The sequence below is a fragment of the Cervus canadensis genome, chromosome 1 (genome assembly GCF_019320065.1).
Source record: "Cervus canadensis isolate Bull #8, Minnesota chromosome 1, ASM1932006v1, whole genome shotgun sequence".
Classification (NCBI taxonomy): Eukaryota; Metazoa; Chordata; class Mammalia; order Artiodactyla; family Cervidae; genus Cervus; species Cervus canadensis.
This window is the reverse complement of record NC_057386.1, coordinates 36,806,373-36,939,385: the sequence shown is the minus strand read 5'-3', so window position 1 is coordinate 36,939,385 and position 133,013 is coordinate 36,806,373. Positions and strand designations below refer to the sequence as shown.

Genomic DNA, 133,013 nt, shown 5'->3' with positions numbered 1-133,013 from the left:
ACATTTATGTGTACGTTATTTTTAATTTATGTGTACTTTATTTTTATATTCCACATTTAAGTGATATCATGTTTTTCTTTCTCTGACTTCATCATGACAATCTCTAGATCCATCTATGTTACTGCAAATAACATTATTTTGTTCTTTTTATGACTAATAGTCCCTTGTGTATAAGTACTACCTCTCCTTGATGTGTATCACTTTTAAAGCCTTTACTGAATTTGTTACAATATTGCTTCTATTGTTTATATTGTGGTTTTTTGGCCATGAGGCATGTGGGATCTTAGTTCCCTGATTAGGGATTAAGTGCACACCCTCTACATTGGAAAAAGTCTCAACCATAGGACCACCAAAGAAGTTCCCAACCTTTTCTCTATCCATTTCTCTGTTGAGGGACATAGGTTGTGTCCGTGTCCTGGCTATTTTAACAGTGCTGCAATGAACACTGGGGGTACATGTATCTTTTCAAATTAATTTTCTCTGGATATATGCCCAGGAGTGGGATTGCTGGATCATACTGTAACTCTATTTTTAGTGTTGTTGTTGTTGTTTTTAACGAACTTCCATACTGTTTTCCGAAGTGGCTGAACTAATTTACATTCCCACCAATGATGGAGGAGGGTTCCCTTTTTTCCACACCCTCTCCAGCATTTATTGTTTGTAGATGTTTTGATGATGGCCATCTGATACCTCATTTAGTTTTTATTTGCATTTCTTTAATAATTAGTGATGTTGATAATCTTTTCATGTGTGTTTTTTGTTGTTGTTTGTTTGCCATTTATATGTATCGTTTGGAGAAATGTCTATTTAGATCTTCTGCCCATTTTTTGACTGAGTTGTTTGGGTATATTTATATTGAGATGTGTGTATATTTTGAAAATTCGTTTTACTTTTCAACTCGGCTTTACTAATTTTTACCTCCTGTGGTAAGTAGAGTGAGCATTCGTCTCCCCATTTTACAATTGAGACAAAAAGATAAATGACTTTCAAAAGGCATGCAACTAGTAACAAAAGTAGGGCCAAAGGCTGAGCTTCTGGACCCCTACCTAGTACCTCTTTCTTTTGAAAAAAAGTTTTCCTGGGTCCTAGTAATTAATGTGAAAGCTTCTGGCAAACTGTTGTATTAATAATACAATTGAGAGAGACAGTGAAGACTTCAACTTCACGCATAACGGAATGTATCAGTTGTCACTAGAGGAGACATGAGAAGTGTTTTCATTATCTGTCGTGTAACAAAACACCCCAAAACATATAGTTTATTTTAATTAAAACTTTTTATTTTTAACACCAAAAATTTTGTACTGGGGTATTATAGCCAGTTAAAAATGCTGTGATACTTTCAGGTGAGCAGTGAAGGGACTCAGCCATACATACACATGTATCCAATATCCCCCAAACTCCCTCTCCCATCCAGGCTGGCACAGAACATTGAGCAGAGTTCCATGTGCTATACAATAGATTTTTGTTGGTTATCCACCAACAATAACCCTGGTTTTCCTGGTGGCTCAGTGCTGAAGAGTCTGCCTGGCAGAGCAGGAGACATGAGTTCCATCTCTGATCCAGGAAGATCCCACATGCCAGGAAGCAAGTAGGCCTGTGCATCACAACTATTGAGGCTGTGCTCCAGAGCCCAGGAACCACAACTACTAAAGTCTGTCTACCCTAGAGCCCATGCTCTATAACAAGAGAAACCACTGCAATGACAACCCACGTAAGGCAACTAAAGAGTAGCCCCCGCTTGCCCAGACCTAGAGAAGCCAGTGCACAGCAACGATGACCCAGCACAGCCATAAACAAATAGAATTGTTTTAAAAAAGCCACTCCAGTATTCTTCCCTGGCAGATCTCATTCAAAGAGGAGCCTGGTGGACTATGGGGCTGCAAAAGAGTCAGACACGACTTCACAACTAAACAACAACAAATCAATCTTAAAGAAATTAAAATTAAAATAGCATTGTAAATATTTTATCTAAGGGAACTGGATCGGTTGTAAATGGAGACCAGTTAGGTAGGACATGGTAACGCAGCCATGAAAACAGTGTTCTTAGAATGTTTTAAAATGATGTGGGAAAATGTTTATGTTCTAGTGTTAACTGTGGAGAAAAAGGGATTGTCAATAGCCTGGTAAATCAACTGTGAAAAATGTGTGTATGTATATAAATAAAACTAGAAAGAAGCATAACTGAAAATAAAAACAGTGAGAGTTTTAAAAAAAAAGTTTAAAACAACAACCATATAATTAGCTCACTGTGGAATCTAGTCTGGGATTAGCCCTGCCATTTTTCTGCTGGCCTTACTGCAGGTTGTAGCATCAGCTGGGGACTGGTTCAGCAGGAATGATTGGGCCTCTCTCTTCCTGTAGACTTAAATTGTCTCCTTCTCCATGTGACTTTTCTACATAATGTGTCCAACAGAGTAGCCAGATTTCTTATGTGTTGGATTGCATGCATGCATGCTGAGTTGCTTCAGTCATGTTCAACTCTTTGTGACCCTATTGTAGCCCACCATGCTCCTCTGTCCATGGGATTCTCTAGGCAAGAATGCTGGAAAAAAAAAAAAAAAAAGAATGCTGGAGTGGGTTGCCATGCCATCCTCCAGGGAATCTTCCTGACCCAGGGATCAAACCCATGTCTCCTGTAGCTCCTGCATTGCAGGTGGATATTTTTTACCACTGAGCCACCAGGGAAGCCCCCCATGGTGGCCTCCAAAAAAGGCAAAAGTGGAAGCTGCAAGATAGCCTCAGGACTGGTGTTTTCCCATATTTAATTGGTTAAAGCAAATCAAAGGGCCAGCCCAAATTCAGGAGTAGGGGACTATGTCAGGGTACCTTCCACTACTGGAAGGTATGGTTCACTGGGTCCCCTGGTGGAACAGAATACTACAGAAAGTTTTAAGTCTTTAGTTGGTAGTGACTTTTTATTTTTAAATTATCTAGTGCTTGCTTCTGGAAAGGTAAAAACAGAAAATGGCCTTGGAGGTATGGCTAGTAAAGTTGAAAGTGGATTGCTGGTGAATTTCTCTGTTAGCATCAAACAGATTGCCAACTCTTCTGTGGGTCAAACCAGAAAGATCATAGCTCTGCAGACAGGGATTTAAATTAAATTAAAGCCAAGGCTTTAATTCTGCCCCCACCATTTACTAACCCTTTGATAATGGACAATTTACTTAAAACTATTCAAGCCTTGATTTGCTCATTGTGCAAATCTCATAGGGTTGCTGTGAGAAATAAATTAAAAATACATATATAAAATATTAGCATAAGGACTTCCCTGGAGGCCCAGTGACTATTTATCTCTTTTCCCCACACAGCTTGGGGAATTTTGGTTACCTCACCAGGGATCAAACCCAGGCCCCTGGCAGTTGAAGGGCAGAGTCCTAACCACTGGATTGTCAGGGAATTCCATGTATCACTAAAAAAATAAAAACTGTATTAAAGCAACAGGTCTTATCTAGGAGTGCACATCAGAATCCAGGGAAAGCTTTTTTAAAAATCCACATACTTTGATCCCACTCCAGGAAATTCTAATCCAGTGGGTCTGAGGTGTGACTGACAACAGTATTCTGCGCAGATATTCTTAAAAATTTCCACAGGTATGCTGTGTACCTTTGGTTGAGAACAGCTGTTTTCAGATAAACCTCATGAACTCCTAAATATCCTATATATAAACCTAATGTCCTGGGACTTACCTGGTGGTCTAGGGTAAGACTTCACATTCCCAATGCAAGTAGCCTGGGTTTGATCCATGGCCAGGGAACTAGATCCCACATGCCGCAACTAAGAGTGGGGATACCAAAACTAAAGATCCTGAGTCCTGCAACTAAGACCCAGCACAGCCAAATAAATAAATATAAATATTAAAGCTAATGTCCTACCAAGTTTTGGCTCCCTGAATGCAAGTCCTATGTCTCATTCATCAGCCCGCCCTCCTCCCCAAGTATATAGCCCTATAAAGTGTTGGCAAGTACACCCGCATTGAATCAAGCTTGAATGGGTATTAAATGACAACTTTGCTCTACTTTAATATCTTTACCAACATCCCATCTACTATTGACCATAATCACCAGTCCAGGGCCCCCTCTTTGCACCCTGCAGCCCTGAAATCTGAAGCAGGAGAAATGCCAGCCCTCCTGGCATCAGTAGCTACAAGCCTGGTGCAGGAGCTCTAGGAAGGCTGGCCTCAGAAAGCAGGCAAGGCTGGGTTCTACCTAACTTCTGGCTCTGAACCTCATTTTCCTCACCTGTAAAATGAGAATTACAGCATTGGCCATACCTACTCCCCAAGGATAGTGTGAGGCTCAGAAGAGGGAAGAACAGTGAGTGTGCTCTGACATTGTCCACAGGCACACACAATTAATGTGTTAAAAAGCAGAGCTATCACTTTTCTAACAAAGGTTCACCTAGTCAAAGCTGTGGTTTTTCCAGTAGTCATGTATGGGTGTGTGAGAATTGGACCATAAAGAAGGCTGAGCACTGAAGAATCGATGCTTTTAAATTGTGTTGCCAGAGAATACTCTTGAGAGTCCCTTGGACAGCAAGGAAATCAAGCTGAGGGGAGATAGAGAGACTCCAGGTTAGACATTTACAACTGGCCTCCTTTTTGCATTTCAGGAGGCATGAAGAAGTGGGCTCCAGGCTGGATACTTAACAACTGTTAGCATTTCCTGAAACAAGAGATAGATGGGCTCCAGTTAAGGCATTTACAATTAGCCTCTTGTTTGATCTCCAAAATGGATGTAACAACAGAAACAGGGTAAATAGCCAGTGTTTATCTCTTCCAAACACCTTAAGGTAGTAGTCATAGCAAGGACAAAGAGGGGCAAAACCCTATTTGAGTAAAGGATTAAGGGATCTCCACTCCTCCCTCTTTTGGGACAAGGAAGACACTATACATGTGCAGAAAGATTCCTTGTAGGTAAAAAGTCAAGGGATAATGCCAGGCCATCAGGAATCTTGCTCCTCCCAGAAGCCTTCACTTCAAGATCCATCTTGGCACACCCAGAAGAGGATCCCAGGGGAAAAGAAACCAGATAGATAATTGGCCTAAAGGAAGACAGAGGCCCAGAAGAGCTGACCTGTATAAATGACTTAACAGCCTCTTTACGGTGCTCCTCCTACCCTTTCTCTCCAGGTGTGCATCTTTGTCTTGTTTCTGTCTTAACAAATTGTTTGTCCATGTGCTCTCCCACTTGTTGTTCTGTTATGTCTCTAGTAATAAACTTTGTACCTGCATTTATAATTTTTGCCTCTATGATAAATGCATTTTTCACTGAGGACAAAGATCCAGGGGAAAAGAGCTTCTACCCTCTAACCCTTGCTCATCTGGTGGCTAGGATTCCTGGTTTTCATCCAGGCTCAATTCAGTTCAGTTGCTCAGTCGCGTCAGCCTCTTTGTGACCCCACGGACTGGGGCATGCTGCTTCCCTGGCCATCACCAGCTCCCAGAGCTTGCTCAAACTCACGTCCATCGAGTCGGTGATGCCATCCAACCATTCAGGCTACCCAGATTCAATTCCTGGGCAGAAAAGTAGGAGCACACCTCACACCACTGCTCATTACTGCCTCGCCATTGATCAAAATCAGTCAATCCTAAAGGAAATCAACTCTGAATACTCACTGGAAGGACTATTGCTGAAGCTGAAGCTGCAATATTTTGGCCACCTGATGCGAAAAGCCCAATTCATTGGAAAAGATCCTGATGCTGGGAAAGACTGAAAGCAAAAGGAGAAGGGAGGGCAGAGGATGAGATGGTTAGAGGACATCACCAACTCAATGGAAACGAGTTTGAGTAAACTCCAGGAAACAGTGGGGAACAGAGGAGCCTGGCGTGTTGCAGTCCATGGGGTCACAAAGAGTCAGATACGACTTTGCCACTGAACAACAACAACACACGTAAGGGATTGTAGCAGCTCTTGGTACTTCGGAGCCAGGGTCGCCCCCACAGTCCCTCCACCTCTCCTTCTAGAGCCCCAGGGGTGCGATATGCCTCCCAGCAAAAGCAGTTCAATCAGGCAACCATTCATTATGTACTCAACCAACAAAAGCGGAGAGGTTACCCTGTTCCAGGCACTGGGGTTGTAGAAATAGACCAGGCCTGCTCTCAAGGAGCCCCGAGGTCTCTGCTGAAGTGCAGAAAAGGGACACAGTTTTGATCCTGTGTGCACCGTTTAAAATGAAATAAAAACAACTTCGAAAACAATCGCAGACCAGTGGAAGAGACAAGTGAGTTATCGTAGCCTTGTGAACAGGGAGGGTTCGCACGGAGCCCAAAGTGTGGGCTTTAAGGGAAGGGCGCAGAGCTTGGTCAAGGGCGTTTCGTGGAGGCGGGGCCGGCGTATTCCAACTCCCCTTTGGTTCGCTTAACCCTCTAATCCACCCCCACCCCCCGGATTCTTTCGGGTCCCCGCTTCCTCCGGCTCCTCGTCCCCGCCCCGCCCCCCAAGTCCCGGCACCCTTCACCCCGCGCCCTGGCATCCCCCAATTCCCTCCCGCCTCAGCCCCGTCCTCCTCAAGTTCCTCCAGCTCCTGCGTCCTCCAGGCCCTTAAGCTCGGTTTTCCCCGCAGGCCGCACCGCGCTGCGCCGGGCGAAGGCCTCTGGTTCTCCCCGGCCTTCGCCCACCCTCCCCGGCCGGCCCGGGACCAGAAGGCCGGCAAGGCCGCAGACCACTGCCCGCAATTCTCCGCCCCAAGCCTGCCCCCTCCTTGCCGCTGGGGCGGGGCCGCGGCCGCCCGCGTCTCTGGTCCCCAGCGCATCTCTGCCGGGGGCGGGAGGGCAGGCGGGGTGGGTAGCGAGACAAGCTCACTCGCGGAAGGGCCTGAGAACCTGCCGCTGAGACAGCGCTCAGAAAAGATGAGCTCATGTTGCTTTTCTCTGAAATCCTCTCCTACCTGCTCTGCTTATTAGGCTTAATTAAACTGCTCACTCTGGGAGCTGGAGGGGCGTTCCCATTCGTCTACGTTCAGGAGGCTGTCCTCTACTAATATTAAACAGCTGATCTAGGTGTTTATTACGGCCAGGCGCTGTCTGGGGTTTCAAAGACGTTCCCTCTTCTCCTTCACAAGCATCGAATGAGATGGGGACTGTGATTGCCCCATTTTAGAGAGGAGGAAGACTAAGAATTCTGCAGAAGGTGCGGCAGTAAGTTAGTGGTGGGACCAGAGCTGGAACCCCAGACCATCTGGCTCTCAGGCATCTATTTACCTCCACGATGTGCTGTCCCCACAGCACCTCTCCAGAGCTTATGAGCAAGGGTCTTGGAGCAAAGTGGGTTTGCGGCCCTTGAGGAATGGAACTAAATGGGCACATCGGGTTGTTTTTAAGTACCTTCAACTCAAAACACATCTTTTTTTAATTGTTTAAGGCAGTTTGAATTGGGTGTTACAATTGAACGTGTCCTTATTGAGACCAAATTTACATAAAGCTATTTGACCATTTTAAAGTCTGCAATTCAGTTTTTATTATATTCACAATATTGTACATCCATTACCAGAACATTTTCATCACCCCCAAGAGAAACCTCATAACCTTAAGCAGTCACTCCTCACCTCCCTCTGCCCCTAGCCCCAGGCAACCACTAATATACTTTCCATCTCTATGGATTTGCCTATTCCGGACATTTCATATAAATGGAATCATACAATATGTGACCTTTTGTGCCTAGCATCTTTCTTTTAGGGTAATGTTTTCAACCTTTATCCATGTTGCAGCAGGTATCAAAACTTCATTCCTTCTTATGGCTGAACAATAATATTCCACTATACAGATATATCGCATTTTATTTACCCATTCATCGGTTGATGGACATTTGGGTTGTTTCTGTGTTTTGGCTATTGTGAGTTGTACTGAACTATTCCTGCACAAGATTTTGTCTGAATACTTAGTTTCAGTTCCATTAAAGTGGAGATGCAATGATAAAGACATAAAGTCACTCTTAATAATTGTATAGCATTCCACTGGAAAGACGTACTACAATGAAACTGGGCCTCTGCCAACAGGCAGCCGTTTGCAGTTTCTCTTTACTGTAAACAGTGGTGGGATGCACATCTGGTCCACACAGATGCTACAATTTAAGTGGTCTTATCCCTACTGCCCTGGGGTACAGTGGGAAGTAGAAGGGTCATGAGAAGATGGGATTTAACTCTTTGTTTTTAAAAATATTACATATTTGTTTAGTTGGGACTTCCCAGGTGGCGCTAGTGGTAAAGAACCCACCTGCCAATGAAAGAGACATAAGAGACAGGGGTTCCATCCCTGGGTCAGGAAGATCTCCTGGAGGAGGGCATGGCAACCCAATTCTCCAGTATTCTTGCCTGGAGAATCCCATGGACAGAGGAGCCTGGTGGGCTACAGTCCATGGGGGTCGCAAAGAGTCAGACACTGCTGAAGCGACTTAGCACAGCACAGCATTTATTTAGTTATTTATTTGGTTGCACGTGGTCTTAGTTGTGGCACGCAAACTCTTGGTTGTGGCTTGTGGGATCGAGTTCCCTCACCAGGAATCGAACCCGGGTCCCCTGCATTGGGAGTGTGGTGTCTTAGCCACTGAACCACCAGGGAAGTCCCTCAACTCAGTCTTTCTGGAGGAGGCACTGGGAGAGTGTCTGAACTTGCCTAGAGATGACCTTGGCTTGACCTCCCTGATGGCAGTGCTTACAGCAGGTTCTCAAACCTCAATGTGCACATAGATCACCTGGGGAACTTGTTACAGAGTAGGTTCCTGAGCTGAACCCCAGAGAATCTGCTTCAGCAGGAGAACGGCTCTGAGAATCTGCTTTTTAAAATAACTTTTTAAAAAACTTTCATTGGGGTAGAAAATACCCCAATGTTACAAATCACAGTTGGTTTACAATGTTGTGTTAGTTTCAGGTATACAGCAAAGTGAATCAGTTGTACCTATACATATACCCACTCTTTTTTAGATTCTGAGAATCTGCATTTTTAACAAGCATCCCAGCTGATTCTCACATAGCTAGCTGGTAGACTATACCTGGAGAAATACTGACAGAGTGGAAGAGAAAGTGGAGGGAGGTAAATAGTGTTCACTTGAGAACAGGAGAGGCTGTTGGGGGGCAGACAGGGAGGGAAATTAATCAGCCTTCTTCAGTTACCCCAGGGCTCCGGTGTGCTTTGCCTTAGGACAGAACTGACAAATCTACCCACCGGCGTTCACTCTCCAAAATGATCCAGGAATTCTGATGGTCACATGGACCCTGAGACCCCCCAGTCTGTCTCTAACCTGTCATTTCCTCTCTTGTGCTCAGTGTTACTCAGCTAGGAGCATAGGGATACACAGAAACATCTCACCACGTTCACTGGGGCTTTAAAAGGATCACGGGCTCAGGCTGGGAAAGATGTGAGTGCCCCATGGTCACCAGCAGAGATAACCAAGCTTAGGGATGCTGCGGGAAAGTGGGAGAACACCTCCAAGCCTCAGTGAGGGGATAGAGTGCAACAGGAACCCTAATGAGTGAAACATAAATGGGGCTAACCACTCAGAAAAACAATTTGACCCAGTAACTCCACTCCAGGGTATATACTCCATAGAAAGTCGTATGCTTAAACTCCAGGAAACATAAATATCCAGGATGTTCTCAGCAGAATTTCCAAAAGAGAAAAAAAAAAACAAACTTGAAAGAATCCAAATGCCCTTGGACAAAAGAATGGACGTATTAATTGTGGCATAGTCACACAGTGGAACACTGCATATTTCAGACAAATGAACTGTACACACATCAGGATGAGTCTTGGAAACATAATAAATGGAAACAGTCATCACTGAAAAAAATGCATTCTTGTTAAATTAAAAAATAAGCAAAACTATGCAATTCATTGGGGATTTACTTGTGGGTAAATATAAAGGAAAGCAAAAGACTGTGGGATGGACTTCTCTGATGCTCCAGTGGTTAAGAACCTGCCTGCTGATGCAGAGGAAACGGGTTCGATCCCTGGTCTGAGAAGATACCACTTGCTTCGGGCAACTAAGCCCTGTGCCACAACTATTGAAGCCTGTGACCTAGAGCCTATGTTCCTCAACAAGAAAAGTCACCACGACCAGAGAAAGACCATGTGCAGCCCATGAAGACCAGTGCAGCCAAAAGTAAATAAATAAAAAGATTGTAGGATAAATTCAGATTATTGGTCCCCTCTGGGCAAGGTAGGGGATGAGAGCTTTGAACAATGGTGGTGTGTTCTAGCTCTTAAGTTGGGTGGTGAGTTCACAGGTGTTTGTTTTATTATTATGCATATGACTCTCTATGGGCTTCCCAGGTGGCACTAGTGGCAAAGAATTTGCCTGCCAATGCAGGAGACATAAGAGACATTTGTTCTATCCCTGGGTGGGGAAGAACCCCTGGAGGGGGGCATAGCAACTCATGCCACTGCTCTTGCTTGGAGAATCCCACGGAGAGAGGAGCCTAACGGGCTACAGTCCGTAGGGTTGCAAAGAGTCGGACACAACTGAAGCGACTTAGCAGATATGACTCTATAACGTATATTCTTTTGGCTATGTCAAACATCTTGAAATTTTAAAAATGAAGAGAAAGATGAAATCCTCTAATCACTACTGTGTTCTCTCAAGGTTATTTAATTCTTGAGTCCCCCCCATCTCTCCTCCAACAGGCACTGTAGACCAGAAAGCAAGATGTCAGGCCTAAAGAGACCAAAGGAACCCACTTCCATCTCACCATTCGGAGACCAGGGCAAGCCCCTCTTCTGCCCCTTCCCAGCCTGTTTCTCATAGACTGTGTCTATCACTAAGTAATGACTTTTTTTTTCAGACTTGGTCAGGCTGACTCCATGCTTAGCTAATAGAGCATTTTTTCTCTGCTGACAGCAGGACTATATTTGGGACATTGTTCTTCTAAACAAGCAAGCCATCCTACCACCTACTTTTCTTATCTGAATGCATCCCTAGCAGCCACTCTATTGAATCTGCTGGTTTCACATCTGTCTGCTTCTCTAGGCTTCCTTCTGCGTCCCTGATGAGGCGCTTTCTCTCTTCCTTTCTTCCCTGCTTGTGAGCTCAGCACATCTGGAACTCTCCAAGGCCTTGATTGTTCTCCTTCTGCCACATTTCCTAATTCAAAGACCACCCATCTGTCAGAAGAGGGCAGAGCTCCTGAGAGGAGGTTTTGCCTTGACCAAAGCAGTTGAATGGGTTAGGTGGGTTTCGGTGCCCCATCTTCCTCCTACCTGACTGTGTGGCCTGGGGTAGGCCCTTTATCTTCACAGATCCTATTGGTTTGCCTGTAAGACAGACATTTTTGTTTGTTTGTTTCACTGTACAGCATGTGGGATCTTACTTCCTTGACTAGGGATTTGAATGCTGCCCCCTGCGTGGGAAGTATGAAATTCTAACCACCGGACCATGAGGGAAGTCCCCAAAGATTTCCTTCTTTCTTCTTTTTTTTTTTAATTCTTTATTTGACTGCACTAGGTCTTAGTTTTGGGGCTTCCCAGGTGGCGCTAGTGGTAAAGAACCTGCCTTCCCATGCAGGAGACAGAAGAGATACAGGTTTGATCCCTGGGTCGGGATGATCCCCTGGAGGAGGGCATGGCAATCCATACCAGGATTCTTGCCTGGAGAATCTCAGGGAAAGACGAGCCTGGCGGGCTACGGTCCATAGGGTTGTGTAGAGTCAGACACGATTGAACCAACTTAGCAACAGCAGCAGGTCTTAATTGCAACACAAAGGATCTTTTAGTCATAGCATGGGAATTCTTCCTTGTGTCATGTGGGATCTAATTCCCTTCCCTGGGATTGAACCCATGCCCCCCTGCACTGGGAGCTTGGAGTCTTAGTTGTTGGACTAGGGAAGTCCAAGAGAGTCTTGTCTTTGGGGATGCTGATAATGTGTGAAACCATTAAAAGATGGAAAGGATGTTAAAGTTCATCTAGTTTCACCCACTTGTCTTCAATGGAAAAACTAAGCTGAAGGTGAGGAGGAGAGCTGGATGGACCAGGGATATTTAATTGGCAGGTACCTAGAACCCAGGTCTCATACCTCTCCATGACCTTGCCTCCCTGATACTTGCTGAGACACAGAGGTGTGGCAGGAGGAACCTACAGCCAGTTGCCTAGCCCTGCCCCAGCTCCATCCAAGGTCCAGGTGTTCAACCTTAGAAGATGTTGCTTTTCAAACTACTAACACTATCTGGGGGTGGGAAGAGCTTGCCTCACCTGTCAGCTGGTTCCATTGCACAACTTGGCAAGTTGAGGCCTGAGACTCTCCTTCCCACACCAGGCTCAGCTGTAGGATGGGTCAGGTTGTAGGGAACAACAAAAGAGTTGGGGACTTCCCTGGTGGTCCAGTGGTTAAGACTCCACGCTCCCAATGCAGAGGGCCTGGGTTCAATCTCTGGTCTGGGAACTAGATCCCACATGTTGCAACTAAGAGTCTGCAGGCCACAACTAAGATGAGGTATAGCAACAACAAAAAAAAGTGTGAATACTACCTCTACATTTCCCTCAGATCCTACTTCCTACTCCCTGCAGGGGTTGTGGTACATTGAGGGTAAAAGAGACCTGAGGAGAGGAAATAGGAGTGGGAAAAGCAAGCTTTCTGTGTGAGCTAAAGGGGGCAGGTCTAGTCCTCCTCCTCACCCCTAAATGGGTCTCCTATTTGGGGGAGGAAATTTGTGGACAAGGTAGAAAGGAAGAAGAAGCTTTTGGCCTGGTCCTGCTTTCACTCCATGAGTTGAAAATTTATCTTCAAAAGGGAGAAAGGTTAAGACATTCTCCATCTCAAAATGGAGGAGGAGGTGAGACAGAGAGCCGAGTTGGTCTGTGAGGCTGCCAGCGTGGACTCTAATGGAGGCAGTGGAAACTGGACTTGGTGCAAAGATGTCTGGGGTCCCAGTCTGACCCCCTGACCCATGAGGCAGCAAATATGGAGGCCGGGATTGTGCACAGACTCTCCAAGCCCTGGACTTGTTCAGGCTGCCATACTTCAGCCCCAGTCTGAAACAGAGGCCCTATTCAGGAATTCCAGCAAAGGCACTCAGCAATCCAATTAGAAGTTGTTTTTTCTCTTCTATTTTTTTAAAAATTATTCAGCTGTCATACATGACTATAGCACAAAAGGGAGTTCTTTTTTCGTTTAAAATTACAGTATACACAGCAAGTCTGGGCTAGATCTTCCAATCTGAAGATCTAGAAAAAGTATTAACCTTTTCTATGCCATTCCTGTCTACAGTGCACAGAAGTCCTGTAACTGAAGCCATGCCTTTCAGTCACTAGAGAAGTCTTTGTAGCTGCCAGAGACTTCAGCTCCCAAACTCAATTGTATTAGAACTGGAGCTCAGTTTTGGGGAAGTCTCCCATTCCCATAGATTATGTATAGTTCGGTGATGGTGGTTCAGTTGCTAAGTCGTATCTGACTCTTGCAACCCCATGGACTGTAACTCGTCAGGCTTCTCTGTCCATGGGATTTCCCAGACAAGAATATTGGAGTGGGTTGCCATTTTCTTCTCCAGGGGATCTTCCCAGTTCAGGGATCCAACCTGCCTCACATGTGTTGCAAGTAGATTGTTTAATGCTGAGCTATCAGGGACTCCCAAGTACAGTTTGGGGAAGGCTTTTGTTGGGGTGGGGGTGGGGGGCCACCAGGTCCTCAGGCATTGATCCCCACAGGTTGAAGTGGCTCTGTCAACTGTTTCCATTCCAACCTGGTGACCTGGGACTCTGTCCCTGGATGCAGTGAGCGGCTGCAACCTCCCCAGGGACCCAGCCTTCCTGGTCTCAGTCTCACAGCTCTTTCCTTCTTTCCTTCCACCAGCCTGAGGGGAAATAGTGATGTATGATTATTAGAATATTTTTTTAGAAGACTCATGATAGAGTAACATATGGGTTTTCTCAAAAACACATGAAGTACTGAGATCTAGTGGCAGATCTAATAATTTCATACTTTTGAGGTAGTGATATATATAAACAATATTTCAACATATTGCAATAATCATAAAAAGATCTGAAAACAGCTCATTTCTCTGGTAATGAAGGCAATTTGTGGCCTACACTTATAATTGAAGGAAATGCTATTTTTCAGATACAGGTTAGTGAAAATAAAAAATGTAATTTTTTTCCCATCCAAGTTCAAGGGTCCCAGGTCATAAGAAACCTTGGTCGTAAGAAATTCATCTCTTCTCAATCCTTATTTCCGCTGCCAAAATCTTGGCTCTCTGTGCCAAATAGAAACGTGGAGACAGAGTCATGGAGGAAAAGGAAAGAAGTGACTTTATTACTTTGCCAGGCAACGGGGGAACACACAGCAGGCTAGAGCCTCAAGAACTGTGACCCCCCCTCCCTGGTGAGTAGGGAAAGGTTTTATAGTCAGGCAGGTATATGTGCAGTGACAGTTATATTCTGCAAAATTTTAAAGGGTGGGGTTGCTACAAGATTAGGGTGTGTGCAGGTCCTTAGGAAAGACCCTGATACTGTGAAAAATTGAGGGCAGGAAGAGGAGGGGGCGACAGAGGATGAGATAGTTGGATGGCATCACTGACTCAAAGGACATGAGTTTGGGCAAGCATTCCAGGGAAACCTGGCATGCTGCAGTCCATGGGGTCGCAAAGAGTCAGACATGACCGAGTGGTTGAACGATGACAACAAAGGGCCTTCAGTGGTCTAGTCTCCTAATCCTGATGAACCAGGGGCGTCCCTGGTAGCTCCGCTGGTAGAGAATCCGCCTGCAATGCAGGAGACCCCGGTTTCATTCCTGGGTTGGGAAGATCTGCTGGAGAAGGGATAGGCTACCCACTTCAGTATTCTTGGGTTTCCCTGGTGGCTCAGCTGCTAAAGAATCTGCCTCCAATGCGGGAGACCTGGGTTCAATCCCTGGATTGGGAAGATCCCCTGGAGAAGGGAATGGTTACTCACTCCAGTATTCTGGCCTGGAGAATCCCATGGACTGTATAGTCCATGGGGTCGAAAAGAGTAGGACACGACTGAGTGACTTTCACTTCCTTTTCTGGTCCTTTAGTCTTGCTGCAGGTAGTTTCATTGCTTTTTCTTCTTTGATTAGCAACTGTTCTGCCTTTGGAACTGAGAGAAGGTCATGGAGGCTGGAGTCTTGCCATGAACAGGGGGATGAAAAGACTTCCGTGAACAGGGGGATGAAAAGACTTCCATGCCCAGGAGTCCCACAGGACCCTGCTTGGCATCATTTCTTCAGAGGGAGTCACAAACTCTCCCTGAGACTACTAGCACAAGACCTGGTATCTGCTTGACTGAAGGAGAAAGTACATGCATAGGTTAATATCTTAACAAAAATTTTCCATCTTTCCTTTCATCAGGGTTTATTTACTCCTAATTTACACACACTTCCCTGGTGGCTCAGATGGTAAAAAAAATCCACCTGCAATGCAGGATACCTGGGATTGATCCCTGGGTTGGGAAGATCCCCTGGAGGATGGCTTGAAAACCCACTCCAGTATTCTTGCCTAGAGAATTCCTATGGACAGAGGAAACTGGCGGTTCCACGCAGTCCATGGGGGTCACAAAGAGTCGGACACGTCTGAGCGACTGAGCAGACAGCACACCACACAGCACGGTTTTCGAACAATCCTAACATACCTCAGAGTCTCATTTTTTGACTCATAGAAAAAATAAGAGTACATTTCAAAATGGGAAATGTTGCTATTAAGAAAACACATTTATAATACCCAAGGTGTTTGCAAACAGCCTGAAATCAGAAAATTAGAAAGATTTAATTAGTGTAGAAGCAAATAAATATATGTATTTTGATTTCTCTGAGCTAACAATATTTAATATTCATCACTATGACCCTATATTCTGAAGAAAAAGCTAAAGAATATATACTTGTTCATCTGTACTTCGGAAAGAAGGGATAAAGTATATTTAGCATAATGTCCAAGCAAGATGGTTTTTTAAAAAGTTAAAAATAAAATAAAGTAGCATCTTGAAAAAAAAATTTACCTTCGGCAGGTTTTTTGTTGTTACTATTAGCATATGCATGGTGAAACCCTCCTTCTTTTTACTGAAAAATCAGTCAACTCTCACCAATACTTACTTTCTGGGTGTTTTTGTTTTTATTGTTGTTTTTTAATAGTAACCATCATAATGATAGTAAGATAGTATCTCCTGGTACTCTTGATTTGCATTTCTCTAATGGTTATGATGTTGAGTGCATTTTCTTGAGCTTGTTGGTCATTTGTATATTTTACTCAGAAAAATGCCTACTCAAGTCCTTTGCCCATTTTTTAATTGGGTTGTTTGGGGTTTTTTTGTTGTTGTTGAGTAGTATACCTTTTGGGATTATCTTATATCCATCTTTTCTGCATCCTGATATTTAAGGTGTGCCTACTGTAAGAAGCATATGCTTCCTTGTTAATCCGTTTGAGAATCTTATTCTTTTAATTGCAGTGTTTAGTCTAATTGTGATTGTTATTGTAGTTTTTATCCATTGTTCAGTTGCTAAGTCATGTCTGACTCTTCGCAACTCCATGAACTGCAGCAGGCCAGGCTTCCCTGTCCTTCACTATCTCCCAGAGCTTGCTCAAACTCCTGTCCATTTAGTTGATAATGCCATCCACCATTTCATCCTCTGCTTTCCCCTTCTCCTCCTGCCCTCAATTTTTCCCAACATCAGGGTCTTTTCCAATGAGTCAGCTCTTTGAGTTAGGTGACCAAAGTATTGGAACTTCAGCTTCAGCATCAGTCCTTCCAGTGAATAGTCAGGGTTGATTTCCTTTAGGATTGACTGGTTTGATCTCCTTGCAGTCCAAGGGACTCTCATGAGTCTTCTCCAGCACCACAGTTCAAAAGCATCAAATGCTGCACTACAAATTACCCAAAACTTAACAGCTTAAAGAACAATAAACATTTGTCTTACACAGTTTCTGTAGGTTATGAATTTGGGAGGAGGTTAACTGGCTGGTCCCATTAAAGGAAGTCTCAAGGTTATCTCATGACATCGAACATTTAAAGGGTAACATGTGGGAAGCTGATCCAAACTTAGAAAGGGGTATAACAATTGGCCAAGTCATAGAAAATGTGCCTGCCTTGTATCACAAATTATATGAGAAGGCAAACATTGATAATCTTTTACAAAGAAATAAACCATTTTAATTTTCAATGTTTCTAGTATTTTAAATTAGTGTACTGAGTAAATGTTAGCTTTCCTTCTATTTTTTTCATTTTCCTAAACAGTTAAAATGGGCTTCCCTGGTAGCTCAGATGGTAAAGAATCTGCCTGCAGTGCAAGAGACCAGGGTTTGATCCTTGAGTCAGGAAGATCCCCTGGAGAAGGACATGGAAACCCACTGAAGTATTGTTGCCAGGAGAATCCCGGGGACAGAAGAGCCTGATGGGCTACAGTCTATGGGGTTGCAAAGAGTTGGACATGACTGAGTGACTAACACACACAAATAGTTACAACTGACAGTAGAGTTTTTAATGTTTTAATCAAACTAATTAAAGGTCACAGAACAATTATACTTTTTCTCACCGATGTTTTTTCTCACTGACTATTAAGATTGCTATGCATGATTTCAGCTTTCACAGTCATTTTCATGGTCCTGCTTTGCCATGCAAAGCAGAGATTGTCTGTATATGTTTATTACCGGGATTTGGACTTACATAATCTTGGGAGCTGGTTAAGCAGTTTCTGGAAGGCTTTTGTCTTCACGTCTGATGCTGGAGCTTGAAGTCCACAGAGCAGGCAGTTGGAAGGGGAAAGTGGTTGTCATGTGGAGGAGAGCAAGACTAAGCTAGAACTTACAACATGAGCTGGAGCCCACAAGGACCTCTGAAGTCCAAGTTGATTCTTACTGCCTCAAATGTTGATGGTGTAGGCATTCTGCAGAAGCCAGGGCTCTTTGCACAGAACCAAATGCACACACCTGACCCAGGAGTCAGAGAAGCTCAAGGAAGAGGAAGGGGAAGGTGAGGCCGTCACACACATGGCTTCTGCCTCTTGCTGATGAGGCGAGGCAGCAGGTAACCAGCAAGATGTGTCAGCTACAAAGTGGCTGCTGCTTCACTCCACCCTCCAAATCTACTACAAGAAGCTCCTGGTGGCCCATGCTAACTGGGAACATACCAGAAAGGGAATTCTGGGAAATTCAATTCAGCCCAGCAAAGTTAATGCATTCCAAAGCCATTGTACTTACTGTATAGCTTAATGGTTATGGACTCAGGCCCTAGAGTCAGACTTCCCAGGTTTGAATCACACACAGTTCCTTTATTTCAAGCTGTGTGTTCATGAGTAAGCTACGTAGTTTTTCTATGCTTAGTTTCTCTGACTACAAAATGAAGATACAGCAGTAGTACTTATACAATTTGTGTGAGGTTTAAATGAGATCGTATAGAGACAGTCTTGATATATTATCAATAAGACTTGGCCCATTGGAACAGTTCAATAAATATCAGGGTTTTTTTTTTTTTTCCCCTGATCTTAGGCAAATTATGTATTTATTTATTTAAGATTGTTACCCTCAAAATACAGGATCTTAGTTCCCCAACCAGGGATTGAACCTGTGACCCCTGCAGTGGAAGGGCAGAGTCTTGATTTTCCCTTGGGAAAATTATTTAATCTTTCAGAGCTTCAGTGTTTTTCATCTGTAAAGTAGGGAACTTCCTTGGCCTGTCTTAAGACTTCTATTGAGGATCAAATGAAATAACCAGGAGGGAGAGGATACGTGGAAACCTATGGCTGATTCATCTTGATGTCTGTCAGACATCAACACAATATTGTAAAGCAATTATCCTTCAATTAAACATTAACAAATATTACATTAAAATATATATATTTTAAATATGAACAGAGGTGATGGCGATGACAAGCACCTTTCTTAGCTCCTTCTGGCTTGAGGACTGATACCTACCCCAGTAAGGAATCTAAAGCAAGCTGTTTGGTGAGTATTCATTAGAAAAGTGGTTCTCCAAGTGTGCCATTTTAATGTAAGATGTAACTAATAGATGTTAGGTGGGAAGGGGGTGGCATAAGAAACTCTGTGCTAAAAAAAAAAAAAAAAGAAAGAAAGTCTGTGCTATCTTTGTAGTTTTTCTGTAAACGCAAAACTATTCAAAGTTTTACCAAAAAATAACAACTTAAAAAAGAAATGGAAATAAAACTTAAAAGAAGGACACGGTTTTCAAACTTTAGCAGGTATCAAAATCGCCTGCAGGGCTTGTTGGAATATACCTTATGGGGCCCTATTCTTAGAGTTCTCATTCAGTAGGTCTGGAGTGGGTCCAGAGAAATTGTGCTTCTAATCATCAGAGCTGAGACTGCTGATCTGTGGATCACACTTTGAGAACCACTGACAAAAAACTGAGACTATATGAATTTTCCTGTATTTCTCATGAACATAGACTTACATTCATCATGGCCCGTCATTTCTTGGCTCATTCTGGCTATGACATCAGCCAACATTTACTTCCCAGGCAAGAAGAAGGAGACAACTCATGACCTATTCAGTCACTCAGCAGAACAGTTAAACAAGGCCTGGAAAATCCTTTTTATCTTCCCCCCTCTTTTCTCCAATCTCTTTAAGCCTCTCGGCTGTAGAACAAGCCATGCTTAAAAAAATACACACATGTATGTTTTTAGATATATAAGTTTCACTGTAAGAAGAAGGTGTTGATGGAGGAGAATTAAGAAAAAGTAGAAAGAAGAAAAAAAATTATCAACTGCTTTCCCATCCAAAGACAGCCACTTAATATTTTTTGTATATTTACTTCTTGAATTTGATTTCAACTATATGTTATGAGGTTTATCTCTTTTTTATTTTAATTTTTCTTGATATACATATTTTATTAAAGTACAGTTGACTTACGAAGTTTCAGGTGCACAGAAAAGGTGGTTCAGTTATGCGTATACACATATATTACTTTTCAAATTATTTTCCATTATAGGTTATTACAAGATAGTAACTATAGTTTCCTGTGCTATAAAGTTTTTCCTTTAAACATTGTTGTGATCAAAAAGACATATATTTTTATATTCTGCTTTGTCACTTATTATATAATAAACATTTTATATTATTATACAGTATTTATACAGTACTTGTATAATAATACAAACATTAAATGATTGCACAACACTGAAATTGTTCCCCTTTTATCGAATACTCCAGGTTTTGCAATTTTTCACTATTGTAAAAAGTAAAAGAAGGTTCAAATTTCACAGTTGCATGAACTCAAGTACAGAAAAATACAACTTCCTTTATTTTCCTATAAGTGAACTAAATTTCTTTCTTTCTTTTTTTTTGCTTTTATTTATTTATTAAAAAATTTTTTTTCATTTATTTTTATTAGTTGGAGGCTAATTACTTTACAATATTGTAGTGGGTTTTGTCATACATTGACATGAATCAGCCATCTAAATTTCTTTCTTAAACCCCAGTTCTCTAGAACAAAAAAGATAATCAGTAATCATAATCATTTCTAGGTAAACCCAGTCATAATCAGAATCTTTCTACTCTTTCTTGTTCTTCACCTCTCTGCTTCAGAAGGAATTATGCAAATATCACGAAGGAATAAATGAAGAGGGGCCAACCTCTCCTTGATCTTCATCTGCTTTGTCCCATGGTGGCCTCCTATTCCAGGATAACAGGTGGGCCCTCCCTGTCTCACTCACAGACAGGGGGCAGTGGTGGTGTTGTGCCCATGGGAGTTGGGAAGGGTGCCCCTAGTATCCTGACAACCTGCTGACGTGTAGCCACATCTCATCTGTCCATGTGACTTCTCCTAACCCAGCCAGGGGTCCCCACCACCCACCCCTGCCAGGAGTAGGGTGTAGAAGCTGGGAGAATCTGTTTCCGGTCCCAAGCCACCCAAAGCTGTCATTTCAACTCCATGGTGTCTGCACCATAACAGAGGGAGATTTGCCTACTAAGCCTTTTTTGTTGCCTGCCTAAACCTTGCCTCAGAAACAATAAAAGAGGTTTACTGAACTTCAGGTGGGGTCAGACACACAGTTCCTGCTGTTCTGTTTCCTCTTCAAACTCTCCACCTACCTTTCCTCTCTAAATAGGTCTTATTTTCTCTAATGTGGAGGTGACTGCAGTTTGTCATGTCTCTTCCTTCATTTTTTGGTTTTATACTTGAGTTTAAAAGCCAGCTCCCCGCCCCACACTGTGCAGCTTGCGGGATCTTAGTTCCCAGACCAGGCATTGAACCTGGGCCCACGGCAGTGAAAGCACTGAGTTCTAACCACTGGATCACCAGGGGATCCCCAAGAGCCAAAATTTTATGGACTCTTTTTTGTTTTCTAGGTGTCCCCAAGTGAAACTTGAGGAATGGAGGAGCAGAGGTAGGTGAGGATGAAAAAAAAAATAGAGGGTTGGTGATCTTGGACTAAAAGGGATTTTGGGGAAGGAAAAGAACACCAGTTATGCTCTTATACTGTCATCCTGCCTCATGATAATGCTGCAAAAATACTGGGGCAGCATCATGGCACCTTTGACAGATAGGGTGGAGGAGGTGTGAATGAAGGCCTGAGGTCATTAAGGAAGACAAGGGGAGGTTCTGGAGAACAAGGGTGGAGAGAAAGATATAAACATATGGTCCACCCTTGGAACAATGGCGGTACCATCCCGGGAACTATGAGTAATTGTCTGCCCCTCCTCCCTCAGTGAATAAAGACCGGGAGAAGGCTTAAGGTGTGTGGGCCCATGATAATTGCCCAAAACAACTAGTTTATTCAGGCAGTCCCTGCTCCTCACAATCTGTCATTCACTTATCCATCAAACAATCTACATAAACCCTTTATGTGTATGTGATTCAGCTGTTTTGGTTTTTTCTTTTTTGTTTTTTGTTTATGTTTTTTATTTCCTTTAAACATTGTCCCAGAAGTGAAATTACTGGGTCAAAGGATAAAACTTGGTTAATTCCAATGTTATATAATTTGCTGTCTTAATACAAAAAGTGTAAAACTGTTAACTCAAAGGGGATCAAGCATCAGACCCTGGCGGTAAAGAATAAATTGGTATGGTCTTTCTGCAGGGAAATTTGTCAGCATGTCAATATATGTACCACAGTTTGACCTAGCACTCCACTTTTGGGAATTTATCTGAAAGAAATAATTAGATATACAGGATGTATGTGCCAGGAGGTTCAAAGAAGCATGTGTATAATAGTTAAAAGTAAACATAGTTTAAATATCTAACGATAAAGGATTATTAACAAAAAAAAACCTACATCTGTATGATCAAACATCATGCAGTCATTAAAAATTATGACAAGAATTAAAAAAAAATTATGACAAGAATCAGTATTGACTGAGAAGGAAAATATATTCAAGATATAGTGCACAGTGAAAAAAGCAGGTTAGAAAAAAAATCTGACATAGTATCATCCCTTTTAAATTTATATTGTGTTGTTGTTGTGTAGCTCCTTAGTCATGTCCGACTCTCGCCACCCCATGGACTGTAGCCCGCCAGGTTCCTTTGCCCGTGGGATTTTCCAGGCAAGAATGCTGGAGTGCAAAAAAAAAAAAAAAGAATACTGGAGTGCGTTGCCATTTCCTTCTCCAGGGGATCTTGCTCACCCTGGGACTGAACGCAAGTCTCCTGCATTGCAGCAGCCACCAGGGAAGCTCCTTACATTGTGTACATATGCATAAAATAAAAGACCAGAAGGAAACACACCAACATATTAGTAGTGGTTATCACTAGGTGGTGGAATTATTTTCTTTTCTTGGTTATTCTTTTCCATATTTTTTACCTTAAATTACATTACTTTTAAAGTCAAGGGAAGAAAAAAAAAGAAAAAAAATAAAATCAAGGGAAATAAACACTGAAAGCTAGCATACATAATTAGGCCACTTGGAATGTTATTGTATACATTTTAATTTACTATTCACATAATGACCTATCTGCACTGGAATCTATCTGCACTAATTTCTTGGGCTTCATACTATTTTTTTTGTCCACACCCCATGGCATATGGATCTTAGTTCCCTGACCAGGGATAGAACCTGCACCCAATGCATTGGAAGTGCAGTCTTAACCACTGGACTGCCAGGGAAGTTCCCTTGGACTTCATACTTTTTTCCATTTCATTCAATTCAAGCCCTGCTCTTCCTCTGGCATTAAGTCCGGAATCCCCCACCCTTGTTCCCCCTCTCTGGTTGCCTCTGCCTCCTCCCACAGGCCCCTGTCCCCACCAGGCTTCATTACTCCATGTTCTTTTCAGAAGTGGCGCTATCTCATCCACGTGATACCTCACTGAAGTGGTTCAGCCTGGAAAATCTCCAAGGACAGTTGTCCTTAACTGACCTTCACTGCAGCCAGACTTGGAGGTCACAGTCCTCTGCATTGTGGGGCCCTGGCGTGAACGAGGGTGCCAGCCAAAGTGGCACTTCTGGGGCACTTAATAGGTCAACCAAAGTTCATTGTCAACTAATCACCTGGGCTGGGCCATTAATGGGTCCTGATAAGTCGCTGAGAAGGCCTGGTCTTCAACCCTTGGACTCTAGTCATGGGAGGACTCAGCAGAACTCAAAGTCCTGCTCACTTAGCTGGCCAGCCCTACCCTTTAATCTGGACATTGGGACTGAGGCGGGGACAAACAGCAGGGAAGCGTCCCACAAGCTCAGGGGGCCATCAAACCTCTTCCCCCAGCTGAGGGCATTCACTTTCCCTTCTGATTTGCTTCACAGTGAAATGTTAGGGCTGATATCTTCTTGACCATAGATCAATGGGCTCATATAGGGCCACGAAGTTAGAAAGGCCCTTAGATACCACCTGCTCCAAGTCTCTCCCTCTGCAGCACAGACAAGACAAGCCACGTGCCCAGAGCTATTCAGTGTGTGATGCAGCAGGTAGCAAAGCCCAGCTTTCCTGACTCCTAACTCAGAACTCTGGCTTCACTGTAGTACTGGTTGTCTCCTTTGCAAATGGGGTATTTCTAAAGAATACTGTTGTGCTTTGCGTCATCTTACCCTCAAATCAACACTGACTCAGTATGAGACTGAACCACCAAAACTAGAAAATAAGTGAGTACAATCTAGTCATTTTATTTTTTTAAACTTTTGATTTTATATTGGAGTATAGCAGATTAACAATGTTGTGAGTTTCAAGCGGACAGCAAAGGGACTCAGTCATACATATATGTATGGCCATTCCCCCCCAGACTCCTCTCCCATTCAGGCTCCCACATAACATTGAGCAGAGTTCCCTGAGGTCTACAGCAGGGCCTTGTTTGTTATCCATTTAAAACGTAGCAGTGATGTACCTATGACTGATGCATGTTGATGTACAGCAGAAACTAATATGATATTGTAAAGCAATTATCTTCCAATTAAAAATAAATAAAAAGAAAAGAAATTAAAAAAAAAAAAAGCAATGTGTATGTTTTGATCCCAAACTCCTTAACTGTCTCTTCCCCCAGAGAGATTACTCAGGATCCCTTGGCTGTGCAGGTCTGGAGCCAGACCCCTGGAGTCATTCACAACTGTTTCCACAGTCCAGCCAAACAGGACTGGACCCCACAGAAAGCAGACTTGTGTCTCCAGGTACACACAGTCAACAGGAACTTCTTAAACAGATAACTCTTCTCCATTTCTTTTTCCTCCTTCCTTTAGTTTCATGTCCTTGTCTTTAATTCTTGGAAAGATAAATGACCCAGCTTGTGTGGATAGTGGTGCTAAGGAAGGCAGATCCCAAACTAGGAAGAAAGAAGTAAGAGCAGATAAGAAGTAGAGCTAGGATAAGTGTGCATGTGTGTGTGTTGGGGAGGAAAATTAGGCTGAATCTGAAGGTGTTATGGGAACGATATTTTTCAACTATTATTTCTTTTCCATTTTTTGCCACACTGAGTGGCATGTGGGGTCTTAGTTCCCAAACCAGGGATCAAACCTGTGTCCCCTGTATTGACAGCTCGGTCGGAGTCTTAACCAGTGGACCACCACAGAAGTCCCTCATTCAAATATTACTGAGATTGTGATCTAATGCTTCATTTAATTAAAGGCAGAATGTTTGAAATCAAGATTCTTTTCTTTGTAGATAGTTTGAAACTCTGAAAGATATGTGTGAGTGATTTGCTCATCTGTATCACCAAGGACAGACAATTGCTAAATCATAGCACAGAAAAATAACGAGTCAGTATTCTGCCTCCAGGTTCTAGGCTGGTATATGTCTCCACAATCCAATATAAATGACTGTCCTTTCTTTTTCCGATGTCTCCAGGGATATAATATCACATCCCTTCAAATATTCTCTGAAGGATTACATGCTGAGCAAGAGCAGGAGATGCAATAGTCTCATCACCCAGGGCTAGTTCATGTACCTCTTTTGGGACTGAGGTCTGAGATCAGCCTCACCCAGCCACATGGATTGAAAGTGAGAGAGGTGATCCTCCAAAGGAAAATTGGGGGAAGTAGACAGCAGGGCAGGCAAAAATAGCTCTTTCCATAACAGAGACATTGATGAGTCTCTAGAGATGACCATGTGTTAGATAGGGTTGATGGACTCCTCAGCATTTACTCCAGTGGTCCTTCCTCTGTTGCAGAGGCTGAAAAACCAGAGCTACATTTACTTCCCAGATTGTATGCAGCAAGGATTCTGGGTACAAATTAAGCCCTGCCACTTAGATGCATTTCTGTGAGATTTGAAAAGCGGAAGTGACGGGGAAGTCATGCCATGTTCTTGTTGCTTTGGACTGTTTGTTTCTGGCAAACAAAGCCATGAGATGCCAACATCCAGTCTCCAGGTTCAAAGATGTTGAGAGGAAACTGTGGGGGCAACAATGGCAGAATTCCATGTTCCAGTGTCCAGGTTGGTTGGGGTGAGTAGCAACAGCCCTGTGGTCTCAGCTTTCTGGTACTTGGATTCTAGCTAGAGAAGTATGTCTTAGGACTCACTCTTCTAAAGGAAGACAGACGGACTGACTCCCCTGAGCCTATTCCATGTGCCCATCCAGGGATTTGGTTATTGCTAATTTTTTACTGAATCCATTCTATTTAAACACTGGAGGGAACTTTCCCTGGCAGTCCAGTGTTTAAGACCACCTTCCAAAGCAGGGGTTGTGGGTTCAATCCCTGGTCAGGAAGCTAAGATCCCACATATCTCATAGCCAAACGAACAAAAACAAAATATAAAACAGAAGCAATATTGTAACAAATTCAATGAAAGACTTTAAAAATGGTCTGCTTCAAACTCTGCACCCAGCACTGCAGTAAGTATCAGAAATTGAATAGCAATAATAGCTTTTGAAAATGGTGCAATAAATGCTTTTCCTTATTAGAATAAATAAATTAGTTGCTTAAAATGATCCACATTTATATATTATATATATGAAGTGATGTAAAAGTCGCTCAGTCGTGTCCAACTTTTTTCAACCCCATGGACAATATAATCCATGGAATTCTCCAGGCCAGAATACTGGAGTGGGTAGTCTTTCCCTTCTCCAGTGGATTTTCCCAACCCAGGGATCAAACCCAGGTCTCCTGAATTGCAGGCGGATTCTTTACCAGCTGAGCCACAAGGAAAGCCCAAGAATACTGGAGTGGGTAGCCTATCCCTTCTCCAGGGGATCTTCCCAACCCAGGAATCGAACTGGGGTCTCCTGAATTACAGGCAGATTCTTTACCAACTGAGCTATCAGGGAAGTACTGGAAGTGATTGTGTTTGCTCACCTGATCCCTGACTGATACAGCTGTGTGGCTTAAAGAAGCACCTATATGGTTTAATTCTGATATGACCTCTTGCCTTCCTGAAAATTACTGATGTAAAAGAATAATGACATGGTTCAGGATACACTAAGAGATAAAAGGAAATTACAAAGTTACCAATACTGTAGTCTGATTTTCTGCTCTCCTTCCTTAATGTGCTTGAGTCTATAACCCAGATGTCTGCCTCGAGAGATTGCCTCTATTTTCAGCCTTCAAGAGTCATGCTTTCCTGATTATCCAAATAGAATGACTCCAGCCTCTATTCCACGTCCTCTAGTGACCATCCTCAAAAAAACTCCTATGATTTTTCAAGGGGCTCATTAGTCTCCTGGAAAACTTGCAAAATTCTATCTTTGCTTTGTTTTCACCCCCAGTTTTGTTCCTTGCTCAACCACCTCATTCCTGCATTTCTCCAAAAACACTGCTTCGCCAACCTCAAACTGTGTGCAGCAGATTTTTACTAAAGATGTGAGGTTTAGAATCACTCTACAATCTGGGTGATAGCTCCAAATCCAACATTACACATCAGTGCATTCTCCTTCCTTAATACACTTCTTGATCCCTATGTGTTTGCCACCTCCCCCAGGGCTGCACACTAGCCTGCATGTGCCTTTGTGTGAATAAGAGGAAGATACCTGCTTTGAGTGGAGCTGATGTAAAACATGCCCCAAAAGAACATGTGGGCAACTGGAGATTTGTGCTCCATCTTAACTGGGCAATTGCTACTCCATTCCAGTCGATTGCAGCATTGTAGGAATTCCAGCCAGGGTTGCTAGGCATTACAGGAAAAAAAAAAAAAAAAAGCCAGAAACCTAGATTTTTATTTAAAAATCCTCAACTTCATTTGTTAGTAACTAACAGGCAAATCAAGGTATTTATTAAGTACTTCCTATATGGCAGGTACTCCCCTAAGCACTTTATTTATTATTTTTAACAATATATTTAAAAATATATTAAATATTAAAATATTCAATATCAATATATTGAATTTTTAAAATATATATTTATTTTAAATTATTTATTTGGCTGAGCGGGGTCTTAGTTGCAGCAGGCAGTATCTTTAGTTGCAGCATGTGGGATCTAGTTCCCTGACCAGGGATCGAACCCGGGCCCCCTGCACTGGGAGCAGGGAACCCCAGCCACTGGACCACCAGAGAAGTCCCCTAATTACTTTATAGATATTAATTATTTTATCTTTATAACAGCCTATTAGGTAGTTACTATCATTATCTCCACTTTACAGATGAGGAAACTGAGATGCAGAGGTTAGGTTGCTCAAAGTCATATGGATAATAAATGGCAGAACACAATTTGGCTCTAGAGACCGCCCTCTTAAACTACCATGCTTTTCTGCTATGAACTAAATTTGGCCTATGTATTGCAAGTTTTTGCTCTTTGTTTAGAGACCAGTGCTATCCTATAGAGTTTTCTGCGATGACGGAAACATCCTTCTCTGTGCTGACCAGTAGGGTAGCCACTAGCCATGTGTATCTGTTGAGTACTTGAAACATGGCAAATGCAACTGAATTTTTAACTTTATTAAACTTAAATAGCCTCGTGTGACCAGTGCCTACTGTGTTGGATGATGTGGCTCTAGACTCTTTTCCTCTCTCAAACTCTCTCATCTCAATTTGATCCATGCCTTAATTTTTTCAAATTTAATTTTACAGTCCTTAATTCCTACCATTTTATTGCTCACTTTGTTTGTTTGTTTTTTAAATACTTTCTCCCTTTTCTTAACCATACTCTGGTGGGGCAGGAGGAGGTGGCATTTTTTATGTTTGTAGATTCATGGGGTCCAACAAGCTATTTTCCTCCACGAAAGAATTATCGCTCAGATAGGAATCAAGCTACTCTCCTAGGGGTAGAAATGCAACAGTCGTGGCCTTTATTTTCTAAACAACACTTTCCCTCTTTGATGTATGGAGAAATATAGGAAAGATTGTGAAGATATACACCAAAATGTTAATGGTTATGTTTAAATAGAAGAATATATTATCTTTCTTTCTTGGGCCTTTAAAAAACTTCTACAGTGAACGAGCAGGCCTTTTGAAATCATTTAAAAATAGCTATAAAACAATTCTCTTCGGAGTTCCCAGGAGGTCAGCAAAGGAAAGCCTCGGGAAGTGGACCTCAGAGGGGCCCAGAGGGCAACCAGTCCAGGTGGGGAGGGGCTGCCGGCTGCAGGGAAGGGGGCGGGGCGTCAGGGAATGGAATTTAGAATCATAACAATCAAGACGCAAGGTATGGCTTTAACCAAAATTGGCTTAAAAAAACACTGAGGAGGGAGAAGAGGTGAAGGAAGAGTTAACTCCTCTTCCCACTCCAGTATTCTTGCCTGGAGAATTCCATCGACAGAGGAGCCTGGCAGGCTGCAGTCCATGGGCTCACGAACAGTCGGACACGACTGACAGAGCACAGAAATGGATTAAAAGTGGTTGGGTCTGAGGAGCTAGACTTGGGATGAGAGTACGGGAGCAGAGAACTGCTGCTTCACCTTTAGGCCTTTTTCTTTTATTTGACTTTTTAGCTTTTGAGTTCTGTACGTATGTTATCATAGATAAAAATTTTAATAGAATTTTAAAAATTCCCTTCGATGATCAGAAAACAGGTGTGGCTCTACCTCGGCTCCTCTCCTCCCAGTGATGTCAAGCGGATCCCTGCTTCCTGCTCTCAGCCTGGTTGGGCCACATTTTTGCTGGGCACTGTGACCAGGATGCGACACCTCGCCCATGCAGGCTGAATGATTAAGCGGGCGGGAAAGGACTCCCCCACACATCCCTGTGGCTCTGACGGCCACGTGGCAGAGGCCCTTTCCACAAAAAAAAAAAAAATCAAATGGTTGAGGCTCACACAGCAGCGGGACAGACACCCTCAGGAGGACCCTGAAGGCCAGAGGACACTGCCGGAGACTAGAGGATGGAAGGAGCCCAGGCGTGGTTCTGTTAGCTCATCACTTTGACCCTGCGTGTCCCAGTGGGGCCCAGTGGTGAGCCAGCTGCAGCTGGAGGTGGGAGAGCTTCAGGGAGACAGACAGGACCTAGTGTTCGATTGGCTCTCTGCCAAAGAACCCAGGGACCTGGACAAGTTCACAACATCCACCTAGCCCTTCTGTTCCCCCCAGTCCTTGCCTTGACGCTGCTGGAGGCAGACCACTTAAGGAAGACAGGACCAGGTACCTGGACAAAGCTCCCCTTTTTCTTCTTTTTTGTAAAGGAAATTTGCTTTTTAAAAAAATTTTGTTCCCAATGTTTTAAAATTGGAGTATAATTGGTTTACAATTCTGTGTTAGTTTCTGCTCTACAACAAAGTGAATAGCTCTATGTTTACATATATTCCCTCTCTCTTGAACCTCCCTCCAACTCCAAAGAGCTCCCTTCTTGCTTCTCCACTTTCTTGCCTCTAGAAGCCTAGCCCAGGAGTCCTACTGGGAAACACTGATTTTGTGTGTGTGTGTGTGAGAGAGAAAATACACGTATCATAAAGTTTGCCATTTTAACCATTTTTAATTATGCAGCTTGATGGCCTTAAGTACATTCAGAGTGTTGTACACCTATCACACCATCCATCTTCATTCTCCCCTCCTCCAGCCTCTGACAATCATCGTTCTATCTGTCTCTATGAATCTGACTACTCTAGGAGCCTTATATAAGTGGACTCATACAATGTTTGTCCTTTTGTGACTGGCTTCTTCACTTAGCATAATGTGTTCATTCGTGTTTAGCATATTGAAGAAAGTCTTTCCTTTTTTAAGGCTGAATGATAATTCCATCATACATATATACCACATTTGGTTTATCCATTCATCTGTCAACAGACCCTGGGGTTGCTTCCACCTTTTGGCTATTATAATTAGTGCTGCTATGAACACGGGTGTGCAAATATCTGTTCCAGTTTCACTTTCACTTTTCTTTGAGTGTATACCCAGAAGTGGGATTGCTGAATCACAAGGTAATTCTATATTTAATTTTTTGAGGAATTGCCATATCATTTTCCATAGCAGGTACATCATTTTACATTCCTACTAGCAATAACAGAAGGATCCCAGCTTCTCCACACCCATCCAACATGTGTTATTTCTGATTTTTCTTTTCTTTCTTTTTTTTCACTAACAGCCGTTTTTATTTTGGCTGCGCCACGTGGCATGTGGGATCTTAGTTCCCCAACCAGGGATCATACTCACGGCTCCTGCATTGGAAGCTTAGAGTCAACCACTGAACCACCAGGGAAGTCCCATAATATTAGCCACTCTAATGGATGTGAGCACTGATTTTTCCCCCTCTTCTCTCCTAGTCTTTCTCCATATGTCAGAGGTTTAGTTATAATGGAAGATTATGTGTTGATTTAGACTGAGCTGTCTGGAGATGCCAAGGCTGCGTTGGGAGATGCTGAGCTAGCTTGAGACTGATAGGCAGGAATAGGGGAGATGAGGTTTACCATTGCAGTCTTGTCCTGAAACAGACTTGAGCGATGGTTAATGGCACTGACATCAGAACCAGAGTCTAGTTCGAGTCCTCACTCTGCTTCTTCCCAGCCGTGTGACCCTGAGCAAAACATTAGTTTCTCTAAATTAGAGCTTCTTTCTCTAAACAAATGCAACTCTGTGATTTGCACCTATATTTGCAGGAAGATAAGCAGTTCCAGAAGCAGATGTAACATGCTGGGTTTTTCTTAGAGGAAGAGATGCTTGGATTGAGTTAGCCAAGAAGAGAGTGGAATGGAAAAGGTTTTCAAGCAAGGGGAAGATCCCATGCACAGCCCCCAGACTGGAAAGGAATTTGGTATGTTGAAAGGAAAACACCCAAGATGTGGGATTGATCCCTGGGTCAGGAAGATCCCCTGGAGAAGGAAACAGCAACCCACTCCAGTATTCTTGCCTGGGAAATTCCATGGACAGAGGAACCTGGCAGGTTACAGTCTGTGGGGTGACTGGGATAGAAAAAGCAAAATGGGAAGTGGCACAAAATGAGGTCAGAAAGATGACCATCGCAGAGTCTCATAAGCCAGTTAAGGCTTTTGGCATTTACCCCAAGAGTAATAGGGAGCCATTAAACGGGTTTCAGTGAGGGATTATGGGATTAGATTTGCTCTCCCCCAGCAAATTCCAGGTGAACTATATTCACCTGGAATATAGTTCTCATCCCCTCAACCCCAGAATGCCAATCCACTCCAGTATTCTTGCCTGGAGAATTCCACAGACAGAGAGGCCTGGTGGGTTGCAATCCATAGGGTCACAAAGAGCTGGACACAACTGAAGTGACTTAGCACAACCCCAGAATTTCCTTGAAGCCAGAACCAAATGTTGTTTACTTGTGGATATGTTTAGGTTTTGTTTTTTTGTTTTATTTTTTATTATTTTACTATTGTGGGAAAATATATAACATAAAATTTTCCATTTTAACTTTTTTTTTTTTTAGTTCTATCAGTTTTTTGCTACCAACCCATCTCCTTCCACCCTCATGCACATGTGCTCAGTCATGTGACCCCATGGACTGCAGCCTGCCAGGCTCCTCTGTCCATGGGATTCTCCAGGCAAGAATACTGGAGTGGATTGCCATTTCCTTCTCCCATTTTAACTATTTTTAAGTGTGCAGTTTAGTAGCTTTAGTTACATTCACAGTGTTGTGCAACCATTACCAATATATAACTCTCTTTTTTTTTTTAAGGTTGAACTTTTGCACTTGTTAATCATTTAACAACCGATTGTTGGATTGCATTGTATCATTGCAGCAGTCACTGTATGTGAATTCCTAGAAAGTGGGCTGTGGGCTGCGAGGAGGAGTTGACCAAGTCTGAGACAGCTGGGGCCAGCCTGAGGAATGTTTCACCCAAGCCAACAGGTTTGCCAATCCATCAGCTGTCACCAGATGGGTCATCTGGTGTGTGCTTTACTTATGAGGAAGAATTTTTTCTCCGAACTGGGTAGACCAGAGTTAACTGATGCTTGATCCCTTCTAGGGCCTCCCTGGTAGCTCAATGGTGAAGAATTCGCCTGCCAGTACAGGAGATGTGGGTTTGATCCCTGGATCAGGAAGAGCCCCTGGAGAAGGAAATGGCAATCCACTCCAATATTCTTGCCTGGGAAATCCCATGGACAGAGTAGCCTGATGACTATAGTCCATGGGGTTGCAAAGGAGTCAACATGACTTAGCCACTAAACAACAACAACAACAGGATCTTAGGGAAACATTCTGCCCTTGTTGATCTACCAGAGAATGCCAGCGACGCAGAGAACCGATTTTGTCTGTGTCTATCAACCTCGGGCAAGCAATTCTCAATATGCAGTAGTGTGTCCAGGACACTTGAAGCCCCAGGACAGACAAAGAACATCTGCCTGGAGCATTTACTTGACTTGATGGGAAATGATTTTCATGCTTTTATTTTTAAATGAATTTCTTGTCTTAGGAGACAGAAAGTAACTTCTGATGCATTTTAAGGGTAAAATGGGAAGCTTTAAAGAAATCATATTTACTTCTTTGGGCCTTACTCTCCAATTTCCAGGAATCTCTGTCCCATTCCCCGGATGAGAGTGGTATTTTAGTATCACAGTGTTTTTGAATAGACTCTTAAGCCAAACGGCACACAGTCAGACTCTTCTCTGACACTTCTTAGCTATGATATCTTGGGGGAAATCATGAGTCTCTGTTTCCTAATCTATAAAACAAGAAGAATCACTGTATCTAACTCAGAGTTATTTATATGCTCAATACTTGTAAAATGCTTAACACATACCAAGGATTCATTTAAAGCGTTATTACTGGTATTAATTGTAGTATCGGTTGGAAATGTTTCAGACCTGTGACTTTTTAAAAAGTTTTTAAACTAAGATGGGACTTTCCAGGCAATCCAGTGATTAGGACTCTGTGCTGCCCCTGCTGGGGACCCAGATTTGATCCCTGGTCGGGAAACTAGGATCCCACCAGCCGTGCGAACCCCCCAAAATTGTTTTAATTTAAAGTATTAGCAGTAAAATAAATATATAAATAAAGTACTAGCAGTATGCTCTGCTGATTGTAAAACATTCAACTAACAAAGAAGCAAATATAGGAAATCATGAAATTTCCTGCTCCCCCTAGACTCTGGCGACAAGATGAGAGATAAACACAGATAATTTTTAGGTATATATTCCTCCTTCTAAATATTTCAAAAAAATTCAACAATCATTTATCAAGCAGAAAGTATTTATGTCCTCTGTACCCCTGTTACATTTTCAACCCCCCTCCCCTGTAGAACTGTAGGGCATCATGGCTGTAATGTTGGTAATGCCTTCTTGCAGAAACTTAGGACAAGTGGCATCACTGAGAACAAGCGGCAAAGACTGTCTCCAGACCCAAAGCTGTAAGCAGCGGCCACTCTGCCTACAAGCCTGGTCTGGGAAAGTCACCTTGACAAAGGATCTTTTATGGAGAATGTAATCTGATGAGACTTCGAGAGACTGGGGAGCCCCAGGAAAAACGGTCTTGTGTTTTTCTTTGGTTCTGCTTGACTTCAGACTTTCATGGTGATTTCATGATTCCATACTTATGTGCAAAAGGAGGATGGTTGGAGACTGAAGCCTGACTAAAGCTACTAGTCCTTTTTTTTTTATCTGTTTTTTATAGAAGTTTGATTTTCAATGTTACATTAATTTCTGCTATAAAGCAGAGTGACTAAGTTATACACAGTTATGCATTCTTTTTTAGATTCTTTTCCATTATGGTTCATCCCAGGATGGTGAATGTAGTTCCCTGTGCTATAGCATAAGGCTGCTGGTTCTTCTTTTTTTTGGCTGCACCCTGCAGCACGCAGGATCCTTGTTCCCTGACCTGGGATCAAACTTGCAACCGATGCACTGGAAGTGGAGAGAAACACTGGACTGCCAGGGAAGTCCCTTTTTTACCTTTCCTTTTCTTTTTTAAGGCTGCTAGTTCTTCGTTTCTCCTATTCCATTCCCTCTCTCTCTACTCATTGAGAAGGCAAAGTAGAGAGGGTCTCCAGACTCTTTACACCAGTCACTTTCTCCAGGCAGCCTTCCTATGTCCTCCACCCTGTGGGAATCATGTGGCCTCCCATCTGCTTGCATAGCATCCTCTAAGCTGTGTTGCGACTCCAGCTTCACCGGAGGATGATGTTGGTTTGCCTGTTTACTTCGCCAAATCACATCTCTCTTTTTTTTTTTTATGATTGTATTTATTTTTGGCTGTGCTGGGTCTTGGTTGCTGTGTGGGCTTTTCTCTCGTTGAGGTGAGCGGGGATGACTCTCTAGCCGTGGTACTTGGGCTTCTTATTGCAGCGGCTTCTGTTGTTGCAGAGCACCAGCTCTAGGGCACGCAGGCTTTAGCCGTTGTGGCATGTGGGCTCAGCAGTTACAGTTCCCAGGCTCTAGAGCACAGGCTAAATGGTCGTGGCACACCGGTTTAGTTGTTCCACGGCATGTGGGATTGTTCCAGATCAGGGATCGAACCTGAGTCTCCTGCACTGGCAGGCGGATTCTTTACCATTGAGCCACCAGGGAAGCCCCACGTCTTCTTGAGGACAGAAAATATTCCTGTTTTCTTTTTATACATGGGCCCTAGCATATGGCACATGATATTTACTAAATAAAAATATATTGAATAGCTGGTAGGAGTGATCATTTGTTCACAAAGATGGCTGCAATAATTTTTCCCATCCCTACATGCAAGTCCATTTGCAAAATGACTTTGCACCTCCCATCAAAGAGTGGGAATTAGTCCTTTACTTCTTGAGTCTGGGCTTGATCAATGAGACATTAGCAAATATGAAGCAAGCAGAGACTTGAAAAGTGCTTGTGCAAAAGGGCTTACCCACTTTAGGCTGTGGCTATTACCCTGAGACCAAGATGTGAACAAGCCTGCGCTGGCTGGATGAAGAGGCCATAGGTAGGAGAACTGAGGATGCCCAGTCAGCAGCCTGCCTACTGGCCAGCTGCCAGCCATATGAATAAGGCCATCTTAGACCATTCGGTCCAGTTAAGACCGCAGATGACTACAGATAGATGAATGACTCCAGGAAAGGCCAGTAGAAGAATCAAGCATCAGATGTTCATCATACAAAAAAGTCTCCTTGAAAACATCCCTGGATGAAACATTCCAGCAACAATAACAAAATACTTTTAGCAGCTTTGAGATACACAGGAAGTAACGTGACTTAAAACAGGTTTGATGACGATAATGTTTAACAGACATATACATATGTCAATGCTTATAAATTTTCATACATTAAATATGTGCATCTTATTGTACGTCAATTATACCTCAATAAATCTGTCAAAAATTTGATAGGGAATATAAATATAAGCTTAGATTTTACTAATCTAGGGACAGCGGTGTGCTGGAACTGCCTCATCCAGCTTGTGAGAGTTGATGGTTACATTTTGAGTAAGTCAGTTGTTAAATGCAAACATCATTCAAATGAATTTATATACCCTTATTATGATGTTATATTATATTAAAAACAAAAGTAAAAAATACTAAAAACTAATTTCACTACATTTTACTATTATCTATGCTTGTGAGGTTATTTACATCTATTTTAATATGCATGATAAAAATATATAACTGTGTCCTGTCGTTCCTCTCTTCCCTTCTCCATGTCCAATGATGTCACATTGGAAGCTTTGAATTGGCCATGATGAAAATATTTACATCATGGAAATTGAAAAACATTACAAATAAGGGCTTCCCCCACCCCTCAGTTGTTAAATATTTATCAGCACTAGACTATTTACGGGTAACCAAAGGAGAATGAAAATAGATGTATCTTTTAAATCAACAATGGAGAATTTACATATCAATATATATTGAATTTATATATAAATAAATAAATAATTAGAGGAAAATGTGTAACTTTGTAATAAGATAATAAATTTAGTTGCTTCAAGCCACGAAAGTTTTGGCAATTTGTTATAGCAGGAATAGGATACCAATACACCACAGAAGAAACCAAATTATTATTATTTATAGATGGTATAATCATCTATATATAAACCCAACAGAATCAACAAGTTCTCAGAGGTAAATAGAATTTAGCAATAAGACCAAATAGAAAATCAATGACCTTCTTGTTTATACATCCTATGTAAGAGCTTACATCTGCTAACCCCAAACTTCTAGCCCTTTACTCTCTTGGCAACCACACGTCTGTTCTCTACGTCTGTGAGTCTGTTTCCTCACAGAATTCCTAATGACCTTGTCTCTGCCTCACTCTTAGAAATAAAGAGATAGACAAGGATCAGACATTTGGTGGAGCTCTAGTGAAACAGAGATACTGCAGATAAGATACTTTACAAAAAACCCAACTATGATTAACATTCCCAAAGTGCTTGGAGAAATATCACATTTATGAAATAAGAACAGGATGATTTTTTAAAGGAATATTTAGCAAGTAAGAAGCATTCCTTTAAATTAAAAATATATGAACAGAATGCATTGGAAGGTAAAGTTAAAGAAATCTCCTAAAATGGAGGCACGGGGTGGTGGGGTTAAGGAGAGGAAAGAGAAAAATTGCTGGTTTAAAGGGTCCAAAACTAAATAATAGAAGTTTCAGGAAGTATGAGAACAGAGAATAATAATTGGGAAGAAGGTATTAAAGCATGAGGTAAGTTTTGAGAATTAAAGGATGTTTTCAAACAAAAAGTGCTGACCAATTGCCCTTCATGATTATTGAGGAAAGACCCAAGCTCAAGCCAATCTTCATGATATTTTGAAACACTGGAAACAATGGAAATCTTAAGAGAAATGAGACAGGTCACACACAAAGTGTCAGGCATTGGAATGATACTAAATTTATTATCATAAATGTTGGCAGATAGAAGACAGTGGCAAAACGCCTTCAAAATTCTGATGAAAAATTGATTTCCAAACTAAAAGTCTAAACAAACCGTAATTCAAATGTGAAGGGATAATAAAAACATTTGAATATGCATGACCTCCAAAAACATATCTCCCATGGAAGGAAATTTCTCAGTAAGCTCCAGGAGGATGATCTCCACCATCACGATGATACCGTGGGTCTGTGTAACAGGGGCTCCAACAGAGACCAAGGATGGACCTGAAAGGACATCCAGTTTTTCAGTGGATCCTTAGAATCACTAATCTATTTTGGAGCAGGAGGATGGAAAGCTTCAGAGGCAACATCGCCAAGACAGCTGTGTTTGACTAAGCCGAGAACAGTTTTAGACTCTCTCTAAACTGTTCTCTGAGAGCAGTCTGAGAGCTGGTGCAGACTTTGAGCATGTGATAAGTACGCGGAAAACCAACCAACGGAGCAAAGCAAGGTCGTTTTAATGTCAGGGAAAAGAGAAAGTTGTTAAAGAAAGGATACATCAACGTGGCATATTACTACATGACTCAGCTGTATTACATGGTTGTAACAAGTTAAGCCCCAGGTACCCATTTTTTAAATTGTAAAACTATATTGGGAGGATGAGAAAGGATGTGTTTATGTGTCTACATCTACTGTAAAATAGAGCAAAATCCTATTTCTATAGCAAGAAAGCAATAGATAATCTCTAAAATAGGAACATTTTTAAAATGACAGAGTAACCATCTTGTTTAGAGATATGGAGAGAAATACCAGAACAAAGAGCTAAGAGGGTATAAGTGGTGGCTTGTGGGGACTGTGGCTTGAGATTCGAGGATAGAGCAAGGGATTGCTGAACCTTATTATAAGCCTTGTAGTTCTAATTTATTTTAAATGTATGCACTGATATTACTTTAAAAAATCAATTCTTCCCAAAGTCTATCTATAAATTAAATGCAATTCCATGCAAAATACCATCAGGTTTTTTTTTTTTGAGAAATTGGACACACTCACTCTTCTCAGAGTAACTAAATTCATTTTGGAAACAGAACAAGAGGGAACTAGCTCAATCAACTTTTATGCTATAATATAAAGCCATAGTCATAAAGTCAGGATAGTGATGCTGCAAGATTAGATACATGAACCAGAGGAACAGAATAGAGCTCAGAAATAGACCCATATATCTATGGGAATTTGATATTAGATGACGATGACACCACAAATCAATATGGAAAGGACAAATTATTCAGTAGATGATGTCAGAGGAACTATCTCACTATTTGGAGAAAAATAAAATATGATTCCTATCACCTACCATACACTAATCTACACTCCAGAAGAATTAAATATCTGTATGTGAAAGACAAGAGACCATGGGGGGAGGGAGGAAGAGAAGGAAATGAACTAGAAAAATGGGCAAATACTGTCAGTGGGTAATTCCCAGAAGGGGAAATGTAGGTGACTCACGAAAGTAAGAAGCGATGCTCAAATTCACCGGTAATCAATGAAAGGCAAATTAAAGCAATGAGATATCATTTTATATCCACCAGAGGGACAAAACGAGAGTTAGAAATTAGCAGGTGATTAGGAGAATCAGAGAAATGAAAATCCTTTTGTCATGCTGGGAGTGCCAACTGGTGCAGATGTTCTGGAAGGAAATCTGGCAGAACTGGGGACGTCAGGGATGCAAAAACTCAACAACCAGCCATCCCAACCTGGGGGATGTGCTCCAGGGAGATTTCAGGTCCATAAAGAACCATGTTCAAAGATGTTCACTGAAGCTATGTTGTGAAAATGAGGTGTTGAGGTCATCCGTGGTGCTATCACTCTTGGAGTATTTGTGCATCCCATGCAGTGCTGCTCAGCAGGGGGATCTATGAGTTAGATGTACATGCAGCAGTGTGTGCTGAGTACCGAAACAAAGGAAACAGAAAAAGATCCTTAGACCAATACAATTACGTAAATTTAAGACACATAAGAGCGGCAGTATGTGCTCTATAAGAATACATACATATCCAAGGGCTCATTTCAAACACACGACTCTGGGTATTTCTGTGGGAGAGGATGGAGGTTGTATACCAAGGATAAGTGAGTGAAAAGTGAAGTTGCTCAGTCGTGCCGGACTCTTTGCGACTCCATGGACAGTAGCCTGCACCAAGCTTCTCCGTCCATGGAATTTTCTAGGCAAGAGTACTGGAGTGGGTTGCCACTTTCTTCTCCAGGGAATCTTCCTGACTCAGGGATCGAACCCAGGTCTCCCACATTGCAGACAGACGCTTTACCGTCTGAGCCTCCAGGGAAGTCCTAGGGAGAGGTTAAAATAAGCACGGCCTTACTTACAGAACCATGTTCACTCTGAACTGAGGAATCTAATGAACTCAACTCAGCATGCAAGATATCCCCCAGCCCCCAACATTTTCAGCAAAAATCTCAGTGGAAAGTCTTGAGGATTTTGCAACATAATTCTAAAGCTTTACTGGAAGGCAAAATAATGAAGAAAAGTTAAGAAAACTTTGAAAAAGAGGACCATCTAAGAATGACTTGGCCTCCCAGATAATAGAATATATAAATAATGCAACAGTCACTAGAACAGTATGTTACTGGCACAGGAATAGACAGAACAATCAATAGAACAGAAAAGAAAGGGCAGAAATAGACCCAAGAACTTAGCAAAAACTACTAGATGGTAAGAGTGGCATTTCAATCAGTGAAGGAAATGCTGGATTTAACAACAAATGACTAATGATTCCAGGAGGAAATGAGAAAATATACATAGGGTTTGAATGCCATTTTTGCCACTGATTAGCTGTGTAATTGTAGGCAAGATATTTAACCTCCTTAAGCCTCATTTCTCCCATATTTAAAAATGAGGTAATAAAAGTGACAACTTCATATGATTATGAGGATTAAAAGAGATAATGGGTGTTAGAAAATAAAAACATGGTGCCTTTCATACAAAATACGCCTCTTAAATATTAGCTATTATTATATCCACCCTATCCCACATGCAAAGTAATGTACAAAATGACACCATAAACATTCCAGGAAGAAAGTAAATGAGTATTGTTATAATCTTGGGGAGCAGAGGGACTCTCTAAATATGACCCTAAGGGTGGGAAACATGAAGGAAAAGCTAACAGTTCTGACTACAAAAAAAAAAACAAAAACTTTTTAATGCCAAATCCCACCACCAAGTTAAAATACAAATGGCAAACTGGGGGAAATAGTTGTGGTACATATAATAGACTAATGGTTAATAGTCTTACTAATCAACAAGGGAAAGATGGGAAGAGCAACAGAAAAATACACTAAGAACATTAAAATTAAACAAGCGAAAAGAGATTACAAATACAGAAACAGAGGGGGAAATGTTCAGTCTTCCTAATAAAAAATGCAAATCAAAGTGGAATCTCATTTTTCATGTGTCAAATTAACAGGGTAGATTTTTATGATAATATTCACTTCTACTAACTAGAAAATGTAAGGCACTAAAGCTGATTAGCCAAAGAAGGAACATTATCTGAAGAGAGTAAACCCACCAGCAGGTCAGCTATTTGTGGTTTATGTGGCCAGGTTGGAAAAGATCAGCTTTACCTAACAGAGTCCTCTCAGGAAATAACTTAGAAGGAAATTGTTAATCCAAGACAGTCAATTTAATGGAAACGCCAGGTAGAATCAAAGATGGGGTAGCATGTTTGTGGGCACATGCAATCCAGAGTTGGGAAGAAATTAGACCAGAGTAAGACAGTTCCAAGGGAGCTAGAAGGCTGAGCAGATGTACCTACAGATGCTGGAACTGGATGGACTATAACAATTTTTTTTAATGAAGATATAATCAACATATAACATTGTGTAAGTTTAAGGTGTATGACAGATTGATTTCATATATTTACATTGCAATACAACTGCCATTGTTAGCTAACACCTCTATTGTATCACATAATTATCCTTTCTTCTAGTGACTAGTGACAGGAACAGTTAAGATCTAGTCTCTTAGAAAGTTTAAACTTATAGTGTAAGTTTGTTGTCTATATTCCCTATACTATAGGTCTCCAGGACTTATTTGTTTACTAGTTATAAGTATATACCTTTAAACAACATCTCTCCCATTCTCCTACCTCCTAGCCTTTGGTAACTATCATTACACTCTCTGCTTTTTCGAGTTTATTTTTTTAAGATTCCATATATAAGGGATATCATACAGTATTTATCATTCACTGTCTGACTTACCTCACTTAGTATAATGTCCTCAAGGTCCATTCTTGTTTCACAAATGACAGAATTTCCCTTTTTCTCATGGCTGCAAAAACAGAATAATAGCCCTCAGATTGAGAGAAAATAATAGCAAATGAAGAAACAGACAAAGGATTAATCTCAAAAATATACAAGCAACTCTTGAAGCTCAATTCCAGAAAAATAAATGACCCAATCAAAAAATGAGCCAAAGAACTAAACAGACATTTCTCCAAAGAAGACATACAGATGGCTAACAAACACACGAAAAGATGCTCAACATCACTCATTATCAGAGAAATGCAAATCAAAACCACAATGAGGTACCATTACACGCCAGTCAGGATGGCTGCTATCCAAAAGTCTACAAGCAATAAATGCTGGAGAGGGTGTGGAGAAAAGGGAACCCTCTTACACTGTTGGTGGGAATGCAAACTAGTACAGCCGCTATGGAGAACAGTGTGGAGATATCTTAAAAAACTGGAAATAGAACTGCCGTATGACCCAGCAATCCCACTTCTGGGCATACACACTGAGGAAACCAGATCTGAAAGAGACACGTGCACCCCAATGTTCATCACAGCACTGTTTATAATAGCCAGGACATGGAAGCAACTTAGATGCCCATCAGCAGATGAATGGATAAGGAAGCTGTGGTACATATACACCATGGAATATTACTCAGCCATTAAAAAGAATTCATTTGAATCAGTTCTAATGAGATGGATGAAACTGGAGCCCATTATACAGAGTGAAGTAAGCCAGAAAGATAAAGAACATTACAGCATATTAACACATATATATGGAATTTAGAAAGATGGTAACGACAACCCTATATGCAAAACAGAAAAAGAGACACAGAAGTACAAACAGACTTTTGAACTCTGTGGGAGAAGGTGAGGGTGGGATGTTTCAAAAGAACAGCATGTATATTATCTATGGTGAAACAGGTCACCAGCCCAGGTGGGATGCATGAGACAAGTGCTCGGGCCTGGTGCACTGGGAAGACCCGGAGGAATCGGGTGGAGAGGGAGGTGGGAGGGGGGATCGGGATGGGGAATACGTGTAAATCTATGGCTGATTCATATCAATGTATGACAAAACCCACAGAAAAAATAAATAAATAAATAAAGGAAAAAAACCAGAATAATACACAAACACACAAATATCGTCTTTATCCATTCATTCGTTGATGGACACTCGTTTCTCTATCTTGGTTATTGTGAATAACGCAGCAATAAATGTGAGCGTGCAGATCTCTTTTCTATAACTTGTTTTAATTTCCTTCAGATATATATCCAAAAATGGGATTTCTGGATCATACGGTAGTTCTATTTTTCATTTTTTGAAACATAACATTTTATTGAGGGTTCACGATATGTACTAAGTGCTTTACTTATAACATTTTATTCTTCACAGCAACCTGAGATTAAAAAATTCCTATGCTTATTTTACAGATGAACGTACTGAGTTATGCAACATCCACCTGGCTCCCCCACGTTTCCCATTCCCTTGCAGTTGGGTGGGACCAGAGGTGCTGGTAGACTAGAGCCCATGCATGGCTCTCCAGCTTTCCTCTCCCCTTACGTAGTGCCCAAAAGGTCAGTGTCCAGATGGGACGGTGGATTCAGCATCGGCCGGGTGCTTTGAGCAGAGTCCCTCACTTCCCCCACCAACCAACATTACATGTCAGATAAACACCAAAAATAAGAAATAAATCTTTGTCTGTTATGTTACCAAGATTTCAGTGGGTTTTTTTTTGTTTGGTTTTAATTGCAAAACAACCTGACCGCTTTCACATATACAAGAGAGTCTGAGTAACTTACCTAACAGGACACAGCTGTTACCTAACAGAGTCAGGATTCACACCCAAGTCCACTTGTGTTCTTTTTTAAAAGTTTTGGCAAAATACGCTACATAGCTTCCCAGGTGATGCTGGTGGTAAAGAACGTGCCTGCCGATGCAGGAGATGTAAGAGACCTGAGTTTTGGCATGTGGGCTCTAGAGCACAGGCTCAATAGTGTTGCATGGGCTTTGTTGCTCCGTAGCAAGTGGGATCCTCATGGATCAGGGATCAAACCCTCTGTCCCTTGCATTGGCAGGCAGATTCTTATGCACTCTACCACCAGAGAAATACAGAAGCAATTTTTGTTTTAATGTATAATTTTAAGTGGCATTAAGTACAAGTACAATATTGTGCAACCATCCCCACTTCTCATTTCCAGAACCTCCTTTATCATTCTGAAGAGAAACTCTGTACCCAATAAATAAGAATTCTCCATTCCACTCTCCTTTGGCCTCTGGTGACCATTTTCTACCTCCTGTCTCTATGAATTTTCCTTTTCTAGGTGCCTCATGTAAGTAGAATCATACAATACCTGTCCTCTGCACTCACATTTATTGCTGCATTATTCACAATAACCAAGATAGAGAAACAAGTGTCCATCAACGAATGAACGGATAAAGGAGATATATGTGTGTGTATATATATATATATTTTTTGGCCATAGGATCTTAGTTCCCTGACCAGGGATCGAACCTGGGCCCCATGCAGTGGAAGTATGGAGTCAGCCACTGGACTGCCACACAGTCCCTCTGGTATGTGTTTTTTTCATGTAGCATAATGTTTTCAAGGTTCATCCACATTGTAGCATGAATCAAAATTTCATTCCTTTTTAATGGTTGAATAACATTCCATCATTTGTATATACAACATACTGTTTATCTATTCATCTCTTGAGGGACATCTGGGTTGTTTCCACTTTTTGCCTATTATGAATCATGTGGCTGTGTTTGTTTTAGTCCCAGCTTTTATTTCTTTTGGGTATATATTTAGGAATGAAATTGCTAGGTCACATGCTGACTTTGCTTTTTGAGGAACTGACCAGCTGTGTTCTTTTTTTTAAAAAAATCAGGTTCAATGAGGAATACTTCAGACAAAGTAAAATTCATTTTTTAGGTGTACAGTTCCACGAGCTTTGTCCAACACACACAGTCATGTAACTACCTCCACAATCAAGATAGAGCAACATGTTTTATCAACTCAAAAGTCCTCTTGTGCCCCTCTGCAGTCTACTCCAAACCCTTACCCCTAGACCATGGCAACTGATGGGCTATAGTTTTGAGTTTTTTGGACTGTCATACAAATGGAATCACTGGAGCCTGGCTTCTTTCAGGCAGCACAATTTGTTAAAAATTCATCCATCCATGTCAGTGTATCAAGCATTTGCTCCTTTTTATTACTGAATAGTCAGAGAAGGCAATGGCACCCGACTCCAGTACTCTTGCCTGGAAAATCCCATGGACGGAGGAGCCTGGTAGGCTGCGGTCCATGGGGTCGCTAGGAGTTGGACACGACTGAGTGACTTCACTTTCACTTGTCGCTTTCAAGCGTTGGAGAAGGAAACGGCAACCCAAGCCAATTTTCAATGGCTAATGATGTTGAACTTTTCCCCATATGCTTACTTACCATCTTTTCCTCTTATCTGGTAAAGTGTCTGTTCAAATTATTTGACCATTTTAAAAAATGGGTTGTTTTCATCTTATGGAGTGTGAGAGTTCTTTATATGACCTGAATAAAATCTTTTTGTTTCTAATACAAATCTTTTATTAGATGTTTTGCAAATATTTTCTTCCAGTTCGAGTCTTGCATTTTCATTTTCCTAACAGTGACTCTTTAAGAGCCGAAGTTTTCATTTTAATGAGTATAATTTATCAATTTTTTTCTTTCATGGTTTGTCCTTTTTATCTATGAAATTTTTACCCAACTCTAAGTCACAAATGGGCTTCCCTGGTAGCTCAGCGATAAAAAATCTGTGTGCCAATGCAGGAGACAAGGGTTCCATCCCTGGTCTGAGAAGAACCCCTGGAGAAGGAAATGGCAACCTACTCCAGTATCCTTGCTTGGGAAATCCCACGGACTATAGCCCAGAGGAGCCTGGTGGGCTATAGTCCATGGGGTCACTAAGAGTAAGATGTGACTTAGCGACTGAATAATAACAACAAAGTTACAAATATTTTCTCCTCTATTTTTATTCTAGAAGGTTTATAGCTTTATATTTATGTTTGGGTCTATGATTCATTTCATTTTTGTGTGGAGCTCAAGGTACAGATCAAGGTTCTTTCTTGCATTGTTGCTGTTTAGTCGCTCAGTCTTTTTCACATACTGATGTCCAGTTTTTCCCGCACCTTTTGTTGAATGGTGGAATTTCAGCAAATTTCCACCATTTGCTGGAAATTAAGAACCACCCTGTTCTTAACTGCCATATTATATGGTATATAAGAGCTCTTTCCCTTATTTGTACCAACATCTAGCGATACTTGGGAGTTATACATGACATAGTTGCACTATTATTTTTAATAGTTTACAAAGTACTTTTGTTTATATAATCTCTTTGACTCATAGTCAACCCTGAAAAGTAGTAATAAAAATATTATTCCTATTTTACAGATAAAGAGACTCAGAGAAGTTAAACATTCAGCTAAGATGACAAAGCTTTTGATGCTATTTTCAATACATTATTGACCTTTGGTAAACACTGAGCTGCCTTTTCCAGGATCCAGGTTAGTTTCATAAATCTGCCTGGTACTCAGGAGCACAGGAAGCAGAAGTCTATACTCAATACTTCATTTTGAGCTCACTGGTCCTTGGAAAATGGAGAAACAAAGTCATTTGGTGCAGTTGAGATCCAGGAGGACTGCCATTTGGACTACCCGTGAGAAGCAGTCATGTGTCTCAACCCAGCCATGAACTGGCCATGGTCATGCAAACTTCATTGTATGAAAATGTAATTAGAGATTTTTTTTTAAAGTATATTGCTGAGCTTCAACAAGAAAAAAAAATCTGTCACTAAATAATTCAAGAGCAAAGCAATAAAGTGATCTGGCTTATGTTTTTGGTCATTTCTTCTGCCCACTAGCCACTCCTTTTCCCCTGGGAAGCACACCCACATAGCACATCATCAGAGGGGGCCCTTAGGAGCCATTCTGCTACCACCTGACTCTGCCTCCCCCGCCAGGGCTGTTTGTACCAGAGGGGGACAAGCCACCCTTGTTGATGGTGAGATTGTTTCTTTGGGGAATTGAGGACTGGACTGAAACAGATCGTCATTCTGTAGTTGGCTGGAATTTTAACGTGTGGACTGGGAGCTATACAGCAGCCTTATTAACCCACATGTTAAGTGGGTCAAAGGAGAAAGAAAAACAGACACGTAGAGAGAAAAGGAGTAAGGTCGGGGGAGGGGAGAGGTAGGCGCTCAAGACTGCTTTACTGTTCCTGGTTCCAGACCCTTCCAGTGGCCTCGCTTCCTATCTGTCTTGGTGCAGTGAAAGCATCTCTCTGTCCTTTAAAAATTGCCCTTTTACCTGAAACTAGCTCAACTGGGTTTCTGTTACTTACAACCCAAGAGTCCTAACTATTACAATGGAGGTAAATTTAGTTACCACAGAGTAGAAAGACCTGGCCTTGAACTGACTTATGGGGATTTAAAAAGAGAGCTGGGGACTTCCCTGGCAGTCCAGTGGTTAGTGAAGTGAAGTGAAGTCGCTCAGTCGTGTCCGACTCTTTGCGACTCCGTAGACTATAGCCCACCAGGCTCCTCCGTCCATGGGATTCTCCAGGCAAGAATACTGGAGTAGGACTCCATAATTCCAATGCAGGGCTCTGGGTTCGATCCCTGGTCAGGAAAATAAGATCCCTACTGCTACGCAGTATGGCTGAAAAATAAAAAAAAATAAAAAGAGAGCTGACTTTTTGGGCAATGGGTGCTATAACTGGGAGACAAAAAAATCTCTCCCCTTTTGTTATTTATAAAATAAATTGCATGAAAGGATTAGGCCAGCTGAGTGAACAACAGCTTGTATAAGAAGAACAAGAGAGAGTATTACGCAGCTTAAACTAGCATTTGTTTCCAACTGGGAAGGAACAGGAAGGAGTGAAGGAAGAAACTGGAGTAGAAGGGAAGCCAGTGAAGGAAGTAAGGAAAAGTCTAAGAAGGTGTGGTGCCCAGAACATCTTTACACACTCACATTACATTTGGAAACACCTCCACCTTTGGATGAAAAATGCTGGTCCACTGCCAAGTATTATTTTGTAAATTAGATACTTTCTGTGAAATTAGTTAGCCTTTTGACACATTTCCAGCCATTTCTCTGAAGCAGCCCTTGTGAAATCTTGATTCTCTCTTTACAAACAGAGTTAAATACTGGGGCCTCGTGTTTTTTTCTTTGCCCAGAGTCTGGGTTTCTTTGCTGTGTTCCTGCTTTGGCCATTAGCTGTGATGAACAGAATGAATGATGCACAGAGGCGGGTGGGGACAATGGGGCTGATTCATGGTTTGGGAAAACAGGGAATTGTCACAGAGCAAACACTGGCCCTCCTTTTTACTGAGGACGTTGCAATGTGGAGCTGAAAGCATCTTGTTTGGATTCTTCCAACCAGTGGATAAGCTTCTAAATGACAGGTGCAGTGTAGGGTCCCCAGGGTCCCCAGGGGCGCTTATAACAATCCTGAGATATGCTGGCAGAGTTTGTGTTCTTTGTAAACAGAGAGAGGTTATTCAAACAGCTGTTAATTTCATTAAAAAACCTCATTTTCAGGTCCCAGAACAGGCATTTCTTTTGATGTCCAGATTATCTCTGAGTTTTATATTTGCATCCATTCTTGTTAACTTAGCTAGGATGTCAGGTGCTCAGCTTACATTTGGGTTGGTGTTTTGGCTTGAGCTTCAAAATGAATTTACCTTTAGAGCACATTGAATTTGATCAAAATTAATCTGATTGATAATACAGCACTATATATATGTTTATTAACATCAGATTGTACGTGTTGTTTGGTGGTCTTTTTCATTGAGCACTATAACATGAAAATATTAATTTATCAACTTATTTTAATCTACAATATCACTTCTCATGGGTGTGTTGTGTGTGACTATGAACCATCATTTCTTTAACTTGTCCTTTGTTATTGGACATTCAGGTTGTTTTCAACTTTTAATAGCTATAAACATGCATCAGTAAAAATTATTGCAGCTAAATCTTTATACGTTTCCTTATTTCCCAAGGGGAAAAATCCTGGATTTTGATTACTGGGTGAGAAGAGATGCATATATTTAATATTTTTCACTCATGCAGAGAAATTGCCCTCCAGAGTGCAATTCATACTTCCTCCAGGTATGAAGTACTTTCCTCCACAAACAGGCCCTCTAGTCTAAACTTTATCTAGCTTATCTTCTTGCTTTTTTCTAGGAAAATGATCATATAATATACACATAATGACTTTAGGCAGGATTTAATTTACCAGGTGGGCAAAAGTGCCAAGAATTATAATATGTCATTGTTGGTGAAAATATGGATAAGTGGGTGTGCTCAAACCCTCTGACTGTAAGTATTTTTGAAGGATAATTTGAGAGTATCTGTAAAAATTTTCAAATTGCATATCCTTTGGCTTAGCAAATTCAATTCTAAAAGACTATCCTTCATAAGTGAATAAAGATAGGTGCATAAAGTTATTTATTGAAGCATTTTTAATAGCAAAAAATTTAAACAACTTAAAATTTATCACTAAGGTATGATTAAATTATGTACATTTATGCTATGAAATACTGTGAAGCCATTAAAGAGCAGAAGATAAATGGCTAGTACCAACCTGGAAGTCTATGCGCTTAGTCCCTCAGTCATGTCTGACTCTGCAACCCCATGGACTGGGGGCCCACCAGGCTCTTCTGTCCATGGGGATTCTCTAGGCAAGAATACTGGAGTGGGTTGTGATGCTCTTCTCCAGGGGATCTTCCTGATAAGGAAGATCTTCCCGTCCACACTATTTTGCTAACTGTAAAAAAAATATTTTGCAAGACAATAATATATTACCCCAATTTTATTTTTCAAAATCCAAGTATAAATCTCAGAAATATACAGATAAAAAAGTTTATTGAAGATGATTACCTCTGAGATATAGAATTGACAGAATAATGAGAAACGTTTACTTTTAATCTTATATGTTGTTTAAATATTTTAATGAGCATTTATTCTTCTATAAAGGGTGAAAATTAATTTGTCTCCTCTTTCTTGATTTTTATACATTTTTCTTTTTATATCTTGTTGAATTAGCTCAGAATTTTAAGAATAAGAGTAGTAACAAATGACATCCTAGTCTTGTTCTTGGTTTTAATAGTAATATCAAATACTTTTCAATTAATATCGATTGTTGTTTTCTGGACATTCTTTATGATGTCAAGGAAATACCCTATGATTCTTATTCAGTTGGAGATTTTTACTGTGCTTGTTGAATTTTATTAAAAGCTTTTTTGTCACCCATCAAGATGACCATATAGTTTTTATTTTTGGTTCAATTAATGTGATTAATTGTTTTAATACATTTTCAAATGTCAAACAATTCTAACATCCCTAGAATAAATCATTCTTGGTCATAGTGTTATTATTTTAATGTGCTTTCTAGATTTGATATGCTAATGTTTTTATTATGGTAAAAACCACAAGGGGCTTCCCAGATGGCTCAGTGATAAAGAATCCAGCTGTCAACACATGAGATTCAAGAGACGGGTTCAATCCCTGGGTCAGGAAGATCCCCTGGACGAGGAAATGGCAACCCACTTCAGTATTCTAGCCTGGAAAATCCTATGGACAGAGAAGGCTGGTGGTCTACAATCCATGGGGTCGCAAAGAGTCGGACAGGACTAAGTGACTGAGCATCCACACATGGAAGTTTTATTTTTAATTTTTTGAGGAATCACTGCAGCATTTTCTATAGTGGCTGCATCATACAATCCCACCAACAGGCACAGTTTTCAAGTTCCAATTTCTCCACAGCCTTGCCAACACTTACTATTTGTTTCTTTCTTTCTTTTTTTTTTTTTTTGATAGTAGCCTTATGGCAGAAAGTAAAGAAGAACTAAAGAGCCTCTTGATGAAAGTGAAAGAGGAGAGTGAAAAAGTTGGCTTAAAGCTCAACATTCAGAAAACTAAGATAATGGCATCCGGTCCCATCACTTCATGGCAAATAGATGGGGAAACAGTGGCTGACTTTATTTTTCTGGGCTCCAAAATCACTGCAGATGGTGACTGCAGCCATGAAATTAAAAGACGCTTACTCCTTGGAAGGAAAGTTATGACCAACCTAGACAGCATATCAAAAAGCAGAGACATTACTTGGCCAACAAAGGTCTGTCTAGTCAAGGCTATGGTTTTTCCAGTGGTCGTGTATGGATGTGAGAGTTGGACTATAAACAAGGCTGAGCGCCGAAGAATTGATGCTTTTGAACTGTGGTGTTGGAGAAGACTCTTGAGAGTCCCTTGGACTGCAAGGAGATCCAACCAGTCCATCCTAAAGGAGATCAGTCCTGGATGTTCATTGGAAGGACTGATGTTGAAGCTGAAACTCCAATGTTTTGGCCACCTGATGCGAAGAGCAGACTCATTTGAAAAGACCCTGATGCTGGGAAGGATTGAGGGCAGGAGGAGAAGGGGACAACAAAGGATGAGATGGTTGGATGGCATCACCGACTCGATGGACATGGGTTTGGGTGAACTCTGGGAGTTGGTGATGGACCGGGAGGCCTGGAGTGCTGCAGTTCATGGGGTCACAAAGAGTCGGACATGACTGAGCGACTGAACTGAGCTGAACTGATCCAAGTAGGTGTGAGATGATATCTCACTGTTGCTTTGATTTGCATTTCTCTGATGGTTAGTGATGCTGCTTTTTGACCATTTACATATAACCTTTGAAGAATGTCTATGCAAGTCCTTCGTCCATTATTTTTAAAAGAATTTTTGATATGGACCATCTTCTTAAAGTCTTTTATTGAATTTATAGCATTGCTTCTGTTTTATGCTTTGTTTTTTTGGCCATAAGGCACATGGGATCTTAGCTCCCTACCCAGGGATCAAACCCACACCCCCTGCAATGGAAGGTAAAGTGTTAACCACTGGACAGCCTGGGGAGTCCTCCTTTGTTCATTTTTAACTCAAGTAATTTGATTTTGCACTGCTGAGTTGTAGGAGTTCTTTATATATTTTAGATATTAATCCCTTTATCAAATATATGATTTGTAAATATTTCCTCCCATTTCACAGGTTAACTTTTCACTATATAATTACTATTCACTATATACATAACTATATCTCTATATAATATTGGCCTATATTTTGTCAATGTTATTTTTGACCAACTTATTTACTACTGTGATTATACTAACATCATTGATATCTTTCCTTATTCCCACTTGCAGTTCTTTTAATTGTAAGTCAAATTCAAACTAATTTAAGAGGAAAAATTATGGGAGGGGGCAGTGATTTACTGGCTCACACTTCTAAATCTTAAAAAGGGAAGCGATGGATGTGACCTCAGTCATGACTGGACCCAGAATGTAGAGTCCATCAGGTTCTTTCTTCTCTTTATTTCTTGTCTATGTCAGTTTTCCTGTGTGGGACTCGTTTTCTCCTATTGGCATTTGTCATAGACAGGAGCCACAGGCAGCTCTGGCCCCAATCAGCAGAGAGAACACAAAGACACATTCTCCTTGTAATAAAATTCAGATAACATAGAAGCTCAAAAGTAATCAGTGTAAATTTCCTTTCCATACCAGCTGAACTACACATTCAGGGAGTGCCATGTCTTCATAGTTTATGTGAAAGGCTGTGCACTCCCCAGAGAAAAGTGTGTATTTGTATTCCAAAGGGATCATCCCGTTTTTTGCCTGCTCAAAGAGCCATCCATAATGGATATAGTCTCTTGGGTTGTCAGCCAAAGGATGGGCATGTTCACAAACCCAAGCTCAGCCAATCCAAAATCTCTTCCTCTATAATTCGAACATTGATTTGGAAAATGAAAACACCTATTGGATTGTGTTCATTCCAAAAGCGGTAACATGAGGAACCTACCCCATTGGTCGTTTCTCAGCAGTTCCCTTGGGCAGCGTGATTTCTGCTTTACCGAGACCCAATTCTTAACATTTTCTTTAAGTCTCTGGGGGAACCCTGATTACTCAATAAACTCTTTCTATTGTTGTTTTCTTAAATTAGCCAATCTGTTTGTGTTGTTAACCAGCTAAGAAGCCTGACACATAAAACTGTATATTTATATACAATGTTTTTGTTTTGCCATAAATGGGATTATACTACATAGATTGTTCTGCAGTTTGATTTTTTTCACTTACTTGTATGTCTTGCAGATTTCTCAATGTCAATATTTCTATTGGCCTATCTCATTCCTCTAGATCTCTTTCTTGGGGTATGTGTCTGTGTGTCTGTGTATGTATTTAAAAACCGGGATTACTCTACACATATGGTTTGTTATCTGCTTTTTAAATTTAAAAAACTATCCTAATCATATTTCTATGCTCATGTATGGATGTAAGTTATGAGTTTCAATGGATGACTACTATGTCATTGCCTGGATATAAATTAATCTATTTGCCACTTCCTTATTGGTGAATGGGTTGTTTATACTTTTTTTGATATTATTAAAAAAGCAACAATGAATATCCTGGAATAGACACATAGTTGTGCATTTATCCTATTTTCCCTTTAAGATAGATGCCCAGAATTAACCCTGCTCATTTACAGTTGCATACATTAAATTTTTTTTAATGATTAATTTTTAATATGTATATATGCCCATGGTAAAAAGTTCAAACAAAACAAACTATTTAGAGTGTCAAGGGAGTTAATACTAGGAATGCAACATTGGTTTAACATTTAAAAAAATATAATTCATCCTATTAGCAAAATAAAGGAGAAAATGATATGATTATCTCAATAGATGCCCCCAAAAAAGCATTAACAAAATTCAAAACCATACATTAATGATTTTGAAAAACCAGCAAATTAGAAATGGAAGGGAGTTTTTTAATCTGATACAGAGCATCTGAACCAAACTTCAGCTGACATGGTACTTAATAGTGGACCATTTTCCCCTAATAGTGGAAACAAGGCATAATGATTAGACAGAAGTAAAACTGTTATTATTTGCAGATGACATGATTGTGCATGTTGAAAACACTATGGAATCTACCCAAAAAAGCCCTACTAGAACTAATAAATGAATTAGCAAGATTACTAAACACAAGATCAATATATACAAATCAATTGCTTTTCTGTATACTTACAGAGGAACTGTTTTACAATTAAGCAATTGTAAAACAAAACAATATCTACAATAGCATTAAAAAACATCATATGGGGACTTCTCTGGTGGTCTAGTGGTTAAGACTCTGTGCTCTCAATGCAGGGGGTGTAGGTTTGATTCCTGGTCAGGGAACTAGGATCCTGCATGCAGCCTCCCAAAACAAAATTTAAAAAAAAAACCATGATATGGAGAAATAAATCTAATGAATCTGATGAAAGACATGTAATTTCCTCTAACTGAAAACTACTGAGAGAAGTGGAAGAAGATACAAATAAATAGAGATATACACCATTTTTTATAGGTTGGAAGACTAATATTAAGATATCAATTCTTCCAAATTTTGTATATATATTTGATGCAATTTCAACCAAAATCTCATCTAAGATTTAGTTAGTTTTTAAAATATTTATTTATTTATTTACTTATTTATTTGACTGCTCTAGGTGTTAGTTGAGCCATGTAGAATCTTTAGTTGTAGCATGGAGGACCTTTTTAGTTGTAGCATGTGGGACTGAATCTAGCACAGGACCACCAGGAAAGTCCCCAATTATATAACATTCTTAAACTGACAATTAAGGGAAGTAGCTGTGACTATAAAAGAGCAACATGGAGGATCCTCTTATTGATGGAAATGTATCAATGCCAATATCCTAGTTGTGATATTATACTATAGTTTTGCAAGATGTTACCATTGGAGTAAGGGGTAATGGTGTAAGGGATCTCTCTATTATTTCTTATAACTACGTGTCAATCCACAATCATCTCAAAATAAAAAGTTTAATAAAATATTTAAAAATAATGAAGGATTGTTCTATCCAAAATGCCAAGAGTGAGAAACACTAAGTGACCGGCAATTTAGCAACCACTGAAAGATGGTGCTTTTGTAGCACTGGGAGCTCTACTCAATACACTGTAATGACCTATATGGGAAAAGAATCTAAGAAAGAGTGGCTATATATATATGTATAACAGTCACTTTGCTGTATAGCAGAATCTGACACAACATTGTAAATCAACTATGTGTATGTGCTCAGTTGCTTGGTTGTGTCCCCCTCTTTATGACACTTGGGACTGTAGCCCACCAGGCTGCTCTGTCCGTGGGATTTTTTGGGCAAAAAAACTGGAGTGTCGATCCTTTTGTAGTTCATGAGCATGATGATTGGGTGTTCACGCTGCTGCGTGACATGTGCCTCCCTCACAAACCTTGTTACGACATCGGCACATTACCTGTCTGACGTGAAAAAAAAAAAAAAAAAAAAACTGGAGTGGGTTGCTAATTCCTCTTCCAGGGGATCTTCCCTACCCAGGGATCGAACCTACATCTCTTATGTTTCCTGCACTGCAGGCAGATTCTTTACTGGCTGAGTCGTCAGGGAAATCAACCATGCTCCAATAAAAATTAATTTTGAAAAGATTGTGTTTTATTTATTTATTTTTTCAGCTAGTGATGTGATTTATTTATTTATTTATTTTCTTTTTTTTCTTTATTAGTTGGAGGCTAATTACTTCACAACATTTCAGTGGGTTTTGTCATACATTGACATGAATCAGCCATGGAGCTACATGTATTCCCCATCCCGATCCCAAAGATTGTGTTTTAAAGACTGCTTAATGACATGGGAAAATGTTGATTTTTTAGCCTTCAATTAAAAATGATTAAGATTCAAAACTTCACTTAAACCAATTTTGTAAAAATGACTTAAATATCTGCAAAAAAAATGGAAAGGTGCCTATGATTTTTTCACTGTGGTTATATGTGAATTGTGGGATTACTTGTGACTTTCTCTTTTCATGCTTTCTGAACTTTCCATTTTCTTTTTGCTATGGGATAAGTCATAAAGAAATGAAATAAGGAAATAAACTTATATCTAGTGACACAGAAAAACGTAGACTCACAAATAAACACGTGGAGGTTTGTGGGACAAATGGGGCTTCTGTTCTCTATGAATTACCGTCTCACCTGTGAGAGTGCTCCCATTAATCTGTCTGCAGCCCTAGAAGATGCACAGGTGTTTAAAACAGTCTCCAATTCATAAGGAATAAGTTTGGAACAAAATTTTGCATACTTTTAAATATACATGTGTCAAAAGTGATTATAGAGAAAAGAATATTATCTTTATCTAAGGACTGTGCACTGTGGTCCAGGAAAAAATAGAAAGTTCTGGATATGTAGCTACAATCTGTTCACTTTAAAGAAAGATGGAGTTAACGTGCTAAATTTTTTTTAAGTGAAGAAATACATAATTCCCTGGCAGTCCAGTGGTTAAGACTCATTGCTTTCCCTGCCATGGGCTGGGGGTCAGGGGTTAAGTTTCCTGGTCAGGGAACTAAGATCCCACAAGCCGTTCAGCACGGCCAAAAAATAAATAAATAAAATGAAGAATCTCGTGTGAGTTCTGAATGCTGTCACAGATGCACAGTGAGATGACTGACATTTCGTCCTGTTGGTGTGGTATGTCAGAGAGGGTGTCAGTTTGTGCCCCCAAACTCCTACAAACAGGGAAATTCTGTTTTAGTTTACATGTATATGTGCATTCTGTACCATATTTTGTTTGAGAAAAAAAAGCTTTGGAAAAAAAGAAAGCATAAAAACCATGATGTAGGGTCTGTCTTGATGTAACTTAGCATTAGTGGTTTTTCCTGGACCATCATTTAGAGACCTGGAACTCAGTTCTGCCTTTCTCTGCCCTGTCAATAGGGAAGAAGGGACAGTAGGAAGAACAACTCGGAGGAGGAAAGAGGACACCATTGAAGAGAGAAAGTTCTCTGTGGAAGATGAAGGTTATTGGTTCATGGTCTGTGTGTGCTTGTTCACTCAGTAGTGTCAGACTCTTTGCGACCCCATAGACTGTAGCCCGCCAGGCTCCTCTGTCCATGGAAGTCTCCACTCCCATGGGAGTGGAGTGGGGTGGGTAGCTCACCCCAATACTGGGGTGGGTAGCCAATACCTTCTCCAGGATATCTTCCCTACCCAGGAACTGAACCCAGATCTACACTGCAGGAGGATTCTTCACCATCTGAGCCACCTGGGAAGGCACTTATGGACTTCACAAAGATGACTATAAGCATCCCATTAGCAAACAGGACAGACTAGTGATCAACATACTTGAAATCTTCCAGTCCAGTCCTTCCAGTCCATACATTTCTACCCTCTTCCCTTTCCACCCCTTCACCCTCCTCCTATCCGCCTCTCACATGCCAATACACTCCTTTTCATCTACTCTGGAATCACTTGTTTCCAGAACTTGCTTGCCTACCATACTTATAACTCCACGCCTTTGCTTAAACCACTTTTTCCACTAGAATCGTCTTTCCTTCAGACCTGTACTGTCCAGTATGATAGCCACTGGCCACATGGACTACTAGGCACTTGAAATGTGGTTAGTGTGGATTGAGATATGTCATAAGCATTAAATACACACTGGAGAGACTTCCCTGGTGGTCCAGTGGTTAAGACTCCGTCTTCCAATGCAGGGGGTGTGGATTTGATCCCTGGTTGGGGAACTATGATCCCACATGTTTCATGGGCCAAAAAACCAAAACATAAAACAGAAGCAATACTGTAATAAATTCAGTAATGACTTTAAAAATGGTCCACATAAAAAAAAAAAAACTTTTAAAAAATATACACTGGATATCAAAGAGTACAAAGAAAAGATAGAAATTAATTTTACCTCTTTAAACTTTTTAAAATGTGGCCACCACAAAATTTAAAAAAAAAATATATATATATATGGACATGTTACCTCAGTGTTTGTGAGCCCTAGTATTTAATCAGAATTATACCAACTTCAGTGAATTTTTAGGGCAAATGTGTTTATTAGAACAGACTATTTAGTCAAATTAATTATCTGATCTATTCTCTACTTTGCAGAGTTAAACCAGTTCCAATTTTACTATTTTCACTTTTATTTTAATAAAGTTATTTCCACTGGGGAAACATTCTAGTAATTTTACAAAGGAAATTTGATTTACTTATCAGGGTTTTTCTTTCAGTCTCTTGTTTATCTTTTCCTATTACTATCCTTTTGTGGCCATGATTTTCACCACATGCAATTCTTGGGTTAAATTTCACTGTGTGCAATTGTAGCCATCCTGGGTATCTGCTATACTGTGCTTAGTTGCTCAGTTGTGTCTGACTCTTTGCGACCCCATGGACTGGGACCTGCCAGGCTCCTCTGTCCATGGGGATGCTTCAGGCAAGAATACTGGAGTGGGTTGCCATGCCCTCCTCCAGGGAATCTTCCCAACCTAGGGATGGAACCCAGGTCTCCCGCATTGCAGGTGGATTCTTTGCCGTCCGAGCTACCAGGGTTGCCCATTCTGTGTATATGTCATGCAAATTATTTCTACTAGTGATATTCATTTTAATTGGATCAAGGATCATTCATGAGAAAATAGTGGGAGATCTCAAATAATCCAGGATAGTTCTACTGTCAAAGATTGCTTGACTGCATTGCTTGTCCAATTTCTCCAAAACTTTTAATTACTCCATGCAAAAATCATATGGCAGGGGAACTTCACTGGTGGTCCAGTGGCTAAGACTCCAGGCTCCTAATTCACAGAGTCTGGGTTTGATACCTGGTCAGGGAACTAGATCCCAAATGCCACAACTAAGAGATCCCACATGCTGGATCGAAGATCCCATACAGCCAAATAAATAAAATAAATATTGAAAGGGAAATAAATATTTAAAAAACCACAAAGGGCAGCGTCAAAATATCCTAAGAAGTCTTTTTTCTCTTAGAGATACATACGAAACTGTCAATTAGTAAAATAATGTGATAAATGAGTAAAATAATGTGGTATTTAGAATGTGCTTCAAAATATGAAGGGGAAATGAGTGAGTGTATAAATGAAATAAGAACAAGATTAGCCATAGTTTATAATTGTAGAGCCTGGTGACAAGTATATGAGGGTTAACATACCACTATGTCTTATATATTTGAAAATTTACTTATTAAAAAGGTAAGATAAAAAAAAAAGGTAAGATAATATGTAAAAAGGTAAGGATTTTTTTAAGTCTTTAAGGTCAAAAGACATAATCAAAATGTGTTCTTTTTTTGGGTCCTTACCTTTATTAATAGCTTCTAAAATGAAATCCAAGCTCCTTACTATGTTCTCAAGGCCCTGAACTATCTAATTCCTACCTGTCTCTGTGATCTTCTCTCCTGTTATTTTCTTCTCTGGGCTCTTCAGGGAATAAAACATGAAAGGTGTCAACCTAAAAAGAAACACAATGTGAGAGTTGAGTTTTATTTGGGCCAAATGAGGACTGCAGCCTGGGAGACAGCACCTCAGATGGTTCTTAGGAACTGCTCCAAAGAGGTAGTGGGGGAAGATCAATATAAAATTTTGGCAAAGGGGGAGATCAATTCAATCAAGTGCCTACTTTATAAGAGGTTTCTTCTAGTCATGAGGAGCTGATATCATCACGAAGGGATTTAGTGCTTTTCTAGATATGAGGACCATAAAGAAAGCTGAGCACCGAAGAGCTAATGCTTTCGAACTGTGTTGCTGGAGAAGACTCTTGAGTCCCTTGGACAGCAAGGAGATCAAACCAGCCAATCTTAAAGGAAATCAATCCTAAATATTCATTGCAAGGACTGATATTGAAGCTGAAGCTCCAATACTTTGGCCACCTGATACGAAGAGCCAGTTCATTGGAAAAGACCCTGATGCTGGGAAAGATTGAGGGCAGGAGAAGGGTGTGACAGAGATGAGGTAGTTGGACGGCATCATTGCCTCAGTGGACACGAGTTTGAGCAAACTCCAAGAGACAGTGAAGGACAGGGAAGCCTGGTGTGCTGCAGTCCATGGGGTCGCAAAGAGTCAGACATGACTGGGCAACATTGACAGATACGAGGAGATGCAAGGATTGGGATCATGAAAGCAGTTCTTGAATATATCTAACTTTCTAAAGACCTGTTCTACTAGTTTCCCTGGAGCACAGAGTGCCTCACTCTCCACCCTGGACTCCCTTCAGGGCATGTCGAAGGTCAACAGCTGGAGCAGCACAGGGTTCAATCTCCACAGAGGCAGATGGCAAATGCCCCTGGCAAGCGCCAGTTTGTAATTGACAAGGGCATCCCCTGGACCATTGCAGTCGAGGACTCTTTTCTCATTATCATTTCATTCCACCTGCCTGGACTTTCTTTAATTTCCTGGGACACAGCAATCATTTTCCTGTCTCAGGGTCTTTGCCTTTGTTCCTTAATCTAGAATGTTGTATCTACATAAGTCTCTCACTCATTCCTCTGACATGTCTTCTCTTACCACCCTAACTCATGTGATCCTTTCTATTTTTCTCCATCCCAAAGTTGTTTATTGCCTACATAGCTTGTCATCTTTTTTTTTTTTTTAATTTTAGGGTTCACTTTAAAAATTTTTTTTAATTGGAGGATAATTGCCTTACAACGTATTGGTTTGTCATACAACAACATCAATCAGTCATACATATACATTTGTCCCCTCCCTTTCAAATGTCCCTCCCATCTCCCACCTCATCCTACCCCTCTGAGCTGTAAGAGGTCACCAGGTTGAGTTCCCTCCATTGTACAGCAAATTTCCCCTGGCTACCTATTTTACATATGGCAATGTATATATTTTAATGCTACTCTTTCAATTCATCCTACCCTCTCCTTCCCCCACTGTGTCCACAAATCTGTTCTCTATGTCTCTGTCTCTATTGCTGTCCTACAAATAGGTTCATCAGTACCATTTTTCTCCGTATTATCACCTTTTTTCTGTCTTCTATCAGAATATAAACTCGTTGAATTCAGGGATTCTGTTTGTTGTATCCATTGTACATTTTCAGCTTCCAGCACAGGGTCTGGTATATAGGAGATACTCAGGTAAATATTCGTTGCATGGATGAATAAAAATTGTAGGCATTTTTAAAAGTTTGCTTTACATCACCTCCTTCATAAAGCTTTGAGTCCTCTAGGTGAAAATTAATTTTTTACTTTACAAGGTATACAAACAAGCATAAAGGGTAAGAAAGTTTGCCTGGTCTACTGCAGTGACATCTAGAATGAATTTTTTTGTATTATGTTAGCACTTTAACAATTATTATATATGTGTGTATGTATCATATGTATATGTATATGTATACATATGATCTCAGATTACGAAGTACTGCTTCTAAATATTTCTTCTATGTCCAGCTTGTGAGTTTCACCTCCTTTAATAGTCTGTAATTTGTTTCTGTGGCCTCCCAATGTTCATGACACATGAGGGTGTCATGATGCTGAGATGAAGAATGACTGGTTTAGTTGGACTTGCCCTCACTGACATGTTCATGCTTTGGGGAAATGCAGGTTACACAAATTATTTAGCCAAAATGAGTCTTGACCAGTTGGGTCATGGTTTTCTTTCAAATGGGACACATATGCCTGACAGACAGATACACGTAACCTGTATGCCTGAAAGCTACCCTCTCACAAATTGCTAATTGCTTTCTATCAAGTACACACATACAGCAATGTACGTTTGCCCATAAACAGAGGACAGTTTCATCCTCAACATAATGTTTTAACATTTGTGCCCATTGTAAACAGATTTATGTTCTGGAGCTACTTTTAGAAGACATTTTGTCCTCTCTCCAACAGTAATATTTTTAGAGTGCTTCTTCCAGTCCGCTTCTTTGCAGAATTGTTTAAACTAACACTAATTTTACTGCAGCAACTGAAACAAATGTTTCCATTTTGAAAATGTCTGCTGGGAAAAGTAAAGATTTGCAATTCAAATGAATGGGGAGATTGTTAGATTATGGTAAGTAAAATGGATGTTTACACTTACTTTTTTTCAAGAAACATCATCCAAAATATTCATTATTAAATGTTTCCTGAATGGATGTAGTAGGTTCTGTAGAAGGCTTTCTTATGAATTATGATTAATAGCATAGATGGCCTAATTCTTCATTCTCAACAGACAAGTGCCTATTAAGATGAGTCTATCACTTTAGAAACTGAAAAGAAAGTGCACAGAACCAGAACACATCACTCCATATTAAGATAAGCACACAACACAGTTTTCTTTTCAGAAAAATTGTAATCCAGGGACAGTTTTTACGCATTCCTCCCAAGTGAGTCTATTGTGTGTTGAAGGATTGCTATAGAACTAAAACGTGATCTCAATTTAATTCATAATTACGTAATATACATTTTAAAGCATTCTGATTTCTTGAGTCTATGAGCTCAAGGTATTGGGGTTAGTGCTACCTATTTGTATTAAATCAGTGTTTATAAATGTGATTCTGATTTCTGGGCAATTCTGTTGGCTCTTAGAACATTCATTTAAGAAATAAAGAGCTGATATACTCAGGTGATTAAATTTTAATACTGTGATGTTAGGCAATAATACACACTTTAAAAGGTAAAAAATGAACTAAAGATGGATTCTTAGAACAAAGGATGTTAATCTATTTCAAGTTTATTGACTGTTACTGGATGTGGCACAGACCAAACTCTTGTGCCTCATTTTGTTGTTCTTGCCCAACCAGAGAATCCCAGAACTGTAAACCCAGAAAAGACATTCCAGAGACCATTTGATTTCCTTCCCTGCCTTCAGGAAGGGGAGAACCCAAATCCTCCAGGCAATTCATTCATAGTCCTCTTGAACATCTGCAGAGTTAAAGACTTAAAACCTTCTTAAGAGGAAACTTATTTTGCTATCAACTAAAAGTAATTGTTACATGAGTTGCCTGTGACTCCCTACTAAAGCCATATACTATATACATGCAGCATTTCCTAATTCTCACAAAAGCCTTACAATTTATATGTCTATTTTACAGAGAAACTGGGGCTAGAGAGAGTCATTTAACCAAGGCCACACTTCCTTTATATGGCTGATCCAGGATACACATTCAGGTTCTGTCATTAACCCAGTAGTTTCTCAAAGGTAATGTATTTACCTAAAAAGGAAAACAATAAAATCAATAAACACAAGCCTAAACCTATATTTCAGGAAAAGAGTTTCCTTGGACAATATAAATTAGTGATGAGATGATCACACTAGGTAACTCTTAATAAAAGAATATTCCACATAGGATAATCTAGAACCTCAAAACTGGCCTCTTTTAAATCAAATGTCTGTGTGGAACACATTTGACTACAAATCTCCAAGATTTTATCTGCCATCTATTTCAACCACCCAAATAGCAAACACACACGCACACAAAACACACACACGTGAGCGCGCGCGCTCAAGCCTTGTAGGGATAAAGTTCCAGGTCTTTCTTTGGGTATCAGTTTCGAGACTTCCAGAGTCGCAGATGTGTGTATGCCTATGTGTGACTAAGGAAAAGAATAGCTGAATCACATCTGAAAGCGAATTTTCTCAAATTAAAAAATCTCTAACAACCAGGCATTCATATCCAGCAGGCTTTAAACCTCAACAGCTCTTCTCCCCAAACTAACCCAATCTACTCCCCCGCCCTCTCCCCGGTCCATGAGAAATAAACCCGAAGGCGGAAGGTAGAAGGGGCGACATTCTGGCCCGGGCTCTGCTTTCTGAAGCCCATCGGGGCCCGCAATCCACGGTGCCAGATGGTCCCTGCTGTTGGCCAGGGAAAACGGAGAGATCTCCGTTCGAGAGCAAGAGCAGGGCGTGGAGGTGAAGACAGACGGAGTTCGCCAGGGGCCGCAGCAGTCAGACGAGGGTCTAGGAAAAGGTTACTGGGAACCTTTGCCCAGGTTGCAAAGGCGTGCTGAGCGAAAATAAGCACCTCTCGCGCACACTTGCCCGCCCGCCTGCCTCTCCGACCTCTCTACACCGCCGAGCCGCATCGGCCCGCCAGCCTGCTAAGCGGAAGGCAGCGCGGCTCAGGGCCGGGCCCGGCCCGCGCATGCGCTGCAGCCCTCCTCCGCTCCCGGCCCCCCTCCCCTCCCTCTTCCCCGCGGGTCTGGGGCGGCGGCGGCGGCGGCGGCGGCGGCGGCGCGGTGACGTCAGGGCGTTGGGGCAGCTCCTGTGACAGACGGAGCTGGAGCGGCGGGGCGGCGGCGGAGTCCAGCGGCCGAGATAGCGAGTGAGCGAGCGAACGAGCAGCGACCCCGGGGTCCAGGGAGCGAGAAGAAGAAGGAGGGGAGCGCTCGGGCGCGAGCTTAGAGCCACCGCGAGCGCCGGGCTTGGGCTCGAGCCCCGGAACGGCTGAGGAGCCCGCCCGCTCCCCTCCCCTCCCCCTCCCCGGGACCGGGCCCAGCGCGCCATCCTCCCCCTCCCTCCTTCCCTCCCTCCCTCCTTCCTCCCTTCCCTCTCCCTCTCCCCCTCCCCCGCCGGTGGATGGGAGTGAAGGACGGAAGAGGCCCTGCGGAGGCGGCGGTGCAGCGCTCCGGTAAGACGGACGAGGGTCTGCGCCCTCCCTTATGTCTTCTCCACCGCGCTCGGGCGGCTGCGGGCCGGGCCCGGCGGCCTGACGATGTGGCTGCGCCGGTCCCCTCCCTCCCATTCTCCCCTCCCCCTGCCGCCGCCTCCTCCTCCTTCTTCTTCTCTCCTCGCTCTCAAAATGGCGGCCGCGACGGCCGTTGAGTGAGAGACACGGGAGGAGGGGGGGACAGACCGGGTAGGGCGCTGCCCTCGCTCCCCTCCTCCCTGGCCCGCGTTCTGGGGGTGCCGGGGCCGCCGCGGCTCCACCCGCGGCCTTCCCCGGGAAGGGATCGCCTTCCTCCCTTGGTGACTTAGCAAGAAAAGTATTCTTGGGTAGGAAGGGCGTGGAGAGCAGGTCGCTCTCAGATCTTGGGGAAAGGGTTCGGCTCTCCTCTCCCTGTCCGCGGAAGACAAGCTCCGCAGTCCCCACCCCACTCCGCGGCAGGCGCTCAGGGACCGGGCTCAAGCCGCCTCGGCACTGTCCACCGGCCTGCAGGCGTTCCGTCCCCCACCTGTCCTTAGGATGGAGTTGACCTGAGAAGGATGGTCCAGCCTTTCCCTGGCCCCCCTGTGCGGTGGTTCAGCCCCTGCACCCACTGAGGAGGAGCGGCCTGACCCCACCGAACCATCCGCAGCATCCACCCACCAAATCCGGCAGGGTTTTCTTTTCTGCCGTCGGCTCCTTCAAAGGGAGCTGCCTCTTGACGTTGTAACACTGAGCTTCGAGGCCCTCAGCCATTCTTCGAATCTCCCCACTCGTATAGGAAACGCAGTGCCTGCCTTAACCTCCCAGGTGAGAAAATGCCTTTGAGGTGGTGGGCAAATTTTAACAGTACGTCTCTAAACAGAAGAGTGGAGAGGAGGAGGAGGTTTTTCAGTATCTGAGACAAGAGAGAAAGGTGGCTTGGCTTTATTTGTTGTTCTGCCTTTCTTCCGTGACTTAGCAAGAAACTCCTTGGGAGGAAGACAGGAGATTTTCTTTTGGGGTTGCCGTTTGGGTCCAATCTATATCAGTCTTTTGGTTAAGAAATTGTGCTTTGGAAGCGAAGAACCAGATTTGTGGTCTCCGTTCTCAATGGGCGATGTCATGCCAAGGTCCCCCCCTCCCCCTTTCCTTAAGAGGCAATCGGGAGAGAAGAAAGATATTACTGTTATTCCGACCTCTACTTTAACACACAATCCTTGAGATTTATAAGGTTTTAAAGGCTAAACAAAACAATTGTGCCGTTTTTGGTAATTGTATTTTTGTTGGGGGGTGGGTTGTTTTGTGTGAATTTCATTTTGAGCCTAGGGCGGAGGAGACGGTGCTTGGGCCTTTCATACCAGTAATGTCATCTCTCCCCTTTTGCCACGGTAGTGTTTGCTTGAATTTTTTTTTTTTTTAATTCCTTTTTTGCTGCAGCAGAGCTTGATTGCTGCGGGGTTCAGTCTTTTAATCAGGAAAATGTCCTGGTTGGGTAGGTCGATAGTGATATAATGTTGAATATATTAAAAGCTTTCACTTAAAGAATTCTGATTTGGATCTAAGGCATTAGCTACATTTTAATCTCTCGTGGGTATCTTTCAGGACACAGTTTTGCAAAATAATTGGCAGTTGCAAATTGCACTTTTTATTAAAGCATAAGAGTGATCGCTGTTCAGGGTGATTTATTCTTTCATGTTCTATTATAAATGATCATTGTTTGGATTGTTCACAAGGGGAGGATCTATCTCCTAAAACAAAGCTGTTATTTTTATAAATCAGAATGAAACCTAATTTTTCACAAAATATTTCTGTTTATCTTGATTTTGATGGAGCTAGCCCTATTTCCGTGCCTCTCCCACCTCTTTTTTTTAAAATGGGCTAATATTTGTGGATGCTGTGAACAGCCATTGAGCTGAGGAGACTGGGTGGAGTAAGAGAGCAGAAGCTGTGAAATGCTAGATTGCCTTTTCATAGCATTTTTCTCTTGCTTATGTTTTGTAAGGTTATTTGATGCTAATTGGTGCTACAATAAAGGCATTTCTCTGTAGTAAATCTTAAAATTTCATGTTTTTAGTTTCTACCTTTTTTTTGCAAGGTGGAGTAAAAAGCTGTGTCCCTGCTCTAAAGCAAATACTTATTGTCTGTATAGTACCTGTATACATACATACACGTTCATATACATATATACACACTTCTGAATTTTTTTTATTGTTTTAGTTAAGTTAAATGTAAATTAATGAATGCCAGAAATATTTGGCAAAAAATAGTAGAAATATTGCGAAAATCTAATGAGAACATTACAGATGTTTTCTTTAACTTTAGTTTGCATTGAAACAGTAAAATCTGTGATTTTTAAATAATGAACATCAAAAGTGAGTAAGAGAGGAAAAGGTAATTTGTGTTAAATGCTCTTTATATAGACCCTTTCTCTTGTGTTGTCCTTTGGAAGAGATCTTTTAGTAAGGTACTGCCCTAAGAGAGGGTAGGTCAGTATAATGTCTCGTATCAAGCATTAGTGTGAATAGATGTTCTCAGAAGGATGTCAAATTGATGTTGTAAATGTGGTTTTGATGGGCCTTATGACTATTTGTCAGTGTATGATACATTTTTATATTTTTGTTATTTTTAACGTAATTAAAAAGTAGAAGGGTTCATGTGGCGGGGAATGAGGTTAGTGTTACGTGTCTAACATATCCTAACCCTTCGTGTTTGTAGCTATAAGAGTGTACTAAGAGCCGAGATTTTTCAGTAGATTACTAGTTGATTAGGAGTTTAAAATAATTTGACTTAAGTATGAGAGCTTTTACTTCTAAATGTGTATCTGGATATGTTTCTGATACATGTGGCAGAATCTTGGGCTTAATTTGGAGATCAATTTTTAAAATTCTTAATAATCCTATACTTACGAAACTTTTAATGAGATTGGGATGGATTAATTTTTTAGTAGAATTACTTGGTATCTTCCAGATACAGTTACCCTGGTATATAAAATATTTAGAGATGTCTCTGGAAGGGAGGAATCAGTATAATAATTTTTGGTTTTCCAGCTAGAACAGTCATGTTTCATTGTTTATATTTTTTCAGTGTAAATGTTTCTCCCTCTTATGCAATAAATGATACCGTATATATGACTTTATCTTGCAGCTCATATTTTCAGTGTCCAAGAAAAAAGAGGATCTTTTTGTTTACCTGTGATTCATATTATTCACAATTTGTCTTATTAAGTAAGCCATAGAAACTATGGAAGTTATCATCATTAGGATGGAGATATCTTAAAAAACAAACCCAAAGTAAAATCTTAGGACAATTGGAATTAATTTTCCAATTCTCCCATTGAGTTCTAAAGCAGTGAGTCATGCACTCTTCTGCCAAAGGGACTTGAGGCTCCGGTTAGTTTTAAACCACGCCTGTCATGTCTGCTGTGGTCCTAAAAGAGATTTCTTTATTTGCCTGTAACTTTCTGTTGTGAAAATATTTCTTTATGACTGGTAATCTGTTTTCCAACACTTTGGAAAGAGAGACAGTTTAATTTACAGTAGAAATTCTTTGCCACTTTCATTGTACAACTTTTTTTTTAATAACTTAAAAAGTTGCTTTATTAAAAATAAACTATACAAAAACAAACAAAAAACTGATGGTATATGACTTCTGAAAAGAAAAAGCAAACCTGTTCTCCTGGTCCTTAGCTGTAGAGTGAATCTTAGTTGCTAAAGGCCAGATTTGAGAAATGTTTTGAGAAATGTGTATTTCATGAAGAAAGATGCTGTATTATATAAGCCTACTACTAGGTCAGTTCAGTGAAGTCTTTTTGAGTTGTTTTAGCTTTGTTGCTGGTTTGACATGGCACTTTGACTAGTCATTTAAAGTGGAACTTTAGTTTAATTTTGCTGTGTGCATAATTTTTAACCTTGTCATGGCAGTTTCAAATTTTAATTGTTATTTGTGAAATGCTTTATAGTCTTTGGATGCAGATACTATAAGGACTTGTTATTTTGATCTGTTGTTTTCTCTTTAAAAGATGGTGGCTTGTAGTTGAGACTTACCTAGTTAGATTGATCTGTGCATTTGTCAAAGATAGTTCTGGAAGAGTATCCTCTGAAGTTATTGTCATCTAACGTAAACATTTTCCTAGAAGTTTGTAAACATATTGAACATGGCCTTTCAGTTCTGTCAGGTACTTTTTGTGAAAGAATGGTATTTTTATGGATAAGAGAAACTAGAATTTAGAGAATTTCTTTTCCCAAGGTCACATGTTGGGTTAGTAGCTAGAATGAGGTAAATACTGTAGTCAGTGAACCACTTGGGTAGTGCCTTGCATAATCATTCTTTTTTCTTTTGACAAAATGGACTCTTTTCATAACATTTTATGTTTGCTAATTTCTTTTCTAAAATGATGAGAACTGGTAGTATTTATTGCCTGCATCATTTAAATTGGCATTTATTCACATGATCTTACATTGCTATTTTGCTTGTATAAGGCATTTGAATAGGAACTTCCGGAAAATGTCTAATTCTGCTTTATCATAGTACATTTATAAGTAAATAAATGCTGCATACATACAAATAATATTAATAAGTTAATATTAAATCAATATTTAAGTACATATAAGTGGTATTAGTAAGTAAATAAATACTTTTAAAATTTGATTGAGTATGAGGTTCTGTGAAAGGAAATGTGCTATCCTGTAGTTCTTTGTAGTGGCTAACTTCCAGGGATCTCTCTGGAATTAAGGTGAATAAAGGAAAAGTGTTCATATTTCCTTTACAGAGATTTTATGTTGTCCCAGGAACAAGGTAGCACTTCCGACATAGTTGTTTCAGGGCCACAGAACACTCACCTGTAAGAAGTGAACTTACCCAACTAGACAAATTGCATTTGCATTTCAATTATCTGTTCCTTGAGCTCTTATGTGCTGACCAGAATTACTGACAGTTAACTGAGGCTGATAAGAATTTTCTGAGAGACTCTTTTGATAACTGTGAAATTAAGAATCTGGGGAATTTTTAAGAAATTTAGTTGAAAGCTTATATTTTTAAGGATTTGCATGTTGTAGATTTAATTCACTTTTAATTTATGACAAAGATACAAGGATATGTTTATGATATTAGTATTTTGTGTGCGTAAGGCATCTATTTTATCTCTTCATCTTTCCTTCCATGTTTGTTTATCAAAAATGTGCTGACTGCAGAAGAAAGGAAGGTCAAGATTAAGAGTCAGTTGTATTGGGAACTCCCTGATGGTCCAGTGTTTAGGCCTCTGGGCTTTCACTACTGAGGGCCTGGGTTGGGGAGCGTTGGGGAGCCCACAAGCTGTGCACTGTGGCCAAAGGAAAAGTTAATTATATTGATTATTATTTACTATTATTTTTGTTATTTTGTTTTTAAAGGGTGGGGAAAAGCTATACATTTATCATTAGCAGAAAAAATTAAACAAAGCTGTTGACTAAAACCGAAATGAGTATTTTAGATTCTAATACTAACTCCATCATTTTTACCAGCTATGAAAGTGTGTTAGTCACTTAGTCATTTCTGACTCTTCGTGACCGCCATGGACTGTAGCTTGCCAGGCTTCTCTGTTCGTTGGGATTTCCCAGGCAGGAATGCTGGAGTGGGTTGCCATTCCCTTCTCCAGGGGATCTTCCTGTCCCGGGGATTGAACCGAGGTCTCCTGCACCTCCTGCAGTACAGGCTTTACTGTCTGAACCACTAGGGAAGTCTCTGTGAGCCTTGAGCAATAAGCCTGTTTTTTACCAGTAAGTGGATAATGTTGACAGCATCTAACGCATAGGTTGGTTGCTATTATTGGATAAAAGGCCTGTAAACCCTTCAGTAGATATTTTTTATTGTTAGAGACTTTTTTAAGTAAGAGAATTAACATACTGTTTACTCATAAAAGTAACCAGTAATATAGCTCTTATAGTTTTAAGTATATTTCTTAAGAATTTTCAAAATTTCTTAGTAGGCAAGAAGTGCTGTGTAAATCAATGCCAAATGGACTAATTCCGTTTTTTAATATAAAATTATATTGCTTGCAAGCATTTTATTTTAACTGCAAAGTGTATTTATATCTTTATTTTAACAAACAAAGCTTTTGTACTTTTTTTTTTTTTTTTTTAAGTAACGTGCTTATTTTATTATTTTGGGCTGTACTGGGTCTTTGTTGGCTTAGTTGCGCTGAGGCATGTGGAATGTTAACTCCCCAACCAGGGATTGAACTCCTGTCCCTTGCATTGGAAGGTGAATTCTTTAGCACTGGACCACCAGGGAAGTCCCTTGTTTGTACTTTTAAATATTAAATAACCCATATTTTTCCTGTTTTCTTTTTAGAATACCTTTTTATTTTGGGATTATTTTAGATGTGTAGACAGGTTGTAACGATAGTGCAGAGAGTTTTTGTATATACCCTGCCCCTAATTTTCTCCATTGTTAACATCTTATATTTCTGTGGTACATTTGTCAGTCTTGGTATTTCCTATTAGCTAAACTCCAGACTTGATTTGAATTTCGCTGGTTTTCCCTTAATGGCCTCTTTCTGTTTTAGATTTAATCCAGGGTACCACCTTGTATGTGGTTGTCTTGTATCCCCCGTCTCCTCTGGTCTGTGACAGTTTCTCAGTCTTCCCTTGTTTTTCATGACCTTTACTGTCTTGAGGTCCTGGTCAGGTGTTCTGTAAAATGTCTCCCAAACTGGGTTTGTCTGATGCTTTTTCATGATTAGATGGGTTGTGGATTTTCGGGAAAAAAATACAACAGAGGTGAAGTGCGCTTCTCATCACATCTTGTCAGAGGCTGCATGATGCCCACAAAACATCAGTGGTGATGCTAACCTTCATCACTTGGTTAATGTAGTGTTTATCAATTCTTTTAAAGTTATTATTTTTCCTTTACCTTTTGGAAATGAGTCCAGTTACATTCCCTGGTGGGGGGAGTATCAGTTTACGTATGTCATTTGGAATTCTGCAGTAAGGCAGATTTGCCTCCTCTTCCCCATTTATTAAAACAATTTACATCCATCAAGAAAATTTTGTTTGGGATTTTAAATATTAATTTAAGTAATCCTCGTTTTATTCACATATTGTTTAAAACATTTTGACAGTGGTTTGAAGAATAAAGATCAGAGAAAGCCTTTGAAGGAGCTACATTTAAGTGAATTCTATATCCCTGTAGAAATTACTCTGAGAGTAAAGTTCAGTGTTGGGATTTTAGAGAAGAGCTCCACATTTTGGGACTTGTTTGGAGGGACACTGCTGTGATCTGAGAAGCAAAGCAAATAGGGCATCTTATTCATCGGTGCTGTGCTAGAATTTGAATCCTCCTTGTTCTTCCCTTTCCCTCAGTAAACTTGTAAATATTGAAGCAGAAAACAAAATATTTTTGACTGACTGGACTCTTTAAAAACAGAGCTGAGATCTATGTCCTGAAGGAGATTTATTTTATATTAAGGAGAATTTATAATCCCTGGGTCGGGAAGATCCCCTAGAGAAGGAAATGGCAACCCACTCCAGTATTCTTGCCTGGAGAATCCCATGGAGGGGGTTGCAAAGAGTTGGACACGACTGAGCTACTTCACTTTCACTATATTTGAGTGCAAGATAATTCTTGAGCGTTGCAGTTATTACAGTTCTTGGCAGTTTTTTTTTTTCATTTATTTTTATTTTATTTTTAAAATGTTTATTTATTTGGCTATGCCAGGTCCCAGTTGTGGCATGTGAACTCTTGGTTGCAGCATGTGGGGTCTAGTTCCCTGCCCAGGGATTGAACTCAGACCCCCTGCATTGGGAGCTCAGAATCTTAAGCACTGGGCCACCAGGGAAGCCCCTAAAATTTATTTTTAATTGAAGGATATTTACAATATCGTGTTGGTTTCTGGCATGGGTCAGTCATAGGTATACATATGTCCCTTCCCTCTCCTGCCTCCCTCCCACCACATCCCACCTGGCAGTTGTTTTTATATCTTGCCGTTCCACTGTATTACTTGTACAAAGAATATCATTGGGTTTCTACTTTTAAAACCCTTATTCAATATCATTACTTATTTTTGTTTCTCTTCTAAATTTTCATCAATTTTTCAGTCCAGCAGGCATTTATTTAGATATATTCCAAGCATTGGTGATGCAAACATGATTGTCAGCCCTTGCCCTCAATGATCTTAGAACTTAGAAACATATATTTAACGTGCAAAGGTAGAATAATAATGCTAAAATCAAAATATATACTTGGTGAGATGTTTTCAAAGAGGTCTTCACAAAGATTTTGGTTAAACATTTTTGAAGAAATCTTGTCACGTTGTTTGGGGGATTAATTTGTACCCAGTCTCATAAGCACCCCTTAGTGGTGAGGAAGTTCCATGTAGCTGTAGTTCAGTGTGGCTGGGGTGATGGCGGGTCTGGAGGAGTGAGAACGGTGCCCGGATCTCACCTGTGAAGCCGGCTGTGGACCCATTTCCATTTGCAGGCTCGGTCTCCTCTTAGGTCTCGTCTTAGACTCACTCAATACAAATTCCGTGGGTGCGGGGGAGCACCGGGGATACCTGCATTTTCAGTAAGCTTCCTAGTTGATTGTTTTTGAGAAGAACTGTTTTTGTCCTTGAGGTGGCAGAGGGTGATTTTAAGTTGTCATAAGTGACGTCATTAGATTTCCCTTTTAAAAAGGCAGCTGTCAGCATTGTGGAATATGCAGCTATGGAGTGGATGGAGGCAGATAGACCTGTGATAACTATTTAAAAGACAGTGAAGTTTTAAAGAATGGATTTGAGAGAGATTGAGTGTGTATAAATTAGTAACCGATTTGATAATGGGAAGTGAGACAAACAAGGAATGAGGAAGGTGAAGAATTGAGATTTGTTTGTTTTGGTTTGCGCTGTTGAGCAAATATGGTGGTTTGGAAGGAATGAGAAAGAGTTGAAGGAGAACCAAGGTTGGGGGGAAGTTTTTTTGGTTGTTGTTTTGTGTATGTTCTAACAGTGTAACCATTACATGTATTGGAGACTTGAGTTCTAAAATACTTGGTATTTTTTTGTTTTATATGTCTATCAGTATGATTAATAGTAGAATTTTTAAATTTATGCTTACTAACCTTATGAGGTATTAAAAATTCATTCTTTCATCAGAATGTATTCACTGCACTCTTATGAGAACTGTGCTGAGGTGCTGGAAAGTACTCCAGACAGGGGACAAGCAATAGTAAAATAATAAAGGTGTCAGAGTGAGGAGAGCGAAGTTGTGCGTTACAAGGTGCTCAGTGTTAGAGTTTGCGCAAAGTGGGACTTGATTAGAAGTAAGACTTGAAATGTGGGAAGGGACCAGATACTGGTCAAAGACCTTATACACTGTGTTAAGCATGTGGACTTCGGGAAATAGGTGCAGCATAATGCAGTGATTAAAGGCCCTAACTCTGGAGACCAGATGCTTGTGTTCAACTCTGCTGCTTACATAGCTCTGTTGCATTACACACACACATACACAGAGTATAAAAGCTCCTTATTTAAATTTTCATGGGTAGTTATGAGGAGTAAATGAACACTTCTAAAACACTTAAAGCAGTGACTAGCATACAGTAAGTGCTATTTAAATATTTGCTAAGTAAAAACTAGTGTGCCATTGAACAGTTGTTTTTAAGTAAGTGATATGGTCAGATTGTATTTTAAATATATGATTCTAGGGCTGAGTATAAGATAAATTTTAATAGGCCAAGACTAGATTTAGAAAGACCTGTTGAAATTAAATTAGGCCAGTCCAAGGACTTCCCTGGTGATCCAGTGGCTAAAACTCTGCACTCCCAGTGCAGGGGTCCGGGTTTGATCCCTGGTTAGGGAACTAGATCCCACATCCCACAAGTAAGAGTTGTGCAGCTATTAATCAAAGATCCGGTATGCTGCAACTGAGACCCAGTGCAGCCAAACAAGCAACTATTTTAAAATAAATAAATAGTCCAGTCCAGATGAGAGCTGATGGTGTGAACTCTGGTGGTACTATTAAGGACAGACAGAAAAACTGAACAAACATTGAAGTGTTAAACTTGGCAGATACAGGTAATCGAATATAGAAAAGAGAAAATCAAGGCTGACCGCCCCCCCTCACAATATTCATTAAAGTACTTTGGGTCTTAGATGTCCTCTATGCTAGTGATATTTGAGGCTTTGGTGTATATTAGGGTGCTTCCATAAAAGTGAGAACTAATGACCTGAGATAGTTTTTAATTTCTCTAGATGTATAGGCCTTTGCTGTTTTTCTCAGTAGATGGAGGGAAATTTCTCTTTAAAGATCCACTACTATGTGTAAAACTCTCATTTAACCCAAGTGCAAAGAGCCAGAGAGCTTAAATAATGATTTTATTATGTTGTTTTTATGTTATAACTTTATATTAAAATTTGTGATTATAAAAAGATAGCACCATAGTAATGCTGTAAAAATTTAAAGTGGCTGCTGAATCATTAAAGAAGTTAAAATTTGTTAATTCTATTATAGCTATAATTTTTCATTGTTTATTCATGTATGTGAAGTTGCTCAGTTGTGTCCGACTCTTTGCGACCTCATGGACTGTAGCCCACCAGGCTCCTCCATCCTGGGATTTTCCAGGCAAGAATACTGGAGTGGGTTGCCATTTCCTTTTCCAGGAGATCTTCCCAACCCAGGGATCGAACCTGGGTCTCCCACATTGTAGACAGACGCTTTACCATCTGAGCCACCAGGGAAGTCTTGGATCGGTACAATATTTCATCACATATTCATTCCTTTGATGAATCTTACTTCCTCTTCCCTACTTTTAGATTTGTCAAATTCTAAGAATATTTTTTCATGCCATTCAGTTTTACAAAAATAGGAAAACTTGATTGAAATTAGATTGTTCTCTAGAGTCTTAATGAAATAATTAAATGGGTAGGAAATTCAGTATCCTTCTGTAGCCTTTTAAATCTGGGTCCTGGGTCATAGTGGTGAACACCATGTATGATATGTGTCACACTGTTTCAGGGCTCATCAAATCTCCCTACTAAAGATGGTTGAGAAGGATATTTAAACCAAATTTTGAATGAGTAAAATTGGAGTGGACATGGGAGAAGGTCATTTTAGGTAAAGGGAAGAGCAACATATACAGGTACAGAAGCATGAAAAACTATTATGTGAATGCTGGGAATGCAGAGGGAATTGTAGAGTACATGTGAGTATGAGACTGAAAAGGTACATATGAGCCAGATAGGTAGAATTTATACATTCTGGGTTGTTCCGAATTCTAGGCAATTCGGAAGGCATAGTTTCAAGCAAGGTGAACGTTATAATCAGACGTAGAGTTAGGTAGTTTAGGTGGCAGTGAGGAATATAGATTGGAGTTTGAAGGTCACTTAAGAGGCTTTTTCAGGAAAGAATGATTAGCGCTTGAAGCAGTGACAGTGGAGGTTGTTGACTGGAGAAAGGTTTAGGAGGAGAATTGTGAATGGGTGGTGTATGATGTGCTGCAGTGGGAAAGAAATCACCTGCCAATGCTGGAGACCCAAGAGACGCGGGCTCTTTAGAAAGATGGTGACGATAAACCTATATGCAAAACAGAAAAAGAGACACAGATGTACAGAACGGACTTTTGGACTCTGTGGGAGAAGGCGAGGGTGGGATGTTTCGAGAGAACAGCATCGAAACATGTGTATTATCTAGGGTGAAACAGATCACCAGCACAGGTTGGATGCATGAGACAAGTGCTCGGGCCTGGTGCACTGGGAAGACCCAGAGGGATGGGGTGGGGAGGGAGGTGGGCGGGGGGATCGGGATGGGGAATACATGTAAATCCATGGCTGATTCATGTCAATGTATGACAAAAACCACTACAATATTGTGAAGTAATTAGCCTCCAACTAATAAAAATAAATGGGGGGGGGGGGGGAAAGAGAGACGTGGGCTCAATCCCTGAGTAGGGAGGATCACCTGGAGGAGGTATTGGCAACCCACTCTGGTATTCTTGCTTGGAGAATTCCATGGACGGAGGAGCCTGGAGGGCTACAGTCCATGGGGTTCGAAGAGTTGGACATAACTGAGCAACTGAGAACACAACACAGTGTGTGATGAGGAGCGGGAGGTATCAGAAGACATCTCAGATTTGTGGCTTGGGTGTCTGGGTGAAATTGAGAAGCTGAGTGTCATTAGCCATCCATAGCAGAGAATAAAAGGAGGAATTATGTGGAATGTTACATAAAGCGCCAGATTAATTTTCCTGAACCATAGTTCTCGAGTTGCTTTCTTGCAAAAAACCCATTGCCAGCTTTTTACTCTATTTATTTAGTCAGCTTTGTATATGAAAATGCAAAGGGTACCTTGCTAAAAACATATTTTTTAATCCTAAATGGACACTCAGGGACTTTTCTATGCCGTGTCATCTTTAAAGTGAAATTATAATTTTCTCTTTGTATGTCTTCACTATTCTAGAACTCTGTGGAGGGAAGCAAAATGGTAGACAAGCCCTTAACACCGATTAACTCCTTAAGCTTCACCACAGTTGTTTGATTTATGTGGACAAGCTTAGGAATTTTGAAAATTTGCCCTCAGGTCAGTTTGTAGTTGTTATTTGAACCTCCACTATTGACTTCAAAATTCTACACAGTAGGACCTCAAAAAGTATAGGATTGATTCCTTCAGGGCTTTCATACCATTTATATATTCAGCTTGTTTTAAGAGGGCCCATCATGGGATCTAGACGTCATTTCTTTTAAATTTTATTTTACATATTTACAGCTTATTTTTATTATGCAATATGTCAAATATGCAGGAGAAATACCTGCGATGATATAACAAAATATCCACATAACTACTGCCTGAATTAACAGATATTAACATTTTGCTTTAAAGTTTTTTCTTTTTTTTTTTTAAGAAGTATGGCTTTATTACAGTTAGGGTTGATACCCACTTTCCAGTCCTACTCACCTTCCCTCTTTCTAATGATAAAGTTCTTCCTAAAGTTTGTATATATTCTTTTATTCTGTTTTTATACTTTTTCTATAAAATGTATCCATAAACAATGTATGATCATGTTTAGATCTAACAATGTTAGATCATGTTTACATGAATGTTATACTGTATATTCCGCAACCTGTTTTTTTCACCTAAAAATGTTTTCTAGATAAATTGATATATGTAGATCTAGTTTATTGTGCTAAATAATTTCTTATATATAATTGTCTCTAGTTTGTTATACCTATAGTACAGAAATAGGCCTTTAAATTGTTTTCAGATTTTCACTGTTAGATACAATGTTGCAGTGAACATGAAAAAGGTGTCTGCAGATGATAAATTTTGTTTTTGTTTCACAGAGTTTTATCTTAAGGTTGATTAAGTATTTGTTCTTTAGTAAATTTTATGCATTGAATTGAATAAATAGAATGAATAATATTGTTGACATTGATTTTAGACCATAAATTCCTAAATTTTGTTGCATTTTCCTCAGTCTGTTCAGAAAACCTATGTTTAATTCAGTATTGGGCCAGGGGTTGCACACTGGTGGCCTTTATGATGAACTAAGTGTAAATGCATTTCTCTTGTCCTTGCATAGTTAAAAAAATTTTTTTTGAGTCATTATCTTAGAATTAGTGTTTTTGGATTATCCTGAAAAATTGGAAGCTTTGGCAACAGCGGGGCCCACATTTTCCTGTGGCAGCAATTGGCCTAAGCTGAGTCACAGCTGCCCTCCTTTAGATGGGCATAAACTTTCCAGTGAAACAAGTTCCTACCACTCCGTTATTGTTTATTATTGCCCTTGTACTGTTTATAGTGAAGAAATACTTTCCTATTGATGTCTTTATAAAAAATGGGGGAAAGGTATAGCTAGAGAACTGCAGTAGTAAAGAAAAAGTACCTTATTCAGAGGCTGCAAAATGGATAGTCCAGGATTCAGATTAAAAATATGTTTTGTCTGCTCAGTGGTTTTGTTTTTAATTAGATTTGCTTAAAAGAAAAAAAAAGTTCTATCACTGTTGCCTTACTTCTAGCTGATTCACACTTTTATCTGCCTAGTTAGTCTCTGTATTTGATTTGTAATCTATTTAAAGCAGTTTATGAAGATGCATAAACTACAAAATACCACAAATTAAAAACAAGAGAACAAAGAAACAAAGGGTAAGGATAAAACGGAATCAGAATCTAGGCCAAAAAGGTCTATCACAGTGGTCTTCCTGCAGGCAGAGAGCACAGATTTGACTGAACTTTCTATGAGGTGGCAGGAGGAAAAAAATACCAGTTAGGTTATTTTTCACAGTGTCCTTAAGATAAAAGTGAACCAGTTAGCTCAAAAAGGTCAGTAACACTTGGCACTCTCAGACTGTAATTTCTCATAGGGGTCCTCATAAAGGAGATTATGTATAATTATCATTTCCATCATCAACATCTCTAAGGTAGATACATGTCTAGTAATTTAACAACACTCAATATGGGAAGACCAACCATGTCATATGAGAGTCAAATCTGAATGAATGAGTAGATTGTTTGACCAATGGATATAGTTTCCCTCAATCCAGTTTTGATACATATTGAGATTAAGCTTCTTGGCAAGTACCTGAAGTGCGGGTGTTCCATACATCAGGCACAAACCATTTATATGTAGGATTTAAGTAGTTTTGTGAAAACTTAGTTTTACCCAGATAAACTTTGTGGGAGTGCTTGATTCCTGTCTGCTACATTCCTGCCTTGTTTGAAGGTGTAAGGAGCAGCACTCTTCCATAATATCCCAAACTGGTAAAGTCATTAAGAAATAGAGTTAAAGAAAAAGGGCGGTCAGTGCACAGCTCTGTTTAATGTTGCTGCAAACCACTTGCTTCAGCAGACCATTCCTATGACAGTGGACTCCTGGTAAATACAAGGAGGTGTTGTTTTTATTTATGTCCGGTAATAGATGTGGCCTCAGCTTTTTAGCAGTACTGTATTTTTCAACTGCTTAAAATAGTTTTACATTTGGGTTTTTTTTTTCATATTATATTTAGCATATTATTTTCCCTTCTTCTAAAACCTGCCTCAGAAAACTGCCAGTTATTTCCATCTTTAGCCTTTCAGTTCACAAAGCTGACTTGGTTAGTCCTTGGCTCACGTTATACTCCATCACCTCCTTCCCTGTCCCCAGTCTCCCATCTTACTCTAATTAGATTATACATTCTCCTAGGGATGGATTGCATTTTATTCACCTTTATTTATAGTAAAACTTCATATCACAGAGTTCAGCAGAATAGTCAATGAATGATTGAAAGGCTATGTATATGTAGCTCACATCTTCAGCTATATTGTAAGTTTCTTAAGACAGGGACTATCTAAGTCACATGCAGCTTTTCATAGATGAGACACAGGTTACATGGGACACAGATATGCTTGATTTGTATACTTGGTACTTGGTAGATCCTCAGTTAAAAAAAAAAAACAAACCAAAACTGAATAATTAACACTAAGAATATAGTTACTTCTCAGTGTTGCAGTGGAGGAAAGCATTGAATGTGGATAGTAGTAAACTAGAAATCAGTTCAGTTGAGATATGATGAAAGTTTTCCAATTGGATTGTGGGCAGTTGTATTTGGTGATAAAGATCCTCTAAAGGGGATCCACCTTTAGGACCAATATCATATCTTTGAGAAATCCATCTTTAAAACCAGGAGCAAGTTAGTAGACGAGGTCAAAAAGAAAAATCACACTTTGCATAATTCCCTTTTGACTATAAAGCTGTTTTTTCCCCCAAGTCATTGTTAGCTGCTTCCATCCTAGTCCAGGCCTCTCTTACCTTCTACTTGTAGCCTGCCCTTTCTCTTTTATCTCCTGTACGTTATCTCCAAAACAATCATCATGGAACATCAATTTTAGAACATTGCTCTGTTTTTAAGAATTGCAGTGATTCCTGCATTGTTATAGTTTCTTTGGACTGTCTGCATCAGTATTCAGTGTAATTTGTACTTTTTTTTAAAAAAGGCAACAGGAAAAAAAAAGGCAACAGAACAATATGTTTTCTGTTATTGTTTGTATGCTTAGAAGTATTAGTAAACTTTTTCCTCTGAGTTTTTTTTTTTTTTTTTTTTTCCTCTGAGTTTTAAGGTAATGTGTTTTACCTTAAGGTAATGTGTTTAAGATTTGCTTGTGTGACTTTGGTTAAGTTTATCTAATTGCCACTGTCCTTTGCATTTTGAAGCAAAAACCAGAAGAGTAATCAATATGCACATTAGAAGATTAAGTGGTCTTTAATTTTTGAAGTTTTATTATAAAGTTGAGACAGGCAATTGATTTTCTATAGGATTTTTAAATTGGTTTACTTTTATGACATTAGTGTTAAATCTTTTAAAAGAAAAAAATTACATCAAATCCAGCTCTAAGCAGTTGGATTTAAATGTATTTTATTGCCCATATTTCAGAATTTGAAAAAGAATGATGAGAATAAAGTAATACAGTACATCTTTTATTTCTGAGGACATGGTAATTTTTTAATCTCAGTTTTACTGTGATTCCTTTAGCAGACATAGAAATGCTTATCCGATCCTTACCGTGTGTGGATTACCATAATATTTGGTAGAGACATAATGAGGAATATGTCAGGTTTGCAGCTTTGGAGGAGTGTTGTTGAGGAGACAACATCAAGGCAGATAATTACTGTGTGCTGTGAGAAATGTTAAATATGTGTATGTACAAAGAACTATGAAATCTCAGAGAGGAGGAAGTTACTCTGTTGTGTTTTTTTTTTTTTTTGTCAAAAGTAAGCCCCTCAGCTAGTTGCTGAGATATTTGCTGCTGCGGCTGTTGCTAAGTCGCTTCAGTTGTGCCCGACTCTGTGCGACCCCATAGACGGCAGCCCACCAGGCTCCACAGTCCCTGGGATTCTCCAGGCAGGAACACTGGAGTGGGTTGCCATTTCCTTCTCTAATGCGTGAAAGTGAAGTCTCTCAGTCGTGTCCGACTCTTTGTGACCCCATGGATTGCAGCCTGCTGGGCTCCTCCGTCCATGGGATTTTCCAGGCAAGAGTATTGGAGTGGGGTGCCATTGCCTTCTCCGGAGAGCTTTGCTAGTGGTGTTTAAATACCATTGATAAGTGTTAGATTGAATCTGTGAAATTGCCATTATCAACAGTTTTATATGGTTTAACTCTAATATGTATGGCAATTAAAAAAACATAGTTAATACCTTTTGCTAATACTTCTTGACAGTGGCTATATAATATTTTATTAAAATAAAGCTTTTGAAAAAAAATAAAGCTTTTGAACGTTGAAGAATACTGAAATGTGTGGTTTTTTATCATATATGAAAGAATTTTATTGACTAAATTGCTTTGGAGTTATAAGTTATTGTATAATTGCTTATAACTGTGGAAATACACTTACTTGATTTGGAAAATTTTGCTTTCAAGGCTTGACTCCGTTCAAACACTAGAGAGGCAGATTCGGTTCAGTGTTTGCCCTTGAGGAGATCAGTCTGGTACTAGAGACGGCATGTATACAGTTACAAGGAATGTGGGAGGCAGCCCAGGGTAAAATCAGTGATTTTTCAAATTTTTCTTAACAGTGGAAACTTCTCCAAAAAAACATGTGTGCAGAAATACAATGAGTGAACAGATTAAAAAATAGAATCCTGCCCTCTTGGCCTCCCCTCTCTGTCCTCATTCCTACTGTTCGAAACCTTTTGTGTGGAAGTAAAAAGCAAACCGGATTTGAATCCTGGCCGGGCCGCTGTTTAACATTTTGACCTTAAGTACGTGCTCTAACCTTGGTGAACTTGTTTCCTCATCTGTTAAATAAGTGTATTAGTGGTTTTTTGTTTTTGTTTTTTTGCTGAGAGTTGTAAGAATTAAATATTTCAGGAAAAGAGCCTAGCCTATAAAGCCATTCTGTACATGATAGCTGTTAGGATTGTATGTACATGGCACGTGAGATTAAAGACTAGGCAGCAGGCTGCTCCACTGAGAATAGTCTGAACAAAGAAGGAGTCACAGAGGTGGTGATGGGTTGCCTTTGGGGTGAATCTTGAAGGGAAATGGAAAATTTGCAAAACATATGGGTGAGGGGGCAGATACCCAGAATGAAATATTTCTATAATGAAGACTTGGGCATGAGGAATGCTGCCTGTTTATACCTCTCTGGAGATAAATGGCCTCACTTGAATTCTGCTTGACTTTTCCTTGCATTCTTTTGACTCACACTTTAGTTTTAGGCAGGCTTAAGCCAGGGTGAGAGTCGCTGACTTTTCTTGGTTAATTAAATTGGCTACTTAAGTAAAGGAAAAAGTATGCTAAACCTGAATTTGTAAGCCATGTCTTGGTTATAATGTAATCATGCATTTATAGACAAGTTCTTTCTAACTGCAATTGCATTGTGTGCTGTGCTTAGTTGATTAGTCATGTCTGACTCTTTGTGACCCCCTGGATTGTAGCCCACCAGGCTCCTCTGTCCACAGGGATTCTCCAGGCAAGAATACTGGAGTGGGTTGCCATGCCCTCCTCCTGGGGATTTTCCCAACCCAGGGATCGAACCCAGGTCTTACTGCATTACAGGCAGATTCTTTATTGTCTGGCCTACCAGGGAAACCCACCAGGGAAGCAGTTGCGTTAGTGTATTGAAAATTAGAATCCTGTGTCCTCCTTTGACGTCTTAGTGTAGATCTTTGTAAATATTTACTTCAGTAGGTAGGTGAGGGTTTTTGTTTTTTGCTTGAGATTCAGATTAATGAGATTACTGCTGTGAATAAATTCAGGTGGATGTATTTGGACTGTTGAGGGGAAAAAAACTTAGAAAATTAGTTTCTAGGAAAAGCTGATAAACTCATAATTGGATACTTTTTCTGCCTCAACAGTGATTTTTCTTTTTTATAACTGTCAAATTTTAGGTAAAACATTTCAGTGTGATAACAAATGAAAGGGTATTAAAGTAGAGGAGATACGGAAATATTTATTTTAGTCTCTTTATCTCTTCCTCTGTGTGTGTGTGTGTGTGTGTGTGTGTGTGTAAAATCATTTGTCTAGGTAAGGGGGCTTGCAAACTGTGTCTGACAAGCTGGATCCTCCCTGCAGTTTTTAGTGGTTGGAAAGAACAAAGTAATCTCTTGTAAAAATTTGTTTTGTAAACAGTTTTATACAATTCCACTTCTGAAATAATTTCCGATTTTAATTTTATAAATTAATAATTTTAGTTACATGAAATTGAAATTTCAGTGTCTATAAAGTTTTATTGATATGGAGACACAGATATTCCACATATTGTTTATTGTTTGCTTTCTTGCTGCAGAAACCATAAGGTCAGCAAAACTTAAAATATTTATCAATACTGTCTATCCATTTATAAAAAGTTTGCCGACCCCTGGTCTAGATACAGAAGAGAAGAGATAGGATGAGACAAAAGCAACAAAGTAATATAACTACAAAAGAATGTATCTTTATTAGAACATTCCAGGAAGACTAGGACTAGATAGAGTTGTGTAAGGAGCAAGCCAGCAGTATTTTCTTCTTGAAGGATTAAAAAAAAAAAATCTTTAATAACAGCTTCACTATAACGAAAAATGCCTAGTTACTCCAAAGTGTTGTATTGACCTTTTTTTCCTGTTAGTATAAGATGTCTCCTCAAGATATATCTGAAGGGCTTTGTAAATATTTATTTGAATTTGGGTGACAGTTGTTGCAGTTACCTTTGAAACCTGAGTACTTTGGCCTCCTGATTTGATTTTTGCCCTTGGAACTCATCTGAGTTCTGACATTGAAGATTTCTTGATTTCCCCTTCTTTTATAATTTTGCCTTTGGCCATTTAGGACTGGTTACAGTCTGTAATGTTGAGTATATGGTCTCTACTGAGGGATGTGCATCATAATCATCTGGAGAAGATTTTAAAATCTCTGTGGCACCTCAGAGTTGCTAGGATAAGGCCTGGCATGATTATCTTCAGGAAGTTTCTCAGGTGATTCAAGTGTAGACTCGTGGTAAAATCCAGTTACCCCATTTCTCCTTCAGCTACTTTAGTAAATCTAATTGGAAAAAAATACAAAAACGTGGCATTCATTGTTTTGTGTCGCAGAGGTGTTTCTCAGCCTAAAGATTCATTACCTGAATTTATGTAAACTCATAGTAGAGGTCATCAGCATCAGTTTGGTGAAGTCATTTTTTATTTTGATATCATTCAGTATAATAATAGAATGCAAGTTGGAATTTTTGTTAGAGAGCAGGTAGTATAATTCATATTGTTTATTTTTATGAGAGACATATTTGGCATCATAGACTCCCAGTGAACCTAGAAATAATGGATTCATTGAAGTAGAACACAATTTATAGGAGACAGTATTTTTAGGAGGAATAGTTTATATTCCAGGACTGTTTTGTTTTGTCAGTGGTTCTGTCAGTTTGTATGTCTGTAAAACAACCTTTTAAATAGATCTTTTCCCTGTTTTCATTTAAGTATATTTCGACATCAGAGTGAATTTAAAAGGAAAAAAATGACCTGCAATTTCTAAAAGCATGTTAAAACAGCAGATAGTTGTCTTTTTTCACGTTCTCTTTCACTGTGTATAGACGCAAACAGTTGTATCACACAGAACACTGATTTGAGATAAAAAGCAGTAGGAAGGGATATACATACAGTCAAATCTAAGCAGGTCAGAATTCCACTTGGAACCCTCAGGTTTTCAAAATGGCTTCATGCCTTAAGTCAAAGAAGAGAACGATTTTAATCAACAAAGAAGCAATCTTTGGGCATCCGTCAGCAGGTGATCACTGTGGGGACAAAGATTATATCTTGCATGTGTTCGGTGGGTGTGTAAGGATGAGAAGGCTGATCAATGTCCGTAAAGGGAAAGCCAAGAATGATGAGGTAGACAGGCCAAGAAAAAAGAAACAAGGATAGGAAAGAGAAGAGCTGAAAAGTCAGCAGTAATGAGATGGTGCTTACAAGTTGCAGTGGCAGTGGATATCAAAGACTCCACTTGCAGTGGGGAGAGGGACGGTGAAACAGGATAGGAGAGTTCTCAGTTATCCGTTTTGCACCTCAGTAGCCTTTTGTTTGATGCTGAAGCTCCAATACTTTGGCCACCTGATGCGAAGAGCCAACTCATTGGAAAAGACTGATGCTGCGAAAGATTGAGGGCAGGAGGAGAAGGGGGCAACAGAGGGTGAGATGGTTGGATGGATGGCATCATCGACTCAATGGACCTAAGTTTGAGCAAATTCCGAGAGAGAGTGAAAGACAGGGAAGCCTGGTATGCTACAGTCCATGGGGTTGCAAAGATTCAGACATGCTGAGTGACTGAACAAGTCTTTTGTTCAGGACGTTTCTCTTGTCTATTTTAAGTAGGACTCGGTTTGTTTTATTTGATAATCCTTAAGGGCATTGATTTACCTGGTGAGTATCCAGGGAGTAGAGTTTAAGCAGTTTGAGGGGTGAAGAGTATTCATTCCAATAGAGTTTAGTGAGAGGCTAAGGCTATGATATTAATGTCTGCTGTATTATTATAACAGAACTGAGGGCTTGGGGGGTATATTATTAGGGTTCTCCAGCCAGACACCCAGTAGGATTTATGTGTATATTGAAAAGAAAAAGTGACTACAGTCAATCTCTGGGAGAGGGAGAGAACTGAGGGAGAGATTTTAAGGAATTGCTTGTGTGGTTGTGAAGGTTGGCAAGGCCAAATTGTAACTGGCTGGTGACCCAGGGAAGAGTTGATGTTGCAACTCCCAAGTCCAGAGGCAGTCTGCTGGCCTTGCACATCTTTCTTTTCAGGCCTTCAACAGATTGGATGAGGCTCACCCACATTGTGGAGGGTAATCTGCTCTACTCAGTCTGCTGATTTAAATGTTGATTTCCCTGGTGGTCCACTGGCTAAGGGTCTGTGCTTTCAACGCAGGGGGCCCAGGTTTGATCCCTGGTCAGGGAACTGGATCCCATAGGCTGCAGCTAAGAGTTTTTAGAAGAGAGAGAAAAAATGCTATTTCTACTTTCTTCAGATTTATAATCTAAAGCAGTGGAGCATCTATTTGCAACACTTGCCTTTAATACTAAGAGTTGCTAGACTTGATATTGGTACGAGTAATTCTCAGTGGAAAAGGTGGCATCTTAATCACTGGCCCAAAGCTAATTGAAAAAATGTAAAATATTTTGAATGTAAATTTTGGATGAGTGACTTAAATCTTGCAAAATGAGATATAGTAGTCAGCTGTAACTAATAGGAAAGTGAAGAAATGGTGTAGCTATTGGAAGAATTTTACTTTTGCAGAAAGTGGACTGTGCCTTTGCTTAGTCCATCCCTCAATGGTGACCCATCCTGGTCCTTTTTTGCTTTAGTTTTTTTTTTTTTTTTTTTTTAGTTTTTGTTATTGCTTGCCAACAGCAGGTCCCAGTGAATCATGGGCCTCCAAGCTGAAGGAGAATAAGAACAGGTGGACACTAAAGCCTAGGTATTTGATGAAGAACTTTCAGTGATCTAGTGTTTTCAAATTGTGGGGGGTGGGGAAAATCTAACTTCTTCATATTAATCACACAGCACAGGATACTGCAGGGACCATTAGTGTTTTAGTTATTTTTGACATCTTTGTTTTATTAGAAAACAACCTCAAAACTCTAGAAGCTTATCTCTGTAAGTGGAGAAGTGAGGAAATCACAAAACTTGATTTAAGGAAATGAAGTTGCTTTTGAGGGTACTTTGTTGTCTGATGTAGTCTTACAGAATTAAACTGTAAATTTAAAAATTTAAATTTGACTGGGGTGTTTTTCAGAATAGGCAATGCATTAATTTCATAGGTAAGTACACTTTTTTAAATTATTTGACTGCTTTGCAGTATAGCATTAATGATGTAGTTTAAAACTGTTTTTACATAGAATAATAGTCAAAGTCAAATACTGAGAACTTAGAGAAACCAGTAGTAACCTCATGTTTGGTGCCATGATACCGAGCATTACTTGGTGGAAGTGATGGAGAATTTGCTGGCACACCCTATATGTCCACCACTATTTAAATGGATGAGTGATGGTCCTCCTTTTTACTTCTGTTCAGTGAGGACTTTGCAAATCAGAACATATATGTGTATGTTCTGTTGGGTTAATTATACAGAAATCAGGATGATTTTGATGATGCACACAATTTGGGGATGGTGAGGGGAGGAGAAGACAGAAAAAGTGAAAAAAATTTTTATCCAAGGAGCCAGGACCTTGTTTTGGGAGATGACAAGTTTCATTTCTCATGAAGCATAATTTATTGGCAAACAGGAGATTTTTATTTAACTCTAGAAAGCTAGTAGGAAAAGGCACTCAGTAATCCTTGACAATAGCTTCTGTCTTTCCTCATTGCTGTATCTGGACTGTATTATTTGTATTAGGGTTAGGAACTGTAACCTGCTGTTCAAGGAAGGTAGGTAATCTGCATTGCTGAGTGACAGTTTCGTGAGACCAGGAACCCTTGGTAATCCCTTAGTGTAAAAGTCTTAGGTGAATTTCTTAAACTCTTCTACATCTAATATTAATAATAAGTAAACCTGACAGCATTCTTTATGTCAGTACGCCTCTACTGTTAACATGTAATTGGCTGTTTATGTTTTCCCTCATGTACATCCTTTATAGTCTATATTGTTTTCCCCTGTTTCATAAACTCCTACTTAGCAAGAAACAGTGTACAGAATAGGTTATTGATGAAATAGTATTTTATAAAAGTTTTGATAAGTGTGAAACCTATGTTATTAACACACTGAAACAAAATGAGAGGAACTTAAATTAGTAATTCAGTCACTAAGATTATTTTTTAATACTCTATTTCCTGTTTTCTTTTTTTACTTTTCCCCTTTTTCTTTCTGTGGTGAGGTACTTACCTAAGCCATAATAAACAATGTTGTCTAGGAGAGTTGCTTTGGTATATCAGAAAACTTTATGTTGTGTTAGAGTATAGAGTGCTTAAGAATTCTGCATTCCAAAAAACATACTGAAGAAGCCTCTGTTTCTAGTGCTCAGGCAGCACAGATCTGATCTCTAAGAGTGTCTGGATATTGACATGCATGCTAATAGATAAACCAAACTCTTCTTTGAAATATGTTTGTGATATATACAAGTAGCTTAGAGGGGATTGTTGGAGTACTGCCAAAATATATTTCAAAAATAATAAGTAAAAAAAAAATGATGTCTTTTCACTCATTATGTTGACTTTGGAAGGATTTGTGAACCCCCTTAAAATCCATGTATGTATTAATAATATTTTATCTTCATATGTGCTTTTTTGAGGGAAGAGGTTTTGCCTCTTCATCACACTGTCAAACGAATTTAGTGACTCCCCAAAAGATTTAGGACTCCTTCCCAGGTTGTGTGAAAATACTGCCTAGTTTATTTGTACTGTTGGTTACAAATATAGATTGATCATAAATTGTTGTAATGAAAATATTATTAACCTATAGTAGTAAATAAGAGCATATATTTTAATTAGCAAATTGAGACATTTCAAATTTAATCATCCCACTCCCTGACACATCCCCTTTCAAGTGGTCTCCTGGGAAGGAGCAAACTCTGCTTTCTACGTCCCTCTGCTCTGTTTGCCTTTTCAGTTTTCGCTTTCTGCACAGTGGCGCTTAGGCTCTTTGATCCATTGTTTCCAGTCTGCTCGTTATGCATTCATCACACATACCCTGTAAACCTTTAACCCAATCCTAGATCTCTAAATGTGTGACTTTTCTGTGTCTGTAGCCAGACAACTGCTAAAGAAAAGTCACATGTTTGTAAGATTGTCACCACCAAAAGTTCCTGGTCTCCAATCTTAAAAATGTCCATCCTGTACTTCCTGTTGTGTTTTTTTTGCCCTCTTTCTTCATAGCAGCTGTTTCAAGCCTCTTAATGCCTTCTTCTTCACTCCCCCTACCCAGCAAGTGACCTCATTTCCTATTTTCTTGAAATAAAAAGATTTCATGTTTTTCTCCTTCATAATACAGTAGAAGAGGTAAGTCATCTTTGTATCTAGATCTCTCATTCTGTTTTCTTCCTCCTCCTCCCATTGAGTATTTCTCTATTCTGATTTTTTTTTAATATGGAAAACTTCAGACCCATAAATGAAAGTAGAGAAAATTACCATTCATGTACCTATTACCCAGCTTCAACAGTTATCAACTCAAAGCTAGTATTTTTTTCATATATATTCCTCCATCCACTCTTCCAAAATTTTTTGAAACAAATCCCAGACATATCATTCTACTGATAAAATTTTCATTGTATATTTTTAAATGACTTAAAAATAATCACAATACTGTTATCCCATGAAACACTCACAGTTATTCTTTAGTATCATTAGACATTCAGTCAGTGTTCAGATATCCCCAAATGTTTAATTGGTTTGTTTTACAAAAATTGTTTATTTTATACTTAGAAGAACATTTAGATCTAAGTAAGGTCAGTGTATTCCAGTGGTTATGTCAGTTACCTCCTTTCATCTGTAGCTTTCCCTTTCCAGCTCACTCTCTGTCTCTCTCAGTTTCCTTGGAATTTATTTGAAGAAACTGGGTCATTTATTTTATAGGGTTTTTCAAAGTCTGGATTTTACTGGTTATATCCCTGTGGTGTTTTTAACATATTCTTCTGCCCTTTATGCTTCTTGGTAATTGATAGTTGGAGCCGGAGACTTGAACAGATTCAGATTTGATTTTGTGACAAGAATACCTTATAGGTGTGTGGTGTTATTCTGTCAGGGGATACATTGTGTCTGGTTGTTTCTTTGTTTGCCTTTGGTTAATTAGGTGGTGAAAATGGTGATACTAAAATTATTCATTCCTTTATTTCTCCTGTGTCTTTTTTTCCTTCCACCATTAACATTTAAGCATCTTGCTAGGTTGAGAAAAACAATAGCCCATAAAAACTGCTTTTCAATATTTCCATCTGTTTCTAAGATATTTTTGGTAACCATCTTTACTTCATCTTTGTGTATTCATCAGCCCGTTTGATTATGGGTTTTGCAGTGCTGAACCATGCTCTTAGCCATTTTACTGAAATCATTCTCAGCAGGGTTATCCGTGAGCTCTATAACGAGTGAAACAGACCCATTTCATACCTTATTTTGCTTGACAGTTGGGTAACTTTGGGTACTGTTGGTTGTCTCTTCTTGAAATATTCCCATATTGACTTGTGATATGTTCCCTCTCCTTTTTACTTTTACCTCTTTAATTGCTTCCTATCAGCCTCTGTTGTAGACTCTTAAGTGTTGGTGTTGCTCTGCCTGGGTCTAGTCTAATTATACCATCTCTAAGCAGGTAAGTAACAAATCTTTTATTCCCCCTTAGGTTGGTTCTTTTTAGAGCTGACATATCTAAAGATGGAATGATTCACACTTCTTCATCCCTTCACGTATAGTTCTACTTATTTCAGCTTGTTTCTAACCTAGAAGTTTTTGAGTTGACTCCTTGACTGACCTTTTACTCTCACCCTTCTAGTTCTCTTTACTGCTGCTATTCTAGTGTAGATCTCCATCTTCATTGCTGCAAACATCTTACCTGGTTTCTTCCTTTCCCGTCTTTATGGTCCTTCTTCACTATAAAAACAAGAGTGATTTTTCTTTTAAAAAAAAGGAGGGGCTCCCCATTATTCCTAGGATATATTGTAAAGACCAGAGCTTGTTTTCTGACCTAGCCTCTGCTTATTATCTTCAGCTTTATGTTGAATCATCATCATCTGCTATTTGGAAATACTTGTCACACATTTCACACAGTTTTAACTGCTTGGCTGACTCTTCCAGAAGACTGTAACTTCTTCAGTGTAAAGACCAAGAAGTCTTTTCTTTTCCCTCATTAAACATGATGCCTGGTTCATTGTGTTTAGTGTATGTTGAATGGATAAATTTGTGCAGTACACTATTATATTCAATGATTTCTTTATATCTTGGTTTTATCCTGATTAGGTCATGCTAGTATTCTTTTACTGTTGTAATTCTTGTACGTTAATTTGCTTTTTTTGTCTAGAGGTAGTCTCTCCATAGTTAAACTGAACCTTGTAACGTACATAATATTGTGGAGTTTAAAAAAAAAATATTGTGGAGTTTTTTCATTTTTGCTGCTTCTTTTTTACTGTGATTTATGTGATTAATGCTCTGTCAGTGGGTTACTGTTGTCCCAGATAATAGAAATCTGTAGACAGTTCACATTGTCACCAATGTAAGATAATCCTATTGAACCTTCTTGTTGGAATATATGAGTTCCTAGGTGGTTTGGCTTGGTGTGACAATTAAGACTTAGAAAAGTGAGGCTAAAATTTGAGTGTTCAAACCTGTGTTGACCCATGCAGTTCAAACCAGTCTTGTTCAAGTGTCAACTATATTTCCCAATTACAGTGGAAATTCTGTCTAGCTATTTTTTTTTTTTCAGGATATCACATACTTTTGTTTTCATATGCTTGTTCTAATGTTTTATGTTAGTAAGATTGATAGTAAATAGTTGGTGTGATAATGAGATCCTTCCATGTTTTTTTCCAGATTTACGTATTTTTAATTGAAGGGACATTGTTTTGTCTAGCTATATTTATACAGTGTATTAAGACAGACTGTACTTAGACTTTAAAAAAATAGAGGAGATTTGAAGAATAATTCTTGAAGAAATAATTCTTGATTTTTCTTTTACCTACATTTATTCTCATTGAACTGATCATGTGTTGCAGGTATAAAAAGGGCTCTGAAATATTAACAAGATTAGGGAATTGGGTTGTTTGATTACAAAGAAGTATGTACTCCATTCAGTTTAAATACATACTTCTTAAGCATTGAGCAATGCTAAATTATTTCTTGATTAAATGTATTGGTTAAGAGGGCATTAGATTAGCTAAATAGTTTATTTACATTATAAATAATATCAGCTATTGTAAGATTACTAGTTGCTAACATTCAATCTTGAATTTACTTTATGGTTAGAACCTTTGACTTGTGGGCAGTTTGTGCAATATTTATATTTGTTACTTTTTTCAGGTAATACTTTTTGTAAACTAGAAAATTTGTTTTTGTCCTTAAGGAAAAAGTGTTTTCTTCTCTAAAAGTTATATGTTAATATTTGAAATTCAATAAAATTGAATAGTGTTGTTTTGGCTCAGTTAACTGTTAAAGATCATTTAAAATGCATAAAATGACTGTTTTGGCATTGATTTTCACAGTAGGTTAAAAAACATCACCTGGTATTCATATTACCATCATGGTAAACCTCACCTTTGATAGTGCATACAGCACGTAATAATTTAAAAATAATTTAAATTCTAAGTGAAAGAAATAATCTTTCTCTCTCTCTCCTTAGGTGGAATGAACCTTACTTGTTGAATATCTCCTGGTTACACGTTGGATTCACTTGTGAAAGAATCATTTTCCCCTGCTTGGAAGCCACTTAGTGGCTTATTTAATTATAAATCCAGGGATTGCAAAGCTTTTTGATTTTCCGGAGGAGGGACATACCACTATATCAAATAAGCTTGATATTACAGCCAAAATGGTGCTGTCCCAGAGACAACGAGATGAACTGTAAGTTTCTCTGTTTTGTGTTTTTTTGTTTTTTTTACTTAAATCCTCTCATAAAAGACAAGGTAGTAGATTAAAATACAGCTTTGAGAGATGTATTCTAAATTAAAACTGTTATGAGAGTTCAAATACTGGTTTGGGCTATTTGGTCTATTAGAACTGGGTCTTATTCTGACATAGTGTTATTTACCCTTTTGACATTATCATGTGTACTTTTGAAGCAGAGAAAACAAGTAAGTTATTTGCGATAAGTTTTATTCTAACCTTGTCTTAACTATCTTATGTTCAATAGGAAGGTAGATGCTTCAAAGCACTTCAAATTTTTTTTTTGTCTGGAATCCATGTAGTAGAAAAATGAAATCTTTTATGTTACTGTCACTGCTGATGCCTTTCCTTTTTGTCTTACTATGTTTTTCATCTTTTATCATCCAGTGGCTATTGTATATGAACTTTATGAAGTGGCTAATATAGTTAATGCAAGAGCATTAATGAAAACAGCATGAAATTATGTGACTACTATTTTATAGTGTCTTAAAGCATCCCATATTTTATAGCATTTTGTTTTTATAGATGAGGAGCATTGGGGGAACATTTTAACTTCATATTCTAGGTTTTTTTAGGATTTTCCTGTGAGTTTTAAAAAACTTCATTTGGAAATAATTTCAGATTTATAGAAAAGTTGTAGCATTAGTACAAAGAATACTTACTATATGTTTTATCCAAATTCGCCTGTTATTTTTTTTTTACCATTTGCTCTATCATTTGCACCCTAGCCATGTGTAGTTTTTTAAAAACCATTTGAGAGTAAATTGCATGCAAGAAGGACCTTTGCCCCCAGATACTTCATTGTGCAGTTTCTAAGAATAACTATACTCTTCTATAAAACAGCAACTTCAGTAAAATTTAACACTGTCACTTTTTATTTAATGTACTTGAGTTTTGTTGCTTGGACCAATAATATCATTTGTAGCATTTTTTTCCCCCTCTCTGATATACCATGAAGTCCAGGATTGGGTTTATTTAGTTGTCATGTCTCTTTAATCTCATTTAATCTGGAACATTTCCTCATTCTTTCTTTGTCTTTTATGGCATTAATATTTTTGAGTAGTCTTTAAAATTTTCCTTGTTGAATGAGAGATTCTTTAAATTCTGTAGTGCTTCACAGTTTTCAGATGTTTCACACATACAATTTCATATACTTCCATGATAACCCCTTTTGCCTCGCCCCACTGATGACCAACCACTGGCATATTCTCTGTGTGAGTGTACTTCCTTTTTTTTTTGTTTGTTTCATTCACTAGTTTGTTGTATTTTTTCAGATTCCACATATAAGTGATATCACACAGTATTTGACTGCGTAGTGCCCTCCAAGTCTGTCCATGTTGCTGCAAATGGCAAGGTTTTCCTTTTTTGGGCTGAGTATTATTCCACTGTATATATACCACATCATCTTTACCCATTCATCTGTTGGTGGACAGGTTGCTTCCATACCTTGGCAGTTGTCAGTAATGCTACTGTGAACATTGGAGTGCATATATCTTTTTGAGTTAGTGTTTTTGGAGTGGAATTGCTGGGTTATGTGATAGTTCTATTTTTAGTTTTTTGAGAAACCTCCATGCAATTTTCCACATTGGCTGTACCAATTTACATTCCCACCAACAGTGTTTGAGGGTTCCCTTTTCTCCATAACCTTGCCAGCATTTGTTATTTGTGAGTCTTTTAGTTTCTTTTTTGACTGCATCCTGTGGCATGTGGCATCTTAGTTCCCTGACCAGGGGACCCATGCCCCCTGTGTCGGGAGCATGGAGTCTTAACCGTTGGACCAACAGGGAAGTCTTTTTTTTTTTTTTCCCAAAATAGAGTGTTTCTCATTTTATGTTTCTTTCCTCATAATTAGATCCAGTCTATGCATTCTTGGACAGAATACTACATAAATAACTTTGTCCTCCTGTCAGAATATCATATCTAGGCGCATACAGTGTCCTCTGCCCCTCAGTGATGGTGTTAACTCTGCTCCCTCAGTCTCAGTGCCTGTTGTCTCCGTTGTATAGTTACTGTTGTTTCCTCGTCAGCAAATAAGTGCAGAGACTCTTTAAGATGATGCAGACATTCTTCTTCCTATCGCTCTTTCTCCCCTAGATTTAACATCCATTGATGATTCTTGCCTGAATGATTCTTTACTACAGTGGTTGTAAAGTGATGATTTTCTAACACCGCTACTCATTCTGTATTTATTAGTCAGCGCTCAGCATTTTACTGTAATCAGTGCACCTTCTTTTTCCTTCTTTTATGTATGTGTCTTTTCATTATTGGCATTAATTCACGGGTTCTTAAATTTCCAGTTGTTTATCTTTCATTACTATTGCACTATTTTGGTGCTTGAATTGTCACAGATTTCCCGTAGGAACCTCTTCAGTTTGCTCTTTTATGTGCCCCTATCGTTTTTTGTAAGCACTGCCTTACTTTCTAGGATAATAGGATGTTCCAGGCTTATTGTTTACCTCAACAATTTGTTTACCTTAACAAGGGTTTGCCTTAACCCTCGAATCAGCCATTGCTCCAAGAAGCCCTGGTTCTTCTTAGTGAAAGTCGCTCAGTCGTGTCCAAGTCTTTCTGACCCCATGGACTATATACAGCCATGGAATTCTGCAGGCCAGAATACTGGAGTGGGTAGCCTTTTCCTTCTGCAGGGGATCTTCCCAATCCAGGGATCGAACCAAGGTCTCCTGCATTGCAGGTAGATTCTTTACCAGCTGAGTGGTATTTGAGATCAAGATAATGGGCATTAAGTGTACTCATTACTAGGGATGTCTTTGCTTCAGGGCCCTTTAAGTAGACAGATCTAGGAAATAGGTATATGTATTAACACATATACAGACTCCCTAGCTCATATTTGTGCTAAGGTTTCTCAGTCTTTGCACAGTTGACATTTTGGGCTGAGTAATTCTTTGCTGTGGGGGCTGTCCTGTACATGTTTGGTTGTTTAGCAACATCCCTAGCTTTTGCCCACTAGATGCCACAACCAAAAATATTTCCAGACATTGCTGCTGTCCTCTGAAAGGACTGTAATGCTTCTAAAACAGTTTCAGAATTATTATTATGCTCATACCAGTGAAAAATCTCCTGGAAAGGGTCCAGAGTTTGAATGTAGTTCTTCCCCTCTCCGTTCTACTGAAGACTGAGAGTATATAATGAAATAGTGTGTAAGTTACGTAGATTCATTTTGTTTTGTGTTTTCTCTCCTTCTTCATTCATTTGAAATACAATTGGGTACATCTGTTCTGTTAATAGTTTTTCCTGTTTCTGTGTTTTACATTGCACCTGCTTCCCATCTTTATTATATATGTTTTCTTGTTTCTCCCTTCTTTCATAGTTAAAAGGGTAGCATACTGTATGTTCTCTTTTGCATTTTACTTTTATTCACTTAACAGTGTCTCCTGGAACTCAGTCATGTCAGTTCATAGAAATCCTCCTCTTCCCCCACCCCTCCAATAGCTGGATAGTACTCCACTGTTTATACACCAGTTTTTCAACCATTCTTCCATGTTTGAACATATAGGTAGTTTCCACTGTTTTGTAATTGCAAAGAATATTGTAATGAGTGACCTTGCATATATACTTTGATCTTATAGAAGGTATATCTGGTTTTTAATCATTCTTGTTTCTGTCTTTTCTTTAGATAGATTTTTATTTCTTTAGGTAGAAGATTCTTTTCTTCTAAATAACTTGTGAGAGCTGACTGCAAGTCTTGCTTATCACCCTCATAATCAGGATGACTATTTAAATTATGGCCAAGAATAGAGCTTTTAATTTGTCTAAAAATCAGTTGAGAAAGAAAGAATCTAATTTCAGGTGGCTAAGTTTTTACAGAATTTGAGATAAGAACTGACTTAAAAGTATTAATCAAGCAAAGCAGATTTGTCCCACAGATCTAAATATAAATTTAGGATATGGATTTAGTGTCCTCCAGTTTTTAGGAAGGAAGTAAAATGAAGGGTTTTGCTTTTTTTCCTGTTTTTGAAAATGATCTGAACACATATTTACTATGATAGCAAGAAATAAATGTTTATGTGCCTCTTACAAGTAAGATAAATTTTGGCATCTCAGTTGGCCTTTGTAACATTTTAGCATTTCTAAAGGTTGGCTAGCAGTTAGACTATAAAATTCTTTTAGGTTTTTTTGGAATGGAAATGAAATTTTTTTAGAAACTTGAAACATAATTTGTGATTCAACCTAGCAAATGTGTATTGTGTGTTCTTACTACTCTGGGGCATATAAACATGAGTAATAACATGAAACTATGTGGATATGACAGGCATCTTTTAGATAAATCAAGGGTGGGAGAAATGAAAATGATCCAATTTTACAGCGAGTAACAGAGGTAGTTTTCTGACTTTAAATTCACTATTCATTAGACAAAATTCCATTACCAAAAGTAACATATGTCAAAATGTAAACCTAAACCCCCACTTTCTCAGTCCCACTTTGGAGAAGTGGCCACCATAACCCCTATATAATTTTTAAGATATTTTCATATTTTTACAAAAAATGCATGAACATCTTTGTTCTCCTTAAGATTTATAAGATAGAATTATACTTTACAGCCTGTTTTTAGTATTTTTTGTCACCCTTGCTATGAGTTTGGAAATGTTTACTATCTGTTGCTGGTTCATCTAATAGCAACTTTTATACATCTTATACCTCTATTTCTTTATCAAATGTTATGCATTGATTCTCCCCCATAGAAGATGAAAGGAGTCTGTTATTTTTATGTTGTCGTGGTTGATGATATTTGTACTGTTTGATCTGATGTTCACTCCCTAATTCTTTCGTGCAACAGCTTTCCTATTGTATTTTTTAACACCTATATTGAAGTATAGTTGATATATAAATAACTGTACATGTTTAATATGTAAAATTTGATGAGTTTGGACCATTCTTATATTCTTATTTTGATTACTCTGTTGAGTTCAGTTCAGTCACTTAGTCATATCTGACTCTTTGTGACCCCATGAACTGCAGCACGCCAGCCTTTCCTGTCCATCACCAGCTCCTGGGGTCCACCCAAACCCATGTCCATTGAGTTCAGTGATGCCATCTAACCATTTCATCCTCTGTCGTCCCCTTCTCTTCCTGCCCTCAATCTTTCCCAGCATCAGGGTCTTTTCCAGTGAGTCAGCTCTTCGCATTAGGTGGCCAAAGTATTGGAGTTTCAGCTTCAACGTCAGTCCTTCCAATGAACACCCAGGACTGATATCCTTTAGGATGGACTGGTCGGATCTCCTTGCAGTCCAAGGGACTCTCGAGTCTTCTCCAACACCACAGTTCAAAAGCATCAATTCTTCAGCCTCAGCCTTCTTTATAGCCCAACTCTCACATCCATACATGACCCCTGGAAAAACCATAGCCTTGACTAGACGGACCTTTGTTGGCAAAGTAATGTCTCTGCCTTGTAATATGCTGTCTAGGTTGGTCATAACTTTGCTTCCAAGGAGTAAGCGTCTTTTAATTTCATGGCTGCAATCACCATCTGCAGTGATTTTGGAGCCCATAAAGTCGGCCACTGTTTCCACTGTTTCCCCATCTATTTGCCATGAAGTGATGGGGGGTGCCATGATCTTACTTTTCTGAATGTTGAGCTTTAAGCCAATTTTTTCACTCTCTTCTTTGACTTTCATCAAGAGCTGTTGGGTTGATTTTGTCATTATGTACCTTTTCAAGATGGACTTATAGATGAACCTCTGTGGATCTTTGCATGCCAGATAATACTTTTTTTGCTCCCAAAATGAATAAGTAAAAAGTGAAGAATTTTTAGATTATACATTTTTCCCACTCAGTTAAAAGTATTAAGGGAGAAAATTGCCATGTTTTAGATTGCAAAGAAAATCTTAAATTACAAAAAAGCAGAAATCACATAGGCCTCATTTGCTGATCATAACACTGTAAAAATGCAATCTATCCATCTGAGCATTTAAAATAAATACTTCTAGATAACTGGAGTAGAGAGAGCAAAATGAACCTTAGGAAGTGAAGAAATCAATAATAGGGTACTCACATCAAAAACCTGTAGGATATATAGCCCACATAGCATACAGAAAATTAGATAGTCTTTAATGAATCTTTATAAAAAAGAGAAATGAACTTTCAAGAAAAAGAAAAATAAGCCTAAAGGAAGCAGAGAGAAAGAATTAATAAAAAGCAGACATTAATGAAATAGAAGATGTAGCTTGGTAATTTGACAGGTAAAATTAAAAACTAACTTTAAAAATAGACTAAAATGAAAGAGAAAAGACACAAATGAACAATAATGAAAAAGGCAACATAAAATGAAGTCAGGTGATTTTCAAAATTATGAGAATGGTCTATTAAGTTTGAAGATCTGAATGACCTGAGTGATTCTCTAGGAAAATATATGTGATCAGATTTGTTTAGAAGTTAGAAAATTTGAATCTTGATTATAGAGGAAATGATAAAAATAGGTACAGACTTCAAGTCCAGGTGATTTTCAAGGCTAGACTTCCTGTCAAGTCTTTAAGGACCAGTAACTTCCCAGATTATGCAGTCTCTTCCAGAACATAGGAAAAGGTGGAAAACTTAGGAATTCATTTTAGTAGGGTGGAATAACCCTGACAGCAACAGCAAGCAAGAGGAAAATAATAAAGAACACTACATGCTAATTCTTACATGAACTCAGATATAAAGAAATACAACAACTGAAGCTGATAGTATATGAAAAAAATTAATTATGGCCAAGTATGATTTATTGCAAGAATGTAAAGGTTTTTCAGTATTTAGAAACCTGTTAGTATAATTAATAATATATATTAATAAACAGGAGAAAAAATTGTGGTCAGTCCAGAGAATATAGAAATGGTATTCTTAATACCCAATCCTTATTGTTAGAAATTGCTTAGAAAATAAGAAATTGAATATTTATTTAATTTGATTAAGGCTTGTTGCCAGAAATCTACAGCAGACATTAGAAATATCAAGTGCATTTCCATTAACGTATAGAGCAAGTTCAGAGTTCCTATGTTCCTGCTACCTTTTAAATTTGTATTTGAGATTCTAGCCAATGCAGGGAGACAACAAAAAGTATTAGAACTATAGGAAAGGAAGGAGACCAAGTGTGTTTGTAGGTGATAGCATCTGCATAGGAAATCGAACAGAGTCAACAGTAGCTTAAAAATATGATATATTTATGTGTGTCTCTACACATAAAGATGTCTATAAGATCTTTTGATAAGTCATATAACCTGGTTGCTAAATAGATGGTATAATACATTTCTGCTAAATACCCCCACACACAACTGTGCATTTCTTTTGTGCCTGTATCTGTGTAGATGCAAGATAAAGGCCTGAAGTGTTAAGCGTGGTTACTTCTGAAGAGAAGAATGAAATTGGGTAAATGTAGAATGAAGATGTGTGCCAGTATTGTTTCAGTATTTTGAAGACAAAATATATTTATTTTTTGTGTAAATAAAAAGTAAAAATTGAATGGATTTTCTTCTAAACAAAGTAACTATAGATGATTATTATTCTCTGACATTATAGGTTGCAATGGAGAAGTGTTAGGTCAGCCTATTTTCTTTTGCTTTTCTGCCTGGGTACCCACAGTATCTGTGCACTTGCTCATGTTCCCCAAGCTAGGTTTGGTTGGTTTGGTTGGTTTGGCTGTGTGGCATTGCAGGATCCTAGTTCCCCTGATCATGGGTTGAATTCCTGTCCCCTTGCAGTGGAAGCATGGGAGTCCTAACCACTGGACTGCCAGGGACGTCCCTGGACGTTCTTTTTTTTTTCTCTTAGTATATTTGGTTATTTTGTATTGTGTCTTTTGGATTCCTTTTATTTTCAGTTTTATGTTACCTTAGTTTTTTGTTTTTTGTTTTTTTGAAAGTATAGAGTGTTCATCTATAATTTTCTGCTGCTTCCAGGGGTTATTCTTTCTCTGTATAGCATGCTTTCCTCTATTTTACTGGCTTTGCTACTTTTCCTCTTCTCTTAAGAAAATTTGCATGGGTCCTGTGTGGCATTTTTGAGTATAGTTCTGTTTTGTGGAAGGAGCTATGAAGCTGGAATAGCTTGAAATTCAGTGTGCTGTCTTAGTGCACGTTTCTACCTGATTAGCATGCTCTTGGGGCATTTTACCTCTTCGTTTTCCAGGTCCTTCTTAGGTGAGCTAAATCTTCCTCAAGTCATCTCAGGCCTTTTTTGGATAATTTATTGTTTGTCTTTGTTGGCTAATTCTGGCTGGCACATGTAAAGCTAATTCCCTTAACCCTTCTCTTAAATCCCCCTTTACCTGTAGACAGTGTCACTGCCCTAAAACTTCCCCGTGATTGCTTGTCCATTGCTCTCTCCAAAGCTCCTGGAAACCACCCATCTTTTTACTCTAGTTTTGCCATTTCTGGAAAGTTGAAATCACATGGTATGAGGCTTTTCAGAATGACTTTTTTCAGCATGCATTTTGATGTTCCTTCATGTCTTTTTGTTACTATATTTTTAAGCTGTGTTTTGCTTTAGAAAAGACTTCCCTGGTGGCTCAGACAGTAAAGCGTCTGCCTACAATGCGGGAGACCAGGGTTCAATCCCTAGGTCGGGAAGATCTGCAGAAGGAAATGGCAACCCACTCCAGTATTCTTGCCTGGAAAATCCCTTGGACAGTGGAATCTTTTAAGCTACTGTCCATGTGGTCACAAAGAGTCGGATAAGACTGAGCAACTTCACTTTCGCTTCAGAAAACTAAACCTCTTGTTATTTGAGGGATTCAAGTTTTTTCTTTGCATGTATTTTAACATTGTATATATTTAGTGTCTGTTAGAAAGTGACTCTGTCCTGGCCCTTAAAAAAAGAGTAAACATCTGTACTTCACTACAAACTAAAATTATATCTATACATAGGAGTACACTGCTACCTGTGTGAATTAGAATCTCTTCATACTTGGCAACAAAGGCAAAATGTATGAATTGAGTGCTGGGACTGAAATGAGACTATAACTGTAGTTCATACCCTTTCAATTTCAAATTTTTTTTTATGTTAAACTATATTTTCATTGACTATAAATATAAGTATATATTTAGACATACACTTAATATGTTGCTTTCATCTAGCTTGTTTTGAGGTTCTGCTGCCTTTATATTTCCTTGGGGTGATAGAATATGATCCCTTCTGAGTCTTCAAAGGAAGATTAAAGTATTCTCAGTTTGTGTTATATTTAATCTTTTTATTCTTTGAAAGCTTTTAATTGAACTATTTCATTCAGTAGAATGCATCATATTTTGATCATTCCAAAATAAAAGATAATTACAGTCCATGGGGTTGCAAAGAGTCAGACATGACCTAGAGACTAAGCACACATACTGTAGGAGGTACTGGTATTTTCTGTTGTTAATGTTAGACTTGTCAAAATAGTAATAGTAAATAAAACATATTTCATTTGTGAAATTAAACCAAGATTATAAAATTGCTTAATGTTTCAAGATACACATTTCAGCATTTATTGAGATGTAGGCATCTCTAAAGGTAATAAAGATGTGGTCATCAGTGTCAAAATTGTTGATTTTCTGTCGAACTCATACAGAGCTGCAGAACTTTTATTGTGTCATGACATTTCGTTTCACTGAACTATTTGATTGTATTTTAGAAGACGGTATTGAAAGAGAAGTCATACTGAAAAGAGAGGAGGGCAGTGCCACAAATAAAGTTAGGGAAGTTGAGAAAGTTGTATGCTGAGTGGCTCCTGGTTTTTTTTTTTTGTGAAGTTGATGGTCAGCTGAAAGGTGGGATACAATTAAATATTTGAGAATACAGAAAGGAGACTATGCACAAGTGAATGAATGATTCATCAGGCAGCACTGGAATGACAACCGTATATTATGACCTGACCCATACCAGTTTTTTTAGCCAGGTAATTCTAGGGATGTCTGTTGTGAATATGATCTGATTTTAAGTGATCTTTACTTTTATACTTTAGGGCTTACTTATGATTTTTTTTGTTTATTTAGTTGGTATCCCATCTAATCTTCCTATATGCTTCTGATAAGTAAGTCTTTTAAAAATGTCACTTAGAGTGCTTTTTCTTGCCTTGCATGTCCTTCATAATGTCTGTTCTATCTTTCAGCCTTTTCTGTCATACCTTAATCTCATTTCCAGTGTTTATATCTATTACTTACGTGGATCACTTTTGGGACAATTTTAAATAATAGTTATTATAGGCATTCTTTTCTTGTTCTTGGCATTAATGCAAATATTTCTGGTGTTTTACCATTAACAATATTATTTATTGGTTGAAGGTTTGAAGGATTTCTTTTTAAAATATTAATAAGATATCTTTTTTAATATTAATGACGACCTTTCTGTTGTTAAGGAATGTTCTAAAATCAAGAATGTTGAAGCATTTGATCATATAGACATTGAGATCTTCATCATAGTCTCATTCCCAGTTCCCCTCAGTATACCAGGTACCTGTTCTTTTACTTAATGATGAAGATAAAAGTCCGCTTACCCTGACTTACCTAATTTTTATTTTCCTTTACTTCATCACTGTCAGAATTAGGTCTCATTGTAACCTCTTGCTGTGCTTTACTTGTCCCAGGACTGGTAGTAGTGGAATCCTGGCCTACCCTTTTGAAATACATTCAAGTGTGATGATGAAGGATGATTGTTACAATCCTTTGTCAGGGCACAGGAGTTTGGAAAGGTATAAGACCTATGACCGAGAGCTTACCTTATCAATACTGCCCTTTCCCCAGAGTCTCAGTGGGGACTGTAGCATACTTAAGAAGCCATGTTGCCTACCTGTCTGAGAGTTGGTTAATGTTGTATGCAGCAGTTTGTGAATGACCTGCATTAGTGTCTCTGCACTTGGAGTGAACTTTATTCACATCTTCACCAGGACTATGTAATTCATCTTGGTGTTTGTCTAAAATGGCATTGCCTGGGTCATTGTGAGGGTTGTGTTCTGGAGCGGGGCACTAAAGACGATGATGTGCTCCTGGTGGCATGAACCTGCATGCTTGATCCTGCTGGGTCTTCTCATTATCCTGGTAGTGTGTCCTCCTAACCCAGTAGGGATCCCACATTCATCGGGCCACTGCAGCCTATTAGAGCGGTGTACATTAACCCCATTGCTCTCCTCATTCCTGAATAGGTGAGATCAGTGTCTTTTGTAATGGACCTGGTAAGAAGACATCTATTTGTCAGTTTCTGACTTAACCTTGTTTTTCCTCATATAAACAATAAAATTTAACTATAGAATTCCTAGAACATTTTTATTCAGCCTTAGAGTACCAGAGTACACAGTTTGAAGAAACACTGTTATTGTCATTTTGGTTTCAGAAGACCTGAATTTTGATTCTCAGCTTCACCGTTTATTAGCCAAAAAAAAAGTCAGTTAAGCTCTATGAGCCTTGGTGTCTTTACCTTTGAAAAATAGCTTCCACCTCAGTCCCCTGTAGTGCATGCTCTGTAATTCTCTCTGCTTCAGTTTTGTTGGTAAGAAATGCTGGGGACCCTGAAGTATTCTGCTTTTATTGTTGGTGTTATCCAGTCTTTTTAGAGTCGTTTTTGTTTAACTAGCAGTTCACAGCATTTAGAATAACTTTTGATACTCTTATCTCTATACGAATGTGAGGTTATGTTTGGGTTGGTAGTGGTGGGATGTTATGTATGACTGATCCTACAAATACTACTGATACTACAACTACAAAAAATTATCTTGGAGTTATAAGAATGAAGAGCATGTAGGAAGTCAACTAAAATGCTTAAAATACAACCCTTGCATTTTTAATAAACTTAAGAATAGTTTAGAAAAACAGAGTCTGATTTGTTATCATAGCAGTTTCAAAGGAGAGCAGTAGACTATGTCCAGTATGGTACTGTTCCACATGTTAGCGTAAATTCTAACCAGTTCTGTTTGTTCATAGATAAAGTCCTTCCATCTCAGTTTGTTCTTGATTTTAGCCACTTTCTGTGATTCTACATGGCTTTAATGGTTTTGGTTCTACTCAGAATGACCTGTTGCACTTCTGTCTGAATTTTTCTTTGATTCTAGTGATACTTGTTTTTCTTCATATCTGAAGGCTTAGTAGATTTACTTAACTCGTGTATTAAGTTTCTTTGAGAGATTATTATAAACTTGTGCTTTGGTGCCCTTCTGTTTTCAAGGGTATGCATCTTTCATCATTAATAAAGTGATGAAGATCAACTCTGAGTCTACAACTGAAATTAGTAGCAAACTCTAGAAGCACCCTTTAGGCTTTTGTTAGAAGCAACAGATTCTTCAGTCTTCTTTACTCTTTCTTTAAGTGATGGTGGTACACTCTGCCTGTTGGAGGTTCCTTCTTCTCAGTATCACTTCAGTTGGCGTAGATGTTGAGTGGCGAGGTAACAGGGGCAGCAGTGCTAGTTACTTGGCCACGGGCACCTGGTATTTGATGTGGAAATAAAATTGACTAGACTGTTCTGGGACTAGGTTGTAGACTTTGTACATCATCAGTATGTTGTACTTCTCCTAATGATATCATACATATTTAAACTTCAGCTTTATTTGCTGTATTTTTGTTTATATTCTCTTGCTCTTTGATAATTCGGTATTATGATATTTTAGACCATCCCCAAGAAAAAGAAATGCAAAAAAGCAAAATGGCTGTCTGAGGAGGCCTTACAAATAGCTGTGAAAAGAAGAGAAGTGAAAAGCAAAGGAGAAAAGGAAAGATATACCCATTTGAATGCAGAGTTCCAAAGAATAGCAAGGAGAGATAAGAAAGTCTTCCTCAGTGATCAGGGCAAAGAAATAGAGGGAAACAATAGGATGGGAAAGACTAGAGATCTCTTCAAGAAAATTAGAGATACCAAGGGAACATTTCATGCAAAGATGGGCTCATAAAGGACAGAAATGGTATGGACCTAACAGAAGCAGAAGATATTAAGAAGAGATGGCAAGAATACACAGAAGAACTGTACAAAAAAGATCTTCATGACCCAGATAATCACGATGGTGTGACCACTCACCTAGAGTCAGACATCCTGGAATGTGAAGTCAAGTGGGCCTTAGGAAGCATCACTACGAACAAAGCTAGTGGAGGTGATGGAATTCCAGTTGAGCTATTTCAAATCCTAAAAGATGATGCTGTGAAAGTGCTGCACTCAAAATGCCAGCAAATTTGGGAAACTCAGCAGTGGTCACAGGACTGGAAAAGGTCAGTTTTCATTCCAGTCCCTAAGAAAGGCAATGCCAAAGAATGCTCAGACTACCACACAGTTGCACTCATCTCACACACTAGTAAAGCAATGCTCAAAATTCTCCAGGCCAGGCTTCAGCAATACATGAACTGTGAACTTCCAGATGTTCAAGCTGGTTTTAGAAAAGGCAGAAGAACCAGAGATCAAATTGCCAACATCTGCTGGATCATTGAAAAAGCAAGAGAGTTCCAGGAAAACATCTATTTCTGCTTTATTGACTATGCCAAAGCCTTTGACTGTGTGGATCACCACAAACTGTGGAAAATTCTGAAAAAGATGGGAGTAGCCAGACCACCTGCCCTGCCTCTTGAGAAATCTGTATGCAGGTCAGGAAGCAACAGTTAGAACTGGACATGGAACAGCAGCCTGGTTCCAAATAGGAAAAGGAGTACGTCAGGGCTGTATATTGTCACTGTGCTTATTTAACTGATATGCAGAGTACATCATGAGAAACTCTGGGCTGGATGAAGCACAAGCTGGAATCAAGATTGCTGGGAGAAATATCAATAACTTCAGATATGCAGATGACACCACCCTTATGGCAGAAAGTGAAGAGGAATTAAAGAGCCTCTTGATGAAAGTGAAAGAGGAGAGTGAAAAGGTTGGCTTAAAGCTCAACATTCAGAAAAGTAAGATCATGGCATCCCCCCCATCACTTCATGGCAAATAGATGGGGAAACAGTGGCTGGAAACAGTGGCTGACTTTATTTTTCTGTGCTCTAAAATCACTGCAGATGGTGATTGCAGCCATGAAATTAAAAGACTCTTGCTCCTTGGAAGAAAAGTTATGACCAACCTAGACAGCATATTAAAAGGCAGAGACCTTACTTTGCCAACAAAGGTCCATCTAGTCAAGGCTGTGGTTTTTCCAGTAGTCGTGTATGGATGTGAGAGTTGGACTGTGAAGAAAGCTGAGTGCCGAAGAAGAATTGATGCTTTTGAACTGTGGTGTTGGAGAAGACTCTTGAGAGTCCCTTGGACTGCAAGGAGATCCAACCAGTCCATCCTAAAGGAAATCAATCCTGAATATTCATTGGAAGGACTGATGTTGAAGCTGAAACTCCAGTACTTTGGCCAGGAAGAGCTGACTCATTTGAAAAGACCCTGATGCTGGGAAGGATTGAGGGCAGGAGGAGAAGGGGACGACAAAGGATGAGATTGTTGGATGGCATCACCGACTCAATGGACATGGGTTTGGGTGGACTCCAGGAGTTGGTGATGGACAGGGAGGCCTGGCGTGCTGCAGTCCATGGGGTTGTAAAGAGTCGGACACGGCTGAACGACTGAACTGAACTGAACTGAATGCCGTGTAATACCTCTCTTTTTCTAAACTGTTAAATGTAAATATGGTTACTAACTAGATATTTAACTTTCATTGGATAGAGTACACATGCCTGATATTCTCAAGTCTCACTGCTCCTCCCCAACTCCAGTATTTTACAGTGTTCATTTTAAGCCTTACTGTAGAGTAGAATACTGAGGCTACTTTAAGTTCTGAAGCTGTACTTGCTAAAGTCAGCAGGGACCTCTGAATAGCCTGATTGCTTGGTCACTCTTTAAACTATATTTTACCTCTCTCAGATCTTTGTCACTGGTAGTGATTTCCATTTCTTTGAAACGTCCTTCTCCATTGGCTTGCTGACATCTCTTAATTCTTGTACTATAACAGGATTCTTCACTTTCTGATGGCTTCTTAACAAGTTTGATATCTCTCAAGGTTCTGTCATTTACTTTCTACTTTCCTTTTATCTTCGCATTATGTACCTTCTTCCAAAGAGTCTTTTACCACTTATGGTTTGAAACACTAGTACTTATTTACTAATTTTCCCAGATTCTTTCCTTAAATCAAATCCATCTCTTAAGCTTTTGATCTGTATATTCAATTACCTTCTTTTATCATATATCTACACTTAAATGTCTTATAGCCACTTCAGGTCAAAACATTTAAAACTGAACTAATTATATTCCTGCCTCCCCTTTTTTTTACCCCATCTTCTTCTCCTGTGTTTTCTGTCCAAGTAAATGTTATTACCATGTACCAAAACCTTGTGAATCAACTATTTTCTCCCATGTCCCACATCTAGTCTGTTACCAAAACAAAAGCCTACTGGTTAAAAGCATGAGTCATTCTTGGTTTCAAAAATTTGTGTGTAGGCTGGTCAGAATGCCCATCATTAAAAAGTCTACAAATAACAAATGCTGGAGAGAGTGTAGAGAAATTGAACCCTCCTACACTGTTGGTGGGAATGTAAGTTGGTGCAGCCACTATGGAGAACAGTATGGAGTTTTCTTTAAAAACTAAAAATAGAATTACTGTATAATCCAGCAATCTTACTTCTGGTCATATACCTGGACAAAACTCTAATTCAAAAAGAGGGTACCCTTGTGTTCATAGCGGCACTATTCACAAAAGCCAAAACATGGAAACATCCTATCCATTCATTGGTAGATGAATGAATAAAGAAGATGTGATACATATATACAATGGAATACTACTCAGTGATAAAAGAGAACAAAATAATGCCATTTGCAGAAACATAAATACAACTAGAGATTATAATACTAAGTGAAATAAGTCAAAAAGAGAAAAACATGATATCACTTATATGTGGAATCTAAAATTATGGCACAGATGAACCTAAATACAAAACAGAAACAGACTCACAGAGATTAGATTTGTGGTTGCCAAGAGGGAGAGGGGGAGGGAAAGAGAAGAACTGTGACTTGGAGGTTGGTAAATGTAGACTATTTCGTTTTGAATGGATGTGCGACAAGGTCTAGTTGTATAGCACTGGGAACTGTATCCAGTCTCCTAGGATAAAACACAATGGAAAAGAATAGTTTAGAAAAGAAGTGTCTGTGTGTATGTAAAGCTCGGTCACTATGCTGTGCAGCAGGGATTGGCACAACATTATAAATCAGCTGTATCTGGATTTTTAAAAGTTTGTGTGTTGGACTTTCTAACACTTTAAAAACATTTATGGAAAAAAATTTATGAAGAAATTTAGTATATGGAAGTATATGAAAATTGAACAACTCCAGTTAAAGAAGGGAGGTGTAGTGTTCCACCTACTTGGCCAGTTTCTTCCCCACCTGCTCAGTAAATATTGATGGAATTATTATCCTAAATTGCTTCACTACCTGTTTTATGACCTTGAATGTATCAGTCTCTCAATTATGTAATATAGGGGTTATACACTTTTCTACCTAATTTAGCAGCATGGTTTTAGGATCAAAAGGACAGTGAATGCTATTTTTTAGATTTAAAACTTTATAGAAAGTTTTTATACGAGTTATACGTCCTCACATAGGCCTCTCTTCCAAACACCGTTACTTGGGGGGTTAGGTTTCAACATAAGAATTTGTGGGGTATACAAATATTCAGTCTGTAGCATCTTTTGACTTAAATGTAAAAATGTTTGAAAGACTTTGACTATATGAATACTTATTTGTAACATTGGAAACAACCTGTAAGTCTAGCAATAGATGATTGCTTAAATAAAATCTGGTATGTCTGTTAATTGCTTGAATATTAAGAACTATGATATCATAAATGAATATTTACTGACAGATTTTCAGTGTATTGAATGAAATGAACAGATATGTGACTTGATTAAAGCATACATGGTGATGTGAATGTATAGGCAGAGAAAATGGTATGAGTGACCTGTGCTGACCTATGTTAGTGTTAATCTCAAAATATTGGGATTTTTTTAGTAAGGGAAAGGATATAGTTTCTTCTCCCTTTAATAATACGTCTTACCTATAAAAGTATCATCATTTATCTATCCTTTACCAAAACAAAGTCCATTAAGATTAGAATTGCTATAATTTGTACGTGTTACATGTACATACTGTCTGTTATGTGAGCTTCACAGTTGTAAGCTGTGTGCAGTGTGTTCAGGCAAAGTTCCAGCACTCAGGCTTGACTCCGAGGAAGGGGTAGAGCTGCGTAGGAACAGTGAATATTTACAAATACTACATAAGATTTTTTAAACCCTTGATGTTTTCCCCTTTGTTGCCTGGAGAAGGAAATAAAGCTAAGAGATAGATAGATGTCTTTTAGCATCTTTGTTTTCCTTACCATTTGGGATATTCTTACCAAACGGTAATTTATTTGTTGAAAGTTAGTTTGTAATATAGGCTTTGACAGCACAGTATTTGATGAAATTATCTTGAGAGAGTCATTGCCTTTCTATTTGTATTATTTCAGAAGGTCCAAGTAGAACTGCTTGGAAATTACAAAGTAGTACTATTTACAGATTCATGTAAAGAATTTATTTCTGAATGAATCAAATTATCCATTAATAAAACAGGCCAGAAGGTACAGCCTTATAAGAAGCACACACAGACTCACAATAATACTACTATACTTTCTTCAATCCCATGGCCCACAAATGTGATGTTCTAACCTTATAATTTTAAATTAATTTCTCATTCTATGGTACTGTACTGTTTGTAGCTTGTGCCTTTTTTCCACCCACTCTCATGGTTTAAAGTTGTCTCTAATATTAAAATACTAATTATAATTTTAGCAGAACAATTCTCCTTAAAAAAAGTAAATTTCACTTGCTAGTCCTTGAGTGTGTGTAAGAATAACAAGTATTAATAGTATGGGAGGGCTAAGTGTAAACATGAACAAAATTGATAATTACTGTCACAAAATGATTACTAGTTATATAAGCCAGGTCTTGATCGTACAACTTGTAAGGTAAACAGTGCATTAAGTTCAAGAATAGTGTTACAATCTTACGGATGTGCTATGAAGGGTTAACTATTTTAGAGGCTTTTGTGGGGTTGGTGGTTCATTTTCTTATGATTGTATGATTTGAAGGGTAATCTTAAGGGTGTCTTAAGGTTTATGAGAGTTTTTTAAAAATACTTTCTTCAGCATGGAAATAAGAGTTTATGAAGAGTCATTTAAATTTGTTGTCTTTCAGAAATCGAGCTATAGCAGATTATCTTCGTTCAAATGGCTATGAAGAAGCATATTCAGTTTTTAAAAAGGAAGCTGAATTAGATATGGTATGTTTGACTTTTTACAGTTACTCATATAATTAATGAGTAGGTTTTATTGAAGTATCAGTAGTTAGCAGTCACCTCAGTTATTCAAAATCTTGTCATTTGTTATTATGGTTTTACTTGGCACTAAACTTGAAATTCACCCCCTAACACACACCTTCTTTGTATGATCAGATAATTTTAGTAATGTTTGGGCTTAGAGACTGAATGGTGTGCATGGCTTGAGCTTTTGTATTTGAGCCCTTTTTTCTTTCTTTTTTTTTTTTTTTAATCTACTTTTTTTTTCCTCTAGAATGAAGAATTAGATAAGAAATATGCTGGTCTTTTGGAAAAAAAATGGACATCTGTTATTAGATTACAAAAGAAGGTAACAAAATCTTTTTCTTTTAGTTGTATTCAGAGTATTATATTAAATATAAACTTTGAAAGTATCAACATAATAAATTTTTTTCTGCATTAGCAATTATGTTTAACCTTAAAAAAGGTAAATAAAAATACGTTTCTATGCATTATGCCATATACAGACCGTTGCTGGTACATTGCTACCTTATGCAAACAGGAGTACTGGCTGGGTTGAATGTAACACAGCCCTGACTTCAAGGAATTGGTACTGAAGAACCCATTTATACACTTAGATGGGAAGAACACATGGAACCAATATGATGCTAGGAAAAGAGCACTAAAATGTGCTCTTAGTTTCATTTTCTTCTCTGAGCTTTGATCTGCTAAGTGAGGGCAATAAGTAATATTCTGGTCCTAAAATTTGTACTTTAAGTAGGCAAAGTTAGAATGAATAATGTTGTTATAACATGATTTAATCCATAAAAAGCCCTTATTAGGAAAGTGCTTGGCACATAGATGTCAGTAATGTTAGCTTTTATTATGAATATTCTGGTTAACGGGTACAATATAAACGAAGTTTGGAAAGAATTTACTAAGGGTGGGAGAATTAGAAGGGATAAAGGTAGGTTTCCTACTCTTCCTCAAGTTGTATCCAGCACCTTCCAAATTCTGCTTTGAGTTAAGGGGTTAAGACTCAATTGTATTGAGTTTTTCTCAGTGTGCAGTTTTGTCACCCCACTAAGATTTTAATGATATGTAATACAGATAATTTTCAGTTAAATCTAACAAATGCTTTGTAAATTGCTAAAATTTTATTCTGCATATATGGATGCAAAATAAAGGCAGTTTTAAAAAATACCAGATATACAATTTTTATCATCTATCTGTATATAACTGCTGTGTGTTCCTTCTTAAGGTTATGGAATTAGAATCAAAGCTAAATGAAGCAAAAGAAGAATTTACGTCGGGTGGACCTCTTGGTCAAAAAAGAGACCCAAAAGAATGGATTCCCCGTCCACCAGAAAAATATGCATTGAGTGGTCATAGGAGTCCAGTCACTCGAGTCATTTTCCATCCTGTGTTCAGTGTTATGGTCTCTGCTTCAGAGGATGCTACAATTAAGGTAGTTTTTCTTTCAAAATTGAAAGATGTACAATAGGATAATTGTTAAAAGCAACTTTAAATGTTAATTTGAGAAAATTGGGTGTCATCAATTTAACATTGGACAATAATAGGTCACCTAGTGCTTGAATAACTTTTCTTCTTGAAGACTGGAAGTGTAAGTATTTGCCTTATTTATAAGCAGGAGGAGAAGGGGATGACTGAGGATGAGATGGTTGGATGGCATTACAGACTCAATGGACATGGCTTTGGGTGGACTCCAGGAGTTGGTGATGGACAGGGAGGCCTGGCATGCTGCGGTTCATGGGGTCACAAAGAGTCGGACACAATTGAGCGACTGAACTGAACTGATAAAACTAGTAATTCAGGGGATGAATGTATTGTGCGAAAGAATTCAATAGAGGACTTTTTTAATAAGGAAAAAAGTTGTTTTTATAGTTTCCTTTGATTCAGACACAATACAGTGACAGTTGTATAAACCATGTACAGAAAGATGAGTAAAGCATGGTTTTAAAATTTTAAGTAGGTTTCTCTATCTAAAGATTATTTCAGATTTAGTTGTAGATTTTAACTTTCATTTGTAGAGGTATAGCTAAGAAAATGTGAGTAGATTGCCAAGATTGTATTTATCATATAGCAACAGTCAGCATATAATGCTGGCATGACTTAAATGTATGTACTTAACCCGTTCTTCAAATTAAACAGGTTGTATGTTTTCCTTTTGTGGTTGCTTTAGTTTCTAAATCAGTGGCCTCCTTTCTTTCTGTGGGCTGGTGATCGATGGGGTGTGCTGCCAAGTGATTTGAAGAGAGTCTTATGTACATATTCGCATTACATATTTCTATAGGCTGAGATGACTACCTATCTAATACACTAATATATTATCTTTCAAATTATGTTGACATGTATTTAATTCATTAACTTTATGATAGTCTTGTCTACTTAAAACTGCACTCCTGTCATGAAGCATGGGGTTAAGATAGGCTCGTCAAATAGATGGAAAGCTCAGTCTTAACCTTTGATTTTGCAGCAGTGGTATAAAAACATAAACAAAACTGCTAAGGTGCCATCTATTGGGTCAACTTTAAAATATTACAAATGGAAGTTTTAGAAGCTTGATATATAACCATAACATATCTCAACAACTACTAAAATTCTCTCTTCCATTTAGTCTTTATTTAATGTGTATACATGGCTGTTTTGTTAATGACAAGCATTTGTAGTTTTTATTTCCTTTTTTGATTAAACTTATTTTAGAAATACTTTTCTTTGTTTCTAATGAAATCATCATTTTTTGTCATTTTTAATTGCATCATTTAAATTTCTGAAACATTATTTCTGGTTGTCACTTAGAATTAGTTCTTAAATATTAAGAAAAATAAACAGCAAACAAAACTGAAAAAATATCTTCAATTAGTAAAGCAGAGGACGGATTGCCAACTTTATAGAATTCAAACAAGTATGATAAACAGTAACATCTCAATAGAAAAAGTGGACTATAGGACATGAACAGGTAATTCATAGAGGAAGGAAAAATAACCAACAATAGAGCTTTGGCCTCATTACTAATAGTAGAAAATGTTGGTCACTCAGTCATGTCCAACTCTTTGCGACCTCGTGGATTGTAGCCCTCCAGGCTCCTCTGTCCATGGAATTCTCAGTAGAACCAAGAATAGAGCTTTGGCCTCATCACTAAGAGTAGAAGAAATGTAAATTAAAATACATGTCAAATCTAGCAAGCTATTTTAGTTTTACTTTTTTACTTATTTTTTATTATATTTCTATTTTTGTCTGTGCTGGGTGGTCATTGCTGTGCTGGCTTTTCTTTAGTTGTGGCAAACAGGAGGTACCCTCTAGTTGCGGGCATTGTGTGGGCATCTCATTGTGATGGCTTTTCTTGCTGTGGAGTGCAGGCTGCAGTGGTTGTGGCGTGTGTGCTCAATAGTTGCAGCTCCCAGGCTCTAGGGCACAGGCTAGTTGGCTAGTTGGCGCACGGACTTAGCTGGCTCCACAGCCTGTGGAATCTTCCTGGCTCAGGGATCAAACCTGTGTCTTTTGCATTGGCAGGTGGATTCTTGACAACTGAGCCACCAGGGAGGCCCCCAATATTTTACTTTTTAAATGAGAGTTCCCAGTTGTGGTAAGAATTTGATGAAGCAAAAAAAAAAAGAATTTGATGAAGCAGGCATTGTCATTACATTTGATACAGTCTTACAAGAGAACAATTTTAGCAGAATATATGAAGGGCTAAAAAACTTAGTTTTTGACTCAAAATTCTTTTTCAACCATCACTGTCTGACCTAAGTTTTGCAGAATGAGGATGGATATTTTTCAATATTCAAAAGTTTTCACTATAACGTTTTCTACAGTAATGAAAAAAATTTCCTTTTTGTTTAGAAAATAATAGGAATTGGTTCTAAAAGAACGTTTGCTAAAAGTTTTTAATGGCATGGAAAAATTCTTACAATAAGACACAAAGGGAAAATTGGGTTAATGAAGTATACACAGTCACTGTACTTTTTAAAAAAAAAAGCATAGAAAAAAACAGAAAAATCATACCATTGGTAGGATAGTGGATATTTTTATTGCCTTGATATCAGTACATTACAGATTTTTTTATCATGAGCATTTATTTTATAATCATACAAAAGGTAAATATTCAGTAGAGAAAAAGTTGATTATCTTTAATTCCTGACATTTATAAACACTACATTACCGTGTTTGCTTACCATTTATGAAGATACATGGTTCTGGGTATATTTATTAATATTTTAGAGGAAGATGCTTCAGTGTTCTTTAATGAATTCATGGAAACAAAGTTAACTGAAATGAAAGTGAACTTCAAGATCACACCTTACCGTTCAGAATGTAAAGTATTCACCTGAACTCTTGGTGTTGAAACAATTAGATATCAAAATGGGTAAAGATAATACAAAAAAAAAACCTGTAGACTGATACAGTAACATTCATGAACATAAATGCAAAATCCTTAACAAATTATAAGCAAATTGAATCCAGCAGTTCATAAACGGGGTAATTAGTATGTCATAACCAAGTAGGGTTCATCCCCAAATGCAAGATTGGTTCTATATTTAAAAATTAATTGGTGTGATATACCATATCAGTTAAAAAAACATAATAGGTTCAGGAAAAGCATGATAAAAACTCTCAACAAGCTAGGGAGGGAGCTTCCATAGCCTGATAAAAGGTAAAGGTCTCTGGTAAACCCACAGTGGACTAAATATTAATACTTAATGGTGGAAAGCAGTTCTTCCCCCTCGAGTCCAGGGATCAATGACCACTTAAATCCACCTTTGTATTAGAGTGCCTAGCTGGTGCAGTAGAGAAGAAATAAAAGGCATACAGCTTGGAAAGGAAGAAATATTACCTGCAAATGTTACTTGCAGATAACATGATTTTCTGTGTAGAAAATTCCAAGGATTCTTCAGAAATTTGCTAGAACTATGACTGAATTTAAGCAGAATGCCAAGATACAAGGTCAATATATGAAAAGTGGTTATTTCTATAAACTGGAATAATTGAAAATTGAAATTCTAAAATGCCATGATAAAAACCCTTCCAGAATAGTTAAGAACACATTAAAAAAAAAAAGAAGAATACATTAACAAACTGTGAAAAAAGCTAAACATACAGTAATCACTCCCATGTGGAAGTAGTTGAACATTTAAATGGTAAAATTTTTATATGTTTATTTTGGGGAGGATACATAAATTTTCTATAAGAGAAATGTTTTTAGAGGATATTTTTGTGTGCTTTTTTTTTTTGCATTTTTGTAATTTTGTGTTTTTTTATGTAACAATGTATACATGCCATAGATTCCTTACAGTAGCAAATTTTATATCTATGTGGCAATTTCCCTAATATTGGATGTTTAAATTGTTTCTAGATTTCAAAATGCATTTTCTAAGTTTCTTTAAATTCGTTGAAATACACCCTATCCCAGATACATTTTATTATGGTAAGAATGGAATCAGCCATTTGATTTTATGGTAAGAATGGAATGAGCCATTTGATTTTAGAGCACGTACGTAATTATTGTTAGTTACAGACTTAAGACTAGCCTTTGACCACCAGAATAGAAGTTCACTGTGTTCTTGAGATGTGTTTATAATAATTATTATTCTTGATAGTTCATTATTTTCATCATCTTAGAAAAATTACCTTTAAAAATGTGACTGTGGCTCAGTGCTTTTACATCAAAATGACCATATGCTTCTGTTAATCTGCTATTTAAAGACAGTTAACATCTTGTAAAGTCTTTCTTTGGCTTCTTAGATGTCTGAGCTCTGCTTGTCTAGTAGAATTGGGTATTCCTTTATCATTCCCCTCATATTCTACATATAAATTCATGTCATAGGCTCATGAAATTTTTTTTTTCTTCTTTTGGTACTTATATTTACTTTTTAACCTGTCTGTCACCTGCTGTCAGGCTGAGACGGGACTCTGTTCTGTGGCAGTCACTAGCATGATTAGATATATGGTGGATGCTTAATAAATGTGTTTTTAGAGGTTTATTTAATAATCGTTTTTCTCTGTAGAGAAAAGACCAGTTTATGCTTGAAGATGTGATGATTCTAAGACAGTTATCTTGTTACTTGCTCGGTTAGTCAGTAAAGTGCCAGACTGGCATGCCGAGTGCAAATGTGAACTGAGAAAGGAATGATGTGATGCTAACCGATTTTCTGTTCACTTGACAGGTGTGGGATTATGAGACTGGAGATTTTGAACGAACTCTTAAGGGGCATACAGACTCTGTACAGGATATTTCATTCGACCACAGTGGCAAGCTTCTGGCTTCATGTTCTGCAGACATGACCATTAAGCTATGGGATTTTCAGGGCTTTGAATGCATCAGAACCATGCATGGTAAGGCGTAGCATTTTGATACCGGTTTCTAACATAGTACTGCAGGGGGAAGAAGGATAATGGTTTCTAACATAGTACTGCAGCGGGGAGAAGGATAAGGTTTCTAACAGTGTGCAGGTTCCCTTCATTCAGTCCTTACTCTGTCAGTGGGGGAGCATATGATATAGATAATCCATGGATCGTCATGGTCATTGAGAGTTGTCTGTTTTGAGGTTTTAAGTATCTCTTTGTGCTTGCGTGCTCAGTCACTGTAGTTGTGTCCGAGTCTCTGCGACCCTGTGGACTGGAGCCCACCAGGCTTCTCTGTCCATGGGATTCTCCAGGCAAAAATACTGGAATAGGTTGCCATTTCCTTCTCTAGGAGATCTTCCCAACCCAGGGATTGAATCTGAGTCTCCTGTGTCTGCTGTATGGCAGGTGGATTCTTTACCACTGAGCCACTGGGGAAGTGTCTCTTATGGTTATAAAATAGTTACTTTCACAAATATTTTTGGATGAGAAAAACTGCTAGGGCATCTATCCGTTCTTGAGAAAAAGAGAAAATGAAGTTACTGAGGTTGTTTTTTTCTTTTTGTTTTTCATTTTTCTCAATTGGGAAACTGAATTTAGAGAGTAGATACAGTAAAAGCTGGAACCCAGGTTCTCTTGCTCACTTTTTAATATCCCACATAGACTGTAGTCTCATTGTTATCTTCTCCTTGTCCTGGAGACTATTTTCTGAAGCAGTTTGGCTTTCTGGAAAGAGCATGGGCTTTGAAATTAGATACCTGGATTCTGAGTCCTACTTGTTTACTTATGGCGTTAGGAGATTTTAACCTCTTTAATCTGTAAGATTAATAAAACTTAAGTATTGAATTAAGAATTGAAGCCATAAGACTTGTGAAGATAGTGAGATTGTATGCTTGAATCATCTGGTTTAGTACCTGGTACATAGGAGGTGGTCACTAAATAAGGATTTTTGTTGTTTTTTAAAACATGATGAAATAAGGATGTTTGGATTTTATATAAGGAACACACACTGTGTTAATAATAAACTATTTTTAAATAGATTATCTAGTGATGTTAGCACATGAGAAAGCTATGCAATTACATAGACGGTGTAATTTGAATAGTATGCCCCCCACTCCCCAATTTAAGTGCATTAGAGAAGTTTACCAGTTAAAGGAGTTTTATTGAATCCCTTTGTAAAATCTGTGTTTGTTTTGTTAGGTAGCCTGTATCTTATTGCTCTGACTTAAAGAGTTCTTTCCAGTCATTGTATATTCCTTTAAATGATGTGATACTTAAGAGAATATTCTGGGGCTTTTTTGCCATAGGATAGCTAACTAGCATTATGAATAATGTTTTTCTTTTTTTTTTTGTTCCTGTGCACATCAATACAAAAAACAAAGCTTTCAACCACTAGTTTCTACATAGAACCAAATGCCCATTTTTCTTATTCATTCTGTTCGTCTCTGTAAATCTCATTTCTATTTTATATCTTAGAATAGCAACCATGGAAATTTTTGTTTTGTTTGTTTTTTAGTGCTCAAAAACATCCGGTGTATTAATATATTCAAATGCTGATGGCACTGATTACCTGTGATTTTAACACATTATTGGCTGGGGGGGTGTTTTGCAGAAATGAACACCCTATGGCGTTAATAGGTATCCAGGCAATAACGTGTTAAAACAGTTGTGCGGGTGGAAATGTAAATTGAGCTGGCTACTTATTTCATTGTGAATTGTTTTATTAAGTTACTAATTCCTTAACATTCCATTGCGTTTTTGTGTAAATCCAAGTTTCTTATCAAATTTATATGAACTCCATTGTATTTAAAGTAGCTGTGTGATACTTGAAATCCTGTGATGAAATCTCATGGTAAATTAAGGTTTAATTGCTCTTGGTGATATATTGCTCAATACATTAACTGTGTTTGTATTTTAGGCCATGACCACAATGTTTCTTCAGTAGCCATCATGCCCAATGGAGATCATATAGTATCTGCCTCAAGGGATAAAACTATAAAAATGTGGGAAGTGCAAACTGGGTAAGTAGAGTTAGTTGAAAACGCATCAGCTTAAAGAAATAATATACAACAAAACTAAGTTCTGATTGTTCTAGTAAATTTGGCTGTAACCTAGAATGATTACACTGACAGAACATTTTAAAACTTAAGTTTTAATCTCTAAATGTCTACCCAAAAGGAACAGAGAAATTATGGAAGAAACTCTATATCCTTGAGAGCCATTTTCTGTGTAATGGCTTATTTTCTCTGTGGTCTTCTTTTAGGTGATCTCTGTGAGTTGAATTAAAATGTAAATAACATTTGTGCAGGTATGCCCCATTAGGCTTAATTTGGTTGTGCTTAGAATTACATGACTGTTACAATAAAACCTTAACCTACTGGTTTTGTCCAGATTAGTAAGAGCATGCCTTTTCCCCAATATGGCTAGAAATACTTTTGTTAGGTTTACTGTGTGTGCTTAGTTAAAAGATTATATTTCTCTCTATTTTTTTTCCTTCTAGATTTTGATTTGGTTAGCTCTTTAATGATACTTCCATCAGCTTATTTTAACTGATGTTTGACTTTCCAGCCTGTCTCCCTCTTTTATTAACCAGGAATGTACGTGTATTCTGTTGACTTGCATATGATGCCAATTCTCTTCGTTCCAGTGCATAGCTAGTTTTGTATCGCTTCTGGGAAGGGTCCCAGTGATTGCTGTTCACAGTGTAAATTATCATGTATTTTTTACAGCTACTGTGTGAAGACATTCACAGGACATAGAGAATGGGTACGTATGGTGCGGCCAAATCAAGACGGCACTCTGATAGCCAGCTGTTCCAATGACCAGACTGTGCGTGTGTGGGTCGTAGCAACAAAGGAATGCAAGGCTGAGCTTCGAGAACACGAGCATGTGGTAGAATGCATTTCCTGGGCTCCCGAAAGCTCATATTCTTCCATCTCTGAAGCAACAGGATCTGAGGTACTGTATGATTTGTGTTATTTCATGATTTTGTGGCTGTTATTACTTGAGAACCTTAAATGACCTTCCCCGAGTCTCTGTTTTATGCACTTAACGCATTATAAAATCTGCATCCAGAATTCTGAGTCTTGAAATTCTTTCCAACCTGCAGATAGATGTGTTTATATTTTTTAACCAGTGGTTATTGTTGCTGTCAGTTGACCCTTGATGTGTGCTAGGGTTAGGGTAAGTGAAGTGGTCATTTAAATTAATCATAAATTAATTATAATTGTCCCTGTTTTAAGAGTATACCAATACAAAATAAAACTTATGGGAGAAGTTAAAGGCATCTTCTAGGAGAATAGCTTTTCTCAGGACTTCAGTGGTGGTCCAGTGGTTAAAAGACTCAGCTTCCTGATCAGGGAACTGAGATCCCACATGCCATGTGGCATGGCCAAAAAGTAAAAACAAGAATAGCATTTGTTTTAAATGAAGAATATTTCATATGGAGTCCTCTGATGTTCTTGATCATTTGTGCTCCTCATGATTTCATTCTTTGTAATTAATACTTTTAAAATTACAGAATAATTATTTCTGTAAATAAGTTGTATGAGCCAAAATTGACATTTCTTTTTTATGGCGACATTCCTATTGTGGTTTGTTTGTTTGTTTGTTTTTTTAAATAAATGAAGACTCTCACCCTCGCCTACCCCCACCAGTAATTTTTCAAAATGAAGCTTTTTGGGTAATCTCTTCCTAATTGGCTGGCTAGTTGCATTTTCAGGTTTTTGTTTTTGTTTTTGTTTTTTCTTTTTACTGCCACCTGGTGGTAGTTACTTACGACGTCATAGACTCATTGCGGCTGGGACAGTAACGGTCTGTATCCACCTCTTTGTGACCTCGGATGAATAAGTCCTGGATATCTAATGTACAGCATGGTGACTGTAGTTAACAGTACTGTATTGTATACTTGAAATTTGCTGAGAGGGTACATCTTTAGTGTTCTTTTCACAGAACACACACAAATGTAGTAATTTGAGGTGATGATTGTGTTGATTAGCTTGATTGTAGTAATCATTTGTATACATAGCTCAGTACATAAGTGGTATGCCTAAAATACACATAGTTTTTATCAAAAAATGCGTTTTTACAAAATTAGAAATACAGATCATTGTTGGGTAGTTGTCATTTAAGTCACCTAACTTCTTGCCCAGGAAATTTGATTTTATATGTTTTCTATAGACTAAAAAAAGTGGCAAACCTGGACCATTCTTACTGTCCGGATCCAGGGACAAGACTATCAAGATGTGGGATGTCAGTACTGGCATGTGCCTTATGACCCTGGTGAGTTTGCATAATTTCACTGCTGCTTTCGCATTTTTACTCTGTGCATATCTTTTGGGGTCAGGTGCCTTGTGATTTCCTAGTAAATCTCAATTATTTGAAGTTCTAAAATAACTTCTTTATGAAGATACTTTTGGTTAAGAGCATGATTACAGTGATATGGAGGTTATTTCTATAGAATATTACATTATACAGTGGATCTGCAAAGCCAGTCAGTGCTAGGAGGGAGATTATAGCCATTATATCTCTAAAATTATGTAATATCTCCTATGAAATACGTTGAAAACAAATATTACAGACTCATTTATATTTTTTGAAACTGTGCTTCTTGATCTCATTATATTTACTTTTAAAATGAATCCTTTTAACTTACTATCTATTCTCATGTTCCAGTTTTATTTGGTTATTTTAAGCATTCAGACATGAACAGTATTAGCTGTGGGACTTGGAGATCTTTATTTCATGTAGGAGCCTATTTCATCTAGATTTTAGTATGAGGATATATAAATTACAAGAAGATATTATGGACTTTCTTGCTTGCCTTCAGGAGTTCTGAGGGCGTCCATGGACATTAATCCAGTGGCAGCTTTTATAATTTGGCATGAATATTTGTTTAGAGGTTCTTTAGGTGTTAATTGTATCTTGAAGCGACTGTCTGTCTATGGGATATGGTAGACACATATGGAAGTATCATCAGGAACTGATTGGCATTCTTAGAATGCTAGATTTCTAATTAAAAAAAATAGATAGGCAGTATATTTTAAAAAGAAGAACTGATTAGAAAATTAAACTTTCCTCTTAGTATTCTGAGCTGAGTTCAAATATACTATGTTGCTGTTTGAAAACATGATCTACATTTAAAAATCAGAAAGCATGTGCTCTCTTCTGGAACAACACAGGTCACCATTAATTTCCCTGGAGGTTTCTGCCTCCTGTTTTTCAACTGAAAGAGATTCTTTTTTCCTGCTTTATTTTGGTGTGGCTCCACGAAACGTTTTTTGATTTTTATGAATCTTCTGCAACTCTAGTGATTGGTGGGTGGCTTTTAGAGATCACTGTAATATAACAAAGTGTTTTAAATAAGAACAAAGAAGGAAAAGTAAACTGAAGACAAAGATGTATCGCCTTGGTCATTTTTTTCTTTTTTAACTGTTAGCTCTTTTTGGGTGTTCTTTTACAAAATCAGTATAGTTTATTTACATTGTAGAAAATTTGAGAAATAAACAGATAAAGGAAAGAAAATAGAAGAAAATCACCCTCAGATCACTTTACCGTACCTACTAATAACTACCAAGTATATTTGATTAGAGCTGTCCATTAGAATTTTGTGTGTTGATGTGCTGCGTATGCACTGTCCAGCATGGTAGCAACTAGCTACAGACAACTATTGAGCATTTGAAATGTGGCTAGTGAGACTGAAAAACTGAATTGTTTAATGCTAGTTTATATTTAAATAGCCATACATGGCTAATGGCTATCCTGTTGGACTGGACTACTCTAAACTCTCTTCTTAAATTACTATGTTAAAAAAAAAAAATTACTATGTAGATGAATATGGTGGCTTTTTAAAAACATGTGAACATGGTATACTATACATACTGCTTTGCAGCAGACTTTTAACTTAGAAGCTATGTGGCATTTGCTCATGTTGTTAGATATACTCAGTACATACAGTGCTTTGTTGAACATCTTTGTTAACTAATTAGTCACCTTACACATTCTTAATTATTTCTTAGGATAAATTGTAAGAAATGAAACTGCTGGACAGGGGATATAGGTAGATGAATGGATGAATAAAGATACGCAATAAATACCTACATATCCTTCATCTAGAGTTGCCAGTTGTCAGCATTCTCTTTTCTCCATATGTGTATTCTAGATTTTGCTGAACAGTTTGAAAGTTACCTGTAGACACCATGACACTTGACCTCAAATATTTTAACATGTATTTCCTAAAGTATATTTTATAAAACCTTAATAAAGTTGCTACACTGAAGGAATTTAATACATTATATATTTAAATTTTCTCTAGTTACCCTAGTAGTGTACTTTATAAGTATTTTAGCCACTATCCAGGAACTAGTTAAGTATTATATGTGTTGCATTTACTGGTCATATCTTGTTAGTTTCCAATTTCCTTTAATCTAGAAGGATTCCCTAGACTTTTTTCCCCCTTTTGCCTTTATGGCATTGACGTTTTTAGTGCATGTAGTTTCAATCTATTTTCATAGATGCTGTTTAAACTATTTATCCCTTTATTAAGTCATACAACTTTTTGTTTTTAAGGTGGGTCATGATAACTGGGTACGTGGAGTTCTGTTCCATTCTGGGGGGAAGTTTATTTTGAGTTGCGCTGATGACAAGACCCTGCGTGTGTGGGATTACAAGAACAAACGATGCATGAAGACCCTCAATGCGCATGAACACTTTGTTACCTCCTTGGGTATGTACGAGTTACATGGTTTCTGAGCAGTTAGGTTTTGGAGTGCCAGACCTAACAGTTTAATCTGACCCTATGGATGTTTCCAGGTAAGAAATGAAGATGGGCTTTCAGGGCAGAATAGAGAAGACAGGTTAAAGACCTTATGGATTCCTACTGTTTGTTTGAAATTCTCCTTTCCTTAACTCTCTCCATCATCAGCCTTATAATAAAACAATTACTTTCTCCATTGCACAACATTGGTTTTGGAAACTAGAATTATGAAGAGGATGCTTACTGACCACTCTGAAGGGTAATTTTTCTTCCCTTCTAGTTTGTAAGTTTCTCAAAGGAAATCTTAACCTTTTTCCTCTGGCCATGTATATACTCCCATGTACTGGGCACTCAGAGAATTGTATTTACACTTAATAAACATTCTCAATATCATCTGGACCTGAATTTAGAATTTAAGATAGTAAATTATAATACACTAGGGTATTATGGATCTAATAATGAAGATGGAGCAGTAGAATAGGGCTAATGCTTAAACCTTACAGAATTGTTGGGAGGATTAAACGTGAATATAAAGCATTAATACTAAGCCTTGAGCATAGTAAGTGTTCAGTAAATAGCTGCATTGAGGCTGTCCCTGCTGTTAGAATTCATTGTTTATTCAACCTCAGTTGGAAAGAGGATAGTGGGGGAGGTATTTTTTTTCAGAGATTTAATATAGGATTTCATTGTTTCAGTTTCCCTTACCTAGTTGGTAAGCTTGTGATATATCTGCTTGGGGTGGATGTGTGGCTGAATAGAAGAAAAAATGGGTATTCCTGGCATTTGAACGTGTTATTTTGTGCCTTATTAAACATTGTCTGTGACGCAATCTGATTTTAAAGTAAGCCTTTTCTTTTTTTTTCAGATTTCCATAAGACGGCCCCATATGTGGTTACTGGCAGTGTAGATCAAACAGTAAAGGTGTGGGAGTGTCGTTGATTGAGTCTCATTTGGCCCCTCCTCCCTTTTTTCCTCTGGATGCACTCTGATGATACCATGGTTACCCCATCGAGCTCTGTTTAAATAAATATTGTCCTTTCATGTAAATTATTCTGGATGTAGATTGAGCTTATTAAATGTTACACACAAAGTATTCATGCATGGTGAATCCAAATTGTATACTGTAAATTTACATACGTTGTCTAGAAGTACCATAGGGTTTAAAAACCTGGGCTGGCATTGGTCACACCAGGCCTAAGAAGGCAGAAGTTGAATAAATTGAACTAGGGCACTAAACTGAATAGTTGACAGTGTCATTTTATGTTGGATTATTAATTCCTGTTTTTCTTTCTGCTGTCTGTTGGTGCCTGACTTGATGGCCTCATTTGGGGGAAAGTGGTGGTTTATTAGGGCTTTTTCTGAAATGTGTATCTATGTAACATCACTTAAGTGTGCTTAATAAATCTTCTTTAAGGATGTTAGATAATAAGGCTACAATTCAAAATCTTCTGAACCATCTATGTAATTAATGGGGATTACATATTGGAATTTTTGTCATGACACATTTGCCAAATCAATGGGATACATTTGTTTTGGTAGCCTATCAAGCAAAGGCTAGTGGTATATTTATGTAAGAAAATGACTGTAAATCTGAAATAAGAAAAATCTCAGCAACTAATAACAAATCATTTATTTCATTTGGGTCTTACTGCTTTGTAAACAGGTTAAAAAAACACTGTAATACTCTAAGCTTCTCTTTTCCACACTAGACACACTTCTAGTTGTATTCTCCATCCTATTAGACTGTATAGTGATGTGATTCCCAAGTAGATTTTAATCTTCCCATTGAGTGTGTCATGGTACAAATCACTATTTGTTTTTGATGTTTTTTAGGGATGTGCAATGTGCATAACATAATGACAAAGAAATACTGAAAAGGCTATGTTTGCCCATTTTAAGGGAGTGGGAGAAATACAGCAGTTTGTTCTTCAACATGAATCTGATAGCGATTTGAACTGTGTTTTACAAGTTTATTAAAAAAGACAGGGTTTAATGGAGCGTGCATAAAAATGTACTGTGTTTTCACCTTTTGTTTATATATAAATGTTTATGAGTATATAGGCCTATCTATAAGTGGATAAGTCTGTATATGTATATATATATCACACACACATACAACCTCCATGTCCTTGGGTCCTGGGTTTTTGAAGAAGTGCTAAAACATATAAATAGAATAAATCTTGCTGTGGAAATACCATGCTTTAGAACAAATCCTTTTTGATCTTAACGCTTCTGAAAACTAGGTCTGACTCTGTGGGAATTTTTCCCAGCTAAAGAAAATCACTTCCATTATCACCCCCACCCCCCATTTGGCTGTTGAGCATTTTACACATCCCTGATATGTTGTATATTGTGATCCAAAGTCACTACAAGTAGGTTTAAGAGAATTTTTATCTGTGACTTTGGAAACAATATTCCATTGCAGATTAATAAATAATCCCACTGCTTAGCTAACCAACATTTTTTTAAAGAAGGTCATTTGAAAAGTTAACAGAACAATGAAATAACAAAGTTTAACAAAGAAATTTATCTTGGATTGCATTTATCCATTTACACATGATTTTTTTAAAATATTCTTTTTAGTATTCAGTGGAAATTTGGTTCCTGAAAAAGACAAAGGGTTAGAGTTAATGTCCTGTAGATACACACCCAGAGAATAGGCCATATATTTACTAGAAGCAGCTTTATGTCTAGCTTGTGTCTTTTTGTTTGTTGGCTTGTTTTTAATTCCTGAGAGATGTCTCTGGAAGGAAAAGTGTTTTAAAAACTAATGACTATTTTTGAGGACAAAAATGACAACTTAAGCTAATTTCTTAAATACAGTAGGATAACTTTCAGGACAATATTGCCTCACAACCCTGCTCACATTGAGAAGTCTTTTTTTCGTTTCCTCTTAGCTGTTCTGACTGGATTTTTCTACAGAAGCTATGGAAGATTATCTTTGTTCTCGTTTGCTGCTATTTCCTGTCCTACTTTAAGAAATATAAATACATAGAAATGGTGCATCTTTAACATTTGTTTGTACATGTATAAATGTCTTGTATTTTAATTCGTTTTTAGCATGTAGCAACACGAATTGTTCAAGGGTAAGCCACAACATCTAGAAATCACTCCTAGATACGAACAATAAAGGAAAAAAAAAATGGTACCGATTTAGGAGGAAACAAAGCCGCTGTCGCTGGGTTTTCTGTGCAGCCTGCAGTGACTTCCACTGACACCCGAGGAGAAACTGTCACTGTAAACCAAGTCATCCTTGTTGGGAGAGTGCCACAGCCTGCTGCTTAGTTGAGTTACCAGACATCCTCCACTTCCGAAGCAGCGAACGTCGAATCTCAGGGATGGTCCTCAACTGGATCCAAGTGTAAAGAGCCCTGTCTGAATAATGAGGGAGGGGGAGAGTGATCCATCCACAATCCGGAAGCAGATTTGCAGAGGTTTCCTGCGCTGTTGTTTGACACTGCCCTGTTGATGCCCTTTCTTCCTGTTTCCCGTTTTCTCTGTCTGCTGTCTAACCCTGTGCCTTGCCTGGGATAAGTACAATGATGAGGTTACTGGTTTGGATTGTAAGGAGAGGAATTTATTAACTGGTTTAGAGGTTCACTGCTGCTTTGTCACTTTCTCAATCAAATTGGCCACTTATTTAAGAAATAAAAAGCTGGTAGAACTGCATCCTCCAATGATGATTGACCTTTTGTGTGTGTGAAAAACAGACATTCCAGTGCCACCCTGACATAACGTGCCCAAGACGCGCTGGCCGCGCTCCTGACAGCGCGAGCCACGGAAGCTGGTTGTAGACATGGCTTGGAGAATAGTTGCTTCTTGACTTGGCATCTTGCACTTTAGTAGGAGACTGAGACTGTCCTGTTCTGTCCATTGTGGTGTGACCAGTTGTGTGCCCGGAGCACTGCTGCAGAACTCACTAGTGTTAGCACGCCGTCCGGGCTGTGGGCACTCGCTGTAGTCTCCGGAAGCTTTGGCTGTAGGTCACCAAGCCCGGTCTCCTTAGTGTCAGTGCCCTGCTCTCGTTTGCCTCTCTCTGTTTCTGTGTGAACTTCCAGATAATATCACTCATTAAATAGTTTTTTTTTTAATTTATTTAAAGAAAAACTATTTAGAAGAATATTTCGTTTTGTTGACAGTGGTGGCTTGATAATCCTTAAGCAACTGAAAGTAAAATTGTCGAAGGAAACAGCACTGAAAAGATAGTTTATTCTGTCCAGCTGTATATAAGTCCAGTGTGTTAACCAATCTAGATGATGAAAAGAAGAATCACCTGGTAGAGAAGCAACATGTACAAATCAGTGAAAAAGGTTTCAGTTTTTTTCAGTGGGGTGGGGGGAGGGCAAGCTGGATTTACAAGTCACGACTGGACTGAACTGGCCTTTTAATCTTTCCACTCTATCATGTAAGTAGCTGCTTTCTTGTCCTGCCTATCCTTCAGGCGTCCCTAACGCTCACTCTGAAGATGGTAGAAACAAACACACAATCTTCGAGTTTAGAAGTTGATCCTGACACTGACATGAAGGCGAACGTTGATTTCATGCAAACGAACAGTTACAGAGGTGGTGATTGGAGAAAACCGTTCCCCAGATTGTAAGAGTTAACTGAAGATATTGACACAATTAAAAAAAATCAGTAAAGGAATGTATATAATATTGCTCTTGTGTTTTACAGTAAGATTTGTTGCTCTCAGACTGTGTAAAACAAGATTTATTCATGTTTTCTGCATATTAAAAAAATCTTATTGTACCAATTGGTAAACTATTAAATGCCTATAAAACTAGATGTGATTTTTATTTTTCCGGTCTTTTTGTGCACAGATTCAAAACCTTTTAAATTGAGTCCTAATAGGAAGCAGGGTTGTGTTCAGCACCAGTCATAGAGTAAGAAGCAAGTTGCTGGCAGGGCAGCAGGGCCTCACCTCAGGACAGGGCCAGCTCTGCCTTTGCCGTCTGCTTCCTTCACCCAATTTGTGGGAGGGAGCTAGGAGTTCAGCTGCAGCGGCTCGCACAACCCACTGGGTCGAGCAGTTTCAGGCCGTTTTCTAAGGCTCTGCCCTTCCCTCCAGCAGCTGTTTCTGACAGTGGCTACAGCTGAGGCCAGGAAGGACATTTTACAACCCCATTGCAAGGATTTGGTCCTCAAGTGGCAGTCAGCACCCCCGGGGAGAAGTGACTCTACTGCTTCTTGTCTTGCTAATGAGTGAGCCTTTTTATTCTGCCCAGTGGTCTTGGATTCTTGGAGATAGTTAAGTCGCTCAGTTGTGTCCACTCTTTGTGACCCCGTGGACTGAAGCACACCAGGCTTCCCTGTCCTTCACCATCTGGAGTTTATTCAAACTCCTGTCCATTGGTCAAAATGTACCAAGAATCCCCACCCTTTTCCCCTGATGCCCCATGGCTTTCTATGTGCTGTCTTTTCATCTCTGTACTACTGCCCAGCTAGCATCCATAGCGTCTTTAGGGCACCTGTGAGGTCTCAGCAAAGGACAAGTTGATGATGTAGTGGCTTCTTAACAGCCCATGCCTTTTAGGAAAGTGGCCTCTCTACCCCGGTGCCCCTCCAAATGAGAGGCTGGGCCAAGAGAACCAAGTAATTTGCTTGAAGAGAACAGTTTCCTGGGTCTTGCAGCTTTTCCATTTCGTCACAGGGCTCCTCTTTCCCCCTAGTCTGAGGTTCAGATGATGAGCCTGACCACGTTCCCTCAGGGTGGAGTTCCAGCTTGAGTGTCACTATCCTGAGGTGCACTTAGCTGTTCAAAACCTACTGGTTTGTCACACACCAAGCTTCTTAACAAGACTGATGGTTGCATGTGTTCCTGATGCAGGATGAGGTCAGGAAGACTTGGTGGAGAACTGGTGCTGTATCCTGGGTGTGGCACCTCTGTCCCTGTTAGTCTGGTGAACCTTGTCTCGCGAGTAGATGGGCAGTTCTCCACTGCTGAGGAAACTGACTGTGTGCTCCCCATTCCAGCATCATTGTCATCTGGGACCTCATCAAAAATGCAAGTTCTCAGGCTCCAGCTTAGACCTACTGTATCTAACACGGTGCACGGGTACATGCTTAGTTGCTTCAGTCATGTCTGACTCTCTAGACAGGTGTGGTGGTGTCTGTGTGTATGTGCTCAGTTGTGTCCAACTCTGCAACCCCATGGACTATATAGCCCGCCAGGCTCCTCTGTCCATGGGATTTTCCAAGCAAGATTAATGGAGTGGGTTGCCTATCCCCTCCAGGGGATCTTCCCAATCCAGGGATTGAACTCGTGTCTCTTGCATCTCCTGCATTGGCAGGCAGGTTCTTTACCACTGTGCCACCTGGGAAGCCAATGGACAGGTGAGATCCAGCAAATCTGTTGTAACAGACCATCCAGATGATTCTGATTCTGATAAGTTTGAGAACCACTGATCTAAATGGCTGAACTACATTTTCACTGAGAACATTTAGACAAAAGTCACTGTTCCATGGGCCCTCCAGCTGGGGTTTGAACTCAGACCTCTTTACTTTTTCACTGACAGTTTGACACATGGATTTGTTCCTTTGTATTTTTTTCTTCCCATTCCCACCTCCAGTTTATTATTTCTTATGTAAACACATGGGATAGTTACATTCCAGGAAAAAGGGCAAGGATTTTCTCTTACACCAAAGTAACTGCCTTTCCAAGATCTTGTATACATAAACCCAGAAAATGAAGGGGCTGAATGGACACACTTCATTTTTTTCCTCACCATATCAGAAACATAACTAAAAGTGAATTTTTGAGTGAATAAGTTCAACACTTTACTTTGCCATACTCACATTTAAAGGCTGCATTTTCCTGAAACTATTTAGACACATCATGCAGACATTCCTAGGAATGTTTTGAGATCACTAAGAATAATAACCATCACTTTGTCAAAACACTTTGTCATCATCCCCACTTCGTCACCAGTCCTCTGAATAGAAGTGACGATACCCCAAATTTGAATGCCGGTCAGGTGTCAACACTTCTCAACACACCCTCTTCCTCATATAGATCCCCCTGCTGGTGGATATTAGCACATTTTTACCTACAAGAAAACAGGCTCACTTAGGGTGAGGCCATACACGTGCCAAGGGTATGGAGCTAATTAAAGAGTGAACTAGCTCTTTCCCTTAACTGGTTCTGCTTATATTAAGCGTAAGCATCTAATACGTGTAAGGAGGGCCTTCTGAAATCTTTCAAACAAACATTCTTTAGCTTACTGTAAGTAATACAGGAAAGACCCTCATCCCACCCACCCCTGAGGCCCTCTCTGTCACCACAGCCAACTCCACTGCGGGGTGACCATTAGGAATGGGGTAGGTAGAGGCTGGGAGTGGGTAAGAACTGTTGCCCACACTCAACACAGAAAGGCTCCTCAGTCATTCTATCCGAAATGACTGTTCTTAGGGTAGTTGTGCCCTGAATGGCTTGCATCTCAGTGAGTTCTTTAGTCGGTGCATTTGCCTGTTTAATGTAGTTGTTTCCATTTGAGGAGGCCCCCTGGTCCTCTAGAAGGTGTCCTGATCATGCATGCCTTGTTTGATTGCTGGTGTTGACACTGGAAGTCGGGACCAGAAAATACTCAGGCCACATCAGGATACCTTATTCTCACCTTTAGGATGTGTAGGAATTACTCAACTAAGTCTACCAGTTCTCACAATATTCATGTTTAAAATGAAAATAATGCCACCAACAGGGGCTTAGTTTCCAAAATTTACAAACAGTTCATACAACTCAAATTACATAAAAACCAAACAACCCAATCAAAACAGGGGAATAAAAACTAAATAGACATTTTCCCACATACAGATGGCCAACAGGCACATGAAAAGATACTCAACAAAGCTAATAAGAAATGCAAATCAAAACTACAATGCAGTATCACTTCACACCGGTCAAAATGGCCATCATTAAAAGGATTACTGGGACCTTCCTGGTGGTACAGTGGTTAAGAATCCGCCTTGCAACAAAGGGGATGATGGTTCGATCCCTAGAAGGGGAACTAATATCCCAGATGCCGTGGGGCTACTAAGCCACAACTAGAAGGTCTGTGCGCCACAATGAAAGATCCCATGTGACATAGTGAAGATCCTGTGCTCTGCAACTAAGCCTGATGCAGCCAAGTAAATAAATAAAAAAAGATTAAAATAATAAATGTTGGAGAGGGCATGGAGAAAAGGAAAAACCCCCATAGTATTGGTGAGCATGTAAGTTGGTGCAGCTGGTATGGAAAACGGCAGAGTGGTTCCTTAAAAAGATAAAACAGCTGCCACATAAGCCAGCAAATACCATATACCTCTTACTTGTGGAATCTAAAATACAACACAAATGAACTTATTTACAAAACAGAAACTGACTCAGAAAACAAAGGTTACCAAAGGGAAAGGGGGGGTGGGGTGGTGGGAGAGGAATAAATTAGGAGCTTGGGATTAGCAGATACAAACTACCACAAATAAAATACATAAACAACATGGTCCTATTGGCATCTTCTCGACCCAGCGATGGAACCCAGGTATCCTGCATTGCCAGCAGGTTCTTTACCATCAGAGCCACCAGGGAAGCCCCCATTGTGAGCACAGGGAACTATATATTCAATATCCTTAATAAACCATAAGGGAAAAGAATATGAAAAATAATACATAGATCTATCTATGCATAAGTCACTTTGCTCTACACCAGATAGACATTGTATTAATAAATCAACTATACTTCAACTGAAAAAAAACAAACAGGACTTCCCTGGTGATCTAGTGGTTAAGACTCCACACCTCCTCTGTAGAAAGCACCGGTTTGATCCCTGGAGGAGTTCTCCATGTAGTCTGGTGCGGCCAAAGATAACGGACTTTGGAGGGCAGGAGTGAGTGGAGACATGATACAACTTAATAACAATTCTTTTAAAACTATTTTTGAAGTTGCAAAAGTTAACACCATGTTGACTAAGAAATGCAACCAGGCAAGAAAAGAAGAGCAGAAAGTGCAAGGCCAGCCTGGGGGCCACAAGGAGGGGCAGGCGGGCGTAGTTGACAACACCTTCAACCTCATCTCCATGAACAGACCTGCATGCCAGTTCTCACCCTAACC

At 39.0% G+C, this 133,013-nt stretch overlaps 1 protein-coding gene and 1 non-coding gene across 3 annotated transcripts; both read left to right on the top strand.

The window, feature by feature from the left end:
• Nucleotides 1-54,937: 54,937 nt before the first annotated feature.
• LOC122425743 lies at nucleotides 54,938-55,043 on the top strand. The gene has a single exon (XR_006264988.1). It is a non-coding gene; the product is annotated as a small nucleolar RNA U13 (small nucleolar RNA).
• An 8,964-nt stretch (nucleotides 55,044-64,007) lies between these two features.
• On the top strand, nucleotides 64,008-128,714 carry PAFAH1B1 (platelet activating factor acetylhydrolase 1b regulatory subunit 1). Of its 2 annotated transcripts, none has more exons than XM_043478045.1 (11): nucleotides 64,008-64,139; nucleotides 92,336-92,556; nucleotides 110,736-110,820; nucleotides 111,110-111,184; nucleotides 112,076-112,282; nucleotides 117,000-117,168; nucleotides 119,096-119,198; nucleotides 119,907-120,135; nucleotides 121,357-121,458; nucleotides 123,745-123,901; nucleotides 124,797-128,714. In XM_043478045.1, exons 2-11 carry the CDS (start codon nucleotides 92,525-92,527, stop codon nucleotides 124,868-124,870), a joined length of 1,233 nt encoding a protein of 410 aa, XP_043333980.1. In that variant the 5' UTR covers nucleotides 64,008-64,139; nucleotides 92,336-92,524; the 3' UTR covers nucleotides 124,871-128,714. The 2 variants fall into 2 exon arrangements, with proteins under 2 accessions (XP_043333980.1, XP_043333989.1); XM_043478054.1 differs by lacking the exon at nucleotides 64,008-64,139 and adding an exon at nucleotides 64,694-64,964.
• The last annotated feature ends 4,299 nt before the right edge of the window (nucleotides 128,715-133,013 follow it).

Bases quoted from the DNA above. Each gene is read 5' to 3' on its own strand.
- PAFAH1B1 (XM_043478045.1), top strand. From the start codon at position 92,525: ATGGTGCTGTCCCAGAGACAACGAGATGAACT. The intron at 92,557-110,735 runs GTAAGTTTCTCT...GTTGTCTTTCAG, and splicing joins CAGAGACAACGAGATGAACT to AAATCGAGCTATAGCAGATT. The intron at 120,136-121,356 runs GTACTGTATGAT...TGTTTTCTATAG, and splicing joins CTGAAGCAACAGGATCTGAG to ACTAAAAAAAGTGGCAAACC.